This window comes from Hippocampus zosterae, chromosome 4, assembly GCF_025434085.1.
Source record: "Hippocampus zosterae strain Florida chromosome 4, ASM2543408v3, whole genome shotgun sequence".
NCBI lineage: Eukaryota > Metazoa > Chordata > Actinopteri > Syngnathiformes > Syngnathidae > Hippocampus > Hippocampus zosterae.
In genome coordinates, this window is record NC_067454.1 from 17727833 (window position 1) to 17868447 (window position 140615).

At 42.2% G+C, this 140615-nt stretch overlaps 10 protein-coding genes and 3 long non-coding RNA genes across 27 annotated transcripts in view; 7 read left to right on the plus strand and 6 right to left on the minus strand.

Annotated features, from left to right (window-relative positions):
• Window positions 1-237: 237 nt before the first annotated feature.
• On the minus strand, window positions 238-6347 carry bloc1s6 (biogenesis of lysosomal organelles complex-1, subunit 6, pallidin). Of its 2 annotated transcripts, XM_052063690.1 has the most exons (7): window positions 6206-6347; window positions 5013-5090; window positions 4228-4387; window positions 2635-2722; window positions 2442-2528; window positions 2068-2190; window positions 238-1969 (listed from the first exon to the last, which is right to left on the minus strand). In XM_052063690.1, the coding sequence occupies exons 2-6, from the start codon at window positions 5068-5070 to the stop codon at window positions 2071-2073; spliced, it is 513 nt and encodes a 170-aa protein (XP_051919650.1). In that variant the 5' UTR covers window positions 5071-5090; window positions 6206-6347; the 3' UTR covers window positions 238-1969; window positions 2068-2070. The 2 variants fall into 2 exon arrangements, with proteins under 2 accessions (XP_051919650.1, XP_051919649.1); XM_052063689.1 differs by having other exon boundaries at window positions 238-2190.
• Window positions 6308-20805, plus strand: slc30a4 (solute carrier family 30 member 4). The gene is made up of 9 exons (XM_052063667.1): window positions 6308-6473; window positions 7753-8001; window positions 10573-10837; window positions 11351-11497; window positions 12164-12317; window positions 12433-12637; window positions 14904-15009; window positions 15088-15222; window positions 19028-20805. Exons 2-9 carry the CDS (start codon window positions 7828-7830, stop codon window positions 19180-19182), a joined length of 1341 nt encoding a protein of 446 aa, XP_051919627.1. The 5' UTR covers window positions 6308-6473; window positions 7753-7827; the 3' UTR covers window positions 19183-20805.
• Window positions 11029-14908, minus strand: LOC127599615 (uncharacterized). Its single transcript, XR_007962148.1, has 2 exons — window positions 14766-14908; window positions 11029-12660 (listed from the first exon to the last, which is right to left on the minus strand). It is a non-coding gene; the product is annotated as an uncharacterized LOC127599615 (long non-coding RNA).
• A 3694-nt stretch (window positions 20806-24499) lies between the features above and the next one.
• On the minus strand, window positions 24500-29045 carry c4h15orf48 (chromosome 4 C15orf48 homolog). Of its 2 annotated transcripts, none has more exons than XM_052063694.1 (5): window positions 28890-29045; window positions 27670-27729; window positions 27478-27566; window positions 27323-27383; window positions 24500-24946 (listed from the first exon to the last, which is right to left on the minus strand). In XM_052063694.1, the coding sequence occupies exons 2-5, from the start codon at window positions 27706-27708 to the stop codon at window positions 24878-24880; spliced, it is 258 nt and encodes an 85-aa protein (XP_051919654.1). In that variant the 5' UTR covers window positions 27709-27729; window positions 28890-29045; the 3' UTR covers window positions 24500-24877. The 2 variants fall into 2 exon arrangements, with proteins under 2 accessions (XP_051919654.1, XP_051919655.1); XM_052063695.1 differs by having other exon boundaries at window positions 28771-28934.
• Window positions 29046-29142: 97 nt separating this feature from the next.
• spata5l1 (spermatogenesis associated 5-like 1) lies at window positions 29143-35262 on the minus strand. Of its 2 annotated transcripts, XM_052063635.1 has the most exons (10): window positions 34354-35262; window positions 34029-34214; window positions 33681-33965; window positions 33410-33595; window positions 33012-33170; window positions 31266-31475; window positions 30971-31198; window positions 30600-30734; window positions 29436-29561; window positions 29143-29330 (listed from the first exon to the last, which is right to left on the minus strand). In XM_052063635.1, the coding sequence occupies exons 1-10, from the start codon at window positions 34948-34950 to the stop codon at window positions 29187-29189; spliced, it is 2256 nt and encodes a 751-aa protein (XP_051919595.1). In that variant the 5' UTR covers window positions 34951-35262; the 3' UTR covers window positions 29143-29186. The 2 variants fall into 2 exon arrangements, with proteins under 2 accessions (XP_051919595.1, XP_051919594.1); XM_052063634.1 differs by having other exon boundaries at window positions 33681-34214.
• A 3047-nt stretch (window positions 35263-38309) lies between these two features.
• On the plus strand, window positions 38310-56515 carry LOC127599580 (NAD(P) transhydrogenase, mitochondrial-like). Its single transcript, XM_052063619.1, has 22 exons — window positions 38310-38419; window positions 38509-38674; window positions 40403-40632; window positions 40726-40925; window positions 41836-41923; window positions 42003-42091; window positions 42643-42830; window positions 42959-43092; window positions 43893-44084; window positions 44569-44719; window positions 45780-45941; window positions 46038-46148; window positions 46237-46382; window positions 47269-47464; window positions 49285-49518; window positions 51026-51186; window positions 52881-53060; window positions 53309-53468; window positions 54087-54168; window positions 54272-54390; window positions 54686-54801; window positions 56161-56515. Exons 2-22 carry the CDS (start codon window positions 38545-38547, stop codon window positions 56305-56307), a joined length of 3216 nt encoding a protein of 1071 aa, XP_051919579.1. The 5' UTR covers window positions 38310-38419; window positions 38509-38544; the 3' UTR covers window positions 56308-56515.
• Window positions 56516-57041: 526 nt separating this feature from the next.
• Window positions 57042-60051, minus strand: dtwd1 (DTW domain containing 1). Of its 3 annotated transcripts, none has more exons than XM_052063669.1 (5): window positions 59881-60051; window positions 58659-58936; window positions 58404-58541; window positions 57700-57976; window positions 57042-57611 (listed from the first exon to the last, which is right to left on the minus strand). In XM_052063669.1, the coding sequence occupies exons 2-5, from the start codon at window positions 58875-58877 to the stop codon at window positions 57340-57342; spliced, it is 906 nt and encodes a 301-aa protein (XP_051919629.1). In that variant the 5' UTR covers window positions 58878-58936; window positions 59881-60051; the 3' UTR covers window positions 57042-57339. The 3 variants fall into 3 exon arrangements, with proteins under 3 accessions (XP_051919629.1, XP_051919630.1, XP_051919631.1); XM_052063670.1 differs by having other exon boundaries at window positions 59789-60044; XM_052063671.1 differs by lacking the exon at window positions 59881-60051 and adding an exon at window positions 59449-59732.
• Window positions 60052-65220: 5169 nt separating this feature from the next.
• LOC127598995 (uncharacterized) lies at window positions 65221-66781 on the plus strand. 2 transcript variants are annotated; one of them, XR_007961989.1, is made up of 3 exons: window positions 65221-65629; window positions 65723-65789; window positions 66539-66781. It is a non-coding gene; the product is annotated as an uncharacterized LOC127598995 (long non-coding RNA). The 2 variants fall into 2 exon arrangements; XR_007961988.1 differs by having other exon boundaries at window positions 65221-65612.
• Window positions 66782-67906: 1125 nt separating this feature from the next.
• Window positions 67907-77596, minus strand: fgf7 (fibroblast growth factor 7). The gene is made up of 4 exons (XM_052063571.1): window positions 77254-77596; window positions 76461-77050; window positions 69286-69392; window positions 67907-69200 (listed from the first exon to the last, which is right to left on the minus strand). The coding sequence occupies exons 2-4, from the start codon at window positions 76738-76740 to the stop codon at window positions 68985-68987; spliced, it is 603 nt and encodes a 200-aa protein (XP_051919531.1). The 5' UTR covers window positions 76741-77050; window positions 77254-77596; the 3' UTR covers window positions 67907-68984.
• Window positions 70096-70850, plus strand: LOC127599561 (uncharacterized). Its single transcript, XR_007962142.1, has 3 exons — window positions 70096-70217; window positions 70413-70696; window positions 70765-70850. It is a non-coding gene; the product is annotated as an uncharacterized LOC127599561 (long non-coding RNA).
• Window positions 77597-95176: 17580 nt separating the features above from the next.
• cops2 (COP9 signalosome subunit 2) lies at window positions 95177-104410 on the plus strand. 5 transcript variants are annotated; one of them, XR_007962118.1, is made up of 15 exons: window positions 95177-95350; window positions 95735-95869; window positions 95957-96034; window positions 96120-96245; window positions 96804-96893; window positions 96973-97050; window positions 98986-99160; window positions 99254-99432; window positions 99559-99611; window positions 101335-101432; window positions 101530-101612; window positions 101716-101820; window positions 101917-102014; window positions 102583-102641; window positions 103955-104129. XR_007962118.1 is itself a non-coding variant. In XM_052063405.1 (14 exons), exons 1-14 carry the CDS (start codon window positions 95297-95299, stop codon window positions 104097-104099), a joined length of 1458 nt encoding a protein of 485 aa, XP_051919365.1. In that variant the 5' UTR covers window positions 95177-95296; the 3' UTR covers window positions 104100-104410. The 5 variants fall into 5 exon arrangements, 4 of the variants coding, with proteins under 4 accessions (XP_051919365.1, XP_051919366.1, XP_051919368.1 ...); XM_052063405.1 differs by lacking the exon at window positions 101917-102014 and having other exon boundaries at window positions 103955-104410; XM_052063406.1 differs by lacking the exon at window positions 101917-102014 and having other exon boundaries at window positions 95178-95350; window positions 95756-95869; window positions 103955-104410.
• A 1324-nt stretch (window positions 104411-105734) lies between these two features.
• Window positions 105735-130727, plus strand: secisbp2l (SECIS binding protein 2-like). 2 transcript variants are annotated; one of them, XM_052063712.1, is made up of 18 exons: window positions 105735-106027; window positions 114727-114932; window positions 116522-116849; window positions 117651-117789; window positions 118767-118990; window positions 119266-119290; window positions 119835-119902; window positions 120154-120264; window positions 120344-120463; window positions 121053-121220; window positions 121320-121461; window positions 121581-121750; window positions 122318-122450; window positions 122949-123111; window positions 125274-125494; window positions 125925-126079; window positions 126187-126406; window positions 126640-130727. In XM_052063712.1, the coding sequence occupies exons 1-18, from the start codon at window positions 106007-106009 to the stop codon at window positions 127269-127271; spliced, it is 3246 nt and encodes a 1081-aa protein (XP_051919672.1). In that variant the 5' UTR covers window positions 105735-106006; the 3' UTR covers window positions 127272-130727. The 2 variants fall into 2 exon arrangements, with proteins under 2 accessions (XP_051919672.1, XP_051919673.1); XM_052063713.1 differs by having other exon boundaries at window positions 119838-119902.
• Window positions 130728-132953: 2226 nt separating this feature from the next.
• LOC127599637 (SHC-transforming protein 3-like) overlaps window positions 132954-140615 on the plus strand; it is a 13072-nt gene continuing 5410 nt past the window's right edge. The window contains exons 1-9 of one of the 4 annotated variants that reach the window (XM_052063725.1): window positions 132954-133145; window positions 133215-133276; window positions 133346-133694; window positions 134625-134695; window positions 137328-137388; window positions 138699-138815; window positions 138906-138959; window positions 140217-140268; window positions 140347-140473. In XM_052063725.1, coding sequence (XP_051919685.1) covers window positions 133140-133145; window positions 133215-133276; window positions 133346-133694; window positions 134625-134695; window positions 137328-137388; window positions 138699-138815; window positions 138906-138959; window positions 140217-140268; window positions 140347-140473 — 899 coding nt within the window. In that variant the 5' untranslated portion in view covers window positions 132954-133139. The remainder of the gene's footprint in view (window positions 133146-133214; window positions 133277-133345; window positions 133695-134624; window positions 134696-137327; window positions 137389-138698; window positions 138816-138905; window positions 138960-140216; window positions 140269-140346; window positions 140474-140615) is intronic. The other 3 variants (XM_052063726.1, XM_052063727.1, XM_052063728.1) reach the window with 3 other exon arrangements.

Below are 140615 nucleotides of genomic sequence, written 5' to 3' on the forward strand. Positions count from 1 at the left end.
TTTTGTTGTTGTTGTGATGCACACATCATTGTTAACATTTGTTTCAATGAATTGTCTGAGATGAGGAAATCAGTAGTGCATCCCCTCTACTTTAATGTCCTACTTTCATATCACTGTCACGTGAACTTTTTACATTTTCCATAAATATCACCCGAAAGCCAAATATCCCTAACTTTTTGTGTATAGTGTACTTATATTGTAATTTTACTATTGGCAGTCAAACAAGACACACAACAGTCATTTTTAAACAAAGACTTTATAATGTGAGGGGTTCAATGGCCAGTAAAAATTATATTCCCAGTCACACTTTATCTCGACAACAACAAAAACAGACCAGATAGTGATTGATTCTATCTTTAGGGCTGGACAGTTGAGAATACCAATAAAATATTAGCAACTCTCCATCTTTTCGTTTAATCCATCACTGTTTGTATGGAAGAATTCGTGCATTTAAACTGCATATCTCTCTGTCTGAGAAACATGTTTTTGTTTTTTTACTCCAATTTAGATTTCTATTTAAATCTCTCAATTTACTGGCAAAAGCTCATCTTAAATGACAAGATTAGTTGAAGTTCAAGTCAACATTATTGACAAATGTGCTCGATGTGCAATATACAGCACAGATGAATTGTCTTTCCTCTCAACCACAGGAGAGAGAGGTGTTGAATATGTGAACACAAGCATCTTAAAAATGGGACTCCTGTCAGGCAGTTGGCATAGTGTTCGAATAAAACTACCTGGCTCTTCCACAAACAGCAACAAATTGCACTGGTTTAGTTAATGCAATGTTCACCGTTTTAGGAAAAGGACCCAGGAGTAGCCTGTTAGTGTCTTAAAAAAAAAAAACGTGGTGGGGGAAATATATTGGGGGGGGGGGGGCAGGAGTGGTCTTTTTAAGTACGAGACTTTGATTTTTAATGCTATTTGTTCATTACGGTCATAAAAAAGATGGGTCTAAAAAAAAAAAAAAAAAAGTGACAGAACATGTTTGCATTGTGCACAGCTGCATACCACATGAGTACCAGTCAATGTGAGAGAGTGTCCAGGATCGTATCATCGTACCGGTACTTAAAGAACATATTTATGACATAATTAAATGGAACGGTCATTCTCAAAGTGTGGTATGAAGTACCTCTTATGGGACATGGTTTATCTCTAGTGCTATGGGAAATCAAAATAAATACCCAATTTACAACATTTAAAAACATCCATTACAATGAAACATCGATTAAAGCTGATAGCTATGCAAACTGCCTCTTTTTCAATACAGTATCGGACTTCTTTAACTTTTCACAGTACATTAACATTTGATATTTATTCATTTTATTTTTTTAAGGTGGTACTTAGTGTGAAAAGCTTGAGAACCACAAAAATAGAATACGGTACACAGTTTGGGCATTATAATTCATTGTGAGTGTGCTACTCCTCGCGGGCTCATCTGCGGGCTGATTAAAACAGACATACGGTCTAATCAGCGCAGTATTTAGTTTTCACTGTTGATAAAGAAAATACACCTCTCAGTATTGTTCTATTGTCTGTGTTAATGTCATGGACCATCATTTCTGTTTAAACCATGCTATTCATTAGCCCATATATTGCGTCTTGCGTTGTTGTTATTAAGCCCACTGGTCTTTCGTATTTGAACACAATCATGATTTCATTTACGGTACTCAACTCATTTTGTACATAAATAGGTGTTCATACTGCAACATTTCTTCTTACCTTCTTGCAATTCTCAGAATATTGACAAGTAGATATGACACCATATGGTGGAGAATACTGCATTTGTATTTCTGAAAACTAAGAGTGGTAGATTTTAATACAAAGAAACAAAAATGCTGGGTAGTAGGCAGAACTTTGGATACAAAAATCCACTCACTTGATGGTGTCAAGCCTTTGAAATGGTCACTTTGGCCTCTTTATGAGTTTCCTTAAATGTTATTGTCTCAAATTACAAGCAAAAATGTCCCTAAAGTAATAACAATTAAATAAGTGTCATTGGGTAGCAGCTACGTACATTATTGAGCGTTGTAGAAAATGGGCTGAAAACATGCAAAAACACCATACTGCTTATGTTCTTTTAGCTGGTTTGGCAATAAGCTGTCGTTCTCTTTCCAGCTCCTTCTCACGCTGGTGCTCCCTCTCCAGCGCCTCCTTCTGCTTGTGCTGCTGCAGCTTTAAAGCTCTTTTCTGAAACGACATGGAAACAATCGGTTGCTCGCCATCGACATAAGCAGAAGATAAACCATAATTGAGGTGTGTGTGTGTGGGGGGGGGGGGGGGGGGTGACTACAAAATAGCTCAGTACAATAAGTAATTCTAAAACGTCATTGTGCATGCACATGCACAAGCACAAGCGGTGATGCAAGTCATACAAGAAGCACGGTCTTTGAGGAGCAAAAGAAGATGTTTTAAAGGAAAATTCAAAGACAAAGAATTACCTTTAGTTTTGTTGTCCGTTCATGGATCAAAATCATCTCTTTCCTGATATTGACCAGTTTGTTATGGTAAACCTTGGCCTCTGTAAACTGTAAAAGCCAATAAACTGGATGAGGGAACACGTCTCCTGACCTTTTGAGGTGAGGGAACTGGTGCAAAAACCTTTTGAGGTGAGGGAACTGGTGCAAAACGTACCAGTGAATTCAGGTCAAGTAAGGTGTTGCATTCTCGGAACTTGGTGACTTCTTGGTCCAGTGTGTCCAACAATATGAGCTGATTTTGTCTGGAAGAGCATGTAAAAATATATAATTCCACTTGTGACAATGGCTTCAACTTGATCTTAATCCAGAACAGAACATGTGTTCGTTCAGTACTATTCTGGCTCCTGAAGAGCCATGTAACATTTGTTTTCCATTTCTACAGCTACAGAGCTGCATTATTTTGTAAGACCAATTATTATTGTGAAGGGCACATCGGATGTTGTTGCACAGCCTGTATGTAAGCTTATTCTGTACATTTATGCAACTTTTTTAATTAGTCGAGAGTGTTCACTGTATACTGTATTTACATTTGAGGGACATTGCAATCGTTTACGGTTAGCATTTACGCATAGCGATTATTGCATGCGCTTGTTAACATTAACAACTCTAGCGTAGCCACACGTTCGTCATGTGTCAGACAAGTGGGGCACAATGTTTTATCACGTTTTATTTGCAATAACATCTAAGTGTTTTATGTGACCGTTTCGGTTTTACACCTTGACTCGGCTCAACGTTGAATAAATTGCAAGAAACATCAATGGGTTTGGTCATTGAAGGAGTTATCCGTCTGTCTAGCCACAACGGGGACGTGGCAAGGGCGGAACAAATACAGTTCAGTTATATTTACCCTTTCATCTTTTATTTAGGAAGTTATTTAACTTATGTGCAATATATTTGAATAGCCATTATTCAATAGCTTTCATCATCCGATATTTAGGTGCAGAGTTGATGTTCAAATTGCACAATTACACAATATAAAACACACTTTTTAAAAGGGGAAGTCAACCCAGATTTTCTATGCAGCTCCACCAGTCTTAACATAGTAAAGTATTATGATTAATAGTGGGTTTGTGGAATACGAGTTGGGCAGCAAAAATCTACACATTTTTAGCCATCTCAAGGAGCGGCCATCTTGCCACTTGCTGTCAATTGAAAATGACATCACAGCTGCTCAGGGTTCAAGGGAACAGACAATCATAGCAGAGCTTCAGTGAACAGATGAGCCGTGATTGGTTTTTACCTGATTTTACTGCGGAACTCCTATTCCACAAATGCTATATTAATCAGAATGTTGTGGCTAGACTCGTGGGGCTGCATAGAATATAGTCAAGAAAATTGGTGGGACTTGATGGAAAAAGTTTGAGAACCACCGTGCCACATACATTTACAGTAAACAACTCCTACATAACAGGATTGCTATACAAAGAACATCCTGTTAATGCTGCTTTCAATGGAAGAGTTCAGATATTACAACGGCTAAACGGTCTCCTTACTTGTATGACAGTTAAAAATGTCTAACTGAAACCACATCTGTATTTTTAATTCAGGTTTTATAATGGTGCCAGTTTAAACCCGGAAAAAAAAGCAAAACGATTCCACTTAATATTTCTTCCTGTGCGAACATTCGTTTCAATAAGAACAATTTGGAACTCCACCAACATCATGGGATGGATTGTGTTCAACTTTGAAGATTCCACTGTACTCAATGAAGAATGAGTCGATGATCTGGGGTCCTCAATCAACTCACGTGAGCTCTTGGAGGGTGCGTTTTGAGTTCTGCAGGCCAGGCAGGTAGTGGGAAAGCAAGCCCTCTGTCAGCTTGTACACAGCTTCCTTGTCTATAAACACATTTTCTACAGGGACTGAGCTCTCCACAGAAATGCGGTCCTCCGCTGACAGCTGTGCATCTGAAAGATTAAGTCAAATGTTCAAATTTGCATTGCTAGTCAGACATTTACCTCCATTACAAACAAAATAAACTAATGTGGGGCGACCGACAAAAAACGTGTCTGATATGACTAACATTTGGAAATTTGATTTCTACAAATGATTACAAGCTTGTGCGTTCTCATTTGGAATGCTGACCCCCCCATGACATCAAGCAAGTTTGTTCAGTTTTTGAAGCCTTTTTACTCTGATATGTCATAGCTGTTGCTCTGTTTTAATGACATGTTGTGGCATTTGGCTTGTCCCTGTGCTTTTATTTGCTAAACTGTTCTTTTGTCTTTTTGAAATTTCTATTGCGTTTGTATTTACAGTATATCTGTTACTAAAATACTCTCTAAATACCTGAATGACGATGATGATTATTACTATTATATCTGAGCAAAAAAAAAAAAACTAACAAACGAAGGTTTCACACTAAAAACTCAAAGTCCAAGCTCAAGTCCAGACTTCATTCCAATTTAAAAATTGGGACATAGAGATGCCTCCCAATCAGACAGCTTTGGACCACTTGCAAGGAAGAGCAGTAAACTGTTGTCTAGTCAACAACATGTAGTATGTGTGCAAGTTAGTTATCAAATTACACACCTTCGAAATGCGAAGGTTCATCCTGAGATGAGGGTCCTTCATCCTTCATTCTCTCCATAGACTACAAGACTCAGCAACCTGAAAAAAAGTGACAGGAAATCAGATGTTTTATTCAAGTTCCCACTAGTGAAATGCTAATAATTGACGCACCTTCAAAAATGGATTGCAATTGTGCATTGGTTCCACTACATGACGACAATGCATTTAAAACGGTGAGGCTCATAATCAACGTCACGCTTTAAGCGTGTACGCAAACATGAGACCATGTTACAAAAATCACTGTATTCAGTAGGATAATTATTTGACCCACACGAGGCCCATCAATCATATTAGCTACCATTCCAGCTTCAAACATTTGCGAGTACAGAGGTAGACAAATCCAGTCCGAGAGGCGCAGTCCTGCTTGTTTTCTTAGGTTCTCCTCGTCCAATGCACCCGATTCAAGTGAGCAGCTCTTCAACAAGCTCTGTAAAAGCTTGATAACTATCCTTATCATTTGAATCAGGTGTGTTGGAAGAGGGAATTTCTAAAACAAGCAGGACTCCTGCTCTCTACGGACGAGTTGCCTACACCTGTGCTCACACTGACAAACGAATATGCACGAACTCATCGATTAGCATTTAAACACAATCATGAATGTAAGGAAATACAGGTAATTTATAACGTCAAACTAGACTACTGGTACATAAGATAACAATATGTCCCAGTCCGCCCAAGTGTCTAACTAGTGATGGCAAAAAAGCATGCGCGTGATACCGCTTTAAGGTCCATTGTCCTTCCTCGAATTAGCTAGCTAGAGAGTTCGGTGCATTAGTTGGATGAGGATGTTTTGCTAGTTAGGTTTATTTTACAAGTGTATGACATTTCTGAACACTAGGAAGACAACATGTCACAAGTAAGGCCAGACTGCGAGCAAGTAGTTGGGTGCGACTAGTAGGGTGAGGTCGACTAATGATGCGTGAAACATGGCTACTAGTTAACTCGACAACTTGTTAAAGAACGCAGGAAATCTGATATTTCAACAAATTTATCAGACAGCGTTGGGTGCGTCACATGTCGCTGAAAAAAGAACAGACGGAAGAAGTATAACTAGCTATTTGCTTCTACAGCGTGTCCAACCGGACTTGTTTTTTTTCTCTTACGAGCCACATATCCCACGAATGAGCGTTCAAAACATTTTTACAACACATTACCCGTTTGAATTTCTTTTCCGCGACGACTTCAAGCGTTTATTTGGTGAGAACAGTTGCTGCTAAAACAACGGCGAGGTTTACATATTGAGCTGTTTACGGCCGCTAGACGTCATGTGACTCTGCTGGTCACGTGACTCTCGACTTCTCCACCAAACTTGCTAGGTAAATTTGCTCATCTTTTCTTTCCTGGTTGTCAGGATTGTAGTTCGGACGACTCAAAAGATGTACCAGCCTGGCCCGAAGAAATCTCACGAAAATATTTCGCCAGGTGAGTTTACCCCTGTTCATGTCAATGATTTTTATGCAAAGTCGGTTGTCGCCTGCTGACACGACCAAAATCTCCCAGTTACGAGCTTGTCCTGTTACTGTTTAGCCACAGCTGTTTCAGGCGACTTTTGATCTCTTTACTGTCTATTTACATACCAGGATGTACTTTTATTATTTACTCGGGGATGAAATACAGGCCATTAGTACCCCCTTCACATCCTTTAATTTTTTTTCGCCGTGTTAGTCCAAATGTGATGGTTGATCGTCGGACTTGATATATTTCAATATACACTGAGGTTAACAATAAAATTGATCATATTGTTGTATTCTAACCACTTGTGTCCAATGGTGAACCATTGAAAACGTTGTTATCATTTGTTTGTTTTCCCTTTCTCCAATTTTGGAACAAACCATTCAGTTTTATTCTCACAGCAACAATTCACAACAGAAATTATCTTAAATAACACACTTTAGGAAAGGTGGTTTGAATTCGAAAAATGCTGAGGTGCCTCAATGGCACTTTTAACTTTCAAGAGTTTGGCACTAGAGACTACATCAGTGATACTCACATTTAGGAAAAGTAGAGTTTAATTACATTTAAACAGTGCCATCCAATGTACTTCACCTGATTACATTTTCCACAAAGGTTAAGGACAAGGGGTACAAGGTTAGAATATTTGACTTTCCGAAAAGGCCTACGATACTATACATGTCAGAAAATTAACTAAATCCCACTTGAGCATGCACTTGGTGAATGAGAGAAGGAACACCTCCCTCTGAAGAGGAAACATCAAACAGATCATCTGTATGACCAATTGGTTGAAGATGGAGAGACAGTTTCCGTCCGGCTCCTGGGCTGCAACGAAGCCCCCCCCCCCCCCCGCCCCTCCCCAAAAAACACTTACATTTTTCCATAAAATTCACCTTTCATGTGCACACAATATAATCAAACACATTTCCGGATTTGAAGACAGCTGGCCACCGTGCAGCAGCCAATTAAACCTACTTAAATGCCTTAATTGGTGGCTGCAAAGTGTGATTTTTAATTTAAATTGCACTAGGGATGCCCTGATCACACTTTTTTTTTATCCCGAGTCTTAATCTGAGTCTTTAGTTTTAAGTATCTGCGAATACCGAGTCCTGAACAGATGAATTTTTTTCTGATCTTACAACACAAACTGAAAGGGAGGGTAAAATAGAACGAGGTCTGAAGGTTAAAGATACAAACTGTGGTAAGAATGTACATGCTGTTCAGTAGCTCTTGTTTTCATCTCTTCCAGGTCCCAATGAAATAAACGTGCGTGTTCATAGCAGTTATGGAATGTGAATAATTGACCCGGAGAAAAGTGTCCTGTATGCACAGTCAGCCTTGGATACTTTTAAAGATGTCCGGCGGTAGCCTGTTGAGCAAGGTGCGCTCCGCCTTCAGGAGAGAGCGTAACGAATGGGACATGAGCAGCGACACGGCACCCTTCGACTTCTCCGATGAGCTTGTGGAAGACGAAGCGCCCAAATTCAGCAAACTGAAGGTATGGCAATCCATTTATTCAGTATCCTCGATATCCAGCCCAAGATGCATGCAATAGCACCTTCTTTGTCCTCATTAGTAAGAAGAGGTGGGAGATGTACATGGTGTTGTGCGAATCATCTCCAAAAACCACATCTTTTTTAGAAAAGAAAAAAGAAAAAAAGCACACCTGTTAAGCCATTAACTTTGCTTTGTCAAAGACCATTCTTAATACTTTGTATTGGTTCATCATTAAAAAAAAATACGTGGAGACTGACAGATAAGTATAGTTTTGTGAAAACCTGAAATTTTAGGTTTCGCCCACGCCCTAGCATGTCAAAGTCTCAAGTCTAAACAGTCGAGGAAGTCCCAAGTTACCGAGGAAACGTTCAAGCAAGCCATTAAACAATAAGTCAAGTCATAAAATCTTGCTCAGTCACATGTATTCTCAAATTTGCCGCTTAGCACTCATTGTTAGAAACACATCTGCAATCATGCTTTTTTTATGGCTCCAGAACCAGCCTCAGAATTGTCTTTTTATTGTCTTCTCACATAAAAGCTTAACAGACACAAAACAAATACAATAGTATAGTACATATTCCAAATGTAAACAGGCAAACTTATCAAGTTATGTAATTTCATCAAAGCGGGGCTTTGATAAATTTTAGTGAAGCATTTCTCAAGCGCTAAAGTTGATGATTCAAGTCAAGTTGTGTGACTTCAGTCCCTCACTTCTGATAGTCGTGCACCAGTCGAATGAATGTTTGTTACTAGTAATGTTTTTTCCCCAATATTACTGCCACCCATGTCCGAGTAACACACAGTTAAACCTTATAACTGTGCTGCCACACTACAAAGCCCAACTATTCATAATGTACAATACAATACAATACAATACATGCTGATTTATATAGCGCTTTCACAACAGCGGCAGCTGTAACAAAGCGCTTTACAAAACAGTTAACATAAAGTAAAATAATAAACACAACACATAACATAAAACACGGACAGTCGTGCAGTCCTAACCACTTTTCCGTCACACGCTTTGTTGTTTGAAGCGGTTTGAGATGAAAGAGGAGAGAATCAAAGCGTCCTTTAACCAGTGGATCAGAGACGTCATGCTCAAAATGTGCACACGTCGGCTACAAGCTATGTTTCAAAGTCAACAAGAAGCTGTAGCATCCATTGATGAAAAAAGAGATTGGTTCACTTCTCCTGTCCCATGGAAATCCATTTCAATTCCAAGCGGCGACTCACGGTTCCAAATACGCATCGGCGCTCTTCGCCAACGCTCCTCTCGCCTCATCCTCAACTTCAGCGGCCATCCATCCAGCCGCACCAACGCCGACTGTCCAACAGCGCCGACATAGCCACTGAACAAATCGGGGTTGTGAAAAATGCTGCCCATTACTGGCGCAAAAAACACAAGCACCCCAGGTCTGTCCACCGACAGTCAATGGCGCCGACATTCCTCCCAATCAAAATCTGTGCTGGTACAGGCGTGCTGCCGAGAAGGCGCAACCACCAAGCACAGATACTGCTCCTTTGATGAATGTCGTGGCCAAAAAGCGCTGAAAACAGTCCATATCAGGTCCGCACGATGAAACAACAAACAACGTGACAAAACAAAAGACAAAAAAAGAACAAAAAAGCAAGGCTCTTGAAGAGCACTTGCCGAAGGCTGCCTACCCTGTCATGGACAATAATCCCCCTGGACCCAAATTGTCCACTGATCGTTTTGCCTCACTTCATGTCACTCTATATGTCAGTGGTCATCCGAACAGCGATTTACGCCTGTCAGACATGGATGAAGACAGCCAATATTACCAACAAGTTAGATGTCTTCCATCGGCATTGCCAGAGATCCATCCTGAGGATCTCATGGAGAGACCACATCACCAACGAGGAGGTGATGAGGAGGGCAGGAGGAGCTGAACTGTCAAACATTGTCTCTGAAAGGAGAAGGAAAATGATTGGCCACGTACTCCGACTGCCAAGAGAGAGACCGGCAAGTGTGGCCATTGACTGGATGCCAGAGGGTGGAAAAAGGAAGAGACGTAGGCTGAAGAAGACCTCAGTGAGATGGTTGTCAGCTGGCATGGAGCAAGAAGGGTCGCCAGTGACCGGAACAAATGGAGTAGAATCGTTGCCCAATGTTCCAAATAGGAATGGGTGGAACTAACTAACAAACTAACTAAACATGTAGTTGTTCTTCCAGTATGCAGATATGTCATGCAATAATGAAAAAAAACTTGACTAGGTCAACAGTTTTTTTACTGCAGGGTCATTTTGCTAAACCAATTCCAATGAAGTTGGGACATTGTCTTAAACAAATAAAAACAGAATACAACCACGCATCCATTTTCTGATCCGCTTAACCTCACAAGGGTCGCAAGGCGTGCTGAAGTCTATCCCAGCTGTCATTGGGCAGTAGGCAGTGTATACCCTAACTTGGTTGGTAGCCAATCGTAGGGCACACATAAACAACCAACCACACTCACACTCACACTCTGGGACTTACTAGTGAGGACAAACGGTGTACCAATGGACCTTTAGATGTTAAATAAATGCCCAAATGGCTTTGCATATGAAGGTGGTGGTCTCCGGTGAGATGTCGGACTACGCCGCAGGTGCTCCGTCCAACGGGGTGGCGGTCAATACGCTTGTGGTGGCGGGGCGAGACGAAGATGATGACTCCCTGCTGGACTCTTCCGCCAGCCTGGGCAGCCCGGGCTTGAACATGGACCCATGCGACAGCTGCACCAGGAAGAGGGAAACCATGAAGCAGAGGAAGGTGATGAAGAGGCTGGTCATTGCAGCTGTGCTCTACTTTCTCTTTATGGTGGCTGAAATTATAGGTGAGCAGAGTCAATGTTGGGGGTGGAAAAAGTATAGCTACACACAGCCCAATGCGTTCTTTAATCTGGCCAACCTACATTATCAAGCAGTGTGTGTCTGAGTGTGTGTCCATATAATCGATGATGTGTAATCAATTTATTTTAAATAATAATGTTGAAACAACACGATATTTTGCAGATACATTTGAGTGTAAAATAACAATTTCATTAAATACTTCCCTTATAAATATTGTAATGTAATTGTATTGTTTATGATACTGTTTGATTGTTTCATAGTTTTTTTAATACACACTGTATTCAAACCCCAACTTTTCAGCTGTGATACACAGACGTGCTAACCATGACGCCACTGTGCTGCAAGCTTTCACTCTAGATTAAAACATGAAAAACAGTCATCACAATAAACATTTGATTAATTTTATGCATTTATGTAGGTATTATGTTAGCCAATGTCATGGCAGGGTTCTGTTCTTGTCCCCAAGTATCATGGATTTCATTGTATGGTTCTTTCAGGTGGCTATGTTTCAAATAGCTTAGCCATTATGACTGACGCTGTGCACATGTTAACCGATGTGGTGGGGATCCTGTTCTCTCTGCTGGCTCTATGGCTGTCCACTAAACCGCCCACCAAGAGATTCACCTTTGGACTGCATCGCCTCGGTAAGGCTCTTCTTTCAAGATCCTGAACTGACAATTCCAAGCCGAGATGTGACTCAAAACTGTGGAATGATTCATGGCGCAGTGTCTTCTTCTTTGACTACCACTTTTTTGGGAGGGTACCTTTGGTGCATTACCGCTACCTTCTGGCTACTGTTGGTGATTCACCAAAAGTATGAATCAACCGGCCAAAGAAAGTCAACATGGTTGGGGAGCAGGTGCCAGTCTGAGCTCTAATTTTATTTACAAGTCGCACCCGAGTATAAGTCGCAGGATCAGCCCAACTACGAAAAAAGTTTGCTTTACGTAGTTTAAAAAATACGTTAATTACATTCCTTTACAAAGAGGTGTTTCCTCCACCCAGGACGTTGAAGTATGCCATTTTGTGGAAATTCTATAACAAATCTAGATAGCATCATTTGTTCACATTCCTGTGAAAAGTTAAGGGCTGGGGCACAAATGATAAGAAAACAGTTACTGTACCTTTCAATGACCATAAGGTTTGAATTCAGAAGGCAATTTTTGACATTTTCCTTGATTTGTCAGAGAGTAATCAAGTACATAGATGATGAAAGTTATTTTTATAGTCTATCTGTGATTCAGACCCCAAGAGGGCCTCATCCACCCAAAAAATGCTTCTACTGTGATACTTCACTGTTTCCGGGGCAGAGGTAATATCAGCTGTCCTTAGTGTGGCGCTCATCTACATCCTGACGGCGATACTGCTATTTGAGGCCATTCAGCGGACAGTAAACCAAGACTTCAACATCAATAGCGATGTTATGATCATCACAGCAGCTGTGGGCGTGGCTGTCAACCTCATGTGAGTCTGAATGTGTGTTTCTCACTCAATCAGACGGGGGTCTTTTTGGGTGGGTGAAAGTTGTGACAATAGTAATAAGTTGAACATAAAAGATGCTCCTTTTTTTCCAATTCAGAATGGGCTTCTTATTAAACCAAGGTGGTCACATGCACTCTCATGGCCACAGTCACTCTCACGGCGCGGCAGCCGCTTCGGAGTCACAATCACAGAACCAGAGGCCGCACGGCAGCCTGGCTGTCCGAGCCGCCTTCATCCACGCTTTGGGGGACCTCCTCCAGAGCTTCGGGGTTCTCATAGCTGCCTACATCATCCGCTTCAAGGTGCCTTGACGCCGCTCTTGCATCTGTTTATGCACATCAGAAATCAAGTCTTTGACAAAAAAGAATTTGAGAGACTGAAAAAAACAAGTGGTGAAAAAGATGGCGAAAGACTCTATATATCTTCAGTGTTGTCCCCTGAAAATATATAATACAATACATACAGAATTGTGACAGCAATGTCCGCTTTTGTGAGATAACATGTAAATGCAGTCTTTCATCAACATGATAAATCTTTCAAAATTTTCTGTCAAACTCCAAACCTCGTCTGTCGCATTTTTCTGTAATGCCACACCCTTTCTAGATTTCTTACGTTCTTTCCTCACATGGTGGTGTGTAGGTGAACTCGGCAAAATATTTGCGGCTTGGAACCAATTGAAAGAGAGTCCAACCCCTCTCGAGAGGACTGGTACCAGAACCTAGGCTGTGTGTGGAGGCAAGTCCGACTATATCCAGTCGGAACTTCTCTGCCTCACACACCAGTTCGGGCTCCTTCCATGCCAGAGAGGTGACATTCCATGTCCCAAGAGCTAGCTTCTGCAGCCGAGGATCGGACCGCCAGGGTCCCCGCCTTTGGCTGCCGCCCAGCTCGCATTGCACCCGACCCCTTTGACCCCTCCCACGGGTGGTGAGACCATGAGAAGGGGGACCCACGTTGCCTCTTCGGGCTGAGCCCGGCCGGGTCCCATGGGTGTAGGCCCGGCCACCAGGCGCTCGCCCCACCTCGATTGAGGAGGAGCAGTGTGGTTTTCGTCCCGGCCGTGGAACTGCCTTAGCAGGGTCCTTGAGGGTATGTAGGAATTCGCCCAACCAGTCTACATGTGTTTTGTGGACTTGGAGAAGGCGTTTGACCGTGTCCCTCGGGGAGTTCTGTGGGGGGTGCTTCGTGGGTATGGAGTACCGAACCCCCTGATACGGGCTGTTCGGTCACTATACCACCGATGTCAGAGTTTGGTTCGCATTGCCGGCAGTAAGTCGGAATCGTTTCCAGTGGGGGTAGGACTCCGCCAAGGCTGCCCTTTGTCGCCGATTCTGTTCATAACCTTTATGGACAGGATCTCTAGGCGCAGCCGAAGCGTTGAGGGGGTCCGTTTTGGTGGCCTCAGTATTGCATCCCTGCTTTTTGCAGATGATGTGGTGCTGTTGGCTCCTTCAAACAGGGCTCTCCAACTCTCACTGGAGCGTTTCGCAGCCGAGTGTGAAGCGGTTGGGATGAAAATCAGCACCTCCAAATCTGAAACCATGGTCCTCAGTCGGAAAAGGGTGGAGTGCCCCCTCCAGGTCGGGGGGGAGATCTTGCCCCAAGTGGAGGAGTTTAAGTATCTTGGGGTCTTGTTCACGAGTCAGGGCAGGAGGGAGCGAGAGATCGACAGGCGGATCGGTGCAGCGTCTGCTGTGATGCGGACGCTGTATCGGTCTGTCGTGGTGAAGAAGGAGCTGAACCAAAGGGCGAAGCTCTCAATTTACCGGTCGATCTACGTTCCAACCCTCATCTATGGTCACGAGCTATGGGTCGTGACCGAAAGAACGAGATCCCGGATACAAGCGGCCGAAATGAGTTTTCTCCGCAGGGTGTCCGGGCTCTCCCTTAGAGATAAGGTGAGAAGCTCGGTCATCCGGGAGGGGCTCCGAGTCGAGCCGCTTCTCCTCCACATCGAGAGGAGCCAGATGAGGTGGCTTGGGCATCTGATTCGGATGCCTCCTGAACGCCTCCCTGGTGAGGTGTTCCGGGCATGTCCCACCGGGAGGAGACACCGAGGAAGACCCAGGACACGCTGGAGAGACTATGTCACCCAGCTGGCCTGGGAACGCCTCGGGATCCCCCGGGGAGAGCTGGAAGAAGTAGCTAGGGAGAGGGAAGTCTGGGCTTCCCTGCTAAAGCTGTTGCCCCCGCGACCCGGCCCTGGATAAGCGGTAGAAGATGGATGGATGGATGGATGGAACCAATTGACATCATGGTGGGAAAAAAAGTGTGCATTTCAAGAACTGCTTTTGTATCACGTAAATGAGGACCATGTCATTTTCTTTTCTAATATCAAAATTATTCCTTCTGTTTTGAAAGTTGATTAAACTAAACAAAACAATTAGTATTAAAATTGAATTCACGAGTAGAATCAATGATTTCACCAACTTGTCGAGCTTGTGGAATTTGTCTTTCCATTTGGAGCATACTGAATATGGATGCATATTTGTCGCCATGAGAGCAGCATTGGCAGTTACTTAAGGCTCACCTTTGACTGCCACACTCTGGTGCTCTCTATCTCCGCAGCCCGAGTATAAACTTGCAGACCCCATCTGCACCTACATCTTCTCCATTCTGGTTCTCTTCACCACAGTCCGCATCATACGCGACACAACAATCATCGTGCTGGAAGGCAAGTATCAGATTGTTCCCAAATGTGCAACATTGCGGTCTCACGTCCGTGGTTCTCCCCTTTTTGGGCTCCGCTCAGGCGCGCCCCGTTACCTGGACACGGTGCAGATCAGAGAGGATCTCCTGAAGATTGAGAACGTGGAGTCGGTGGACGAGCTGAATGTTTGGGCGCTGACTGCAGACAAGACCGCAGCACTTGTGCATCTTCGGCTAAGTGAGTCGCTTCAGCGCAACATGCAGCTATTCATATATTTTTAGCAGGGGTGCACATAAAAATGTTGGTGTGGTTCTCAAATGAGCACCAGATGTTATTGTTTGGTGTTCATTTTTTTCCCTACCCACCAAACTCAACTGAAATGGACTTTTTTTTCCTGTTCATATTTCGATAACATCACAGAATTTAAAAATATGTAATGGAACTCCGTGAGTCGTCACCTTACCGTGGTGGAGGGGTTTGTGTGTCCCAATGATCCTAGAAGCTCAGTTGTCTGGGGCTTTTATGCCCCTGGCAGGGCCACCCATGGCAAACAGGTTCTAGGTGAGGGGCCAGACAAAGCACGGCTCAAAGACCCCTGATGAAGATTAAAATAAATGGATCGAAGTTTCCCTTGCCCGGACGCGGGTCACCGGGGCCCCCCTCTGGAGCCAGGCCTGGAGGTGGGGCTCGTTGGGAAGCGCCTGGTGGCCGGGCCTACACCCATGGGGCCCGGCCGCGCACAGCCCGAAGAGGCAACGTGGGTCCCCCTTCCCATGGGCTCACCACCCATGAGAGGGGCCAAAGGGGTCGGGTGCAATGTGAGCTGGGCGGCAGCCAAAGGCGGGGACCCTGGCGGTCCGATCCTCGGCTGCAGAAATTAGCTCTTGGGACATGGAATGTCACCTCTCTGGCAGGGAAGGAGCCCGAGCTGGTGTGTGAGGCAGAGAATTTCCGACTGGATATAGTCGGACTTGCCTCCACACACAGCCTGGGTTCCGGTACCAGTTCTCTCGAGAGGGGTTGAACTCTCTTCCACTCTGGAGTTGCTCACGGTGAAAGGCGCAGAGCAGGTGTGGGCATACTCATTGCCCCACGGCTCAGTGCCTGTACATTGGGGTTCACACCGGTAGACGAGAGGGTTGCCTCCCTCCGCCTTCGGGTGGGTGGACGGGTCATGACTGTTGTTTGTGCATATGCACCAAACAGCAGCTCAGCATACCCACCTTTTTTGGAGTCCTTGGAGGGTGTGCTGGAGAGTACTCCTGCTGGGGACTCCCTTGTTCTACTGAGGGACTTCAATGCTCACGTGGGCAATGACAGCAAGACCTGGAGGGGCGTGATTGGGAGGAACGGCCCCCCCGATCAGAACCCGAGTGGTGTTTTGTTATTGGACTTCTGTGCTCGTCACGGATTGTCCATAACAAACACCTTGTTCAAACATAAGGGTGTCCATATGTGCACTTGGCACCAGGGCACCCTAGGCCGCAGTTCGATGATCGACTTCGTAGTTGTATCATCGGATTTGCGGCCGCATGTTCTGGACACTCGGGCGAAGAGAGGGGCGGAGCTGTCAACTGATCACCACCTGGTGGTGAGTAGGCTCCGATGGTGGGGGAAGATGCCGGTCCGTCCTGGCAGACCCAAACGTATTGTGAGGGTTTGTTGGGAGCGTCTGGCGGAATCCCCTGTCAGAAGGAGTTTCAACTCCCACCTCCGACAGAGCTTTTCCCATGTTCCGGGGGAGGCGGGGGACATTGAGCCCGAGTGGACCATGTTCCGTGCCTCTATTGTTGAGGCGACCAATCTGAGTTGTGGCCGTAAGGTGGTTGGTGCCTGTCGTGGCGGCAACCCCCGTACTCGCTGGTGGACACCAGCAGTAAGGGATGCCGTCAAGCTGAAGAAGGAGTCCTATCGAGCCTTTATGGCCTGTGGGACCCCAGAGGCAGCTGACGGGTATCGACAGGCCAAGCGGAACGCAGCTTCGGTGGTCGCCGAGGCAAAAACCCGAGCGTGGGAAGAGTTCGGTGAGGCCATGGAAGCCGACTTCCGGACGGCTTCGAGGAAATTCCGGTCCACCATACGACGTCTCAGGAGGGGGAAGCAGTGCACCACTAACACTGTGTACAGTGGGGATGGGGCGCTGCTGACTTCGACTCGGGACGTTGTGAACCGGTGGGCAGAGTACTTCGAAGACCTGCTCAACTACACCAACACGCCTTCCTTAGAGGAAGCAGAGCCTGGGGACTCTGAGGTGGGCTCTCCTATCTCTGTGGCTGAAGTCACCGATGTGGTTAAGAAGCTCCTCGGTGGCAAAGCCCCAGGGGTGGATGAGATCCGCCCGGAGTTCCTCAAGGCTCTGGATGTTGTGGGGCTGTCCTGGTTGACACGCCTCTGCAACATCGCGTGGTCAACAGGGAGAGTTCCTCTGGATTGGCAGACCGGGGTGGTAGTCCCTCTTTTTAAAAAGGGGGACCGGAGGGTGTGTTCCAACTACAGAGGGATCACACTCCTCAGCCTCCCTGGTAAGGTCTATTCAGGGATGCTGGAGAGGAGGGTCTGTCAGGAAGTCGAGCCTCAGATTGAGGAGGAGCAGTGTGGTTTTCGTCCCGGCCGTGGAACAGTGGACCAGCTCTACACCCTTAGCAGGGTCCTCGAGGGTATGTGGGAATTCGCCCAACCAGTCTACATGTGTTTTGTGGAGTTGGAGAAGGCGTTTGACCGTGTCCCTCGGGGAGTTCTGTGGGGGGTGCTTCGAGGGTATGGGGTACTGAACCCCCTGATACGGGCTGTTCGGTCACTATACCACCGATGTCAGAGTTTGGTTCGCATTGCCGGCAGTAAGTCGGAATCGTTTCCAGTGGGGGTAGGACTCCGCCAAGGCTGCCCTTTGTCGCCGATTCTGTTCATAACTTTTATGGACAGAATTTCTAGGCGCAGCCGAAGCGTTAAGGGGGTCCGTTTTGGGGGCCTCAGTATTGCATCCCTGCTTTTTGCGGATGATGTGGTGCTGTTGGCTCCTTCAAACGGGGCTCTCCAACTCTCACTGGAGCGTTTCGCACCCGAGTGTGAAGCGGTTGGGATGAAAATCAGCAACTCCAAATCTGAAACCATGGTCCTCAGTCGGAAAAGGGTGGAGTGCCCCCTCCGGGTCGGGGAGGAGATCTTGCCCCAAGTGGAGGAGTTCAAGTATTTTGGGGTCTTGTTCACGAGTGGGGGAAAGGGGGAGCGGGAGATCGACAGGCGGATCGGTGCAGCGTCTGCTGTGATGCGGATGTTGTATCGGTCTGTCGTGGTGAAGAAGGAGCTGAGCCAAAGGGCGAAGCTCTCAATTTACTGGTCGATCTACGTCCCAACCCTCATCTATGGTCACGAGCTATGGGTCTTGACCGAAAGAACGAGATCCCGGATACAAGCGGCCGAAATGAGTTTTCCCCGCAGGGTGTCCGGGCTCTCCCTTAGAGATAAGGTGAGAAGCTCGGTCATCCGGGAGGGGCTCAGAGTCGAGCCGCTTCTCCTCCACATCGAGAGGAGCCAGATGAGGTGGCTTGGGCATCTGATTCGGATGCCTCCTGAGCGCCTCCCTGGTGAGGTGTTCCGGGCATGTCCCACCGGGAGGAGACCCCGGGGAAGACCCAGGACACGCTGGAGAGACTATGTCACCCAGCTGGCCTGGGAACGTCTCGGGATCCCCCGGGGAGAGCTGGAAGAAGTAGCTAGGGAGAGGGAAGTCTGGGCTTCCCTGCTAAAGCTGTTGCCCCCGCGACCCGGCCCCGGATAAGCGGTAGATGATGGATGGATGGATGGATGGATGGTAATGGAACATGTAGGAATGCTTGTTATGATTGTATTATTTTCATTGTTTGATGTTACGTGTTCTGTTGTATTCTTTTTATTTTGTGTTCGTGTTTTATCCGTCCATGCTCCGTAAAATGCAGCCTGCTGATTGTTGTGAAGTCGAAATAGCCATGTACTTTGTGACTTCTCACCATTGCAAATTTCATGACCGCTTTTCCAATCTCATGTCGCATCATTGTGCTTCCAGCACCCTTAAGTGCCAACAAGTGGGAGGACGTCCAGGCAAAGGCCCGCCACCTGTTGCTCCACACCTATGGCCTGACCAGATGCACGGTTCAGGTCCAGACACACAGACAAAGGCCTGTGCGCATCTGTGCACACTGTGAGCAGCCCAGCACTTAAAGACACTCTCCGCTTTCAACTACGTTCACTTCTTCCTCTTTGTGCATCTCTGCTGAGCCACGTGTTGGCAAGTTCAGAAAGATTCAGGCCACCTGTTCCACCGCCCGAAAATTACGTGGAACAATAGGAGTCGAGCACGTCTACCCAAAGGAATACTGCGGCCTGTGAAGACTGACTGCTCTTCAGGCAATGTTGGCTGACCATTGAAATGTTCAGTTAAAGGATGTGAACCTTCAGCACATTCTCTTAATTCACCCTTGCGGCCTATTTATCCATTTTACGCCTTGGTTTTTGGCAACAGGTGAATAGTTTTTGTTATTGTGTCATCATTAGCCTCTGTTACTAAATCTATGGAAAGCCGTTTGAGCGTTAAGTCAATAGCTCGAAATCCAGCTTTGAGATCCCTGTACTAGTACAATTTATTACTCACCCACTGAAACAACATAGCAAGTAGAACAGCTGTGTCTCTCTTATATATAATATATTTTTTAAAAATTGGGGGGGGTCACGACTTCATTTTTGCGTATACTAGTACATCAACCTTAAGCTAGATAGGATATTGAGTAAACACTTTTCCATAAAGCCGTTTGAAATTGTCTTCATCCTTTCATCTATTCTTTGCTCTCCATTTTAAGGTCCATGAACTAGTGTGCTGGTTTGTCACAAGTAGACAACTCAGCACACCAGAACTGTGTATTATTTGGCATTTTTTCCCCACAGCTGCTTTGTGCTCATGTATGACATTTATGCACACCATTAGGACAACTTTGGTTACTGCACGCTACCAGTGAAGATATAGCACTTGGGGCATGCAGATGTTAAATACTGTGTACTTTTACCTCAGTGGTCATGTATCCATCTACTAGTGCAGACCGAGTTTCGCTTCACTATCTCTATTACATTGTTTAAGCATTTATTTTCAATAACCTTATGTTCTAGTATGCTCTTTGTCGTCCTCAGTTGTATTGTAATTTTGGTATACGAGCAGAATAACTACATGTCAATCGTGAGGCAAAACTATTGGTGGGCATTTTGGTTTTGCTGGTAGCTTTACTTGTGCAGCACAGACCTTAACCAGTCAGGTTTAATTGTGTGGTAGTAAGTGATGCTCGTAGTGCACTCCATTGTCTTTGGGGAGAGGTCGAAGGGTTTACTCATACGTGGGTGGACCTTTAACTGGATAGCAAGAACATGGAACAAAAGCTCAAGCCGCTTTCCTTTGTTTCTTAGCAATGTACAGCTGTGGCCAGTAAGCTGACTGAATCAGCTAAGACACCTCACTGTACTCATCAAAGTCACATTATATTCACCAGTAAGACTGCAAGAGTGATCCACACTAGTATTCAAGTTAATTTCCATCAACACTTGACATTGGAGTCTGTTTAAAGTTTCAGGTGGCAGGAGTTGGCGTGTTTAAGTGCCATAAAAGCTGCCGTACTTCGGTGGTGGCTGACAGTATTGTAGCATTGACTCAACTCCTCTAGTATTTCTGTGTTTTGAAAGGAAAGTGGGACTTGGAATTCGCGAATTATAATTACATTCATATTGCTCATACTAATTATTGGAACACAATGCAAGATCAGTGTTTTGTAATAAAGCCTTAAAATGTTTGTTTCACCCACAGTGCTTCAAGTATGTGTGTTTTATTTGTATTTATTTTTTTTTCGGGGGGTGTGACTAACTTGTATTTTAATGTCTAAATGCAGGGGTGCCCACACTTTTTGGACCGAAGATCTACTTTTCGATCAACTAACCTCCCGGGATCTAGTAGGGATGTGAATCTCAGCACTGAGGACGATTCGATACACATCTCGATCCACTACCAGCGATGCGATACTTAAACGATACATGGAATTTTCTGGCGACACGATGCGATACGTTTCACCGTCTTCACGATGTGATACGACGCGATACACATTTAGTTCAAATCAATGCGATCCGATACGATACAGTGCAATTTGTTGTGATATTGTGCAATTAAACATGATGCAAATACACAAAGAAAAAAAGTTTTAAAAAAAGATGGAATTCAGTATGGTATTGCAAAAAGTAGACCACTTTATTCCTTATAAACAGTAGAACGTGTAAAACAACTTATTTAAGCCCTTTCACAATTGGGTTTTGTGCAAAGAAAATGTATACAATTTGGCACCTGAGACAGCTATTGCTGTAGTGTAAACACAAACAGACTACTCACTGAGTGTCTTATATGAAATATCCATCTCCATAGGACAGAAAAAAAATACAATTGAAACAATGTGGCAGTCACAGCCTCAAAGCTGCTGTGTGTATTGTGGCGTACACAGACCACTCTCACTGAGTGTCAAAATGAAATGTCCAAAAGAGTCATCCATATATAGTTTTTCCTTGCGCGGTCACGGTGAGCTGCAAGGGGACCCCCAAAATAAGAGGAGATTTTTTTCTGATCCTGACCTGGTTTGCCAAGAGTTTCTCCGGTGTCCAACGAGGAACTGGACGGGAGGCGCGGGGAGGGGGCGGGAAACTTGTCGGTGATGTGGTGCCATCGTTTTAAGTGGTCTGCATATTTTTGGTGCTTCGTAGTGCAACATTCTTTGCAAATTACGGAGCTTTTATCAATCTTTCCGTCTTTCTTTTCGAAGCCGTAGTATTTCCAAACATAAGATCTGAATGTTGCGGAAGCATTAAATACAGTAGTTTCCTTGCTGCTGCTTGCGCGAACTTCCATAGTGTTTCGCCAGTTGTGTACTGGACTGTATGTGACGCACGGCTACCGTCCGTATTCAACACAAAACGCAAAACAATGATGGTGCATTCATTGCGCCTAGGAAAGGGCAGATAGGTGACGTTTAACATGACTAAAACGGCGCTTGAATCGGATTTTACCGATACCCACCAATGCATCGTGATGAATCTCGATTTCACCCGTCAATCGCGTCGTACCCAGAGAATGAGCCGATGCACTCGCATCGCGCACGTGCGCATCGATGTATCGATTAATATCGATTATTTTCCACACCCTTAGGATCTACCATTACTGGTGCTAACAACTTCTGGTGACGTAATTACACGTCATCGTAAATTCAAGATTTACCTGCTCTATTTTATTTTTAAAACATATTTTTGTAAAAATGAGACTGATAGGATAATTAGGGTGCAGCGTACATTAACACAAAAAAATATATTACTAACATGTACAAAGACACACAACTGGTTGTTTTGTTTTTTTTCTCCTCGACACTCCTCAGATCTACTTGGGACCTGTCTTAGATCTACCGGTAGATCAGGATCGACCTAATGGGCACCCCTGGTTCAATGCATTTACCTTGCATAATACATAGACTCACGAGAAACGCACACGTGCTGCTAATATAGTCACGTATTCTACTGCCACATTTGGGAACACATGGGAATGACCTCCCACTGAACATTCGGCAAGCCTCCTCGCTGCCCATCTTTAAAGCCCTCCTCAAAACTCACTTGTATTCGTTGGCGTTCGACTCAGCATGATTTTACTGCTTGGTGATTTCGACCGCCTTTATTACCATTTCGTCTTACTGTTTATTGTGTATGTTAAATCGCTCCATGTACAGCACTTTGTATGCAGCGATGGCTGTTTGAAAGTGCTCTATAAATACTGTTGACTTGACTTGACATTTCAACAATGCAAAAAAAAGGAAACGATCTGCATCAAAACTAATGTTTATTTGACAGTGTCGTTTTGCCTTAAGCGCAAACTACAAACACGCTATACATCGGCTGTCATGACCTTTAACGTCCGCTTGGTGGTGCGCTTACCGAACTTGCTTCGGAATGGCTGCTGAGACTGTTACTGCTGTAAGGCTGTACAAGAATCCGCACCTTGGTAAAAATGATGAATTTTCAATAGACAATATGTAATGTGTGCAGAATTCATCGCACAATATTTGCCATAAGGAACGTAAGCTCATTAAATATGTACACATCCTTAAGTTTCCCTTTACAAGTGAGGCGTTAAAGGGGTGTGTCGGGGTTTCCAGTTTGTGTGACCATTAACCGAAAGTGTTTGCACACACCCACGTGACTTAACATAACAAACGTGACAAGTCACGTTGTGAGCATGAAAGACAGTATTCCCACGCCTAGATTCAAAAGGAGCCACAGGTCCAATTGAAGTACTGTATTATCAGTTTACTCCTGACATATATAGAATAATGCTACAGTAAAGTCTAATTATCAAGAAAATGGTAATATAGTAATTCACATAGCTCAATTTATATTAACTGGAAAGTGCTTGTGGAGTGGTGCATGTTGATGGCTGATAATCTATAATTAATTGTGTAATGTTCACATACCCAATAAAATATATACTATTAGTACAGTATCAAGAAATTGGTAGTGTAGTGGTTGGCAGCTGATTCATAATTTATATTGCCTAGAAATATGTCCTCTAAGAATTCACATAGCTGATTAATAAAGTCAATGTTTATCTAGAAATTAGTCGTGCACACAGATGACTTTCTATAATGATCTGAAAAGGTAGTAATGGTTCACATAGATGGCAGATAAAGCCTATATTATCCGAAGGATGTGACTATAGTGGTTTACATAGGTGATTCATTAAAATTATTATCCAGAAATTGTTAGTTTAGTGGTTCACATAGCCGATGAATACTCACTGATATCTAAATATGGGTAGTCTGATGGTTCATATAGATGAATAATAAAGTCTTATTATACAAAAAAAAATGTTGTATAATGGTTCACATAGATGACTACCTGGAAACTGTGTAGTGTTCCACAAAGCAGAATAATAAGGTCTAAAATTGTTAGCTCTACCTTAGTAATGCTCTTGTTCAAATAACTGACCAATTGTCAAAAACTGTCATGATCAAGCTACCTTACGTGTGACACGCTCAACAAGGCCGCAAATTCCTTCCAGCACTTTACATCCTTCCTCCTCTGCTATTGTTTCCCTAAATAACATTTCAGCTGCACCCGGTGTAGTTTGATGGATGTACCTACAAAGTAGATACAGAAATCTTTCCAATACGTTTCTGAACCTTCAGCACTTCCTCTTTTTACAACATGACGTGACACGCTTGGAGGCAGCTACTCAACGCAACGCTTGACGGCAAAGAGGGAAAATCCAACACAGAAATGAAAGTCATATCCTGAAAGCTCCGTTGTGATGCGATGAATCATTGATGAGGCAACAGTTCCGGCTGTTGCAACGTGATGATCGTCCTCCATCATTAAGCAAATAGTTTTTGGTGGATTTTGGCAGCTCACTTATCCATAACCCGGTTGAAGAGTGTCTTTGGATGGTGGCAATGACGACTCAACAACAAGATCAATACATCATTATCCAGGCATTGGTATAGTGTAGTGGTTGACATAGCTGACCGGTAATAGTCAACAGTTCATTGAATACATAATTTATGAGCACTTTAATACAGTACATTACATTATTCACTGCAGGTGTCCCATTTTGACGAGTTCGTACAGCTACATATACTGTGTGAGCTACTTCTTGTCAGCATGATTTGCGGCCGATTCTTGCGGTTGAGCTATCTAAAAGCAGCGTAGCTAAAGAGCAGACAGAAACTCAATCGACGGAACAGAGGCGTTTCCGCTCACTATCTACCAAAATGAGTTGGTGCGCAAAGGATTCTGTTCAACTGGTGGGTGGGGGAAGGAGGACGGCGGGCGAGGTGAGGGTTGGTCAGAGTGCCTTTCACTTGCTGAGACTTTTCACCAACTCCAGCTCCTTCACTGGCTTCCACTGCTGGTTGATGGTGATGAGCTGCAAGGGGGTCAGAAAGAAAATGGATCACGATTCACAAGTTGAATTTGATAGAGACTAATTCTACTTGCTGATTTTTGCAGTCATTCAAATGTGTCCAGGTTGTGTGAAACACTCTTGGAAGTGTTGTGTCAAATTTACATGACATTTATTTCTATTTCACAGGACTTTTGTGAGCCATTGTAACATAAAGCAGAGATGTAATATAACGCTGCGCTTAAAGAAAGGAAAGTAAACTTCACTTGAAGAATGATTACATTAAAATGTACCTGGGTTACAATAATTTTGGATTTTTCAATAAAGTTACTTTTTATTTTGTTTTGACTTTAGTTTTTTAAAGTTCAACTACCGTAGCTTTAATTCATTTACCGCAAAAGTTTGCTAGCTTTGATTAGTTGCATTTTTTTCATGTTGCTTTTGGTTAAGTTTTTATTAGTTTTTGTATTTGACTTTTTTGGTGTGTCTACGGGGTATTTTTCAAGATTAAAAAAAAAAAGTCGTCAAGTGTCTATGAAAGTAAACTACAATTAACAAATGACTGTTTAATCTTTCTTCCAGACGGTCAAACATCCATCCATCCATCCATCCATCCATCCATTGATCGATTTTCAAATCGTCTTATCCTCACGAGAGTCGTGCTGGAGCCAATCCCAGCGGCCTTTGGGCGGTAAACAGGTTCTACAACAAATAATAAATTATTTAATATCCACCTGGCACAGTAGTTTTAGTAGCTGCATCTTTTCATTTGCCAAAATTTCAGTACAGAGGTGATTTGATTAATGAGTGGCGCAACTTTACGAATATTCAAGTTGTGAGACATGCTTTGATTTGCGAGCACAAAGCAATGGTAGCGAACTGGCCAAATGAAAAATCCAACATAAATCAGCTACAAGCTGTTCATTCCAACTTCCACTTGAAGTCTATCATCAAATTAAATAAAGAGAACGGCAAGTTGTACCAAACGTTGCCTTTATTGTCCACTACCCGAGCTGACACGTAATGCAAAATAAATAACGAATAGCATCAGTGTCACCGCCGTATAACCATTAAGCAGCGGATATGTGAATGGTGGCTAAACATTGGACAGATACTGTAACAATACACACAGGCATATATTCTTTCTCCTCAGTGAACAACGACAAACATTATTGCGGCTTACTGAGGAGTTGTGACCGTCATTGTGCATATCTGTATTCTGTACCTATATTACACTGTCCCCTAGTGGTCATAGCTCACATATCAAAAGGAGCCACACAATTATATACTGCGGCTCATCAGCTAGTTCCTGCGGAAGACTGGTAAGGTGGGCCTTCGGCCCACAAAAGTGTTGTTGCTTGGTTCAACTTTTTGTTCATCTTCATTGCTTATCGCGAAAATAAAGAGATGTTTAGCTCTACTAAATAACTAACAATTTCATTGCAATGCTTGTGGGTAGACAACATTTTTTCGCTAAGATGCCCGCGCGATCGTAGTGAGCCACTGCCTGAGCGGCGCAATGGCGGCGCGCAGCTGCGCGGTGAAGTAGGTACATTTTGAAAAGGGACAGACGGAAGGACAGACCGCGTGCGGGACGACGCGCAATATATATATAGATTAATCATGATGTAAAATTTGTTTCATTATGTACATTCTGGGTGGCTCGGTGATCCGACGGTTAGCGCGTCAACCTCCTAGTGCAGAGGTACCGAGTTCAATTCCAGCTCCGGCCTCCTTGTGTGGAGTTTGCATGTTCTCCCCGGGCCCACGTGGGTTTTCTCCGGGTGCTCCGGTTTAATCCCACATTCCAAAAACATGCATGGCAGGCTGATTGAACACTCTAAATTGTCCCGTGGTCTGAGTGTGAGCGTGGATGGTTGTTCGTCTGTGTGTGCCCTGCAATTGGCTGGCAACCAGTTCAGGGTGTCCCCCGTCTACTGCCCGAAGACAGCAGGGATAGGCTCCAGCACCCCCTGCAACCCTTGTGAGGATAAAGCGGATCGGAAAATGGATGGGTATGTACATTCTATTTCATTGTGTTACAACTATGTTTTTGTTTTTTTTTTTGCATGAAGTACATTACTGTAGAGTGCTACCCCCCCCCCACCCCCCACCCCCAAAAAATGTTACAAGAACCAATGAATGACATTTCTAATCCATTTCAGAGTTTGGTTATGGTTCGCTAACAGAAGCAGAGCTGCTCATTGGTATGCAGGCATACACATTAATATCAATTTGTCTGGAAAACAGACTGGACTGTGTGTACTTATTCAATAACATTGCTTCCTCTATGACTCAGCAGCTTCCACTCGCACTCGGGAAACATCCGTTTTCATCTCCGCTCAAATTTGAATGAAGTAGTGTACACCAACAAAACAAAATGGGCTTAAAGTTTTTCACCTTTTGGGGTTGGGATGGATCCACTCTCTCCCATGGTTCTGGATTGGAGGTCTTATTCAAACTGAAAACAATACAGATCCAACAACACAATCAAACCTCTGATGTGAAAGCACAAAAACAAAACAGTCGACAACAACAACTTACGCATCACTCACATGACATCAGATTTGGTGAAAAGAAAGTAGATGGATGCCATGGTGGCTCCGGTCGCGGCGAAAGCCATGAACCCAATCAGCGGGATCAGCTGCATGCAATCGGAATTGGAAATTAAATATTTCAAAAAAGTGAATGAATGAAACCAAACTCAGCTTTGATCACTCACAAAACATCATCCAATTCAGACTCACCTCTTTTTTCTTCTTCAACATTTGGAAAAATCCTCTCATTTTGCACAAGTCCTTTGATACCTGATGAGAAACAGGCCATAGCTGTACATTAGCCCTGTCGAAGATTTCCAAAACGTTTCCTTTAAATTTTCATTGGAAGCTAAAATGGATATTTTTGAAAATTCAGTAATGCCTTGAGATACATTTTTTTTTCCATGACCACGCTTGTGACTCGCATCACGTTTCTTCTATGAACGATGGAAATTAAATGAATGGTAAAAATATACAGTTTGCCTGTAAGTATTGTTATCTGTCAACGTGTGTTGCTCCACCATTTGTGTTCAAATATCTCTTGTTGAAAGGGTTATAATACCATGACAAGGATGCTACTTCTTAGAATGTCGACAGCGTTTTGCATTGTTTTTAGCATTGAGCTAGCAGACTGTAAGGTTCTGGTTGTACACATGTAATTTTCTTTCATTAACTTCACAGTAACCTTCAAGTAAGAGTGTAAAAAAAAAAAAAACTAGTGAAAGGCTCTTTTTGAAGCATTGTTCAAAATTGCCAAACTGCTGTGAAGTGAGTTCACTCTTGAAATTTTTGCTCACAAGTCAAATGAATAAATAAGCTTTTAAATCCAAAAAATATATATAAGTCTGGTCCCTCATATCTCAAGGGAGTACTTTCCAGATTGGGATCTGTCCATGGGATTTATTTATGTGAATTAATGTAATGGAAACTATTATATTCAAACATAAATACAAATATTTTCTTTTTTCAGGCATCCATGCAAAATAAAGCGATGAAAAAGCCTGACATTTCAACTGCTTTATTTGTAAGAACAATATAAAGTTTTAACCATTTGATCAAAAAAGCAATTATTTGACCAAATAACAAAAACACGAATGCTGGAATATGAAGCAGCTCCCTACACCAACCTTTTTCTAAAATTATCAATGACAAACAATGAAGTCCCATTCACAATGCAATCTTATCTCACACTTCTCAAGCTACTGCATTTTTATTGAACCCTTTCGAGCAATGAGCTCATCAGAGTCAACTGTACTTGCATGAAATATGCTTAAATCAGAATATAATTCCATCCAAAATTATTTCACCCACCTATATTTTAAGAGCCAATTTTCTCTTTGGTAATTTCCCAGGTTATTCCAGTGAATATCCACAACTTGGCACCACTCTGGCTGTTTCTAAAAGTGTCATCTGCGTGGAGCAGCTCTCACCTTTAGTCGTCAAGTAGCTCTCGGCGTGAGAGTCAGTGAAGCATCGCTTCCGCCTATTCCCGGCTGAGATAGGCAGTGACGACGAGGTAACTGGCACGTAGACACACACAGCTCCCTGCTCTGCTATTCACCAGGGGAGAATTGGCCAACCATTAAAGTAGCGGATCAATACTGTACATTCAATAGCGCACAGCGCCCCCTTGCATCCTAACGGGAGAATGCACTTTGAGAGGCAATAACAAGACACTAAAGATCTTTTTTGGGGTTGTTTTATTAAAAAGAATTGTTGGTGGAACTTTACATTTTCTTACAAGATGCTATTTGGTATGTTTGGATTTGCTGGACTGTGAGGGACGGCTTGGTTTTCTTGAGAGACTGCAGGAAGTGCACATGTTTGATGCTCGACGCTTCCATGTTTTCTTCTAACGCCAGCAGAGCAGCCTGCAATACAAAAACACAAGTTTTCATATCCCTGCCGCTTCTGAGAAAAAGAGAAATTTTGACATTTCTATCCTGATCTGAGACTTAAGAAATGCTCTCCATTACCTCTTTACAAAGGTTTTCCAGGTCAGCCCCAGAGTAAAGATCGGTTTCAGCAACCAGCTCGTCCAAACACACATCAGGAGCCACAGGCATGGATTTTGTGCACACCTTCAGGATGGCGAGACGGGCCTAAACACAAGACAAGTCACATTTATCAACCCACAACTTTGAAACTCTGCAAAGAAAGCCAAAATGGCCCCCGATCACCATAAAAAAAAAGACTTCAGGATGATAAAATTATACATTTTCCTTATTTTATTTTTAATCCTCTCTCAAAATGTCTGGAGGAGGGGAACATTTTAAGCTTATTCTGAATAACTCCAAAAACGCTTCTGATTGAAGGTTTATAAATTACTGTCACTAACATCTATGCCAATTTCCGTTAGCCTGTCTATGGCGTTTTACATTGTACATTAGCATTAAACTAGGGAACTTTGGCTTGGCACTATGTGAACAAGTGGTGTGTTCTTTTTACTTCCACAAAGTGACAATAGTGATACCATTTCTTGACAGTGAAAGAGTAAAAAAAAAACGGTCTCAAGAATACTTTATGTGTTACGGTTTTTGTTTTGTGTGAGGGCGGGTAAAATCATTTTTAAAAAATCTATTTGGTATAGTGGGCGGCCCGGTAGTCCAGTGGTTAGCACGTCGGCTTCACAGTGCAGAGGTACCGGGTTCGATTCCAGCTCCGGCCTCCCTGTGTGGAGTTTGCATGTTCTCCCCGGGCCTGCGTGGGTTTTCTCCGGGTGCTCCGGTTTCCTCCCACATTCCAAAAATATGCATGGCAGGCTGATTGAACACTCTAAATTGTCCCTAGGTGTGAGTGTGAGTGCGAATGGTTGTTCGTCTCTGTGTGCCCTGCGATTGGCTGGCAACCGATTCAGGGTGTCCCCCGCCTACTGCCCGGAGACAGCTGGGATAGGCTCCAGCACCCCCCGCGACCCTAGTGAGGATCAAGCGGTTAGGAAGATGAATGAATGAATGAATATTTGGTATAGTATCTCTAAGTAGCGGATTTTCAATTGTCGTAGGTGGCTTTGGATAATCAGAAAGATAACAATGAATTTGATGAGAGCCCAGACACGGGCATTCTGACTTTTTCTCCCTGAAATTGTTGATTTCATTGAGATAGTTTATATAACATGTTTTTACTGACAACTAACTAACCTGTTGATCTGGTGGTGGCACATAAAGAATGTGGTCCAGTCTGCCAGGCCTCAGAAGGGCACTGTCCAGACAGTCGGGTCGGTTTGTGGCTGCTACAACCATCACGTCTTTGTTGCACACGTCCTGGCTGCTCATCTGTCAAAGACCACAAACGTATACGAGCAGCAATTTGTTACTTTACACTAATGAAAGAAGAAAACGCTGAATAAACTGTTTTGGGGAAACAGGAACAGACTGGATGACTTTACTGTTAAGAAATAAACTGGTTTTAAAACGTGTAATTAAAGCAAAAGTCACACACACATTGGAGTATTTGTGCGTTAATGGGTGCCTTTAAGAGGCGTGGCCTCATGTTTGACATGTGGTCTAACCTGTTCTGCAGTCTGATTTTCCTCTGCTCCCTCGACCTGGAGGATCTTTGGCGTCCCCATCCTTTCAAGCGTCTTCAGGCCGACGCCGTCCATCTCATTGAGAAGCACGGACAAGAGTCGAGTCTGAACGCTGCTAGGCGCTTGACCGTTGCAACGCGAGCCGATCACAGAGTCGATCTCATCCAGGAAAAGGACGCATGGAGCGCAGGCCCGCGCTTGACGAAACAGCTGGGCAACAGAGGGGAGTTTGCAGATGAAACCCAAAATGAGGACACGAATAGATGAGTCAAAGCACCTGTGACAAAGCCTTCTCCGAGTCTCCCACGTAGGGCGAATAGAGGTCAGCGCCACTGACAGAGAGGAAGGTACAATTTGAGGCCGAGGCTGCCGCTCGGACCAGTGTCGTCTTGGCACACCCTGGGGGCCCATAGAGAAGGACGCCACGGGGGCGACACAGACCCAGGCGGGAGAAGGCTTCGGGGTACATCAGTGGCCACTCGATACTCTTCAAACATAAACACACACAGAGGAACACAATGAATGGAAAGAAAAAAACACAAAAGGAGCTAATATGGTGAACCCCTCTCCTTCATGATGAACATTCCATTTTTGTGCTTGGGCCAAAGCAATAAGCAGATGTTCTGGCATCTACATAAAACAGCATGTATTGTATTGTATTGTATCTTGGTACCATGGAACTACGTTGAAGTGAGTGGAGGAGCTTCATTTAGACAGAAGTAGTGGTTTGCCAACATTCTGTAGCACGTAGATAGAGCAGGGGTCACTGTATTGCTCAATTTAGAATCTGATGGCCTCAAGTTGCAACTTTTCCCAATGATACTCCAAATTTTTAAGAGAATTTGTTGACAACTGTGATGCTCTTAGATTTCCTCACCACTTCCAATGCAAATTTGGATCAAAGTAAAAATAGAGTGACATTTTTCTCTCTAATGGAAACATGTCAGCACAAAATGTGTCAAAATACCCAATTGATGTCAAGTATAAGAACACAAACGAACCATCCGTCTAATTTTCTAGACCACTTGTCCTCTTTGGGGTGGCAAGGGTGGCTTCCTCAAAAGAGGAAGGAAGGAAGGAAGGATGGTAAAGAGGTTTCTGAAATTTTGCTGACCTTATTTAGATTCAACCAAACTAGAGTGGAACAGTGACGTGGTACAATTTAACTTTGAAATACTGTACTAAACTGGTACTGCTCATCTAGTCCTTAGTTAATACTGAATTGGCATAAATCACTTGCATTTACTTCATCCCACACACAGCTAAACTAAGGCAATCCACATATTACTTTGTAGAAAGTGCTCAGAGAAGGTGAGAGTGAATGATCCTCCAGTTGCCTTGAAATTTTCCCGGGACATGCTAAGCCTGGGGCAACCTAAACATCTCTTAAACTCCGAAAACTTAATTTATCCTTTAAAGTAAAACTTAATTGACTTCATTCACACACATCAACACATCAAAATACTTCCTGCATCATAATTGTTTTGAGCACTTCTGTTCCCCTCTCACACAATGGGCTTGTCCATCTTCTTCACTGTGCATTGCAGACTACATTATGAATCTGTTTTTGATCAAAACTTACACAGGTTTCAACCTTTATGAGTATGACACTGATTATGTGTAACCAACAAGCACGAGAGCTGGACGCTCTTCCCGGTTTTTGCAGCACAGCTGTCCGTGTCAGCCAAGGCAGAAGCAGTAGAGATGAAGTGAAGAGTGACACGAGTGACACGAGTGACACGAGCGACACGAGTGACACTTTTCATCATCAAAATGAGAGCACTGATCAAAATGGTCAACTATGTTAACTGTGGATTAATTCTATTACCAATTACAGTGAAAGAGTTGAGATTACGTGTTACATAATAATCCTTAAGAAAGATTTTAGGAGCTATTTGAGCAGTGCCATATATTTAAAGGGAAACTTTTCAATGCCGCTCCTGTATTGGAAGTGCCTGCAGAGTGTGTAAACAACTACATAGTCTAATATCAGTATCACCATTATGACAGGTTATTATTTCACCTGTCTCAGTTTCAGTTTGATGTCATCCAGACCTCCGATCTGCTCCCAGGCCACGGGAGCAAGATCCGTCCGGCCCAGGCTGCTTCGTAGGCAGGACGGCCGCACCAGCTTGAGGGCCACAAGGAAATGTTTCAGTGCCACCGTCTGCTCCCCTGAACCCTGCGTGGAAAGATGACACAAGGACTGAGCCATGCCAAAATAGAGAAAATAGAAAAAATAATTGACAACCCCTTCAAAGGAATTTGTAATTGTGTACGGATGCCAAAAGATAGCAACAAACCACTAAAATGGAGCGGACCAAAAACTATCAACGCCATACATCGAGCATGAACACAATAATGAAGCCAGGCGACATAAACAACTATAATCTGTTTTATATGACGCATTGCTGGATTCACCTTTGCATTTTCCCGCATAGCGTGCATGGCGGCCTCCCTGCAGAGTGCGCCGAGGTCTGACCCGACATAACCTGTGGTTCTCTGTGCCAGCTCCATTAAATCCACACTGGAACACACCGGCATCTTTTCACATAGAACAGACAAGATAGCTGCTCTCTGGCGCAAGGTAGGAGGCCCGATGATAACCTGAAGATAGCAAATATTTTTTGGACCTTTATGACAATGCCCACATTAATTCAAGTGTTTTTTGGTTTTTTTTTTTTTTTTTTACTTCTCTGTCAAATCTTCCAGGCCTGCGCAGGGCGGGGTCTAAGCTGTCCGGCCGGTTGGTGGCACCGATGACGAGGAAGCGATCCGATCGGTCCACCCCGTCCATCAGCGTGAGGAGCTGAGCCACGAGGCGGTTCTCAGGTGCGGATGAGCTACTTCTTCTTGGGAAAAGAGAGTCCAACTCTTCCAAAAAGAGGACGCATGGACCCTCCTCTGCTGCGGCGCAAGCCTGGTTGAACACACCTCGCAACATCTCCTCACTCTCCCCTGGGCGGGAACGCACAACCTGGAACATCCCAATCCATTGGTAGATAGGAGATACCGTAGATAGAGTTTGAAAGCAGTTTACCTCAGGTCCTCTGACCACAACAAGGCTGGCTCCCACTTCTCCAACCACTTTGCGAACCAGTTGTGTCTTTCCGACACCTGGAGGGCCCACGAGCAGCACACCTTTGTGACATGACACCCCAAGAGAACCCAGGGTGCCTGGATAGAGAAGCGGCAGCTGCAGCATCTCTCTGAGCGATGTGCACACCTAGGGTGAATTGCAGAAGAAAAGGAATTTTAGTTTGTGTTTAAATGAATTGCACAATTTTGTTTTGACTTTAGATGCTTTGAAATAATTTGTCTTGGCTGTGAAGAAACATTGCTCATTCAAATGCAAGCACGCTGACCTCCTCCAGACCCCCGAGAGGCACAGTGACTTGCCCCTGCAGATGGCTCTTGAAGTGCCTGACAGTTTGGATATCAGCAATCTCCACATTAGTTTTGGAAGTGACAAGTCCAGCTGTGTTAGAATCTGGATAGATGTTTTTAATGACAACATATCGGATGTCCATATCAAAGTCCTCCATGTTTATGACATGCTCTTTATGCACGAAGGCACCTTTCAGCATGTCTTTCACAAGCTCATGAACAAAACGAGGTGAAGTGTTTCTCTTAAATTCAACACTTTGGACGACCACGCTTATCGTCATTCCTTTTAGTTTGGGACACGGGACGAGTGTGACTTGCTCAGGATCCAAGGTGAGGCGTGAAGGGGAATGCCTGAGGAGATATGGGGAGCAGCACTTCATGTCCACCTGCAGGAAGCCTTCAGCCAAGTCAGGCCTTGGCCACGCGATGCACAGGCAGCTACCCCCAGGGAGGGACACCAGCACCGGGGAGCCCACACTGAAGCCCAGCGCTGTCATCAAACCTGGACCCAGCCTGCATCTTTGCGAGCCTCGATCTGATGGGTCAACTGACAAAAGCTTCAGAGACGTCATCATCAAGTTGATATTACTTTCCGTCCTGTTTTACGGTCCATTGATAAAATCCATGACGCTGCTACTTAAGGAACTCCGGTGTTTGCTATGCTATTAGCTAGCAGCTACGAATTAAAAGTCACCAGCGACCAATTGAATTAAAAGCAACTACTCCGCTTCATGAAAAAAACCACACATAGACGTTTCCGTATCGTAGTAAATGACCTGAGTACACGCGGCAAGTATGTGAATCAGCAATGTTTACAATATCCAAGTGGCGTGAAAATGAGTTGGTCAAGCAATACGTTTTCCTTTCATTGGCTTCCGTTTGTGACCATGAGAATAAGAGGGTATAGGCGCCGGAAATTGTTGAAAACACGATTAGTATCCTCATTGAGAATGTATCCATTGCTACTTTTATTTACATGCGTAGCTTTGAAATTAATTAAATAATAATTAAAACGAATTAAATAAAATAATCACCACCATTATAATAACTTGTCAACAGCAAAGTGTAATCCAAAATGGTTGCATGTGTATCTAACGTATTGTTTCGGTTGATTCTTAAAAAAAAAGAAATGCTTTGTTTTGTTTTTTTCCTAGCATGGTTGATTCTAAAAAATGTTATTTTCCCCTTTTTTTCTGTGGAACCAAGCCTCATATATGCTGAAAAAACTCACCGCTTCGCGTATTTCCTGTGCTCATTCTACAACACCCAAAGATGCCAAAGCCACGGACAATAAAAAGAAACAATATGTGTGAAGGAAACAGGTTGAAGCGACTCATTCATTTCCACTGACAGACAAGTGTATTTGTGGGATGGGGAGGACCAAAGTTTAGCCTGTTTTCTCTTTGTAATGAGTTTTCACCGCATGTCTGTATTTTTTAGTGGTGCTAGTTCTCCAAAATCAATTGATCTTTAAACTATATCGATTTTAAAGGTTATGTTTAAAGATGATTTTCAAATTATATTAAAGCCTTTTTATATCAATGTACAGTATGTGGTATATTTACGGTATTAAAATAAGCAAATAAAATATATTTAGTTGAGGGTATTTGCAGGATATTACTGCATAGTACAGAATAGTATTTTTAGGCCACTTTCGTAAGTTTAATCATATCTATCTATCTATCTATCTATCTATCTATCTATCTATCTATCTATCTATCTATCTATCTATCTATCTATCTATCTATCTATCTATCTATCTATCTATCTATCTATCTATCTATCTATCTATCTATCTATCTATCTATCTATCTATCTATCTATCTATCCACAGTATCTTCCAATAATTTTTCATATTGCCACATAACTGTCACTTCGGTGCCTCCACGTGTGATGAAAAGGAAATGCATGAATGAAGTCTTCAAAAAGTGACAACACAGCAGCATACACTTTATAAAAATATGCAGAAATATTTGTTTACATTTAAGAGGTGTGTGTATGTGTCATTAAAATGATAGTTTTCTCTGGTCTTTGTCTGTGACTCATTGACTGACGCTAAACCTTTAATTCGATTTTCCCTGCAGTATTTAAGTGGCGTCGGCGACGTGCTTAACTGCTCCTCGGGTGGTCATGAGTACGAGTCACGTGGTTTGCTATTTATCCACAAATAGTGCAGGCGCAGCATGATCTAGACAGCGGAAGGTCGTTTACGGAGTCGTGCGTATTTGTGAGTGGACGTGCAGGTGGCAAGCGATCGAGTCGAGTCGTGGACAGTTGTCGGGCTATACCTGCTTCTGAGGCTAAAGTAGAGCTTTTGATCCAGGCGGAAATCCTCAAAAAAAGGCAAGTCTGGCAATGACACGGTGAAGACCTACCGGTACTTCAGTTTGTGGGTGAATCAATGCAACACAATGGAACCAGGTTATGTCATTCTGTGGTTTAACCTTCTGGACCTATGCTGGCCATTTGCGTCTACCGCACTTAATTTGCATGAATGCTTTGTGAATGCAAATACAAAATAACTAATAACTCACCAAGGATGTGGATGTCGGTCTGATTTGACAATGTAAATGTTAAGCTCTGTAAATATATCTAATGCAGTTAAACTGTTTCCTACAAATACATTTTTGGCACTGTCACCAATTGAAACACATGAAAGCAACATTAAGACCTCATTTACTCGATTGAAACATAAAATTTGGGTAAGAATTGTTTCATTCTCGATTCAATACTGTACTTGACTTTTTGTTATGTTTTCTACCAGCTAGCAAAGCGAGACACTTCATGGGATATTGGTTTATGAAAGACATTTGAAGCCGTGCTGCAAACTGATTTCAGTTAAAAAAATTCACACAGTAAAGGAACAAGCTGTGAAAGGGTTTTAAAGGGAATGAGTACATGATCATACAACACATTTTTTCTAATTAAAAGTCCTTTCAAATCATGCCTCCTTCTCCACTCGTTTCACGTCATGCTACATTCTCAGAATTGACTATCTGCAAACATTGCATGTTTGTTTGTGTTGAAACCTGTTTGTCCTCAGATGTCCCCATTTAATACTCTAAACCACAGGTGTCAAAGTCAAGGCCTGGGGACCAGATCTGGCCCGCCACATCATTTAATGATGTGGCCCGCGAAAGCAAATCAAGCATGTCAAGTTCCATGGTGCTTGCTAAAGTCTGAACCAAAATTTCAAATTGTCGTACGTAATCCGCAATAACAGTCATTTTTCTTGACCTCAGATTTAAAACTAGTTATTCATCAATTTTTTTTTTGTGTGGCGTGTATGTAATATGTGGAGGGGAGTAAACATTTAGGCGGCCTGGTAGTCCAGTGGTTAGCACGTCGACTTTACGGTGCAGAGGTACCGGGTTCAATTCCAGGTCCGGCCTTCCTGTGTGGAATTTGCATGTTCTCCCTGGTGCTTGCATGTGTTTTCTCCGGGTCCTCCGGTTTCCTCTCACATTCCAAAAACATGCATGGCAGGCTGATTGAACACTCTAAATTGTCTCTAGGTGAGCGCGAATGTTTGTTCGTTTCTGTGTGCCCTGAGATCGGCTGGTAATCGGTCTTCGCCTACTGCTCGAAGACAGCTGGGATAGGCTCCAGCACCACCCGCGACCCTAGTGAGGATAAAGCGGTTCGGAAAATGAATGAATGAATTAAACATTCATAACCCTCCAAGGGAAACCATAACTACAATGTGGCCCGTGACCAAAATGATTTTAACACCCTTGCTCTAAACATTTGAGATCCCCGCCTAACTCTCTTCCCTTCCTGCCCGCACACCAACCAGAACGCACTTGGCACACTTTCCATCTATGCCGTCATAATTCCAGATCTCGCGACGAGCCGCAGTGTGTGAGAGATCAAGCCGAGGATTGTGTGTGCGCGCGCGTGTGTGTGTGTGTGTGTGTGTGTGTGTGTGTGTGTGTGTGTGGAAGTGCGCGTGTGCGTGCGCGCGTGCATGTGCGTGTGCGTGTCCTGCTGAGCTGAAATGTCACTCTGCTACGTCTGCTAGGTCTCTTGGAACACACAGCCAAGGTGTGTGTCAGTTGCATCAAGGTCTCTTCCTATTACTTATCAGCAAAATCAGTGTTAACTTACCGGTAACTCTTAACTCTGCTTGACAGACCCAGAAGGAGTCTCCAGGCGGACACACCGTGGCCATGTCGTCCCTCTTGCACTGCATCTCCTGCTCATCTTTTACTTTGCTCCAGCGAGGTGTCCGACAGAGGATACCAGCAAGGAGGAATTTTAGGACTTATCCTGCGTTATGGGACCAAAAGGTCAACAAAGGTAGGACAAATTGAGCTTTTATAGAAGAGAGGCCTGTGTGTTGAATCTGATTTTAGCAAGAAAGGCAAAGACACTGACTATCATGCTACAAGTGGAGAAAGAAAACGTCACAAAATGAAACTTTGCTGCCATGTTTTCTGTACTGCTAACATGTAAAAGGTCAGATAAAGGTGACCTGTACAAACTTTGTGCGCTGGACAATTCTCACCTAAAAATAAAGTGAGGTTCCGATGTGGGCTCTGTTTTGTTGATGTTTGTAACTCAATGTTTAAAGTAGAGTTGTGCAAGTTTTCCATGGCTACTTTTCAAAGCTACTCTGCGCCGCTATCTGCATTGGAGTGGTGTAGGCCTGAGCCACGCTGGCTGAGAGCCAATCACCTGCTAATAGCGCCACCATGGCAGCGAGCTCATGGCGCCATTTATGGAGAGAAATGTTAACCTGACACTTAGTCTCTGCCATTCACATGCGGTTCTACTCTAGTGCTTGGAGAAACAACAACAACAATCCCCCCCCGCCCCCCCTCCCAAAAAAAATCTACAGTATATTGTCGTTAAAAAGTGTCACCCACTGTATATCTGAATCTCTCAAACTTTATCCCAAGTGCTACCTAAAAAAGAATATAAAAAAAACATTAGTTCATAGTTCCATGAGCCCCCCAATGAATACTTGTTGCTCACTAGGTTTTAAATGATGACTGTCTTTGATGAATTAAAACGAATAGAGATGAATTTGGACCTAATAAACAAGTGCCACAGAAGGAAGGAAACATCTGTGAAAAAAAAGTGACGCAGCATCTGGAACAAAGGTGTACAAAGTCCAGCCATGTTTTATTATTGGAATTTTATAATAATAAAATTAGGTGCAAGCAGCATGAAAGGGTTGCAAGAAAAAAAAGTTGACATGTTTAGAGCGAGTTAGAGTGCCGTTTTTGAAATGAAAAATAAAATTGAATGTTTTAAGATATCAAACTTATTTTAAATCATTTTTTAATGTAAAAAAATTTTCATGAAAAATGTTAACACTTTAATTACTGTAAAATTGTAAATGCATTTGAATGTCCCAAGATAACCCCATTAAAAAATATGTATATATTAAAAAAAATTAACAACACTTGATCAATTCAAGATATCACTATTTTAAATACTCTTTCAATGTAAAAATTAAAAAAAAAAAAAATCACACTTATATACAGCAAAACTGACAAAATTTCCCAACTCATGAGATCACAATTAGAAAAAAATGCACCAAAAGCTGTTACACAATCACACTGTATTAGAAAAAAAAAGTTTAAAAAAAGTGTCACGCGTTTCGTAGATTAATTATAGTACAATGTTATGAAACTTTTTAATTTGATTTTGTTTCATTTAAATTGTAAATGTTGAAAGGAAGGTATTATGCAATATTTGGAACAAAAAAAAGATATCACACTAATACTACAAACGCTTTTGCTTTGTTACAGATCAACTCAAACTGAGATTTACCCTTTTTTTCTTTAAACTGCTTAGCATATGCCTGCAGCATATTGAATTGTTCAAACGGGTCTTAAACACAAGCAGAAGTGCCCCCCGTCCCCCATCCTTTTCAAGTATTTTGGGGTATGTGTGATCCTCATTGTAAAAGTTATGGACGTGTTCGCTCTAGAAAATGCTGGTATGAATCTGCACCATGACACCTGAGAAAATCTACATCAAAGTTTAAAAAAAAATCTATATATATCTGGTCTCAAGGTGTTCTCTACAAGGATCTGGTGGTTGGCGTTCCCAAGGAGACCTTCCAGAATGAGCGGCGCGTGGCGCTGTCACCTGCTGGGGTGCAGGCACTGGTCAAGCAAGGCTTCAACGTGAAGGTGGAGAGTGGAGCTGGTGAGGACTCAAAGTTCTCTGACCAGCAGTACAAAGATGCAGGCGCAAGCATCACTGATGTCAAAGGGGCCCTCGGATCAGACCTGGTCCTCAAGGTTCATACAGCACTGACAGTGTACCAGTTGCATCTATATGAACACTTACATACTTTTTTAGATTATACTTCAAGCGCTTATGTTTTGCTGTAGGTTCGAGCACCCAGTCTGAGTGAGGCAGACCTTCTGAAGCCAATGTCCACCCTGGTGAGCTTCATATATCCAGCTCAGAATCCGGACCTGATGAAGAAGTTGTCAGAGCGGAAGAGCACAGTGTTGGCCATGGATCAAGTGCCAAGGGTCACCATCGCACAAGGCTATGATGCACTCAGCTCCATGGCCAACATTGCCGGGTGAGGCCCGAGAGAAATCTGATCGATGTTATTTCATACATCTGCGCAATGCAATTTAGGCCAATAGAAATGAGTGACAACGATTATAATGCTTTTGGCACGTTATGTGAGAAAGGTTGTTTGACTAATTGTGCTCTGCGATTGCCAGTCCAGGGTGTAACCCGCCTCTTGTCTAAAGTCAGCTTAAATAGTATTCAGTTATCTGCTTGAAATGGCATTTTAAAATCTACCCTTGTGAAAAGACAACAGAAAATAAAGGCCATTACTGCCACCTACTGGCTACTACGTTCCATTCTAGTTTCAGTGGGCCCCTTCAGCCCTGCCATAAATCGTGAAAACCTGCAACTGACACCCCCAAAAATGTTTAAAATTGCAATGCAACCAATTTCATCATAGTTCCATGACACCAAGATGCCACAAGGTGGCAGCAAAGCACTATATTTGTCAACTGAAGCTCCTCAACCCACTTCAGCAGAAAACCTTGTCACCAAAATGTAACTAACACATTACTTTTGTCGAAATGAAGCTCCTCAACTCACTTTAACAGAGTTCCTTGGCACCAAGATGCCACAAGATGGTGGTGAAACATTACTTTTGTCTAAAATTATACTCCTCAACTCACCTTAATATAGTTCCTTGGCACCAAGATGCTCCAAGATGGCGGCAAAACTCTACATTGGTGTAAATGAAGTTCCTCAACTCACTTCAACAGAGTTCGTTGGCACCAAGATGCTGGATGATTGTGGCAAGGCACTAATTTCATCAAAATGAAATGTCTCAACTTCAACATTTTTGATATTGTACTGCGTTTCTGTACAGGTGTACCTAATTGTGTGGCCTGTGAGTGTAAAATTAATCGACTGTGTTGTTCGAGAGGTTTTATCAGTGACCTGAGTGTCTTGGTTTGTAGGTACAAGGCTGTAGTTCTGGCTGCCAACCACTTTGGTAGATTTTTTACTGGTCAGATCACAGCGGCAGGAAAAGTACCACCAGCGAAGGTAAATTCCACATTAAAGAGTTGATTTGTGTGTGTGTTTTCTTATTCTAGCTCTCAAAGCTTAAATGTGCTGTCTTCAGGTTCTGGTAATTGGAGGAGGTGTAGCTGGTTTAGCAGCCGCTGGGGCAGCCAAATCAATGGGAGCGATAGTGCGAGGATTTGACACAAGGTAGATGCTCTTGGTCCACACCAGTAAACCAATTCATTGCACTAGTAGAATGACTAAGATGTACTAGTTGAACAATTGCATCTCACTACTAACTTTTTTTCACCATTACGGCCACTTTTAGTCAGAGTATGTAATTAACTTGTACTATTATACTACCGAGTACACGAGGTGTACTGAAAAAAAAAAAGACATTACAGTCGTCGTTAAGAGACAGTTGTTCTACATGTGAGCCTTGGTGGTTCGACTAGTTCACTGCGTTGTTATTGTAGGATAAAGGATATCGAATAAATATTCAGACTGCTTTTAAAAAAGCTGTTTGGGCATTGATTTGATGTTCAGCTTATGGTCTATGTACTAGTACGGTCTTTGTCCTGACTTGGAGGACAACATTGGCATACTCGTAGAATGGCTAGGGTGCACTAACATGATGAATTTACCTCATAAGAATTCTAGTAGGATTCTAGTACAGTACGTGGACCTTAAAATGGATAGCAAGGATATCGACTTAATACCCAGTCGGCTTTCCATAATTTGTGTTTGGTGTCTATCAGACCAGCAGCTTTGGAACAGTTCAAGTCGTTTGGGGCGGAGCCTTTAGAAGTGGACGTCAAAGAGTCTGGAGATGGGGTTGGTGGTTACGCCAAAGAAATGTCAAAGGAGTTCATTGAAGCCGAGATGGCGCTGTTCGCCAAGCAATGCAAAGAAGTCGACATTGTTATCAGTACCGCCCTGATTCCAGGTCAGTCACTCTGACCCTGGCACTGCATTTTGTTGTCCATCCATCCTGGTTGGCTAGCCACAAAGCAGTCCATACTTTGGTCTGCAGTGAAGCTTTTTATTGTCTTATGATTCTTGTCTTTTGTTCAGGAAAGAGGGCTCCCATTCTGATCAAGAAGGAATTTGTGGAGTCCATGAAGGATGGTTCTGTGGTGGTGGACCTGGCTGCAGAGGCAGGGGGCAACATTGAGACCACCAGGCCTGGAGAGCTGCACATTCACAAAGTGAGTTTGTGTTTTTTTTTTCTTTTTACAGCAATTATACTCTTGAATAGGATTGGAAAGCAGTGATAGAAGCAACACAGAGGAACATGAACTAGGAAGCGTGCACAAACACAGCAACAAGCAAGCCATTCCCCATCCAACTTATTTTGAGTTTGATGTTGGCTCCAAAAATGATTTGTGTCGGATGCATTGATTTATGCCAGCCTCAAAAGCACAATTTTCTCGAATCTAATTTGAAGAAACACAGACATATTTTTTTTGAATTACCACAAAAAACATTTTCTTTTACTCACGAACAGAACTATTTACATTATTTTACCTCATTTTTACTTACCGGTATTTATTTTCCCATACGATATTTTACTTTTAGTCTTTACTGATTTATTGGGAACTACAATTTCAAACTAGCATTATAATGAATGACATAGTCTATGAGATGGTATCTCATTATTCATATGTTTCCAGCAGTGTAAAAAAGTGTTTTTTAATACTGGCAGTAAGGGCACAATTCACATTATTATGGGCTTCCATAGTCCTGCCAGTAAAAAAAAAAAGCAGGAATAGTTACAGGTAAACAAAAAAATGCTGGGTTATAATTACAATTTACATCAGACACCAGTTACAAATTGAATTTGTTGCTATCTACTGGAAGAAAAATGATCTTTATGAAGGTATTGTGCACTTGTCCAGGTAAAGGAGTTGAATGAGTACTTCAACTTTTTTTTTCTTTTAGCTCAAGGATCTGTACTTGTACTTAAATACAGATGACCAAATGCTCTGATTTTGTTTTGCTGAACAAGAACGTGACCCACATTGGCTACACGGACCTGCCCAGCCGCTTGGCCACCCAAGCCAGCACGCTCTACTCCAACAACGTCCTGAAGCTTCTGAAGGCCATCAGCCCCGACAAGGAGTACTTCTACTATGAACCCAAAGAGGACTTTGACTACGGAACAATGGACCACGTCATCCGCGGGACGCTCGTAATGAAGGTGGATTTGATTTGTAATCTATAGCTCTGCTGGCATTCATTTCCTCCTCTCGGCTATCAGACCATCTCATGCGAGTGTAGTTTGCCAAATGAGTATAAAACTCCATGCCCAACTTTGAATAGCCCACCCGTAAGAATGTTAACAAGGCCTCATAATTGGCTTTTCCAGGAATCTTTAGCTCCGACACATTGTTTCTTGAAAGCAAAGCGTGCAACCTCAATGTTGCATATCGATTCCCCCCTCGTTAAACTAAGCATTGCTCAGGCTGCGTTACAGAGACAATTTGTTTTTCAAACCCACTGGCAAGTAGTTCTTGATTGCCGTTTGTTCACGCTAATCTTCCAGTTTGTGTTTGGAGTACCTTCACCCTTCTGGTGAGGTCTATCACAAAGCATGTTTCTCACGCACAATTACTGCGCTCACTATTTTGTTGTTGTAATTCTGTCATCCATTGTTTATTTGCATGTTTTTGGTGCGTCATCAGGATGGACAGAATATGTTCCCGGCGCCACTCCCAAAGACTGTCCCGCCAACACCCGTGAAACAGAAATCCGTGGCAGAATTGGAGGCTGAGAAAGTGGCTGCAATTTCACCCTTTAAACGCACAATGACCAACGCTGGTGTCTACACTTCAGGTTGGAAAAAGGACAGGCAAAGCCTAAAGGCCGATACTTATTCTTCTCACCACTTACCTGTGATGCTTGGTCATTCACTTCCTTGGTAGAGGCCAGAAAGTGTTGCAAGAAGTACTGAAACGTTAAACAGTTGGATATATACATTCAGATGTTTGTATCATTTAGACAAGAGGAAACATATTGGAGGATATTCTCAGAATGATACACTTCAATTCCATTTGTGCATTTATTTGCTACTAAGGTACTAGTATGCTCTTGGTCCTCACTAGTAGGGTTACTAGGTTGTACTAGTACACCAATTACATTTAGTATTTAGGCAATACTGCTGTGTGATACTACAAAGTGTCATTACTAGTGACATTAAAAAAAAAATTCTAGTTGTCTGTACTAGTGTGCGGAAATGTTATAATTTATGTAGTTATTCATTTTAATTTGGAACACATGGGCAAATATGCCCCTCAGTGCGCTGATTTGTCTTCTTAGTCAGAATACTGCATACAAGCACATGGACCTTAAGATGGATATTAAATAAACATTTTCAGGAGATTGCAGCCATGTCTTGCTTCAAGATGATCAACATTCAGCTCCACACAAACGACTCGATTCTTACGTTCAGTGAATTGAATTATGCCGATGCCTAATGTCTAATCCATGTTAACTTTATAGTGAACCCCTGCATATTCAGTTCAGCATTACTGAATTTGTCTTTTCACAGAATGTATTTTGGGAACCAGAACTTTTTGATGTTCTTTTGCTAAACGTATTACTTTGACGCCATCTGCCCAAGCAACCATGTTGAATGGAGTGCTAATACATTACTTGATTTGGTCAGGCCACAGATTTGTCCAATAGAAAAAAAGTGCTTTGCCACCATCAAGCAAATCCAAATCTCTTAGGGTGGGTGTCAATTACTCACAAATTTTCGCTTTTCGCAGCAGGCCTCGGTCCCTGATGCTTGCAAAGAGCGACGTTTCATTATAGACCAGTGACTTTGTATGAAATGAAGTGAAGAGCTAACGGTCAGTAGTTGACTATGAATGTTCTTTACTGACCCCTGCAGGTTTGTCCACCTGTCTGGCTCTGGGCCTCATCTCTCCTAACGCAGCGTTCACGCAAATGGTGACGACCTTCGGCCTGGCCGGGATTGTGGGCTACCACACTGTGTGGGGAGTGACACCCGCGCTACACTCGCCTTTAATGTCCGTGACAAACGCCATCTCAGGTCCCAATTTTAGCCTCGGCACTCAATATAAAAGAATTGGCCAAATTTGGAATTGGTTGGATGTTGGTTGATTTAATTGTGTGTGCTTTTGAACAGGTCTGACAGCAGTTGGCGGTCTGGTACTGATGGGAGGGGGTCTCACACCATCTTCGCTTCCTGAGAGTCTCGCCCTCGCTGCTGCTTTTATTTCCTCCATCAACATTGCTGGTCTGACCTTTTTCAGATTTGAACACAAATGTCACTTGCCTTTTATCGAACCCACTGAATTAAATGAGCGTGTCTGTTCTATCTTCAGGTGGTTTCCTGATCACCCAGCGGATGTTGGACATGTTCAAGCGCCCCACTGACCCACCTGAGTACAACTACCTGTACATGTTACCTGGAGCTGCATTTGTTGGTGGATACGGCGCATCCGTTGCAGCTGGTTACAGCATTGAACAGGTGAATGGCCAATCATTAATCACGAGCAAGACCACCAGATGCCAGCATCTTGGTGCCAATGCCCCATACTGAGTTGAGGAGTTTCATTTGGATAAAAATCAGGCTGTACTGCCATCTTGTGGCACCTTGGTGCCAAAGAACTATGTTGAAGTGAGCTGAGGGGTTTCATTTAGACCGAAACTGTGCAATAGCTCCATTTTGATGTCAATGAACTGCGTTGAAAAGAGTTGAGAAGTTTAATTTCAACAAAATTAGGCCTTTGCCACAATCTTGTGGCATCTATTAAAGTGACTTGAGGAGGTTCATGTAGACAAAATATAGCTTTTTTGCCATCTTGTGGCAGCCATAGGAAATGTCAAATCTTTTTAGGAGTGGAGTCACTTACTGACTTTTAAAATTAATAATACGAGTGGTCTCGGTCGGAGGAACACTGCAACTGGAATAGTATAGGCCAGGGCGAAGCGAAAAATAGATATTACTTGGGCGCCTTTTTGTGGCATGTTGGTGCCAAAGAACTATGTTCAAGTGAGTTGAGGAGTTTCATTTTGCCCCCAAAATTGCCTTACCGCCATCTTGTGGAAAAGGAAATATGTTGAAGTGAGAAAAAGGGTTTGATTGAGACCAAAGTATCGTTTGCCGCAATCTTATGACATCTAGATGTGAATGAACTCCGTTGATGTCAGTTGAGGAGTTTAATTCAGAGAAAAATAGTGCTTTGCCGTCATCTTGTGATGTGTACAGGCAATAGGATCTGATTTGTAGAGGCATAATAAAGTGGCATTTCCACCTTCATGTTCTCTCCAGTTTGCCTCGAAAAACGTAGCAATTTAAATTATTGTGGTCCTCACAAAGTTTGAGAAACTTGTATGTGTGCGGTGTTCCTCAGATGATGTACTTGGGCTCCGGCTTGTGCTGCGTTGGTGCGCTGGCAGGCCTTTCCGCTCAGGGCACCAGTCGCCTTGGAAATGCGCTGGGCATGATGGGAGTTGCAGGGGGCATCGCCGCCACACTAGGTGCACTCAAGCCTTCCCCGGAGCTGTTGTCTCAGATGTCATTGGCCATGGCCACCGGAGGGACATTGGGTAGGTGGCTTCCTACCTTTTAGAGAGGACGTTCTGCTGAGTGTGTGCTACAAGCCTTTTACAAACTTTTCATGACGACTGCTTTTGTGATGTTGTTCCAGAAGGCATGGCCTGATTTTTATTTGAGAAAGGGCAGCAGATGTTTGATGCCTAAAGTAAGGATTATGGACAAAGATAGAGAGAAATATGGAAAACAAGATGAGTAAAAGCTCTGCATCATCTTGCTCCGCTGCCAATAATTGTAAAAATCCACACATGCCCCAAATGTCCCTCCTGAAACAACTGCCCCAAACTGAAATTCACACAGCTTTCACATTAAATAAGTGTAATTGTCTCACTACCTTTAGCGTACCCGATGATCTCCCACAATGATGTGTTTCGCAATCTATATTTAGTCCGAGGCACCAATTTCACGTTAGAAAAAGCTGCAGGCACAACACCAAACAAAAATGGCACAAACAGTATGAATACTTAATTAATGATGAGCTCATTACAAACAAATTCCCTTGCTCAGTTTGTCATCTTGGCCCATTTAATTAAACACAAAGCTGGCAGCCATGGCTTATTTTGTTGTATTCATGGCAAGGGGCGTATACACAGGTTTATTATATCCTGTGCCATCTAATGGAAGAGCATTGAATTGCTGCTAGTTTACATCGTTGGCAATCAAACAAAGATATATTTGTAACTCATAAGAAACAATTTTCCGACGGATGGCGGAAGTCTAATAGGAAAAATGGGCCAAGTCGGTCTGGTCAAAAAGAATGTCATGTAAAAAAAATTGAAAAATAAATTAATGAGCATTTCATGAGAGAGACTGAAGCACAATGGGCAAAACACGGACTGAACGGCACTAGGTGATGTCATTTAGGACAACCCCTATTTTTCTGATGTTGATCATGTCTATGCTTCTTTTCAACAATGTCACACTTCCCTTAGTTTAACACAATTCTTGATGTTCAACTAAGTTTTTATTTTTTCAACAACTTTTACTTTTCCGTGAAGACGACAAAGGAAATTTGAGTTTCAACTTGGCATCTGTCTCTCTAGTTGTGAGAGTGCAAACATTCCAACAGAAAACCATCATACTCTTGTTCAAATGGTCATTTCAAACACGGGGATGAAAAGTGGTGTTCAGCACAACCGCTCTTGGCTTTCCTGTTTTGTTTTGTTTTTTTCTGGAGGGGAAGTGGAGGAAAGCCGACTAGCATTGTTGACTGTTGTTTTGCCCTTTGAAGATCAGGCTCAATTGCTAAGAGTAGAAGAAACACAAAACAGGTGACTATTGTTTTTCCTTTTTTTTTTCTTCTTCTAAATATTGTCACACTTGCATGAGAAGGTTTGTGTTAACGGCATTCGACACTCGACATTAAAGCTGAACATATGAGTGAATTCAAATAAATATTGCAATGCAGTAGAATGCAGTTTTCAAATTGCAAAGGGAAAAGAAAGACGGCTTCGTTTTGGTCAGTAGGCTTGATTTACTTTGTATATTTCATTCATGCACCGGTATTTATATGGTGTCTAGCTAAGTTCAGTGCTTCGCAAGTGCAGTCCATGTTTCTACATGGTTGTTTCATAAAACATTTTCCCATAAGACTGACCTATGACTCCGAAGCATTTTTAAATAATAAATGATGTTGTTTATTGTAATGCAAAGGAATACATTGCTTGTGTTTGTATAAAAATACATGGGAAGAGAACCTTGAAAAAGTCATTATTTTCGCAATCTTGAGGGAGGAAAAATGCAATTGAATTATTTTTCAAAATTGTTCAGGCCTACAGCCTTCATTTACCGGAATCTCTCCGCCTGCGTGCAGGTTTGACCATCGCCAAGCGGATCGAAATCTCCGACTTGCCTCAATTGGTGGCGGCGTTCCACAGCCTCGTGGGCCTGGCGGCAGTTCTCACCTGCGTGGCGGAGTACATGATCGAGTTCCCCCACCTCGACGCTCACCCGTCCGCCGGCGTGCTCAAGACGGTGGCCTATTTGGGCACGTACATCGGAGGTGTCACCTTCAGCGGCTCGCTGGTCGCCTATGGCAAGCTGCAAGGTACTTAACTTGGCGTGACTGTGGCATTTGGAGAATACAGGCGCATGTTTTGAAGATCTTATGTTACATGTCTGATTACTGCTTTGGATTTTTGACATTCAAGAATCATCATAATCATTTCAAAATTTTTCAGTTCCTGATTGCATCTTTGATCATTCCAAAGCCAAAATGATCCCCAAGGAAATCCAGACTTGGATTTTGACTTGGTCATGGTGGTCACATTTATTTATTTTTGGATGGTTGATTTTAACCCGTACATTCCATTCATTGTGTATGCACACATATGTTTCATGGGAATCTCTACCAAGTGTCTACCTGAAATTATAATGTTTTTTTTTTACATTAATGAATGGATAAGTTAAATTGCTCAATGTTTCAGAGAAAATGTAGTGTTTTTTTTAATTGTTATTTTTTTGCTCTATGCCAATTTAAAAAAAAGATGCTCCATCGGAAGTACTGTACTGATGTTTAGTACTTATGTTTTTGTGGGAATCTGTACGAACAGTTCTTAGGACGGTTTCAAACTCCCACATGAACGCCTTTCATACTAGACTGTAAAGATGCACATGTTGTACGCTTGGGCTCTTTAAAGTTTCAAGATTCACCCATGACCCTTCAAAGGCCATTAAGTGCATGCTTCTGCTGGAATATGTGCAAATATGGCGGTCACCCAGACGGTTCTTGGCACTGATCACTCTCCCTCTTGAATACTGATCACTATCCCATAAAACATATTCACATTCATGCCATGTGCTGTTTCAAGATTTCCACCATTTTTCTTGATTTAACACATACAGTACTGGTAAAACTAACATCCCATTTTGAAGAAGTTGCGGAACAGCCACCATGTACACAAACTTTGTAGCGCCTGTACAAAATAATGACATTTTGATATTTTCAGGTCAGTTTTGTCAATGTCATCAAATGGCATTAATGTACCGGTATTTATTTATTTATTGTAAATGCGGACAAATGCCTAAACTGGTCCAAACGGTATGTAAGGGTTAAGAATAATACACGGGAAGCCATCTCATGTCTCAGAGAGCACAGCGTCGATCTGATTTCTGTAATGGTGTAGTTCAAACTCGAGGCCCAGGGGCCAAATCCGGCCCGCCATGTCATATTATGTGGCCTGCGGAAGGAAATCAAGCATGTCAACTTTCATGATGCTTACTAAAATCTCGACCAACATTTAAAATTTTCATATGTAATAAATAAGACACATTGTAAGTATTTTCTTGTCACCAAACCCCTCATTACAGTAACGTAAACAATAGCTGTAAAAACATTATTGACTTTTTTTTGTTTTGTTTCAGTCATCACGGCCCTCCAAGGGAAATGGTAACTAAAATGTGGCCCATGACAAAAATGAGTTTGACACTCATGGTGTAGTTGATTAGTCATGTTTGTAGACACTGAAAAGAAGACTCTGTGTGACACGCATTCTTATAAGACACAGACGGACAGAGAGAGAAACTTTCTGAAATGTGTGTTACTTTTTTTTAAGGCATTCTGAACTCTGCACCTCTTATGTTGCCCGGGCGTCACATGTTGAACGCCGGTCTTATGGCGGCGTCAATGGGAGGCATGGTGCCCTTCATGCTTAGTTCCAGCTACGGTACTGGAATGGGATGTCTACTCGGAGTATCTGGGTTGTCCACTGTTATGGTGAGTTTCCACTAAAAGGCAGTACTGTATTGAAAAGTACTCATTCAAACGTTGACAAATATTCTCATACTAGTTAATACATAACGGTGTGATTTGTGACATCACAATCCTAATATCAGCCATAGCACATCTGTTTCAGGTCTTTGTCATTTTAAATACTGTACTTGTTCTTTTTTTTCAAGTATTATTTGACGTGTTTTGCATGTCTGTCTCACAGTCAACGGTTCTTTGTTTAATTTTCTTCTGTGACCCTTCATCGTGGAGTTTGCATGTGCTGGCATCAGTATTCTCTTTGTAGTCATTCCAGAAACATGCATGTTGGGTTCATTACGCTGTATTGTTCTTCTAGCCCTTCAGAAATCTAACCAAATGGGAGAGAGAGAGAGAGCAAGATAACTGATAAAAGTCAGTGGCAAGATGCAGTACCAGAAATTATGAACACATAACCCAAATGAGGAAACAGGTGTGTGTGTGCACTTGGAATTGTGTAAATTGGGAAAATAATAGTTTTCTTCAGATAAGAGAATCTTTCTGAGACACATATTGGTGAAAATGAATTGTGCGTTTTTTTTGAAGTTACAATCATTAAAGTGAAGCTATTAGACCAGTTTAACCCTTTTACAGGCACTTTAATTTTAAGTCTCTGTATGTCTCAGAGACAATCAAAATAGAAAGATAATGAACTCATTCTAATGAAATAGTGAAAAAAGTAAAGTTGGTGGGACGGAGCTTTGACAGGAATAGCAAAAATCCACGAGTATTTGATGGCCCTGACACCCCACTTGCAAAAAAAGGTTTAGAATTGCTCATACACACGAGATGGTGGCAAAGAACCGCTGTTGTCAAATTGAAGCTCTTCAGCTCACCTCAATGTAGTCCCTTAGCAACAAGATGGTAGCAAAGCATTACTTTTGTCTAACTGAAGCTCCTCAACTCACTTCAACATAGTTGCTTGGCAGTGCCATCTTTTGGCATGTTGGTATCAAGAAATTATGTTGAAGGGAGGTGAAGTTTCATTTAGACAAAAAAAGTGCTATTCTTCCATCTTGTGGCCACAGAACAATGTTAAAGTGTTTCATTTGGACAACATTGGTGCTTTTCCACAATCTTGGAACATTTTTCTGCGAAGGTGATATGCCAATAGTGAAGAGAATTGAGGAGTTGCATTTCGACAGAGTGTTTTGCAGTCATATTGTGAAGCGAATTTAAGAGCTTGATTCCACCAAACTCAAATTTATTGTGTGTTTTCAACATAATAGGCCAGTAACGATGATTCTGAATCAGATTGAGACAAAAGTAATGATCTTTGTAATGATCTTTTGACATCTTGGCGATACAGAACTCTGATGAGTCAAGGAGCTTCATTTAGTCAAAAGTAGTGAATTGCTGGCATCTATAAACAATTTGAAACCTTTTTAGGAGGGGCGTCCATTACTCATGGAATAAAGCATTCCTTTCATTGAGCCGCAAACCATTTTTCCTGCTTTGGCCGGAGCACAAAAACTGAATGTTGCATCATATCTACAGTATGTACAGGTATATGTGCGGTTTACTCAAGACATTTTGAAAAAGTTTTCTATATATAATACACACACACTTTCTTCAACGTTCCTTCCTTCAGCACTCTTGGAAACGTGAACATCGACATGTCGGGTTGGTCTTAGCATAAATTCTATTGTGCTTCGTCATGACAGGGTGTCACTCTGACAGCAGCCATCGGAGGTGCAGACATGCCAGTGGTCATCACGGTATTGAACAGCTACTCTGGCTGGGCCCTCTGTGCTGAAGGCTTCCTCCTGGACAACAATCTCATGACCATCGTTGGCGCTTTGATCGGCTCCTCTGGCGCAATCCTCTCTTACATCATGTGTGTGGTGAGTACACAAAAAATACTCATACTCTGTACTTTAAATACATATACATACCGGCATAACAAAAGTACAAGTACTGATTCTGCTTCTGGACTCAAAGGCATATAAAAGTAATGAGCCAAAAAAAACACAGATTAAGGAGTAGAAAGTACAGTTGTGGTGTAAAATGGACGGATAAAAACATTTCGGACACAAATATACTTCCCGCCGCTGTTGAAATCTCGGTGATTACGTTTGTGGCCTCTTCCAAGGCGATGAACCGCTCCCTGCCCAATGTGATCCTGGGTGGCTATGGCACTACCTCTACAGCGGGTGGCAAACCCATGGAGATTGTCGGCACCCACACGGAAGTCAACGTGGACCAGACCATCGACATAATCAAGGAAGCCAACAGCATCATCATCACGCCAGGTACAATAACTTTATAAGTGTATACAACCACTGTTTACTGGTTCTTCCATTTTGTTTCTGGTGTTTGCATTCAGTTTCTAGCGCTCGCCGCAGATCTATTTGGTTCTTTTTGTTTTTATGTCACAGTCACAAGACACACAAGCGATATGATTCCATTAAAATGAATTGCACATACTCAAGGTCATATTTCTCCAAACATTAAGTAATGCAATAGAACTTATTATGCTAAGAACAACTCAATTTGTACATCTATCTATCACAAAGAGTAACTTTGGATCCACATGGTTGCTATTTGCATAGTTATAGGTTTTTTTTGCACACAAACCATGGACAGATGTGTAGTCCTCACATACGGGTTTGATTTGCAGAAACGGTGTCAAGTCAAACTGATGCCCTACGTACTGACAAAGTTGAGGCTGGTTCTGAGGAAAATGAATGCTCTAATTCGAAGGTGGTAATGTCTGCCCAGGTTGACAGTTGCACTACGACAAACACATTTCAGCTGTGACCACTGTGGATTAAATACACCCCGCAATAGGATGGATGGAGTCAAGATTATTATTATTAATTATTCTTCATCTACTTTGGCTTCACGCGTGCCTTTTTGCATGTTTGTAGGTTGGGGGTTGTGCGCAGCAAAAGCCCAATATCCGATTGCAGACATGGTGAAGATGCTGAAGGAACAAGGCAAGAGTGTCCGGTAACTGTCAGCACATTTGCTCAAAAGTTCTCTTGAAATTGACAAATAAATGATACAATGTAAATGATTTTTTTTTGTCTTGCCCCCCCCCCCCCTTGCTCAGGTTTGGTATCCATCCAGTGGCTGGACGTATGCCAGGCCAGCTGAACGTGCTCTTGGCTGAAGCCGGTGTACCGTATGATGTCGTATTAGAGATGGATGAGATCAATGAAGACTTTCCAGGTAAGCATTTTCCTGGAATAAAAAAAGGGGAGACCGTCACTTTAGCCACGAGGTGGTGAGGAAAATTACAAGAAATTCACTCCCGCGCCATACCCTTACTTCACTTTCATCAGCCTGCTGTTGACGTGACATGCAAGAATCTGGCATACACTCGGAAACACATGCTTGTATTTATGATGACGCTTTGTGGTGCTGCGGAATTCATTATTGGGGCTTTTCAAAGCAATTGTTTTTTTGAGGATTTTATTTATTTATTGGTCTCGTGTGATTACGTGTAAATGTCTGCGCCCCACAGAGACCGACCTGACGCTGGTCATCGGTGCCAACGACACAGTGAATTCTGCTGCTCAAGAGGATCCGAACTCTATAATTGCCGGCATGCCTGTCCTGGAGGTTTGGAAGTCCAAACAGGTTCGTCCATCTTTAGATTTGAATGATACAGTGAATCCCTAATATTACAGGAAAATAAAAAGAGCAAACAACTGACAAAAAAAGAAAAGCTGCCAGAAGTTTACTCCCAAACTAATTCTTGAGAATTACCGTATTTCCCACACTATAAGATGCACCTAAAACCATTTTCTCAAAAGCCGACAGTTCACCTTGTAATCCGATGTGCCTTATATATGGATCAATATTCTGATTTCTTGGACGTAGTATTTTAAATGTTGTGGAAAGCGCATTGTTACAGCTGTTGTGAAAGCTCTACATAAAGATGTAGTGTATTCCCTTTAGCGTAACTCTATCTAGTGCAGGGGTGTCAAACTCATTTTTGTCACGGACCACATCATAGCTATGGTTTCGTACAGAGGGCCGTTAGAACTATGAACCCAAATTCATGTAGAACGTCTCATACTACCTGTAGGCTTCAAGACAATATGGTGAATAACTAGTTTTGAAATCGGAGACCAATAAAACTTTTTTTCTCCAAAATTTTATTTTAAAACTGCTTGCAATATCTCAACATTTTAAAAAGTGAAGACAGTAAGCAATTTTGGTATTTCAGCTAGAAACATGAAGTGGATGCACATAATTTCCTTTGGTGGGCCACATAAAATGATGTGGTGGGCCAGAACTGGCCCTCGGGCCTTACGTTTGACATATTTGATGTAGTGGATGCATAATGCCACCGCAGCCACCATTGTGGCTTCTATTCTATGCGCCTTATAATGCACCCCACCCTATATATAAAAACAGTTTTAAAATAGGCCATTCTTTGAAGGTGCGGCCTTAAAGTGTGGAAAATACGATGCATGTTCTGTATTGAAAACTGCCACATAACGTCTTAAAGTTTGCTTGCTTAACTCGAACACCTAATGGGAAAATCCAGCAAACGGATAGCATCTTTGTTTGGTGATACAAACCTTGAAGAAATGGATATTTGAACACACACAATGGACTAACACGTGGACATAACTATACATAGGCATATAATTTTTATCCGCGATGAGGAATAATTAATATTACTCCCGCTTGTTGAGAAGCCGAGATCAGCTCCTTGTACAGAATAACCATGGGGCTGTATTCTGCCCCCAAGTTACACGAGACTGAAGCAAAACGTCGCAATTATTTGCAATCTATTTAATCCTGTCATTTGCGTATGTTTTCATACTGTACAATATTGTATTGATTTCAGTGAGAAAAGATTATTTTAGGTGCTTTACAGTTACAGCCGTGGTCCTAAAAAACAAATGCTCATTTCCAAAGATATGACTGTATAGATTTTGACTATATTTGACATTCGTCAGGCAACTTTTTCAAACTTTTCTGTAGGTGATCGTGATGAAGCGGACCTTGGGTGTCGGCTATGCTGCAGTGGATAACCCCATTTTCTACAAGGCCAACACATCCATGTTGCTGGGAGACGCCAAGAAGACATGTGACAGCCTTCAAGCAAAGATTAGGGAGACATTCTACTAGGCCCCCCCACGACCAGCTGACTGACCACATGTAAGACCTTGGTACAAAATACATGTCTTGGTTTCCATCCCCAGCATTGGCTTAGGATACTTAAGTCTGCATCAAATGAAATGGATGAGCAAAGATGTACAATAGCAAATGTGATTTAATGAATGGAGAACAAGTAAAGCCTTGTGTACTGGTTTGTAAATAAAGCTATTTAAATGTACCGTATGACTCCTATTGTACTGCTTTTTCAAGTGAAATAACCAATCCTTTCCAGGGAGCTATACAACCGCGACTATCATTCTGCTTTTGGCGTTTTCACTTGAAAGATGAAAAACACACATTGAGTAGGGGGGTTGTATTTATTATTTAAGGCCAACTTGACAGCCAGCACGTATGTGGAGCGGGCCTTTAGGCTGCTGTTTAAAGCATGTCATTCTTGACCATGAGTGTATGACGGTGAGGGTTGGTCCAATATGACAGCAAACGTGTCAACTGGGGTTTTGTGCTCCCACTGCTGTTTTAGTTGTCACGCCCGGGCAATGACGTGATGGGAGATTTTCTGGCCAAACTGATATGTTTTTCAGCTGAAATGTGTCGGAATAAGAGATGCTCGAGGAAATGACAAACATTTTTCCAGGGCGTAGTCGAGCTATTTGACAGTTGACAGTTAAGAGGTGCACGGTTTCAGCACATTGAGTGGACACGCCCACAGCGTTTGAGTGGCAAGAAAAGCTTTTTCAGATGCCTTATTGTAGATACTTGGAAGTATTTTTAATCATTCAAATTCAGCAGTACAGTATTGTTGACAACACCACTCTGGTGTGTCAAATTTACAAGAAATTCATTTTCACTTTACAGGGAGTTTAAGACTTTTGTATGTTTTGTGACTGTCAGCTAACATATTAGCTTATTTCCTTTTTTTTTTTCTTACATTTGGCAAATTTACATTTCACCTTGTATGCATTTAACAAATGATCCTAAATGCTCAAACAAATGTTAAATTTCCCCTTCCAAAATCAAACTTAAAAATTTAACTATTTGGATTTACAGCCGCCTTTCAGTCTCCTGCTGTTTTTTTCTCTCCTCGGCTTGCTTCCTTCCAGCCTCCTTCGACTTGTTGACGACCGTGTGCAGGTAAGAGTAGAAGAAGAGAAGGTTGTCGTACTCTCCGATGTACTCTTGAGCGAGACACTGCTCATGGAAGTCCTTGAGGAAATAATAAATGGCTTCGATCGTTGCCAGGTAAGTCTCCGGTTTTCCCTTCTGAGAGCGCCAGAAGCACGTTTTCCTAGTCCTCAGCTCAACCTGGAGCAGGTCTGAAATGTCACACCACAGACTGGCCATATCAAACTGTTGGGTGAACTTTCCAGGCCCATTAAAATAAATAAACAAATCGAGGAGTACCTTGTAGTCTCTCATCTGTGCTGATTTTGTTGGTCTGGTTCCATGTGCTGTCGATGAAGACCACCCTCTGGAGGGGATGCGTCCTGGATTCGCAGCCCTTTATTTCATCTGAGGTCCCTGACCCCAGATTCTCTGTAGAATGTGTGGCGGCTGGCGAGTTCTCTATTTTCCGTCTCTTTACCCAGGGGCCACGTGACCTGCTGTCAGTCCTCTCATGCAAACACTGTATCATGTCTTGTACTGTGACAGCGCCTGGACCAGGGAACACCAACACAACCTGGTGGCAGAAGAAGTGAGATCACTTGACAGCAGAATGTATGAAATGACGCCGAGTATTCCACAGACCGGTAAAAGTTCCAACTGTTTCCTAATCTGCAAACAATGCAGGTATTTTGTTTGTTTTGGGTTTTTTGTACGACACACTTGCATAAGTTCCAAATCAAGAAAATACATGACCACGACTTAATGCACGGGGGTCCAAAATTCATGAGTCCATTCTTTTTCTAAATCATTCAGACTTATCATTTAAACATCCATTAAGAAAATAAAAACCATCACAGACCTACGAGGATCAGCAAACATGTAATGTGTAGCTTGAATAAGTGTGACTAAAAGGACAATATTTGGAACATCAGCTTATGTCAGATCATGGACCACCATCATGAAGGTTCAAGTGCATTCAATCAAAAGACACTTGAGCCAACCTTGTCTTGATCATACTCGGGAATGCTCGGGTACATGTAAATGGTGATGTCACTTGGCGCTAGGATTTTCGCATGAACTGCAGTGCTCTTGCCATCTGTCTCATTGGGATGTTTGATGATGTCTATCTTTACTGGAAGCTATATGCAGAAAACAAAACACATCAAACGGAACACTTAATAAAACTGGCATAGCCATCACAAAGACTTAAACTTAAGGGCCAAAAAGAACAAACAAACTCAAACCTTTATACTGACCTTGACGATGGGGATTTCTTGCAGACTGACGTCCACTAATAAGCAGCATGTGTAGCAGAAGAACATCCTTGATCCTCCGCATTTAACACATTTAGACCTGCCCCTCTGCTGCGCTTTCTCCAGCACGGTGTGCGATGCCAATTTCAGTCCTTGAAGTGGCTGCTTGGACAGCTCGAGAGTGTGTGCTGAATCGCTGGAGGCTTCATCCAAGCTGCTCATGCTTGCTCGTGTTTAACGTTGACAGTCCAGATGAGAGAATGTGGACCAGATATAAATAGCTGCGTAAAAGGGACACATTTTGGCTTGAGTTAAGAGATTTGTATTTTTCACATTTTGAATAAGATAACCAATGTTTTCAAACTCAGATCCTGGAGGGCCGCTGTCCTGCATGTTTTCCATGTCTCCCTGTTGCAACACGCCTGATTCAAATGAACAGGTTCAATGTCAGGCTTCCGCAGAGCGTGCTGATGATCTGATCATTTGAATCAGGTGTGTTATAACAGGGAGACTTGGGAAAACATGCGGGGCAGCGGCCCTCCAGGACCTGAGTTTGACACCTATGAATTAAGAGATTTGTATTTTTCACATGTTGAATAAGATAACCAATGTTTTGGTCCCTTGATGCTCGCAACAATAAAGGGATATTAATCACAGGCAGATTATTTGAGTATTTTACAATACTTTGTTCTTCAATATTCTCTTAACTTTACAAAAGAGTAAAATCAGAAACAAATGTTTTTTTTCTACAACGGGAATGCGCACAAGTTGTTTTCTTAATAGTAAAGTGTACCAGTGTGAAGAAAAGTTAAGTCGTGGATAGGCAATAGTGAAGACACTTTTGCAGTCTGGTCGTCCTACTAGTCCGAATACAAATGATCAAATGGGTATCCAGAATATCCATCTAAAGGTTCGAGAACTAGTAAGCTCTTTGTCCTCAATAAGACACGAGGCATACTCTAACAACTACGTTAGAAGTGCGGCAAAACTGTACACTAGTTGACAACTGGTTCTGCTGGTGACGTAAAATTCGAGTCCCGGTAGTATTGCAGCCAAAATCAAACAGTATTTCGTATAACCGTACGTATACCGTGTGAATGTTGCTCAAAATACAACGAGGAATGTGTACATACACGCCAAACAGGCTGTTAGCTGATGCATAGAAACGCGTGTTTATGTTGATCTGTGCGTGCCCTCGCTGCTCTGTCAAGTGCGTTTCACTTACTGGTCACAAACACCACTCAATTAAGAGGTCAAGTCAAGAAATTGTGTTTTTAACAGCTCCTTCTGTTACAGCAACGTTTTTCCGGTTTGCAACGATCATAAATAGAGCCTCCTTGGAGGAGCAGTATGGTTCGTAAACGGCGCCGCCATATTGGATGTGTAAAGTGGAGCGATCCCTCATTCATTTGCAACGATCTTAAATAGGGCCTCCTTGGAGCAGTATCGTTCGTAAACTGGGCTGCCGTATTGGATGTGGAAAGTGGAGTGATGGGTGAAGATCCCTCATTCATTTGTTGTTGGAAATGTACCACTCGTTTCACACTTGAAGCTAAATTTCGTGGAATTAAAACTAAAAAACGTTCCTTTATGCGAATACATTTTGCTGATTTTTTTTGCTTAGTACAATGAGGAAATAACATCGAAATAAGTATTACAATATATATTTGCAATTGTCACATTACAACTTATACACGTATTTGTTGGTTTGGTTAGTTTTGATGCGTATCTGTTTTCCAAATATAGAACATTTTTGAATAGCCTTAAGTTTGTAGGATGTTGGTGTAGTTCAAGACTTGCATTATTACTTTTTTTTTTGGGGGGGGGGGGGTGCAAATCTACCACATTCAATATGGCAAACGTGTTAACGTGACCCAAGTGGAGTATGCCTGTGTTTGTAACTTGAAGCTTGTGACTACGGGGGACAGGAGGTCCCAAACACTACAGAATGGATTTACAATCAGTGTACAGTACATACAAATTACATTTCCATGCCTTCGTGACTGTTATTTTCAATAACGATACGTGCCTTCGTAACTAATTAAACTCCATAGCTTGATGCGAATATGATGGTCAAATACTGTAAGATAGTTTTATATGAACACCTAGTGTTGTTCAGCTTATCTTTAAGATGATCTGTATTTCAAATGTCTTTAGTTTATCAGTTTTGTGCTGTCAAAAGTTTTAGGTCTTAAGGTAGCTTTGCAAAATGTAAAAAGTAATGTTAGGGCGGCCCGGTAGTCCAGTGGTTAGCACGTAGGCTTCACAGGGCAGAAGTACCGTGTTCGATTCCAGCTCCGGCCTCCCTGTGTGGAGTTTGCATGTTCTCCCCGGGCCAGCGTGGGTTTTCTCCGGGTGCTCCGGTTTCCTCCCACATTCCAAAAACATGCGTGGCAGGCTGATTGAACACTCTAAATTGTCCCGAGGTGTGAGTGTGAGTGCGAATGGTTGTTCGTTTCTGTGTGCCCTGCGATTGGCTGGCAACCGATTCAGGGTGTCACCCGCCTACTGCCCAAAGACAGCTGGGATAGGCTCCAGCACCCCCCGCGACCCTAGTGAGGATCAAGCGGCTCGGAAGATGAATGGAAAAAAAGTAATGTTAGTTTTCTGTGCATATGCTAGCTACCTCTTGGGTGTTCCTGACATCACAGGTGTCAAAATCAAGGCCCGGGGGCCAGATATGGCTCGCCACATCAGGAATGAGGTATCTCCTAAACTGAGTAAGTCATTTGTGGAGTTAACACCCATGCAAGTTGGCCTCTTGTGTTGTCTGGGTCTTCCTTCCGAAAGTCTCAGCAAAAGTTTTGTCATGGAGGTTTTACATTGTCGCTTAATGCCTAATACTTGTAGTTACTGTTTGTCTGAAGGGCACTGCAGGGCACAGCAAACTCAAGTTGAGTCTGTTGTGATGGCTGCTCCCCTTGCAGCGTGGGGCCGCAAGGGTGAGTTTCCCCAAATTGATACTAAGATGGAGCCTCAGTCTAGTCACTGTCACTTCTCAGTTTTTATTTCAGGTCATTTTGGATTGGTGGTGAACCAAAAACTCCCAAGTAGAATTTTGAGAGATGTTGGTGATGTAGATTCCTCATTTTGGAATCTGTTTTGCCTTTCTCAAAGCAGTCAGATACTGGTAGCTGTGTTGTGGTTCGTGGTGTGGTTCTTGTCCCATTTTCTTCTGCTTCATATAAAGTCACTCTAAGATGTGGTTTGGTCTAGGGCAGTGGTCCCCAAACTTTTTCCTGTGAGGGCCACGTAACTTTTCGCTTCTCTGATGGGTGGGCCAGGGTCAGTTTGTAACGGCAAAAGTGTGACTGCAAGAGTACATAGACATAAAAATGTATTGTTTCCCAGAAACCCACACAAAATCAAATAACTCTTTTTGATACACTCGCGGTATTAAAGACGTCTTTCTTCTCGGGACACACCACCTTTGCGACAGCATTCATGCATTTCTTGACAAACTCTCCTTACCGCTGCTTGCTATCAGTTGAGCAAACCGAAAGCTAGCCCGAACAGATGGCTGGTTCAGTTGAGCTTGGCGTACAAATGTATTTTGCTGAGCTAACGTTCCTCTTTTTACCATTTACAGTTTGTCTGCTCTCATTTGCCCATGCAAAAAATCGTACTTGTTGTGACGGGATTCATAGTGTCTCCGCAGATTGTATTCTTTGAATACCGCCACCGACAGATGAGACATACATTCTTTTCTTTGCATTGAAAAAAAAAATCGTTTCTCCATTTTGGGTGAAATTCTCTGTATTCTGAATATATATTTTTTCTCTTACCTCACCTTTTCACCATGATTACGTTCTCTTTGAGAGGGACGGGTTTAGGATTATTTTTTTTTCTAGGGTTGCCAGATAACGGCACAGACCGCAGAAGGATGGAACAAATGTCACGATATACTGTATGTGTTTATGAAATTGTTACCAGCTAATAGTTAATCATGAAAATAGTTCATAACTAAGGAATATTTTATTGCAAAAGCCAAATTTTATGATAAAATACAAATATACATAGATGAAAAATAAATCAAAAGACTCTGTGGTATTGTTCAGGGGGGCCGGACCAAATGTGGAGGCGGGCCGGATCCAGCCCGCGGGCCGTAGTTTGGTGACCACTGGTCTAGGGGGATGTTGCTGTTGGTGTTCGATCTCAATTGCCACGGGAGGGAGGTTTACATGATTTCGGTAAATAACCTAGCAGGGGTGAAGTTGTGGGCTCATGGGAAACCACATCAGTTTTAGAGGCAGCCTTGAGCACTCCCAAGGGATTTGTCTCCAGATTTGCGTGATTTGTCTCTTGATTTTTCCTGACTGTGCAGTCACTCAAGCGGCTTCGAGCCAGAATGAAGGTGAGTCCAAGTCTAAGATCTTGAGTTGCCAGTTAATCTCCAGGTGGAGCAGTTAGCGTTTTTTAGAGATGCGCTGTTGGCGGAACAGAAATCTGACGCATTTTTGGTTCAGCTATTTGATAAGGTAGTTCTCGACTCAGTTGTGAAGGGCAATGTAGAGTGTTATTTTTTTTACTTGATGGTCTCTTTGTAACAACCAACCATTCGCGCTCACAGTCACACCTAGGGAAAATTTGGAGTGTTCCATTAACCTTCCATGCATGTTTTTGGAATGTGGGAGGAAACCGGAGTACCTGGAGAAAACCCACGCAGGCCCGGGGAGAACATGTATATTCTACACAGGAAGGCCGGAGCCGGAATCGAACAAGGGAATTCTGCACTGTGAGACAGATGTGCTAACCAATACACAGGGAGGCCGCAGCCCGAATCGAACCCACTTCTTTGGGTTCCTGTAATTCTAGTCATCCTACACAGATGCCATGTTATCCTCCATGCTGCTGTGAATCTGTAATTTCTCCATTGCGAGACTAATAAAGGTTTTCTTAATATCAACAATTCACCAATTGCAAATGCTTGCGTGACTTGCTCGTAGAGTTCAAGGTTTCCCACACAAAGAGGCAGTCATCTGCCGTCGCCGAACATGTGATTTTTGTGGTGCATTGCGTGTTGCTTTCACATTGCTTTGGTGTTTTGTAGACACAGAATCCCCCAAGTTGCATAACTATCGATTTCTTTGAAGAAAATAAGGTTTTTGGCTGTTGACCCTCCCGCTTTTCTCCTATCGGGCCTCTCCATATCGCACAAGACCTTTTGGCCTTTCTTTCAGGTGCTTTTCACTCGCCAATACTTTCAGAAGCCCCCAGCCACCAGGCTCATTCCCCACCTCGTTCACCTCCAGCCTTTTCCCAAAGGTGCTGCTCGTATTGTCAGACTGCTGATGTCTGCACATGCAGTTGGTAATATGGACCACATGTGGTTGTCTGCATTTATGCCTCCACACGAATATCAAATGGATCCCCAAAACACTTGAACAGATAATGTGTTCTTTAATTGATTTGTTTTGTTGCAGATAACACAAAGGCAATGCAAGAGGCACGGAAACAAACACAGTCGAACCGTTATTGAGGTAAACACACTTGCAGGACAATCGTTGATCTCAGATTTTGAAAAATAAATTTCCCGTGAGAAATAGTAAAGATTGAGATCATCTGTTCCAGACTCATGTAATCGTTATTAAATTTGGGCGGTAATATTTCAACCAAAAGAAATCTAACCACAGGAACAATAAAACAGATTAAATTTCAATAAGCTATACTAAGGCGTAATGCTTGGCACATGATTTTTTTCAATTCTCACTATAAAGCTCTCCCTCGGCCTTTCATAGCAGGAGATGTCACGTAAGGTTGATGCGTAAGTTGTACTCATTTAACCTCTGTTCCTGAGACTCATTCTTCTTGTGAAATGAATCAAAACAATAATCCAAAGAAAAAGCAAACACGCAAATCCTTCTGAGGCATTTTGAGTTCTCGTACCAAGTTGTCCATGATGGCAGACGTTTTCTTGAAATAGGCTGAGTCATGGAAAAGAGCCATAAAAAAGAAAAAGCAAAGCCCTTTCTACAACTATTGTTTGAAATTGTTTTCAACCATTATCTATTATTAGGTTTGCTACTAACGATTATTTTAGATAGACAGAAAGTGATTATCATTCAGTTACCCGTTGGTGAATGACATGTCAGAAAATGTTGGTCATTGTTTTCCAAAGTAAAAACAGATGTTTGCAAATGTTTTATTTTTCATTCCACATAAAGGATGTCGGTCTGCTTTCATGGCGGATTACACAGAACGGATCTTAATCTTGAGAGACTGCATTTCCGAAGATGTGGACAATCTTAAATTCGAGTCGGTCTGAAAATCATTCATTGTTGATTGTCAAAATATTTAGTGAAAATCATTCATTGTTGATTGCCAAACTATTTAGTGAAAATCATTAATTGTTGATTGCCAAAATATTTAGAGATATTTGACAAATGATCAGTGTATCCAAAATATTGGGTGTCTCCCTGTGCTCCGGTTTCCTCCCACATTCCAAAAATATGCATGGCAGGCTGATTGAACACTCGTCTAAATTGTCCATAGGTATGAATGTGGGCGCAGATGGTTGTTTGTCTATGTGTACCCCTGTGATTGGTTGGCAACCACTTCAAGGGTGAAATCCCGCCTACTGCCCGAAGACAGCTAGGATAGCACGCCCGCGACCCTTGTGAGGATAAGCGGATGAGAAAATGGATGGATGGATAGAGACGGCCCATACCACACTTTGAGCATCAATTTGATAGATATCCTGTTATGGGTATGGTTCGACCTTTTCAGCATTTATGCTGTTATTTAAATTGAGTAGATTGAGGTTCTCTTTTGTTCGATAAAAGTGTGCTGCAGTTCCAATGAAGTAAGTACGTGTGTAGGTGTTGCAATTAAAGTTTTCTGAATCTGAATCTGAAATTTTGTATAATTGATGCCACTTTGCGTGCTCTCTCCTGACAGTTCTCTCTCACAGGCGCTGGAGCCTTGGGTGCGCTGGGAACGCACAAACCTGAATGCGGAGTGGGTTTACACATTAAGTATGTTACAAATTATCTGCTGAGACTAACTTTACGTGACTTGGCATCCAGCTTTACCTTGCTCACATGTTGTTTGGGTCAAATGTATTTCAGGGGCTTGCTCTACCAATTTGACCGGGTTTATCTGACAAGGGCCCAGATGTGAACCCAGCCTACAGAGGTAAAACTCTGTGTGTGTGTGTGTGTGTGTGTGTGTGTGTGTGTGTGTGTGTGTGTGTGTGTGTGTGTGTGTGTGTGTTCATGCATGAATGAGGCTGGAAAGTTAGGGAGGTCTGCTAGTATGTCTGATATTGTGGTCACTGTCGTCGAAACTCAATGGAATTAAATTTACATTAAAACGTCACATGTTTAGATTGTACTTGGTTTATCAATTCATCTTTTTTGAGTCATGTCGTCTGTCCACAGGCAAATATGTTTCTCTAATGTTTCTTTGCTAATTAAGCCTCTGAAATGTTATCTAAACATCAGCGGCATCATACCTGTTGCATTAGCTTGACTAATCTGAGTCAAGTTCTTTCACCTCTCCAGGGGAATTTAATTTTTGTAGGGACACAAGTTATCAAATCATAAAAAGGGGTTGGATGGGAATCAACATTTTCCCTTTCTCTTTAACATCATCAAATAACAAAGCATACATCTTGTTACTTATGGACATGGGCATACTTAAGAATGTATGACCATCCATCCATTTTCCGATCTGCTTTATGGTTACACAGGTCGCAGGGCGTGCTGGAGCCTATCCCAGCTGACTTCGGGCAGTAGGCGGGGTATATCGTGAACCGGCCCATTGCAGGGCACATATAGACATTTAACCATTCACGCTCACACTCACACCTGGGGACAATTTGGAGCGCTCCATTAACCTGCCATGAATGTTTTTATTTATTTATTTATTTTTTAATATGGGAGGAAACCGGTGTACCCGGAGAAAACCCACTCAGGCACGGGGAGAACATGCAAACTCCACACAGGAAGGCGTGAGCCGGAATTGAACCCTGCACCTCTGCACTATGAGGCCGACGTGCGAACCAGTCGACCACCAGGCCGCAGAGCGTGTATACATAATAACAAACATATGTTGAGCCGAAGAAATAGAAATATGAGTTTGGCTCTGTATTTTATCATGGTGTGCACATAATAAAATATATTTTACAGACCCGTGAATTTATCATCTTCAAACCTCTTTAACATTTCAAGTCTACTAGTAAAAAGTTTGCCCACACTTTCTCATGTGATTGGGGATCCACTGTATACAATCTGAACTGTTTTCAGAAACAACTATTCATATCTCCATTTTCAGTGAATATTTCAACTGAAAAAAATGTTCAGAGGTGAAAAGCTCTTATACACAACGCTTAACATATTTATTAGACTACCTGTTGAAAATTGAATGCAGCTGCTTTAAGTTTCAGTGGGCTTTCAATGTTTGACTGTTCTATTGGGCCAATGGCCTTTGATTAACATTACAACTGGGCAAGTGGCTGGTTATTAAGTCCAGAGTCTCAAGAGAAAAGCAAACCCTACAGGAGGCAGCGCTTATCGTCAAATTACACTTACCTTTTGGGTTTGACGTGAGAGCATTTTGGTTGTCACTTGGAAATGGCAGAACTTTGCCTCACTTAACTGTCAAATTTGATGTGGTGACCCCATGCAAATTAATTGCACTGATGTGCGAGAAAATTACGACTCGCTGACGGACCCAATTTTGGAAATCGTGAGATAAAAGATTTTTTTTACTGTCAACCATCTTTACATGCCACTTTCAAATTAAGTTGCACCTTTGCTTATTCCTTCTTGTTTTACAGTTTTGGACAAAACTAAAGAATTCACGCGAATTGTTTGGAGGGCAATTATGTCTTGAAAAACACAGCAACCCTTCAGGTGGTATTAAAATGTCCCAAATTATTGAACTCACAAGTGTTAATAATATCAAATAAAATCAGGATCAATTCCTTTTCAAATTGAAATCTGGAAGATTTGGTAAAAGTGGCTCTCCACTCCTGGATGAAGTATTCTAGGTTAGGACCGTGTCAAACTGGAATGAGAATTAGTAACTTGTTTTTCAAATGTAAACATACTGTTCACTTATTTGGTTTAATTCCGGTATTGTCTTGACTTTGACCCAAAATTTGAATGTTGCGTTACAATTTGGACTCTACCATGTGTTTCATTACCACTTTTATTTGTTCATCTGTTCATCCATTCAAGTGTGAATTTGTGTGTGTGTGTGTGTGTGTGTGTGTGTGTCAGCGTTGCTTTGAGGAAAATAAACAAACAGGAAACTCTTATTAAGAAATATAACATTTAATAATAAAACAATAAAATTGAAGAGTGGTTTAAAAGCTGGTGTCGCAAGTCAAACTACTTGCTTGTCTTCAAGTAGCGTCATCTGTAGACAAAATGTTGTACAGTAATGTATTGGTTTGTTGTTTTCACTATTTGGCCATCACATGGCCAAATAGTGGAATAGTTGTTCGTCTCTGTGTGCCTTGCGATTGGCTGGCAGCTGGTTCAGGGTGTACCCCGCCTAGCACCTAAAGACAGCTTGGAATAGGTTCTTGTGAAGATAAGCGGATTAGAACGTGGAGGGACGGATAAATTAACAGGAAGTGAAAAAAGGAGCAAATATAGATTTGATCCCCAGTCTGAGAAGGCTGTGCACATCGTGTTGGGTCATTCCAAAGGGGTTTGGTGGCTTTGAAGAAATGTTCTCCGACACAAAACTTATCCAACCATGCCTTAGTGGACCAGAAAGTGCTTTCTGCAAGCAGTTACACACAGAATTGTTTATACTGTATTGGTAAACTGAAATAATGGAAATTCAGGGGAACTCGGGGTGTAGTCCAACCGCTGATTATTTAATTAGGAGGTGTTTCTTAAGACCCTTGTCCTTGCTGTGTATTACAGTGGCGTATACAGGATGACCCAAACCCAAAAGTCACTCTATACTTCCTTCCTTTTTCCCATTTTGTTTCAGGTATCGTTCAGCCAGACATGAGGCCATCAGCATTTGACAGTTTAGGTTGCGCAGTTTTTCAAAGCTTATCGTTCACCTGCTCAACTGACATGCATTAATTTCCATAATTCATGTCGGGTTTCTTGAAACCGGATCTTTTGGTGTATTGTAAATTGTAAATGTCGGAGCAAGGCGATGGCCTTAAAGCTTCTCAAATTGGTGCCAAACTGTTGTTGGGGAGAGAAAAACGTTTGCCCCGGCCAACGGAATGCTGAAACTGCAAATTATAAATTGTCAAATGCTGATTACAGTCTTGGAGAAAGCGGTGTGTAGCTGGTGATGAGCTTATATGTCCGTTAACATATTTGCTAAGTGAATTCATACACATAGTGGTCTGTCTCAGTCCGCCCTCCTCTCCTCCTCCCTGCATTTCATGGGGATGAAGTGAGACGCAACGTGCTCCCTCCTCGTCTTCTTCCCTCGCATGGGCCGCCCCTTCTGAGACAGCGCGATGAACATTTCTTTGCCATTTTTAGTCCACTTGGCCGAGGAGTATGCATTGAAGTAGTTTTCTAGGAAAACCTCCTTGAAGTTGCAGTTTTCAGTGTAGGTCCTCTGCAAAGGGTCACAAGAAGGGCAGCTTAATCTCAGCCACGTGTTGTTGTGATAAGCAATTGTATGGTTTGCCAGTGACATTTACCTTTCCCCGCAGCTGTCCGGCTTTGTTCATGGAGATGTAATGCTGACTCTTTATGCCTTTGATAGCCAGTATGCCCCCCTCAGACACTGTCCTGATCTCAAGAATGCCTATCAGACATGTAAAAACATAGAACAGAACAGGTAAGATGCTGTTGACATCCAGCCTTCACTTCAGAATCCCCTTCCCCCCTCCATTTGTCTTCATTAAGAGAACGAGACGGAAGTTCCTGTGGGTAATGAGAAAGTGGCTTCTCTGGCTTCATTCAAACTTGTTAGTTGACCTGCCTGGCCCTTGCAAAAGCCCCAATTTATATGTCGTAGCACATATGGGAGACAGATTAGGACTCGTTCCCCCAGGGACTGAGAAAATGACCTGCCTGTGTGAGCCTTGCACGCGATAGTCAAAGCCTGCGCTTGAAAACCGAGAGAGTACACGCATACATGCATTGCAAGAGCGGTTTGTGTTTTCATGTAAACAGCGAGTGATGAATGTCGGTGCATTTGCATGCAGTACACCCGGGGGCTTTGTTGACAGCAGTACCATGAATGTTGGCTCAGTATTAAAACGAAGCATGATGGACTTGAAAGTAAGGTGGAACATTAAGCCAAACTGCAGCTTTGATGATATTCAGACCGAAATAGTTGTACACTCACAGAACACTATATGAATTTCTATATAGGGATATGGAACCGATTAGAGCTATACCAACAATTCTGCCATTACTGAGATAATAATGATCAGTTTTGATTGATATTATCATAGAGGTATCAATGTAACGATATTTATTGTTGTGCAAGTCAAGTGAAATGCGGTGAGGTTCATGAGCGGTGAGGCACGGATCCCTCTGGAGTCGGATATACACTACTCACAAGAAGTTAGGGATATTAAGCTTTAGAGTGACATTTCAGGACGAGGCTAAAATGCATTGAAAGGTAAACTTAATGTGACCTTCTCAAAGCTTTTGAATGCACATGTCCAACTGTTAAATGTTTTCAGTACACAAGTTGCTGTTCTCTAAAGAGGAGTTTAATTGCAAAATTCACAACAGCTGTTTGATCCTTCAATCGACCAATAAATGTCCTGGTTGGGTTAGAGCTGATGTCAGTCGTCCTTATCATGCTGTTCAGATTTTGACATCAGGAAACCAAGACGACACCTAACAATGGGGCAACAGTACCTTGCCATTGTGATGCTTCAGACAGGATGTTCTCAGACGGAAGTGGCCACCGAGCTTATAGTGTAACAGAGTATCAGCAGTTTCTAACAGAGATACCGAGAGACTGGAAGAGTCACAGAAAGATGTAGAAGTGGACGTCCTTTGGCCCCATCTCATGCTGATGACCGCTACGTTGTGAACAATGCCCAGAGAAACCGGATGACAGCCACTCAACTCCAGGGACATTTAAGGAAGGTGAGAGGCACCCAAGTGTCACGTTAGGCCATTTGAAAGCGTTTACATCAGTGTGGTCTGTGTGTTAGATGACCCGCAAGAGTACCTGACTATACCACCAGGCACAGGTGCCATTGTATTGCGTGGACCAAGGAGCATTTACGCCAGACGAGGGACCAGTGGGCCTCAGTGCTGTTCTCTGATGAAAGTCGCTTCATGTTGAGCAGAAATGACGGCCGCCAACAAATCTCTGAGATGTCAAGGAGCGCGCTATGCATTGGCCACTGTTGTCACCAAAACTAGCTTTTGGAGAGCCAAATATCCCCTTTTCTTTTTTTTGTGAGTACTGCAGTGTATAAATATGAACCCAAAATAGAAGATTAGCCTATATGTGAATTTTGATTATTTGGAAATTTTGAAGTAGAATAAAAGCATATGTAACCCTTTGAGGGAGAGCGGTTTTGACATGGCAGAGCGGATCATGTTACAGGCTTACCTCACCTGTCCCGAATGTGCATGCACAACAATATATAATAGTAAATTTGAAACTTTATTTTTAGAAAAACATACAAGCAACATCTGTGTGGCAGCAATACATCATACACATGAAACAAAGCATTTCTTTTCCCACCACCATTTGATATGACGCGTCCAAACTCTTGGCACCTGACCATTGGAGGAAAGAGGGAAGACCTCTATTAGAGCTGTTTTCCACACTGACATTGAGCATGCGGTGCTAATCTCACTTGCTAGATCACAAACAGATGAGAGGATCCCAATCTTGGAATGTTGTTTATGCTCGGCACTCTCGGACTCACCATTGCTACCCCTTGGGGGCTTGCTGAGCTGCGACATATCATGTCAGCCGTCCCAAAGTTCTACCTCTCTATTTGTAGACCTTTCACACACTTTTAAGTTTAGAATTTTTGATTAATTTATTAGCGCAAACTGTACTCGACCCTAACGAGGACAAGCGGCATAGCTTCACTGTGTTTATTTGTATCGTGCAAAAGCATCATGTCTCTCAGAGCATGAAAGTGCTCTTCCACTGATATATGAGACAGTTGAAGAGTTGTTTGGTCTACTGTGGAAAGATGGAAAACTTGTACAGTATCCTGCGCACATTTCAACGCTCGTACTGTTCACATTTGTCTTGAATTTAAAGGACTTGGTCTTGTGTTCTTATTAAAAAAAGATCTAGAATTCAATTTTCAAATGGCAATTGAAATAGATTTGCAGCAACACTATGTTAAATTGAATTTATCTATCTATCTATCTATCTATCTATCTAGCTGACAGGACCTTTTGTGTCAGCCTTGGCTGCTCTGAATCACGCACTGCTCCCCTGTCATGTGGTGTTCCACAGGGCTCAATTCTGGGGCCTCTGCTGTTCTCGCTGTATCTGCTCCCATTGGGTTCCATCTTAAGGAAACATGGTATTCCTTTCCACTGCTATGCAGATGACTGCCAGATCTATGTCCCACTGAGCAAGAAAGACACCTTCTCATTAAGGCCACTCCTATCCTGTCTGGAAGAAATCAAAACCTGGATGGCACAAAATTTCTTGAAGTTCAACGAAAAGAAGACAGAGGTGATATTGTTTGGCCCCAGTGGACCTTGTACATTCCATCCTGTAGACTTGGGCCCCCTATCTCCTTATCTGAAATCAACGGTCTCAAACTTGGGACTTAAACTGGACAGTGATTTCAAACTCGATCGGCAAATTGGTGCCGTTGTTAAATCCAGCTTCTTTCACCTTAGACAGCTGGCCAAAATAAAACCTTTCCTCTCACATGAACACTTTGAGACAGTAATTCATGCCTTTGTCACATCCCGGCTCGATTACTGCAACGCCCTGTACTTTGGAGTCAGCCAGTCCTCCATCAAGCGCCTTCAGCTGGTACAGAATGCCGCTGCTCGCCTCTTGACTGGTACTCGTAAGAGGGAGCATATAACTCCTACTTTGGCATTCCTTCACTGGCTCCCCATTCATTTTAGAATTATTTTTAAGATCCTCCTCTTTGTTTTCAAATCTCTGAATAATCTCGCGCCACCTTACCTCTCTGAGCTCATACGCCCCTACACCCCTGCCCGGCGCCTCAGGTCTGTGGACCAGTCTTTGCTAGACGTACCAAGAACTAAACTGAGGCTCAGAGGGGATCGAGCCTTTTCTGTTGCTGGTCCATCTCTCTGGAATGACCTCCCACTGAACATTCGGCAAGCCTCCTCGCTGCCCATCTTTAAATCCCTCCTCAAAACTCACTTGTATTCTTTGGCGTTTGACTCAGCATGACTTAGATTTGCTATTGGTTTTACTGCTTGGTGCTTTCTACCGCCTTATTACTTATTACTTATTACTGATTCGTCTTACTGTTTATTGTATATGTTAAATCGCTCCATGTACAGCACTTTGTATGCAGCGATGGCTGTTTGAAAGTGCTCTATAAATACTGTTGACTTGACTTGACTTGACTTGAATTTGTTGGCATGGTCTTTATTCATTCGCTGTAGTCCCCCCCCCCATCCTGAAACGACATGATTCACTGCCAACATTAGTCCATATTTCAATATGCATTACATATGTAGTTGCCCCTGACACCAAGTATAAGTTGCCATTCTTCTCTCTCCCCACAAACTAAATAACACATAACATGGAGGTTTTAGGGGTTTTTTTTGTTTTGTTTTTGGAACCGCCGTGGTTCCATTTGGTTTTAATCAACCTGTCAATGTATTGGATGCTTTTTTCAAATTCTTGTTTTTATTCTTGCTATCACCATCATATTTGCTGCACTGCCCCTGGAGTTTCACATTAATGTCCAAGTGCAGACAATCACCGTTGCCAAGCTTGCTTAAATTGAAACCATCTTATTTGTTCCACTAATCTTTTGTTTTTGTTTTTTGGAATATGCAAACCAAATTTAAAATGATAAAAACCAAAGTAGCCTGGGAAATGACATGACCAAGTGTCAAAGGGTGTCATATACATAGAGAGAGAGTGTGAGAGAGAGAGATTACTGTCTATGTACATTTGTTTATATTGATTGCTGCAGTGCGGCTGTATTTTTCCAGAAATACCAAAAATAGACGGCAAAGAGCAAAATTGCGGGTAACAATCGGTGCTTTGTGAAATGTCAAAAAAGTTATAAAACACGTACCACAGGCATGCTTCCAGTCGGGAATGTCGGAATTTCAAAGAGTGGTAGTCTCAGTTTTACATTGTGGTTTCTTTTGGAAAAAATGCCTTTACTGTAGTTTAGAATGCTATAGAAAAGGGTACCGTACACTGGTGGTTGAATCAAAGGCTTTTGCGTTAAATATCTCCGCGTTTGCGTGCAATTGTCAGTCTCCACAGGCTGAATCAATGTTACATCTTTGTTTCCAACCATAGAACATCATTACCATTTTCTTTTCTTGTAGCTCTTGAATATGATCTTCAGAATACAATTTCTGACTGACATTCAGAACTCTTCACTCACCAATAACCGGACAACGTTTGACTTTTTATTTATTTTGTTTATTTTTTTTTTTTTTTAGATGGCACATAGTCTGCATTGTAGCCACCGCAGATAGAGATGATGGAAATCATTTTGGTAATCATGGTGAAATGTCCTGTGGGGAGGTTATTTTAGTTCAATTTTGGTGCCTGTAATTTATTGAAATCCTCCTCTCATCACAAGATGTTTTGGGGAGAGTAACTCAGGCAGAACGAATGTGCTGGGGTGAGTGTGTGAGTGCGTGTTCACACGCACTTGTCAGGCAGCCTTTGACGGTCTTGTTATGGTTTGACAGGCATGCCACAAACAGCACCTGCCGGGGTTTTACCGCTGTCACTCTTGCTACATGAGCACACGACAGCTCGAGAAAACCTTTTTTCACCCACTTCACTCATATTAATCCCACCTGGCAGAGATAAACAGCACTGACTGTTAAAATAAGATATCTCTTGCATTCATCTTCACGCGTATTAACTTGTGGCATTTACAAAATTAAAGAAGGAATGTTGAACAATGTTGCTGCCAGCACGAAGCATTTTCTGCTTCGTTAAGTGATTGGAGCTGAATGATCTCTATCTTTAAAGTAACAAGTTTGACCTCAAAAAAGTTACAGCTCACCCGTCTTCATAAATTATCTGTTGCTCTTTGATAAAGGACAAACAGCTTCAGAAATGTATGCGACTACCACCCCGTGCAGAGTTCATACCGCGGCTGCCGCAAATGAACGACATTCGTAATATTTATTTCTGTTTCTGTCATAGTTAAAACACCAGTACGTGGAAGCTCTGAAGCTCGATCACCAAAATGACATTTCGAATGCGTTTTGTTGTTATATCTGAATTTTAAAACATATTGTTTCAGAAAAAAAAGGATTGTGAAGCACATAATCATTTCTTCACGATGAAGAGTAGTTGAGGATCCTGAGCAGACAAATGTCGAACTTCTCGGAGAAGCCTAGGACCGGTACATTAAAAACTCTTATTCAGTCAGTTTAGTTTGAAATGACTCCTTTCAGTTTAAATTGGTAAAATGTCACACGCTCACTCAAATTCCTGAGTCGTGCATCATCATACTGCGTATTGTTAAAAGGTCTGTTATTATTTTTGATGAGAACTGCTCTAATCATTTGTTTTAAGCACTGTACGTCACACACAATTTCCCTTTTGAACAAAATGGCAGATGATGACGCGGCAATGTCGCCAGTCAGAAGCCTGTGAAAGCCACGGCAACTCGTTTGGACATTCTGACATCACTGCAGTATCGCGAGGGATTACATTGTAAACATTCAACATGTAAACCTCTCCAAGAAGAGAAGGTTTTCTGAAATCAACCTCTTATCTGTCATATGAACTCGGCACACGTAATGTCAATAGATATTTGTGTCATGCTGTCTTGGGGACAGCCCGAGTTGGACTGCGTTATCTTCATATCGCTGTTCGGCATAACGCCATTCAAGGTTGGTATTTGGAATGTGTTTTTCAGTGCCCAGTAGCATTTACATACAAGAACGCAGGTGGTTGACATCGTGCTCCTTAGAGATTTTTTTTTAAACCCTCGTAGTGCAGCGCTTGCGATAAATGTAAAATGATGTCTTTGAATCAAAGGCAAAGGCATTCAGAAAAGCACGAGAGAGCTGAAACTTATGGAGGGGTTCTAAAATGGCCTAAATTTCATGACGTCACCGGCTGATAATTCTCAGGCATTGCAGCAATAATAAAAAACCGTTTTGATACCTTAATCTTCACAATTTACATATTTTGCACCATAGAGACCCATTATCATTCATATTTTTGAATGCATCGTAAACCTAATGTGTAAACATGCATTTCACGCGATTTTTACGTCAATCGCTTTGTTTTCGCTTGGACAGACGTATGAATGCCACATTGTTGGGTTGAGGACCAACCCAACAATGTGCAATTGTGCAACTTTTAGGTGGCGCCAGAGGATCGCAAATGAGTTTGCCTTTTTGCAGGAGGCTTCAAACCAATGCATTTTACATGAACATGTCCGGTCGGTATTGTTAGTAGGGCTTGGTTGGGACCTCCAGACACAATTTTTTTTCCTTTTGCAAAAAATAAAGAATAAAAAAATCCCAAAGAACTAATAAAAACTATATATCTATGGATAGCACAGATGCCTCTGAACATTTTGAGTGTTTGAAAAAAAAAAAAAAAAAGAATGTTTTTATAATACAAAATACATCATTACAAAAATTGTAAAATGCGTAACTTAAGGCCTTTTTAATTTGGAGCACACAAGGGTTAAAAGTGACAAAACAGTCGTCTTACTGTAACAGTTGGTTAGGTCCTGAGTCCCATTGATGTTGCCTTCATCATCAATTGTCAGGAACCACTGGGTGCGACTGAACAACTGTCGGATCCGCACATCTCCTCCCTCCATGTAGTCATAATTCCTGCTGTGACGCTCGTGTCTCGAGCAGTTCATGATGGCAGTGAGTTGCGCCGGAGTGCAGTCACCGTAGACCACACGCACACTGCCCAATAGGAAGATGGCATGCAGTCCCGAGATAAGATTTGGAAGGTTCCATGGCAACATCCATTTGCGCATTATAATACAATGCAATGAGGATCGATGAACAACATAGTGAAACAGGAGAAGAGATCTGGGTGCTATCCCTCACCCCAAGCACTTGAACTCTTGTCACACCAGCTGCGAACTCAGGGTCCGTGTTCTTGCAAGAGGGAGTCCCTGCGGGACGCCGAGTCAGGCTCGTTGTGGAGGAAAGAGTTCTCAAAGTTTGTTGGAATTGAAAGAAGTCGGAGAATACTCTGAAGGAAATGGGATGTGATGTCTTATCGCAATTTGTCGTCTTCAGTGACGCGACACTTTGTCTTCTCCATCCCCCGAGACCATAAATCTATCAGAGGACAACAAAACACATGTCTGGAAATGCTACGGAATCCTATATACTGTATATTCTTTCGAATACAATTTTCTGAAGTAGCACACGGTGTAGTATTTCTTGTCAAATAACTATGTTTTGGTATAATTTGACAGGCATGTGCTGACATATGAGAAAATATGTCACTGACGGAAAAATGTAAAAATGTAATGACTTACATGTGATGCAAGGACTTGCCGAATTCCCTCTCAGCACGATTTGGGATGGGAACACCTAAAATAAGTCTGGCAGTGCAGTGAGTTAAGAGCTCGTGTCTATTCCAATGGACGCCTGCCCGCTACTGGCAGAGAGACTGTACGTGTGGTGTGGAACCTCCACTGTCTCTGAGATAAATGCCTCCCACTGACCTCACTTGAGAGCAATTAGATCCCAACCAGTCAGCTGTCCGTGGCTGTGATGCAGTCGAGCAACACCCTCCGCTTGCCTCCCGCTGTTTCTCACACTCAGGACGTGAGAGGGAGCTATAAACTCAAGAGCAGCCTCTCACAGGTGTGCGTTTGTACGCTCACTATGCAATCTCTGAAACATTTTGCCTTTCAAGTACTGCAGGAACAGGGACTTCTATTTATGCTGTATTTACTGCAATATGATAAGACCGTTGGGGCATCTTACCTATCATTTTAAATGCTACACTGACTGTTGGTTTTCTTCATTGAACCCAATTTCTGGAAAGGATTTAGCGACTGACATGAAACCGCTTCAAAGAAGAGCTCTGGCGAGCCCTTCTTATTGTGTGTGGTAGTGGGGAGGAACAAATTATGGCTGGCAGGTATCCATCCAAGAGGAGAAAATAGAAGACATAACTGCTCAGTCTTCATCTGTGTGTCCGGGGTCGTTTGTATTTAACGTCACAATTTATTGCCTTACTAGCCGGCATTTCCTTTCAAGTGGATATACTTCAAAAGTGACAAGCCCTGAATGGCACGCCCTCCTCTGAAGGTCAGGGTTGCAGGCCCACTTGGACGTTTTGCCTTCATCGACTTAACACTGATTCACAATGAGAAATGTGCTATCAAATGGTATTAAAAAAATATTGCCTTGCTGGAGCAAGCTTCCTAATTAGCTGTGATTTCACCCCCCTCCTTTTTCGCAAGCCCAAGGAGTAATATCAAGGGGGCTTGTTTTGCAGATGTGGGCGGCATCAAGATGGCCGTGACAACAAAACTGTTATGATTCGGTTTATTGTCTTTTTTTTTCCAGGTTTGTTTGCTGTTCCTTTGCTACTGTCATATTTATTTCAGTCATGTTTAGTTCATTGTTATGTTTTCGGTTCAGTCCTGTTTTGGTCATGTTTTTGTTATTGAGAGTTTTTAGTTTCTGCCATGGTTTTTGTTTGTTACTTTGGACTTTGTTTAGAATTTAGTTTTCTTGTTTTAAATACAATTCTTCAAATACACCCTGCTCCTTTCTCCAGCCTGCATTTTGGAGTCCACCACCACCTTGCAACATGACAAAAACTGCTGAGGATCCGAGAAGAATCCTTCCACAAGTGGATGGCGGTCTTGCTAAGAAGGTTGGAAATGTGTGTATGCCTTCAGGGGGTTGACTTCGAACAGGAATATTTAGGGATATTTCGTCGTTTGGATTTGAAACGGGCGGCCCGGTGATCAACTGGTTAGCGCGTCAAACTCACAGTGCAAGGGTGCAGGGTTTGATTCCGGCTCTGGCCTTCCTGTGTGGAGTTTGCATGTTCTACCCGTGCCTGAGTGGCTTTTCTGCGGGTACTCCGGTTTCCTCCCGCATTCCAAAAACATGCATGGCAGGTTAATGGAGCACTCTAATTTGTCCTTAGGTATGAGTGTGAGCTCGGATGGTCATTGCAATGGAAGATGCAAACACGCAGACTCACTTTCCTGCTCCAACTCCCAATTCAGAGTGAGCTCCTATTGCATTCTCAGAATCTTGCTTCACGTCGGCTGTACACTACGTGCACATTTTCTTTCAATTGGACAACAGCATACAGTGTTTAGACCGCAACTGTCCTTTGAGCATTTGTCTTGTCAGTAAATCTCTTCATTTCCGGAAGGCTGGTTGTCTATCAGGTTAAATGTATTCTTTCCTATGCGGGACAGGAATATTTTTGAGTGTTAGTCCTTGATGCCTCGTCCACAATTTATGATAGTTTCCCCTCTTACTGCCAGATACATCTGCCACCACGCAGTGTCACCTTGCAATACTCTAAAAGCATTCTTGAAGAGTCGCTGCGTATGTATCCTCACTTTGTCTTGCAGCGATATGAGTGCATTCATGTTGGGACAGTGAATTATGTCTGGGTGTGTCTATTCTTAGCACCGTTTTAGACCGTTGTTTGGGTTCAGCTTTTGCTTTCTAAATTCCACGATAATTGGGGCTCTCTCAGGATTGGAGCCTCATAACATTAGCGGCAAGTAAAAATAACTGACTTATAAACACACACGCACACACGCAGTGATGCAATCAAGCACGTTTGCGGCAAAGGATAAATTAACAAAGACGGCCGACGAATCAAAATACTGTATGAATGAGGAACGCTCTTGTTTACTGACTCATCCCAGCAAATGATCACGCTTGATTCCTGTACAAGTCGGTAATGAAGCAAAAATGTTTAAAATACACAGCTAGAGCGGGCTTCAAAGGAAGAGAAAGAACATTTTGACGTGTGGGAACACACTAAAGAGTTTGCCAAAAAGACTAATAAACCCCAACAAGGAGAAAAATAGTCTCATAAAAGTAGCTGTTTAAAGCAATCCCAAACTGTAGACGGCACAATAGTTTTTAGTTGTCTGAGTCCAGCATGGACAAGACAAACAGCTGCCATTTTGGGGAAAGAATAGATTAAAAATAGAACCAGGGGAAGTGTTGTCCATATATGTCGATGTGATTCACAAAATTTTGAAGTAAGTTCTGCACCTGGATGGCAGATAGTGGAGTAAAGCAAATACAAGGGCCTAACGTGAGACCGACAACTGGTTCCAGTTAAGAATCTGGCAGCTAAATTTTGCACAAACTGTAAGAGATTGAGTGCAGATTGACTGCGGCCAGCGAAGCAAAGCGGGATTTACAGTAAACGAGATGAGAGAAAACAAATGTCAGTATTGAGCTGAAGGTAAATTGGAGGCAGAGGCTACACAAATACTTGTGTATTATCGCCATTTCATCCACACAAACTGTTATTAACATCACAAGAAAGTGTCGTTTTTAGAAAACTCTGGACAGGTTGGAGACTTTTCCAGGATTTATTTTGTATCTAGATCGCCTATTCGACTTGTTTGTTTTAAACAGTTTCACAGTTTTTCAAACGATTAAGAGTAGATCATGTGAGAAATTAGACTTTTGGACAAAAAGAACTCAGAGCGGAACAAATGTGTTAGAGTTTATTATGGTCCAATGAAACCAAAGTTCAAAATCACGAAAAGTATTATGGCAGTAGAGTTCCGACAATAAATAACAAAGTTATATTATTAGTACTTTATTAAAACCCTGGAGAACCCAAGAACCCTTTTCTTCTTTGGAAAATGATGAATTATACATTAAATGACTGCTATATGTTCACTGAACACCAAAATACTGGGTTTTCCCCCCAAATATTTAATGCTTTAATCCTAATTTAGGATTAGGGCCAAATTTGACCCTTTGGCATTTAAGGGTAGAATTTGAGTAAGAGAATTTATAGGGGCCAAAGTGGACCCCGTGGGTTCTCCAGGGTTAACATACAACTGGTTTTGCCATTACAGTGATCCCTCGCAGGGTTTATGTTCCGACCTTTGCCGCATAGACAGAATCTGAGTAGCTATCAAGTATTTGTATACTCGTATATTTGAAAGCTTTGTATATCCACTGGAATACCAACAATCAGTACACGCATATGATCTGAGGTTTTCATTTTTGGCCATTTAGGGTCACGAATCTCAAGTGCAACATTTTAGTAACCGTAACGTTTCATGAGGAACGATCTTTAAAAGGCGGGCTTGGCCTATTTAGTGGCTTGAGCTCAGCTGCTTTGTGCGTTGCGGGTGACAGCAGGACATGAGAATATACATGTGCTTACTCTGTTTTGCTACTGTTTGTTCAATTAAGAGATTCAAAACACCGGTGGCTGTTTGCATCCTGCCGCAAGTTAAACCTCCACTACTTTATGGACATGCATCCGGTTATTGGTAGCGAACAAAGCGGAAATGCAGGGTGGTGTGTGACAGCAGGCTTTTTCCACAGAGTAACACACTTTGAAGCACCTCTTCCTGGGCAGTAAAATAACACATGGTCGCACCTCAGCCTGACCCCTTTCACGGTTGCCATTGAATGAATGATTGGGTGTTTTGTGTGAAATATTGTCAGTGAAACGTGTGGTCCCTGACTCAAACAATGATACATTATTGGGTTCACCTGGGCAATCTAAGACACAGAAAAGCTGCATCGGGCATTTCTGCTTTAACAAATTCAACAAGATGCTGTTTTGATTGATTGTCTTGAATTGTGTAATAATGTTTAGTAATATGGGCTAGGTTTGTGTTTAATGCAGCGCTGCATCTCACTGAGAGATGTTCCCAGTATTTTTCCCTGTTGAATTGTTGTTAGAAGCTCCTGCAGTTCCAATCAAAACTTGACCTCAAAGTATTTTTGTTCAGGATCAGAATCAAAATGATCTTTATTGGCCAAGTATGTAGAACACACAAGGAATTTGTCTCCGGTATAACACGCTGTATTAGTATCATCATAAACAAGGACATGACAAATAGGTATGGAAGGAGATTTCGTAATGTAAGTGAACCGTTGTGCGGTTGTACCACCCAGTGACAACTGTGAGACAGTGTGCAAAGCAGAGCTAAAGTGATCAGTGGTAGAATATAATAGTATAACAGTTGTTTGTTTTATTTCCCCCTTGGCCTTTTTATAGACCGCATGAACTGAAAAAGTTGAAAAAGAAAAAAATCAATGCATATTTAATGGAGGATATATCCATCCATCGATGATCTGATCCACTTATCCTCAGGAGGGCTCAGGGGTGCTGGAGCCTATCCCAGCCGTCTTCAGGCACTAGGCGGTATATACCCAGAACTGGTTGCCAGCCAATTGCAGGTCACACATAGACATACAACCATTCACACTCACACTCACACCTAAGGACAATTTAGAGCGTCTCATGAACCTACTGTAACAGGGCCAATAATAAACCTGGAAATACTTACTGTACTGTCAATATAATTGACGAAGAGGACATCTGTGCTGTTTTAGTCAGGCTTTGTGATTGAGACGTTTAAACGTAACCAAATCAAGAAATCCTGCCGTGCGTCTTCAATATTCTTAAACACAACTCAGTCGGACATCACCGCTTACACTACCATGCGTGTTTTTGGAATGTGAGAGGACACCGGAGAACCCAGAGAGCATGCAAACTCCACACAGGAAGGCCAGATTCAAACCCACAATCTCTGTACTGTGAGGCGGACGTGCCATCCAGTCACCGACCATGCCACCGTCCAAGGAACATATTCTGATCCAAAAATCTTAATCTTAAAAATATAAACAGCATGTGCCTGCGTGGGGTTTCTCCGGGTACTCCGGTTTCTTCCCACATTTCAAAAACATGCATGGCAGGCTGATTGAACACTCTAAATTGTCCCTAGGTGCGAGTGTGAGCGCGGATGGCTGTTCGTCTCTGTGTGCCCTGCGATTGGCTGGCAACCGGATCGGATGTGTCCCCCGCCTACTGCCAGAAGACGGCTGGGATAGGCTCCAGCATGCCTTGCGACCCTTGTGAGGATAAAGCGGATCAGAAAATGAATGGATAATATTTTATCTGAAAATGTTTTTAAGAAAATATTTTTAGAACATTTCTAAAAATATCCCCACAAAAAATATCCACGAATTTTGTGGGGGTGACAATTTTGAATTTCCATGTAGTATTTTCATGAATGTTAACTTTCTGTGGTGGCTCAGATGAGTCACCACTTTGTTTTGTGTCTTTTAAAAAAAACCATGTTAAATATACGTAAATGACTCAGCGTAGTCCACCTTATTCAAAGACTGCTTCATTCAAGGAGGGATCTGAAATTGAACTGGAGGAGATTGCTGCCATGAGCATTTAGTGTACCAATGTCACTTTTTCTTTGATACAAAATGCTTCCAGATGAACGTCTTAGACCATTTGAGCGGCTACGTTTCCCTTTCAGTCTCCTCTTCTTTGAAAGTCTTCTTCCAGCTATGTCACGCCGTGTGCTGCTCCACACAGCTGGCATGTAGCTTGTTGTGACACAAACCACCCCCTCATCCAGGCCCCACTCGCACATGCTTTTCAAAACAGGCTAACATATAGTGTGCTGTTCAAATGCTGTCGTTAATTTAGTTGGTGCATTTAACAACCATAAAACACCGGGTGGGCTTTCAAACTGCGAGGTGCAGTGATAATAAGACTCGCGAGGTGCAAACACATAAAGAGAAACAATATTGAGTTGAAAAGAGTCTCGTGTGGCTTCACTTAGCTAAATGGGGCGCTTAACGAGGCTGGCATGAAGCTGGCTAGCGTTGGTGGGTTGTGTGATAATGAGGGACACGACTGTTTTACACAGTGTTTCTGGAGCTATTTGACTATATGCAAGCCAGTCGCACAAACATTTCATCACAAATGACAACTAACCATGAGGGGTCATATTGTATGTTTTGGATAATCATTATTGGCAGACACTGAGGATTAATTGATTCGCTAAGCCATGGCTGAGCTCCAGAAGGCGTGATCCAGTGAAGGCTGGCGGGCGTGCTGCAACCGATGCTAGCTGACTTTGAGCAGTGGGCAGGGTTCACCCACATAGATGAACAACCATTCGCACTCACAGTGACTCACAGGGACAAAAGTGTCATCTTTCGGCCCATCACACCATTTTATTTGGCCCGCGAAAGCAAATCATGTGTCAACTTTCATGATCCTTTCTAAAATCTGTTCCGATATGTGAAATTGGTCATGCGTGGTAAATAATGTTGAGAATTTGCAACAGTGTCACCTGAGAAGCCAGACCTACTGTAGTTGGGATAGGAGATACTGTACATCAAAATGGTTCCTGCGTGTTCGATTGAAAATATCCATGCGTATGAGTGTCCAGGATGCATTTGCAGAGACTGCACAACAAGTCAAAGGGATTTCCCTGTTTTGAATGTGGATGATATACCAAAGCATTAGGGCTAGACGATCAGAAAAAAATAACAAATCATTCTGCAAATGTCTTCCTGTGACGAGGAAAAAAAAGATATTATTTCACAAGAATAACCTATCATGAGTTGAAAACACACTTTTGAGACCATGTTAAGGTCCGCAAAGAAGCACATCAAAGGAAAAGATCATCATCGGTATGAACAGTTTAATGATGCAAGAGAAAAAACATGTTCATATTGCGATCTCTCTTCTCTTTCTCCTTCTTTTTATTGTGGACCCAACACACTTTAGTTTATGAGTCAAGGAGTGTTGCTGTTGTCTGTCTGATCAAATCTGTTTAAACAAAGGGAGACATCTGTTTCTGTTTAACTGTGACATCTGGTACTGAAAATTCGTCATAAAGCATTTGCAACATTATGCTTTGGGGCACACATAGAAATAATAGTTTACGTGATCTTGGAGCAAAATATTGCTATAATTCAGCTAAAGCGTACAGGCCTTCACAAAATGGATTGCTAGAGAAAAAGAAATGCGGTTCTCATTCATTCTACCTCCAATTTCAGTTATATTGACCTTGTAGCTTTTGTGAATTCATTCTAGCAGAATGCCCTGCGATTGGCTGGCAACCGGTTCAGGGTGTCCCCCGCCTACTGCCCGAAGACAGCTGGGATAGGCTACAGCATCCCCCGTGACCCTTGTAAGCAGATCAGAAAATGGATGGATGGATGGATTCTAGCATTTAGCCAAACACACGCAGCGCAAAGTACAAGACCTTCATGGTGAAAGTCATTCAAAAAGAGTAATTTCTTTCTTGCACATGAAAAAGTGTCATGATTCCGTTTCTGTTAGTCTCAAGCAGGTGGCAAAGGTGGTCCAGTCTTTCCATTTGCCCACTTGTTACCCATCATGATCAATGGACTATTTAAAGACTTCCAAGCTGACAACTGACTGTTAGATAATTTTCCTTGGCCAAGCCGATGTTCGTGTGCAATTTTCTAGATGTACGAGATTTGGCGCGTTTTTTGGCGTTCTTTGTTTATTGCTCTCCATTTTTTGGAAGTAGTCATTTACTTTGAGAAGTTATTCGTAGTTGGTATTTGTCTGATGATCTGATTCTCTTGTCCTTTTGAGACTAGCAATTTCCGTTTGTATTTTCCTTGCCTTTTGCACACGCCTTTTGTTTCATTTTTTTCCTGGCGTGTTGACCAGCGTCATTATTTGTACTTTGCCGGTTTTCCGTTTGTTTATGAACCATTTTTGGACTATAATCTTATCCTTGTTGATATCTGTGCGATCCCGATAATTCCGAATTGTTACAAAATAATTTTCATCCATCCTTATTACAGTGTCTCACTCTTTCAACCATTTGCTATTGTTTATCAAGGGTTTAAAATGAAATACGGTTGAGTTTTGTGGACACGGATAAGGCATTTGAATGTGTCACTTGGGAATTCCCGTGAGGGTGATTCCAGCAGTTTGGGGTACCAGAGCCCCTAATATTGCCTGTTTGGTCCTTGCGCCGTGATGCGGATTCTGCATTGATCTGTCATGGTGAAGTGCTAGAACGACTCAAGACACGCTTGGGAGACTACAGTATATCTCGCAGCTGGTCTGGGAGTGCCTTAGGATCCTCCTTCAGAAGAACTGGATGAACTGGCTGGCAGGGGAGAAGTCTGGGCTTTGTTGCTTAAGGTTCTAGCCCTGCGACCTGATCCCGGATAAGCAGAAGACAACGGACGGACAGATAGATGGCTTGATGGACGGAATAACATTAGGTCCCCTTTCTCAACTGGCTTTGCCTTTTTAGCTTATGTATTTGAATCCATTTCTGGCACGGATTGCAGAAAGTATTGTGTGACAGTGGCAGGAAAAGAGAATTCAAAACAAGCAAATTGTACAACCCATAATCACCAACACTGGAGCTATTCTTCATGTGACGTGACTGCTGGCTGTCAGTCATGATTGTTGCAAGTCTAATTTAAGCTTTAGAAATGTTTGCCATCTTTGTGAGGTTAAGTTGATGTGTGACCATGAAGCAAAATGTTCTTGGTTTTAAACTGGCTGTAGACACCCCCCCCCCCAACCCCATCCCACCCCAATGGCAGAAAGGCAGGGCGTACGGACTATTCTTCTAGTTGATGGGTGGGCAACTCCGGTTCTCGAAAGACGGCCGGTATCCTGGATGTTTCTCTCTCTGCTCCAACACACCTGATTCAAATGATCCGGATCATTATCCAGCATCTGGAGGGCTTGCTTAGTTGATCATTTGAATCAGGTGTGTTAGAGCAGTGAGGCATATAAACTATCCAAGATTCTGGCCCTCAAGGGCCAGAATTGCACAATCCTGCTCTAGTTGGACATTCATCATAACCGTTGACATTCTGGTCATGGTTAGTGATTTTGAGGGCGAATGATTTTGTAATTACATAATACAGTATTGCATCTATTTTTGCAACTATGACCTCAACAATTTCCAGGAATATTTTACCATATATGAAAAATAATCTGGGGTTATCATACAAGCCCTAAATCATAGGTTTATGTATCTCAACTACATCACTCTCAGGAGCACAATCTTATTGTCTCCTCAAACTTGCTAATATTTTATTATTTTTCTATGAGCCACAGAGTAGATTGTTGCTCTGTTTGATTGTTAGCAACAAAAAATTGGGACCATAAAATGAAGAGTCCACGCCAAATGGATGGAACCACTCGAAGCAAAGGAGCCCTGTTTCAGAATGTGCTTCTACTTAATCCATGTCCTGAGTTGCGTGAGAGTTTTGCATAGATCACACACTTGTAAATCACTTTTGTACAGTCGATATGCAGAGAATGACCCCCAAGTATGTCTGCTTCCAATTAAAGGCGATGACAGACTCTGAGACCAACCTTTGGTGCAAATTGACTGACCACTTTTTGGGCTGCAGAAGCACCTATAAACCTGTTGCACTTCACATCCCAGTTTAGGAAGTATATGGCCTGAGGTATTTTTGGGGTAGTTTAGTAGTGCTGTTAATGTTATTTAAAGCACATGCAAATATGCATTTTGACATGGCAATTATCCATCCATCCTTTATCTGAACCGCTTTATCCTCACAAGGGTCGCAGGCGTGCTGGAGCCTATCCCAGCTGACTTCAGGCAGTAGGCGAGATAAACCCTGAACTAGTTGCCAGCCAATCGCAGGGTACAAATAAACAAACAACCATCCACACTCAGAATGACATCACGCCTACGAACAAGTCAGCGTGATCAATTACCCTTCCATTATAAAAGTTTAATTTGTGAGTTCTCAGTTAAAAGATCTGTGGCGTGATCCTAAAAAACTACCGGTATTTCCATTTCATGGCTGTACACGAACCGCAACCAGAGAGAAGAGTGTTCAAGTCAACAACTCACGACTCATCTTTGGTTAACACAACCACATAAATTAACAATACAGGACTGAAGGCCAGCTAGTTCGACTGGAGACATCCGAGTGACAATAGCTCAGAAGGCATCCCAAGTTTAAAAAAAAGAAATTAAAAAAAACAACTTCTATGTCATTTGGCATCGCAGAGCGATTGAGGAAACTTGCTCAGTGTCTTGAATCAAGGCTTGAAAAACTTTTTTGTCATTGATGGGCAACTTTGCTAAGTTCATTTGAGGAACAATTTACTCATTTTAAGGGAGAATCCAAGGGAACAGAAGCAAGGGTTTTATTAAACTAAAACATATGACAATATAATGAGTCGGGCTGCAGCTATTAAATATGTCAGTATTCGAGAAACCTCCTGAAAATTCTACAGAATTATTGTGTATTCAGATTTACTGTATTGTTAATTTCAGTGGGGCAAAAACATCATGTTATGTTTTTAATTTGGTTGTGTTTTTTTTCAGCTCCAGGAGGATTGGAGGGCATTCCCTCAAGCAGCGTACCTGTCACGTATTGCAATCAGTGTCAGTGGACGATTTAAGGACTGTCGGTCGACAACCCAATGTCGGATTATTCGCCTTGCTTGTGACTCTCGTACCGAGTGCGATTCTCTCTAGACGCTCATTATCTTGTTCTCCGATCTTGTCCATGACATAATTTCTTCTCCTTGTAAGTTTTAGTTAAGTTTCTAATTCATAGTGGTATTTTTTACTTTCTCGTGATTTAATTTCTTGTCCTTCCTGAGAAGCTATTTAGGTTGTTTTGTTATTTCTTGTCGTATGTTTTTTTTTAGAAATGTTAAAACTAAGAATAAAGACATTTTGAGAGAAAATGATGATTTTAGCCTTCTTCCAGTATCGTTTCAATGTGTGACATGTCAGTCAAAAAAAAATGTTGTGTGAGGTAAATAGCTTAAAAACGAGACTGAATACCTGCTGTAAATTTAACAGGTGAATTGATTCCAGATCGACATAGTGGGAATTCAAACATCGTTAATTTCATTGCTAACATTCCAAGACTGGCAAATAAATTGCATATTCTGTTGCCCGGATTCGAGCAACAAACAGGTGGAGCCTATATTTCTGAATCTGCTCTCAAACTTAGCCCTCGCTCAAACAGTGCCTCGTTGCCGTTTTATCTTGCAGTTATTTACCGTCCCCCTGGCCCGTATTCTGGCTGTTTTGATGAATTTTCTGAGTTTATGGCTGACTTGGTGACTCACGCAGATTATATATGAATTATGGGTGGCTTTAATATTCACATGAATGAAAGGATGAGAATGTTTGATCATGTTACCACGATACCAGCGATATTTGAGCTGCTTCCTCAGTGAAAATGTTTAAAACACGACTAAGGCTTATTTATATACTCTTGCATTTAGTTGAAATACTTGTTGACCCTTTTGGGAAGGAAATCGGAAAAAAGAGAACTTTTGGGCGTTGTATTGTGGCTCAACACCAAACCAAAAGTGTTTTGTTATTGTTTTCCAAGTTAGTGGATTGACTTTTTTTCCACCGGGAACATATAAAAAGGTCTATTAATGGCCGGGAATTTGACATGAAGACACATTTGAAACGAGCATCAAAAATCAGATTTTATTGCAGAAAAGTAGGACCAGAAGGTGGTGCAGTCATGCGTGGGTTCCGTTTTCAGTTCTGGCATAGATTCAGGCCAAACTGCAGTCTGTGTTGATCATCTCACAACACGTCCCCGTCACAAAAAGACAACGTAATAAGGCTTTTGGGGTGGTGCAACAGCAGGGGCTGTATCATCGATGAGATACGGTGCAAGACGGAGACAACTGAGACCAACAGAAGTTCAACAGGCCTTCCCCTACAGACAGCTCAATTACAGCCAGCTCCCCATATGTCTTTCACATGGATGTGTTTGGTTTCACAAAAACAAAGACAACCTCACAAAGTGACGTCATTCAAAGTCAGAAACACTAGACTTTTGCATGCAACAAAGGATTAAGGTCTTGTGCGTATGCCTCCCCCTTTTTTCTTCTTCTCTACGCTCACTCACCAGCTTGCATAAAGTTTGGTCACGCACAGGTAGGCTGAGCGAGCTGTTGACTGCTGCCTCTTCAAAGAAGCCTGCAATAAAAGTAATTGTGTATAAATGTGAGTGTGACTTGATCTGCTCTTTTGTTCGAATTGTTGTTTTGGCTGAATAAAATGATTTAACTTGGCATGTGTTAGGTTTGTTGTGGGAAACATGTCAGATGAAGCCATTGTGAGGATATCAGTCAAGTGAAGTCTTTTGTGGAAAACTATTTGCTCATTGTTTTGTTAACTCTGTAAAAGAATGAGACAAGATGATTCGTTTAGAATCCTGGTGAAGTTTCAGTTAGATCGTAATACATTCGATCGGAAATGGGCTTTGGATGTGATTGTGTCGGGGTTGACACATTTCGTCAATACAGTGTGGACGTCGGGAACAGAACCTCTGATGGGCAGAGATGATGAGTGCTCCCCTATATTTAAGAAGTTCCTGTACAAGAAATAATTTGGGTCCTATTGCCAGCAGTAAATTAAATCCATTCATGATAGCGTTTGGACCACCCTTTGTCACGGGTTCTATTCATTGATTTTTGAGCAATGGTGCAGCAAGGACAACGTGGTTATTCAGTGCAGTAGCCTTAGGATCTCATGTCAGCTGTTAGCTGATAATGTGTTCCTGATGGTATCATCAAGCTATGACCTTTCATTGCGTGGTTTTCATAAAAGTGGGGAGCCATACAGAAGATGATCTACATCCTAGTTTTGGGTTGTACTTGTTCCCAATGGTGGAACGAAGGAAGTGAGGATTAAGCGGTTCAGAAAATGGATGGATACTTTATAAATGATGGCCTCTGACAATCCATCCATCCATCCATTATCTGAACCGCTTTATCCTCACGAGGGTCGCGGGGGGTGCCGGAGTCTATCCCAGCTGTCCTTGGGCAGTAGGTAGCGGACACCAATCGCTGGCCACACAGAAACGGACACTCACACTCACAGGGACAATGTAGAGCAGGGGTTGGCAATTATTTTCCCGGGGAGGGGGGGGGGGGCAAATGAGAAGCAGAAAATATTGTGCCAAAAGTTAGAAATAGAAATAGAAAATAAAGAAGATAGCCTTTCTATGCCAGTAATAATGGAACATTCTCATCCACCATCACACTCAGCACCGGTTCTCCTCAAGGATGTGTACTGAGCCCTCTGTTGTTCACGCTCTACACATTTGACTGCTCTCCGACTCTTATTAGCGGTCCAGTTTGCAGAAAGTTTTTAACATGATAACAATCAAACCATTCTAGGAAATGTTCATTTATTCGAGCCAAAAGCAATTCACTCTGAGGAAGGAAATTGCCAGAATCGGACTGAGTAAGAATCGCTTCCTTGTTTTCAAAGTCTCGTAGATTTGAGTCTTTCCGACTTCAGGCGTCTCCTGAATGTTTCGTACTTTGTTACCCGCTTCTTTTAATCAGATACATATCACTTTCCCTTCCATGGTCATTACTCCCTCCCTGTGCTCTGCAACTTGAAGTAACTGCGCCACCTGGTGTTGAAATACCTGTCATTACAAGTCCAAACGAAATGAATGCAATCAAACCTTAATTGGGCACCAATCTTCGGCGGGCCGGATTAAAAATACCAACGGGTCGGATCTGGCCCGCGGGCCTTAGTTTGCCCACCCCCCTGATTTAGAGTGTTCAATCAGCCTGTCATGCATGTTTTTGGAATGTGGGAGGAAACCGGAGTACCCGGAGAAAACCCACGCAGACACGAGGACAGCATGCAAACTCCACACAGGAAGGCCGGAGCTGAGATCGAACCCATGACCTCTGCACTGTGAGGTCAACACACTAACCACTCCCCCCACCAGGCCGTGCCCTTTGACAATATGTTTGACAAATGCAGGAGTGCTCTAGTACTCAATTGGCTAATGAGCAGTCATGCTATTCCTTCAGTGAAACGTTACATTTGGAGTAGAACTGTCGCATGCAGGTGAAATGTATTTTTAAACAGTTGTACAAATATAGAATTAGGTAAAAGTCTTTTGGCTTTTTTTTCACTTCATTCAACACGTGGTTAGTTAAGTCTCATTAAATTAGCTAATTAGATCATGTGAGTGTTTCGCATTTTATTTGTAAATGACTGCCCTCTAATGACAGGAGAATAAAGCAACATATTTTTAAATCTGAGATCGCCATTAAATGAGATCATTGTAAAATAATCATCCCCTGACATTGCTCACAAACAGATCCTCTACAGCAGGGGTGCTCAAACTTTTTGGATCGAAGATCTACTTTTTGATCAACTAACCTCACGGGATCTATCTACCCTTACCGGCATGCGCGCGCGCACACACGCACACACACACACGCACACGCACACGCACACACACAACCTGATGAGAAACAGCCTGAAACTGAGGCATGCGACGCACTTTTGCAGCCTGTTAACTATCGTAGCTCACACGTACCGTTTTAAAGTGCTTCCCTGGGCCCTCCTAGATTCCTATTCTTTGCTCGTGCCCTCTGTGAATTGTACACGAAACAAACTCTAAATGAGAATAATGACGATGAAAGATAGAGCGCAACAGTTCTGATCACAAGCTGCAATTGCAGACTGCTGAGAGCTAATAACTTCCGGTGACATAATCACGTGCCACCATAGATTCAAGTTTTAGCTGCTTTATTTTATTTTTAAATATTTTTTGGGTAAAAATGAGACTGATAGGGGTGCAGTGTACATTAACACAAAAAATATATATTATTAACATGTACAAAGACATACAAATGGTTGGTTGTTTTTTTTTCTCCTCGACACTTCTCGGATCTACTTGGGACCTGTCTTAGATCTACCGGTAGATCACGATCTACCTAATGAGCACCCCTGCTCTACAGTCTACCTCCAACTCTCACGCTATCACGCTGATGTAATGTAAAAGCACTTCTTAGGGGATTTTTTTAATTTATTCGTCACCAGCAATAAAAGACTTTGATCACTTTATGCTCTATTAAAGAACAAACAGACATGCAAACCTTGGGTGTCAGCAGGTAATGATACTTCAAAGGGAATTAACACCATGAATAACAAACTTTAGATCTCTTTTGACAAGCGATGAACCCCCTTCCCTTCACGTGAAAAGCAAGTGCAGACAACGCTACAGCTTTATTTTATTTTCCTTGTCTAACAACCTGCATCTTGCAAGCGAGTGCCGGTTAAGACATAAAGCAAATGAAAGCCAGACTTTGGGGTCTAGTGAGTTTCATGGAGGACATGTAATGGGAAAGTTGTGCGCGTGCAAACGCACGCGCACACGCACACACACACACACGCACACGCACACGCACACGCGCACACACACTAGCACTGTACAAAACATTAAGCATTAATGTCATTAAGCAATCATTAAGCAACCCATCTGTTCAATGCTTGCATGTTTCGCTGTAATTTTCAGAACCTGGTACATGTGTCTGTGTTTGTCTAGTCACTTGCATGTGCTGAGGTTTTCTAGTTGTAAAGTGACCACACAAATGAAGGGGGGCCAGATCGGATCCACTCCATCCCACCGCTGCTATCATCAGCAAACCCACAAAAACCCAAGGCTCTCTTTTGACCACACGTACACTGACGTTGACGCAGACACTGCAGCATGCCTCCACATTTTGTAGGTAAACAACTCCAGATTGATGAAGCTCAGTGGAATTCCCGCCGCTGTGGGAAAAGTGCCCATAGACATTTGTAAGTCCTCTTCTCTGTCGCCTCTTAACTCTTTACAAATTGTAAACCTCTGGATTTGTATATTAGATTACTCTTTTAAAGTTCTTGGGTCCTCGATGCCGGACACGTCAACATCCAAAACTGACCACAAAAAACAACAACGTAATCATCCGTCCCTTTCTTTGAAGGAGGTCAAAATACACACACGCCTGTTGTGTGTGCGTGTAAATGCAGATATTAGAGTTAGTCAGTCTTCATGTACAATCGGGACTGATATTCATTCACTTTATGGTGGTGAATATGTATGAATCAATTCCTTTTGAGAGGTCCTAAATACCTTGTATATTAAACCGTTCATTCATTTTCTATCCTGCTCATCAATGTTCAATCTAAACTGAGCCCCTGCACAATTGCACACTGTTCTCACCCTCTCAGCACACGGCAAATGTATACAGCACATTGAAAAAAAAAGGTTAAACCTGAGTTGACTTGGCATTTTGCAGTTTTAGATTTACCTCAGACCAAGAAATTAAAAATGTTTATTTGGCACGTGTGAATAACAGAGCAAGAAGAAAAATATGTCGATAAAAGAAAGAAAATTGTGAAAATGTGGGAGCATTTCAGGCTGAAATGTGCACCATGCCGTGTAATCATTGTCATACGGATCTTGCTCTCCATCAAATATGCCCACTAGGTGAATTAGTCTTGTGTCCTGACCTCCCAACACTGAAAGTGAAAAGTGCAAAAGTGCAGTGTAAACTAACCGTTGTGGCTAGAATGCCACCATCCATCCATCCATAATCGGAACCGTTTTATCCTGACGAGGATTGCAGGCGTGCTAGAGCCTATCCCAGCTCTCTTTGGGCAGTAGGCAGGAGACACACTGAACTGGTTGCCAGCCAATCGCAGGCCACTCAGAGACGAACAGCCGCGCTCACACTCACCTGGGGACAATTTAGAGTGTTCGTGAACCTGACATGTATTTTTTTTAAATGAGAGAGGAAACCGGAGTGGTTCAGACAAAACACACGCAGGCAAGGGGAGAACATGTAAACTTCACACAGGGAGGCTGGATGTTCAACGTAAGTGATGAAATGAAATGAAATTGGGGGCGGCACGGTTGCCGACTGATTAGAACGGCAGCCTCACAGTGCAGGGGTGCAGGGTTCGATTCTGCCTTACTGTGCGCATGTTCTCCCCGGTTTCCTCCCACATGACAAAAACGTGTTGCAGGTCAATGTCTGCTGCCCGAAGACAGCTGGGATAGGTTCCAGCACCCCCCGCGGCCCTTGTGAGAAAAAGCAAATTAGAAAATGGTAGATGGATGAAATGAAAGGGTAGTTCCGCCTAGCTACCACTGTAAAATCACAAGTCCACTTTGGATCTAACTCAAAGCCTCTAAACAAGCAAATAAGGACAATCACATGCACAAAAAAGGAATTTCGATAAAAGATTAAGTGAAAAAACGTTTTTTGCAATCAGGCTAACCAATAATAACTGCAAATCTTGATTCTAAGATCAGTCTTGAGATGCCAGGAATCAATGATACGAACATGTTTGCCAAGTTTTTCATCAAGAAAAATTACGATTTAAACACCACGTTCGTAAGTTTTGTAATGAACCGTTTCGTCAATCCGTCAAGAATTCAGTCCGACTACACGCGCGCCAGAAGAGACCTCTCTCCTAAGATGGCCGACCATTGACGATGCTGCCGACTCTGTCTCGAGCCATCTAAGCCTTCTCATCTATATCTATGATTACAAACGCCTGCACTGCATTGAGAGACACGATGGAGAAGCGAGAGGCGATCCAATAGCGACATCTAGTGACGAAAGATGGGCTGTGGCGCCTCTTTGCCACCCTGACACACCATCTCCTCCCCATCGCCGCAAAACACAGCACAGGCCGGCCAACTATTCCTCTCTCAACGAGGATAACAAGGACTATCACCATGTCTGATATGGAGGACGATTTCATGTGTGACGATGAAGAGGACTACGACCTGGTATTTCCATCTAAAATTACCCAACGCCTGCCTTTTATCTTTGATAGAACTGGAAATCAGCGATAGTGCGGGCTAGCTGGCGTTAGCCTCGTAGTTAGCTTGCTGGGCTAATATCGTGTACGAGTTGGCCACACACACTTAGTGCTAGAGAGTTGACTAACCCCGCAGGGTAGTTTAGTCAAGCTTGCATGCATTCTGTAGACCCTCTGATTGGAATCTCTGCATTACAGCGGTGAATTAGCAAATACGTGGGCTAACTTTAGCAGACGCTTGTAGTAGCAGAATTAGAATACCACAAGAAGAGATCATGTTATGCTTTGCTTCCCTATACTTGTGTTACAATAACGCTATGCTAGCAATTGTAACTGTTGGAGTTTTTCATAGTGCACATGTGATAACATCCAGGAATACTCAGAAGACAGCAATTCAGAGCCAAATGTTGACCTGGAGAACCAGTACTACAACTCCAAAGCATTGAAGGAGGATGATCCCAAAGCAGCACTCAGCAGTTTCCAGAAGGTGGAGTGCTCCTCAACTCAATGTTTTTTGCTATTTTTACACACATAATTTTATTCATACTATTTACTGTCATGTTTTCATCATCAGGTGTTGGAATTAGAAGGCGAGAAAGGCGAATGGGGATTCAAAGCGCTGAAACAAATGATTAAAATAAACTTTAAGCTGGTAAATAACATCACACTGATCCATAACATACAGTTGATATTGCTGTGGCCGCTCTGAATAATTGTTGTGATTTGTCTTACTGCAGACTAATTTCCCAGAGATGATGAATAGATACAAACAGTTACTGACGTACATAAGAAGTGCAGTCACAAGGAACTACTCAGAAAAGTCCATCAACTCCATTCTGGACTACATCTCAACTTCCAAACAGGTGCAATTCATATCTATGGAAACAACCTTATCTGACAGTTAAATATGCTGTCATGAGATATAAGTGACCCAACTAATGATTATATCAAGATGTGAGCTGTAATTTGGATATTTTTTGTTTTGCTCTGACCTATGAACATAATTTGAGATACGACCTTGTCGACTTGTCTTCATATCTCTTTTAAATTTTCAGATCATGCTCGTGTTATACTGCCCCTGTTGGCCAATGTGTGCACGCCAATAGGAGAAGCACCAGTCCCATGAAATTAAACCCTTAAAAACGGCTTAATTCTTTCCGTTCTATTTAATTCTATCTATTCCTATATGGTTTTGTTAAGTACAATATTGTAGAGTCGTATTTATCTTGTTGAAAATACCCATGTACAATTTTTTTTTGTGTTTTTCAGAGCCTGTAACAGATTAATGACATTTCCAGTAATTTCAATGGGGATAGATGTTTTGAGTTACAAATGGGGGGTCATGGAGGCAATCAAAATTTCAAGGCAACATTGTTGATGTTTCTCTGTTATATTCTAAAGTGTGTTTCCTGTGTTACCAGATGGATTTACTACAAGAGTTTTATGAAACGACTCTGGAAGCTTTAAAAGATGCAAAAAACGACAGACTTTGGTTTAAAACCAACACAAAGGTTATTCTGAATCTCAACATTATAATACTTTACATTAGTACTACAATAAGTGAACTTTAATGTGTTGTTTTGTCACTAGCTGGGGAAGTTGTACCTGGAGAGAGAAGAATATGGAAAACTGCAGAAGATCCTGAGGCAATTACACCAGTCTTGCCAGGTAACCCAACATTGACCACCCAAGAGCTATTTATGACATGGTTGCAAGCCTTAGTCACTGAAGAGAAATTCATTTTGGCATGTAGAATTGCATCAGCTTCCAACTGTCTTCCAAAACATGTTATCATATTTTTTGACCGCCAGATAATAATAAATAGACTTAATCCATGTCTACAACAACACGGGGTAATATAAAAATATATGTCCTCTTTCCTCCAAGAGTCCATCAATTCTCTGAACCGCTTATCCTTGTCCAGCATAACATTAACACAGCATTTACAAACTGTGCCTTTGTAACGATGAAGTTAAAATGTTATGCACCTAAAAGTTCATTAAAACTTGCACCAATATCAATGTTTGAAAAGAAAGTTTTAAAAATATTACATGCAAATGTTTTTTTTTTTTTTTAACAGAGCAGTTAAATCCAGCTGAACTGTCCTCAACAAATGCACTACACTGGAGTAAAAAGGTTTACGTTATTGTAACATCAATTTAGGATGAATATTGATTAATTTATTTGCTTGAAAGTAGGAGAACCCCAAAGTGCCAATTTGGAGAGTCACTTGGTTAGTTTAGTGATTGTAGTTGGTCGTGAGGGGAGTGCAGTGACTAGTTGTGGCCCACAATGCCTTTTGAAAGGAATTCAAGAGGTTTTAAAAGATAACGTGACCATATAGCCCCCTTCCTCAACTGGCGGACCGCGATCCACGACCGGACCGCCGACGTCCTCTGTCCGGACCGCCGACCTCCTCTGTCCGGACCCTCGCCAAATTGTATAAAATAATAAATTATAAAGTGATTTTTACTTTATACATTTTCTATTTTTGGACTATAATCTGCGCATTACCGCGATCGCTTGTTAAAATTATCCGTTGTATTATTTGCGTGCACGAACAGATGTATTGCAGAGGACGCAGCAGCGCGACTGTGTGTATAAGGTTTGACGAACTGGAGACGGAGGCATGTCGGCGATAAAGATGCGCTGATTGGCTCCTCTGAAGGTGTGCCCATACATCGGCGTCACGCATTCAAAATGGATGATTGTGTCAGGAAACAGACGCATGCGCGACGCCACAGTGTGCTCACAGCTTCAACACAGGAGAGCCACACACAGACAATTAGACAAGACGAATCGTGGGACGTTTCGATTGTGTGCAGTTTTGCTCCCGTCTACCGGGGGATCTTTGCAGCTGTTTAACAGCAGAACACCGCAACATGTTAAATGAACATCCCAATGGCGTCCTCAAATAATATTTGCATGCCTCAGACATTGTATTCACCTTTAGTGGAAGAACAGCACTGCACATTCCTGTGCTCCCTTGTGTCAGTATTTAAAATGGTTCTTAAATCCTCTTCTGATATATTTTTCAATGATTTTAGAGGGGATGTGAAAGGGGGAATTGTACAAATGAAAATAATTTTTGTTTTCATTTTTAGTATTTATTTTGGTAAAATGAATATTTTGTTTTGCTTTTGTTAAATTAAGGGAAAAAAGACAACTACTGTTTAACAAAGTTAAAGTAAAAAATGTCTTATTTCCCTAAAAGGGCTATTTCTATTATTAAGCAGGCACAACTTAACAAAATAAAAGAGTTCCTCTGCCTCAACACAATGCCTCTCATTATTTGCTGTGTACTAGCAAAGTGAATAATTGTTATTGGTTGGTTGTGAGGAGTGTTGATTTGTATAAGCTTGGCTTGACCATACTAAATGGGCATATAGCTCTGCTCCCCATGATCACCGTGCATGGGACCGGACCTTGGTCTTATAAAAAAAAAAAAAGTGGACCGACAGCATTTCTAGTTGAGGACCACTGCCATATAGTAACATGTTGCTTTGTCCTCCGTTTGATTGGACGAAGATTTTTCTTGTTCTGCATATTTTTTAAGTTAGTGTAGATGCAGCCTTACTTGTCTTCTTTTCTCGCTTGCCACAGACAGACGATGGCGAGGATGACCTCAAGAAAGGCACGCAGTTGTTGGAGATCTACGCTCTGGAAATTCAGATGTACACAGCCCAAAAAAACAACAAGAAATTGAAAGCCCTGTACGAGCAATCACTCCACATAAAATCTGCCATTCCTCATCCACTTATAATGGGCGTTATCCGAGGTAAGCAGTCGTTGTATTCAGCAACATCTGCATCGCATGTAAAAAAGGCTTCTTTCTGATGAATGATGTGTGCTTGATTGGTCCCGTGAACAGAATGCGGCGGCAAAATGCATCTGAGAGAGGGGGAGTTTGAAAAAGCTCACACAGATTTCTTTGAGGCCTTTAAAAACTATGACGAGTCAGGAAGCCCCCGAAGGACGACATGTTTGAAGTATTTAGTGCTCGCCAACATGCTAATGAAGTCGGGAATCAACCCTTTTGACTCGCAAGAGGTGTGATGTTTCACTTACTCCACCTTTTATCATTTTTCTTGGTGTTTGTTTTTCTTTTGTCTTGAAAGCAGAATTGTACATCCTTTGTTAAAAAGCTAATGTTTCCTTTTGTTTACCTCTCAAAAGGCCAAACCATACAAAAATGATCCAGAGATATTAGCAATGACAAATTTAGTAAGGTAAGAATGTTTTGTATTTGGATTCAGTCCGTGTTCTTCATCTCTTAAACTCATATGCAGTATGTTCACATATTTCTTGAAACATCACACATATTTGCAGTTTGGAATTTGCTGAAAAAGTCATCTGGTGATATTTTGATGACAAGTACCAAGTACTGTAGTGCCTTGATTTATGAATCAAATTCATTCTGTGACCACGTTGGTTTTAACTTAAATCTCTCAAATCGCATTCCCCATATAAACGAATGGCAATGTCATGAATCCCTACCAGCCCCACATTGTGCACATTCTGATGTGTGTGGCTTGGTCACCAGGGGGCAGTATAATATACACATGCAGAAGCCAATGAAGAAGAATTTCACTACTAAGTGACTCAGTAAACAGAAACACTACACAACACTGTCTTTTTTTCATATTGCTGTCATGTGAGAAAAACATCAATTTTTGTCATTTGTTTATTTTTTATTTTTGTTTTTTACATTAATAGTATGTCGGCATTTCAGACATCCCGTTTATGTATACATTTTTCAAAAATTATATAAATGGACATGTTTTTCACAGGACTGCAAGGACATGATAAAAAATGCATGCCTGTGGGACTGAACAATTAATTCAATTAATATCGACATCCAAATGTAGTAGAAGTGCAATTTTCTAATTGCAAATGCTGTCATTTGGGGGGAAGAGACTGCTTGATATTCGTAGGCTTCTGAATATTTTATTTATGTTTTTATTGATTGATATGTTCAGTGCTGAAGTGCACTCCACATGTTTACATAACATTGTTGAAACATAAAAAGTTACAGTGATAAAGCCACGTATTCGCATTTTTCTTGTCATCTGATTTATGGTTCAGTGACTTATGTTTATGCCACACTTTGGTCAAAGCTATCGTAGTGAATGCCTAAAAGACTGCAAGTCAACGTTTTTTGTAAGTTCACAACTCTCGAGTAGATAAATGTATTTAATATTTTTGTATAATAAATCCGGTATTGTTTACTGTAATGCAGATTAATTTATTGCTTGTGTATGTTAAAAACATGGGAAGAGGATTTTGAAAAAAACTAATTGTGTACAAAATTGCAATATTGAAGGGGCGGGGGGGGGGGGAGTAAGCCAAATTATTTTTCATAGTCAACATTTGTTGCTTTGCTGTTTGTTTAAATATCTGACGTTTCAAGCGTTGTAACACCACAACATCCATGCTGGTTTCGTAAGCTCATCTATGGCATTAACCGAAACGTATATTCCTAAGTCAAGTTGGGAATAGCAATAAAAAGATTGAAGAAGTTTTGAAATGAGTTCAGTTGAGTTTGCTCCCAACATCGAGCGTTTTTACATTCTATTGAACTTTTGCTCCCATGTCAAAGCAGCAAATCGGCAAAACTATTAATTTAGGTCACTCATGAATCAAGGCACCAACTCTAATGTTGAAGTGAATTTGGAAATTTCCATTTAGACATAAATAGTGCTTTGCTGGCATCTTGTGGCAACAAAAGTTAAATACAATCCTACGCTACTGTACGTAAATTATATACTACACATTATGTTATATTCATGCAACTGTTGCATGAACAGAAAGTATGAGAAAATGCCCTTGAAAGTGTGAAATGAATAGTGTTAGTATTTTTTTAGTGTTTTTCTATTTTGGATCAAGATTGACGGCTATCAAGATGTATTTTGTGTGTGGAGTTTTTATAACATTGATTCTTTCTCCCACCAGCGCCTATCAGAACAATGACATCACTGAATTTGAGAAAATCTTGAAAACAAATCACAGTAACATAATGGACGACCCCTTTATCAGAGAGCACATAGAGGGTGAGTGGCGACTGTGACTGGTGGTGGTTGCTGTACACATGCACTAAGAATATCTTGAATGCAGTCATGTCTTTTTTTTTCACTTACTTTTTTGCAGAGCTGCTGCGCAATATTAGAACTCAAGTACTTATCAAACTCATCAAACCATATACAAGAATACACATCCCTTTCATTTCGAAGGTAAGACTATTGGATCACATCATTTTGTGTTTTACCCATCCCTATCCAGTCAAACCTCAGTTTTCGAACGTCTCTGTTCTCGACCAAATTGGTTTTCGACCAGAGAATTCGAGATTTTTACGCCTCGGATTACGACCGAAAACCGGTTTTCGACCATACTGACCAAACCCGAATACGCCACTTGACTCCTCTCGGCTTCCTTACACGAGTAAGTGACGCTTCCTTGTATAGCGTTCATTGTGAGCAGACATGTTTGTTGTGATTTATGCAAATCTGACTATTTTTTTATGTTATTTCTGCATAGTGTCTTAGCCCGTAACGTGGGCTGATAAAATAGTTTCGCATTTCGAACAAATCGCTTTTCGAACAGCCTTCTGGAATGAATAATGATCGAAAACCGAGGTATGACTGTGTATGTATTTATGTTTCTATATCAAAACATTCTCCCATGTAATAATAGAAATAGCAGCACAGTGGTCTAGTGCAAGTGTCTCCGTGGTGCCACGCAGTTTGCCATATGGCCAAAAGCACTTTCAAGAATCCCATGGTTTATTTATTTATTTAGCCGTATGATATTCCTTAAGTGATACCAACTATTAAAATGAAAAAAAAAATGGAAGAAAACAATGTGGTCTAATACCAGTCACCAGTTGGTGTGTTTTCCTGACAGTGACTGCTCCTCTTGACGTTTTATATCCAGTCTGTATGTTGATGCTGTACTTGCATTGGTGTCCACATATGGAAGATGCCTCATTCCGATTGGAGCTATTCAATTCCATGTGTCCTTTTGTATTCCTGCCGTCATTACGGTTTGCTGCCATGATGGCAAATGCACATCTGTGATAATGTGGGCTATACTGGAGCCGCCTGCTGTCAGTCGACTGTCATACCTGTAAATTCAAACCAAATTTAATTTCCATCTACTTGGTAACCTGCAGATTGACAACTGCCTCTTTGCTTTGTTTTTCAGGAGCTGAATATCGATGTTTGTGATGTGGAGAGTCTGCTGGTGCAGTGTATTTTGGATAAGTATGCGTCATTTATTTTTGCTTGCTGCACCATATAAATATGTAATTGCATCACCTAGGGCTGGGCAATAATTCAAAATAAAAATCACGATTGACACCTGATTCCTCTGGCATTCTGCGTGCTGTAGGCAGAGGCGACAGTATGATGTTAGATTTGTTCCACAATTACAAGCACCTACAACGGTTTGGTCAACTGTAAAGCATGCGCCCAAAGAGAGCATGAGTTCACCATGCCAACATTGTATGAACAACAATGAAGCTTAATGTAATCAATGGTATCAACTGTGGGGTATTGCGTCTTCTGTAAAAGATATTAATAGTGGCACTGCTGGAGACATGTCCGCTTTTAAAACCACCAGCTTGAACTATTGATTATATACATCCATCCATTTTCTGATCCGCTTATCTTCACAAGGGTCGCAGGGGGTGCTGGAGCCTATCCCATCCGTCTTTGGGCAGTAGGTGGGGGGAACCCTGAACTGGTTGCCAGCCAGCTATTCCAAAATCCCATGTTAACACTCATTTAAAGAATGAACGTATTTTTCCTCCAGGGGTGCGTACCAGTAGTTTGAAACAAGCGAAGAGTGGAAGCATGTAACATGCTATGCATCAAAAATGCTTCATGTGCTAAAAAACAATTTTACATTTAATTCCCATGGTCTCCATGTATAGCGGATATCAGAAGACTATACACTCTAGAGTATACTATTCAAATGCCATTTGTTTGGTGAAATGAAAACAAAGATGCCTTTTGTGACAGCACTCAATCTTTTTCGGTAGCAGTGTATCAGTGTGGCACTTTTGGATGTGACGATATTTACGACTTTTATTTTGCAAAAACGATTCAAATCTGTCACATTGCGAGGGCATCTCCTGTGCACTGCCCTCTTCAGATCACTTTACAAATGTTTGACGGAACTGCTCATTATTCCCGCGACCTTGATTGACAAAGGCCCCAGTTCCAGCTGAAGAAAAACAGGCCTACCCTAAGCATGATGCTGTCTCCTCCATGCAAGCATGATGCTGCTCTTCCCAATAAGTCTCGCATTGTAAACAGAAAGTTCTGAAAGGATTTATCTTGGGCTCATTGATCATGTCACAAAAACCTGGCATTTTGAATGGGGGTGTGTTGACTTTTGCTGTCGAACGTATCTCAAAGTGAAAGAGTCTTCATGCTCTGACCTGATTGGATACAACTTTATTGTCAAACGTGTTGTGTGTGCGTGTGTGTGTGTGTGTGTATGTGATTTCTTGATGAATGCATTTTCCTGCAGCGCATAGCCGTTCCTTAACATGTGTTTGTGTCGTTCTCAGCACAATCCACGGGCGAATCGATCAAGTCAACCAGCTACTAGAACTCGACTACCAGAAAAGGGGAGGGGCTCGCTACACAGCTTTAGACAAATGGACTAATCAGCTGAACTCTCTCAACCAGGCCATTGTGAGCAAGCTCACATGATGCCAACGAAAAATCAAGAGACAAGGAAAATGGCATGTTTGAATACATCCAGCAAATATGCTTCCGTGCTTCGGAGATGAGCGAGACGCCACACGTTTTGAAAAACGCCACCGATTTTCAAGAAGAGCCCCGAGAATGTGTTGTTTTGTCCTGACAAGAGGAAATCACTGACACTGTTGTTTTTCATATACCAGATTGGCAGATCCTTCCATGTGCAGATATATTGGTTGTACAAATGTGTATGAGAAGACAAACACAGTATTTTAATGTATACTGTTGCCTCTTGGTAATAAAAACCTGTCAGCACTTAATAGATTGAACTTGGAAATTGAGTATTTGCATCATGACAAGAGAAACCTAGCTATGAAAAGCCCTTGGGGCATTGTCAGGTTCATAATTTAATATGACAAATATACCTACATCGGGCATTTATTCGATATTGAGTTGAAGGTCCATGTATGCATGCTACCAGTACTACAAATGGTTTCAACATTCCGCTAGTCGTACTCGTAGCACACAGTCATCAACTAGTGCGCAGTATTGTCTTAATTTTAACCTGTAGTTGTCCTACCAATAAGGACTAATAGGTAGCATGTGGATTTTACGATAGACGATATGACTGAGTGGAAAGTGGCTGTCTTGCAACCCAGAGGTTCTGGGTTCAATCTCTAGCTCTTGTGACCATGTCGATGTGTCCTTGAATAAGATACTGAACGCTCAGTTGCTCCTGTTCCTGCATCATCAGAAAGTGAATGACAAGTCGGCGTGAAGGGCTTTGAGTGCCTTGTTGGTGAAAAATTGCAAAACAAGTGAAAGGCTATTTACCATTTAAGATAGACAGTATTACAAGCATCAAATAAATGCGATACAGATTTAAGTTCATGTGCTAGTACAGTCTTTGTTCTCACCAGTAGAAATGGTCAAATGGCGTTATGGCAAGTTGTTTGATCATTATTTACAACGCACTAGTTTTTGTTCACCATTCAGTGAGCACTCTAGTCAGACATCAAATAAATGTTCACATGGCTTGTTGCAAAGCTGTTTCAGCATTGTTTGATACTGGCCAAATAATTTCTGGGTACATGGGACCTTAAATAGGATATCAAGGATATTGAAAAAAAGCTTTGCCAGACCTCAATTAATGTTGATCGCAAGTGGCAGCCTTTCTACTAGCTCCAAGTGTTTTTAAATGTAGTTTTACTATGGATTGACACTATGGGTGAATAAAGTATCTAATCCCAGTGGAAAAGCCTATAAGAACAACTGAACTTTAGCATGAGTTTGAATGTGCTTGGTTCATTTTGAGCTCCAAGTTCACTTTTACTTGCCCCAGGTGCGTTAATTAAGATTAAGATATCCTTTATTTGTTCCGCAATGGGGAAATTACAATCAGAATTCAGAAAGGAAAAACGCTGGGTAGGGAAAGGGAAAAATATAAAGTGGAAAAAGTTGAAACATATTTTATATTATTTTTTTAAAAGATCACAAAAACATGCCCTTTGAACAGGGGGCGTGTGAACTTTTACATTCATCATACTGTACCTAGTTTGTCTGACGTCACGTATTAAAGCGAGCATGCCTCAATGACGCGGTCGCCTAGCGTATTCCAGCCAATGGGAGCGTGGCTGGGCCCCAACTCCTTCCGCTCAGGTGACTCCAGTTTCCACTGGAGAGTCGGCTTGGGCTTTAGTCGCTGTTAGCAAGTGGCCAACGGTCGGAGTTAGCGCACTGCGAACGGACGTTTCTCCGCCTGAAAGCCCGTTTGTACGTTCAGTCAGATCCGAGTGTATACTTTGTTGAACCTTTGGGGATTGTTGTTGTTCATCACCATGAAGAAGATAAAAAGGCCCACATCCTGACGTCCACTGTGGGGTCAATGACGGACAGTCGCCGCGTCGGTGACTGACATGGATGCAAGTGACATTAAGGTAAATCACGTTCCTAAATTACGCCCTCTCATGTTGGCATTTGCTAATCGATATGTGTAGTCAGACGCATTGAAAGCGCACGTTGTTTTGAGATGGGCAGTTCAGCAGATATTGCCTAGCATTGTCAGGAAAGCTAACGGCAACGGCTTTTGTCACATAACGGCTATCAGCCATTGATCATTGTTTCGTGTTGTTGTTTTTTTATTTGTTTGTTTCATCCGCGTCTCAAGTTTAGTATGTTTTTTGTCGTCTCTGGAGGATACTTGCTTAGTTCCATACATGTTCATCTTTGCCTTATGCGATGAGTAGCGACGTCTATGTTGACGCTAACTCGGCTTGTGGCTACATGAGCCAAAACATCTCAGCTGTCACTGAACGACGCTTGGAAGCAGCAACAGCTGAGCGACAATTTACATGTTCACTCCCGATCGACGCAGAAGGAACTCTCTTGGTACCATTCCGTAATTCGTGAGAGTGCTTTTAGGTGAGGCGCTGAGGTTTCATAGGTAATTTGAAGAAGAATGTCTGGTTCTCCAACATTGATGACATTCCGCTGCCGTGTGTGTGTGTGTGTGTGTGTGTGCGCGTGCGCGTGCGTGCGTGCGCGCGCAGAGCCATTCGGTGTGCCAGTATTCATCACAAGGTGTGGTGTGCTTTTCTGAGCGAATGACAACAAAACATGTTGGAATAATTTACCCTTACGTCATACTTGCGACATATCAGACGTATCAACATCATGTATTAGAGAGCATTTAACCTCCATCCATCCATCCATCTTCTACCGCTTATCCGGGGCCGGGTCGCGGGGGCAACAGCTTTAGCAGGGAAGCCCAGACTTCCCTCTCCCTAGCTACTTCTTCCAGCTCTCCCCGGGGGATCCCGAGGCGTTCCCAGGCCAGCTGGGTGACATAGTCTCTCCAGCGTGTCCTGGGTCTTCCTCGGGGTCTCCTCCCGGTGGGACATGCCCGGAACACCTCACCAGGGAGGCGTTCAGGAGGCATCCGAATCAGATGCCCAAGCCACCTCATCTGGCTCCTCTCGATGTGGAGGAGAAGCGGCTCGACTCGGAGCCCCTCCCGGATGACCGAGCTTCTCACCTTATCTCTAAGGGAGAGCCCGGACACCCTGCGGAGAAAACTCATTTCGGCCGCTTGTATCCGGGATCTCGTTCTTTCGGTCACGACCCATAGCTCGTGACCATAGATGAGGGTTGGAACGTAGATCGACCGGTAAATTGAGAGCTTCGCCCTTTGGCTCAGCTCCTTCTTCACCACGACAGACCGATACAACGTCCGCATCACAGCAGACGCTGCACCGATCCGCCTGTCGATCTCTCGCTCCCTCCTGCCCTCACTCGTGAACAAGACCCCAAGATACTTAAACTCCTCCACTTGGGGCAAGATCTCCCCCCCGACCTGGAGGGGGCACTCCACCCTTTTCCGACTGAGGACCATGGTTTCAGATTTGGAGGTGCTGATTTTCATCCCAACCGCTTCACACTCGGCTGCGAAACGCTCCAGTGAGAGTTGGAGAGCCCCGTTTGAAGGAGCCAACAGCACCACATCATCTGCAAAAAGCAGGGATGCAATACTGAGGCCACCAAAACGGACCCCCTCAACGCTTCGGCTGCGCCTAGAGATTCTGTCCATGAAGGTTATGAACAGAATCGGTGACAAAGGGCAGCCTTGGCGGAGTCCTACCCTCACTGGAAACGATTCCGACTTACTGCCGGCAATGCGGACCAAACTCTGACATCGGTGGTATAGTGACCGAACAGCCCGTATCAGGGGGTTCGGTACTACATACCCACGAAGCACCCCCCACAGAACTCCCCGAGGGACACGGTCAAAAGCCTTCTCCAAGTCCACAAAACACATGTAGACTGGTTGGGCGAATTCCCACATACCCTCGAGAACCCTGCTAAGGGTGTAGAGCTGGTCCACTGTTCCACGGCCGGGACGAAAACCACACTGCTCCTCCTCAATCTGAGGCTCGACTTCCTGACGGACCCTCCTCTCCAGCACCCCTGAATAGACCTTACCAGGGAGGCTGAGGAGTGTGATCCCTCTGTAGTTGGAACACACCCTCCGGTCCCCCTTTTTAAAAAGAGGGACTACCACCCCGGTCTGCCAATCCAGAGGCACTCTCCCCGTTGACCACGCGATGTTGCAGAGGCGTGTCAACCAGGACAGCCCCACAACATCCAGAACCTTGAGGAACTCTGGGCGGATCTCATCCACCCCTGGGGCCTTGCCACCGAGGAGCTTTTTAACCACATCGGTGACTTCAACCACAGAGATAGGAGAGCCCACCTCAGAGTCCCCAGGCTCTGCTTCCTCCAAGGAAGGCGTGTTGGTGGAGTTGAGGAGGTCTTCGAAGTACTCTGCCCACCGGTTCACAACGTCCCGAGTCGAAGTCAGCAGTGCCCCATCCCCACTGTACACAGTGTTCGTGGTGCACTGCTTCCCCCTCCTGAGACGTCGGATGGTGGACCAGAATTTCCTCGAAGCCGTCCGGAAGTCGGCTTCCATGGCCTCACCGAACTCTTCCCATGCTCGGGTTTTTGCCTCGGCGACCACCGAAGCTGCGTTCCGCTTGGCCAGTCGGTACCCGTCAGCTGCCTCTGGGGTCCCACAGGCCATAAAGGCTCGATATGACTCCTTCTTCAGCTTGACGGCATCCCTTACTGCTGGTGTCCACCAGCGAGTACGAGGGTTGCCGCCACGACAGGCACCAACCACCTTACGGCCACAACTCAGATTGGCCGCCTCAACAATAGAGGCACGGAACATGGTCCACTCGGACTCAATGTCCCCCGTCTCCCCCGGAACATGGGAAAAGCTCTGTCGGAGGTGGGAGTTGAAACTCCTTCTGACAGGGGATTCCGCCAGACGCTCCCAACAAACCCTCACAATACGTTTGGGTCTGCCAGGACGGACCGGCATCTTCCCCCACCATCGGAGCCTACTCACCACCAGGTGGTGATCAGTTGACAGCTCCGCCCCTCTCTTCACCCGAGTGTCCAGAACATGCGGCCGCAAATCCGATGACACGACCACAAGGTCGATCATCGAACTACGGCCTAGGGTGTCCTGGTGCCAAGTGCACACGTGGACACCCTTATGTTTGAACAAGGTGTTCGTTATGGACAATCCGTGACGAGCACAGAAGTCCAATAACAAAACACCACTCGAGTTCTGATCGGGGGGGCCGTTCCTCCCAATCACGCCCCTCCAGGTCTCACTGTCATTGCCCACGTGAGCATTGAAGTCCCCCAGTAGAACAAGGGAGTCCCCAGCAGGAGTACTCTCCAGCACACCCTCCAAGGACTCCAAAAAGGGTGGGTATGCTGAGCTGCTGTTTGGTGCATATGCACAAACAACAGTCAGGACCCGTCCGACTATATCCAGTCGGAACTTCTCTGCCTCACACACCAGTTCGGGCTCCTTCCCTGCCAGAGAGGTGACATTCCATGTCCCAAGAGCTAGCTTCTGCAGCCGAGGATTGGACCGCCAGGGTCCCCGCCTTTGGCTGCCGCCCAGCTCGCATTGCACCCGACCCCTTTGACCCCTCCCACGGGTGGTGAGACCTTGAGAAGGGGGACCCACGTTGCCTCTTCGGGCTGCATTTAACCTTTGATATCCAATTTGAGACGTCCAATATACTCTTTGTCTTCACAAGTAGGACATTTTGTTGCACTGGTAAAACGTTTAGGGTACATGAAAACAAAAACTTTGTTCTCGTGATGTTCTTTCGACTATGAGAACAATTTTTGCACTTCTAGTATGAGTATGACCGTAACATGGATTTGAAATATCAAATAAATGCTTAAACGGGTTTGATATCCTTCATATGGAATAAATGTACGGACAGTTTTGATTTGAGTATTTATTCTGAATCAAGGATATGCACCTTAATGTTGATTTGCTACTATTTACTACTTTGTTATTCGTACTAGGGCTCCACCAATTAGTTATTTCTAGAATTGAATATTCTACTGATGACCCCATTGATTTAGAGCTGTCAAAATGAATCCAGTAATTGTGAACGAATCAAATTAACTGTTTTAATAAGCGAATAATCATTTTGAACCATTTCAGCCTCTTGACTGTTAATATGTTCCTACTTAGTCTTTTATAACAACAGACTTGTATAATTGTGTTTGGTCAAAATATCGTCACGTTCCTAAATAAATGGCCTCAAGTCATTTTGTCTTTTTTTTTCAGGATACATGAAAAACTAAACCAAATGCTGATTATGTCTAATAGTAATTTCATTTCTAGGGTAGTATTGAATTATCGGTTTAAATAAGGATATAGCCAATCTTGCCAGTGGTGATCTCCATCGGGAGAAGTTTAAGGCAAAAATGAATAGTTTTTTTTTGGGGTGGGGGGATCAAATTTTGACTGGCCATTATTTTAAGAGGGTGACAATAAGACATTTTCTGACATCAGATTTTACTTTGGAAAAAAATTGATCAAACCAGTTACTGAATTCGAATCAATTTATTGAGGGAAAAAATAGCCACTTTATTCGAGAAAAAAAATAATCACTGCAGCTATTGGACAAATGACCTGTAATGTATATGTAGTTGAACCTGAAGGAAACTCAGAAGTGAATGTCAAAATACCAGTAGTAGTCTTTGCATTAATTAGTGCCCAAGAAGTTGGGTCACTTTAAAAAAGCTTGGTGATTATCAATCCCTCTATTGTGAGATTGCTTACCTTTTTAAAATGTAATCCTTGAATACAGACCTATAAATAAACAATCGGTCAATAAACAGTACCGGGTATTCACTGTTATACCCGATACTTTCGGTGTATGTCTTTCAACGGCGAGGCCTGGCCTGGTGAGTGATGTGGGAGTCAGTGAGTTAGTTGTGAGCTGAGTTTAGCAGCTGACAGTTAACTGGCAAACTGTTAGCTAGTCTGCATTCTGCTGAGTACATCAATTGTGACTGACCGTCGCAGGTCATGTGTGAATGTGCTTATTAAGTGTTTTTAAGACCTGGCCATTCATCAAAGTGATCAATCAGAAGTACATAGTTCTGCAATTAATCATTTATAGTATGCTCTTTGTCTTCCTTAGTAGTTCAATTCAACACACTGACTAGTAGAACAACGACTGTTGCTGTTGTTGTGTAGTAATGTTATTTTTCCACCATTTTATGACATTTCTGCTCACTAGTAGGATAACTTTGGGATACGAGCTGGACAACTGTTGTGTGTTACGACTAGTGAGGGGAAAATTGCACTAGTTGACAGTAATGTGGTACAAATACTACAAGTCACACAAAATTCTACGAGACAACATGTCGTTGTTCTACTAGTGTGCTGAACTGACCTAATCCGATTTAGGACAGAACATGTACGAGTGCATGGATATTGATAATGTGCTAAAATTGTTCTTGTTGTTGTTATTATTTTTTGTTCGCTGTTTATACCGGTAATTTTTTTTCTTTGTATTTTTATATTCTTTGTATAAACGCAGGAAGTCAAGTCAACAGTATTTATAGAGCACTTTCAAACAGCCATCGCTGCATACAAAGTGCTGTACATGGAGCAATTGATCAAAGTATCAAAATTAATTAATTAATTAAAGGAAGTAAGAATTCCATTGCAGTGCTGTTTTACTGTGCACATGACAAACATCTTGAATCGCTTTCAATAGTCGCTCCAGTGCACCTACCACAGTCAGCACAGACACACGACATGTACAGTATGTGTGCAGTTTTAACAGTGACATTCATTAATACTTGGAATAATAAATGACATTTGTATAGCACAAAGATGCTTAATTCTCACAAAATAAAAGCCGCAGTTGATCGCCGTTTATCTGCTTTGGCTCTACCACTCCCAAAGGATGCACATCTGCCTGTGACCTCAATGCAACTTTCACAATTGCAGCTATTCTTCACACGCTCACTGACTGACACGCATGCGCACACACACTGACAGTCAGTAATGTTTGCGTCCTCTTGGAGCTGTTCAAAACAATGCCACATTCCAATGATCACCTGTGAGTTCTAAATTACAGTTTCACCACTTGCGGATTTGTGGTCTTATACGCTCTTCTTTTCTGTGTAATTAGCTTATGTGGTATTGCTGTATCCCCTCAGACTTAATCCTGTCACAGCCTGCGATGGTGGCCTATTTCCGATCAGTGCCATTTCAGTGTTTAAGTGCAACTGAATGTATGAAAATATATTGAGCCACTTGAAATAAAAATTTCTTTGCTTTTATTTATATTAGGTTTACTGTTTGGGGCTTTTTTTCCTCTAAAAGATTCATCTGAGTTCTGTTCTCAGAGTTACTGTACATAAGTTGAATGAATGATGCTCAACTGCCAGAGGTTCCGTGACCCCGACCCTGAACCTGCAACTAACGCTCCAGGCTATTTGATTTATTTATTTATTTTACACACTGCTACAAAACAATCACTTGCAGCCATATCCTGCATCTTGAGAGTCAACATTGCTATTTGGTTTTGGTGAATTGGCTACCCAAGCGTAATCTGCTACATTTCTATTTAGACAAGATGACATTTGTGGATGTGTGGAGGGGGAAATCAGCCACCCAGCTCCAAGGGTCATGGGACACAATAGATGTCTGTGTTACATGCACAGACCTCACTGTAAATCCCAAGCACTGTTTGAGAGAAGTTAGGAAGCCTCTTTGTTCGCTGAACTCGCTCACCCTTCTTTTTAATTGTCGATCTTGGACAGAGGAGAAAGAAGACGGAGGGCAATGTTTTTAATTTATTTTTTTAAACAAAGAATTGACTCAACCCAATTTGTGTATTATACTTTGGCAGAAATGAACACACATAACTTGATTAAATCTGTGAAAAATTCTAGAAAATGTCAAATGCAGTTGTTTTCTGAATACCCAGTCGATGTAACCATAGAAGCCTGACCCCAAAATGTGTGGCATACGTCTTGATGAAAAAGACAGGTACTGTAGCAGGTAAAAATTGCAGAAGTCAAGTCAACAGTATTTATAGAGCACTTTCAAACAACCATCACCGCATACAAAGTGCTGTACACGGAGCAATTAAACATATACAATAAACCGTAAAACAAACCGGTAATAAAGACGGTAGAAAGCACCAAACAGTAAAACCAAGAACAAATCTAAGTCATGCTGAGTCGAATGCCAAAGAATACAAGTGAGTTTTGAGGAGGGTTTTGAAGATGGGCAACGAGGAGGCTTGCCGAATGTTCAGTGGGAGGTCATTCCAGAGAGAGGGACCAGCAACAGAAAAGGCTCGATCCCCTCTGAGCCTCAGTTTAATTCTTGGTACTTCTAATAATGTCTGGTCCGCAGACCTGAGGCGCCGGGCAGGTGTGTAGGGGCGGATGAGCTCAGAGAGGTAAGGTGGCGCCAGATTATTTAGATATTTGAAAACAAATAAGAGGATCTTGAAAATAACTCTAAAATATACGGGGGGAGGAGGCAGTGAAGGGATGCCAGAGTAGGAGTTACATGCTCCCTCTTACGAGTACCAGTCAAGAGATGTGGTGCAATCATTCCACAAGTGCCCAGACGGCGTTTGAGGCACATGAAGAAATGAAATAAAATAGCTATTCCCACAGACCTTAACGAATGTGACCTGAAAAAAAACCCCCTGAACCACTTAAAATCTCAATGAACGACAAATTCTGTTGTGTACATACAACGTTCTCAACTCTCATACATATGTAAAATTACCCATTGCAACTAAAACTAAAACCCTCTACCTTGATCATATTCAAACAATAACTTCAACAGTCAGTCAACAGTGTAATGCGAAAAGTGCAGTGTCTATTTTTTCAACGTAATTATTTTATTTTAGTTCATCACTAAACCATGCGTCTGCTGACTTGAGTTAACTTCCCACAAACACGTTTTTCTACGATTAAATTTTTTCTTATTTCATGTTGAAGCTGTGACTTGCGTTTGCATTTTGTCCTACGTTTGTAGCACCTACCTCTTCTTTTTAACATTATCAGAGGTTCCACTGTTGTTGCATGTTTGCTGACGTTAGGTCTATTTATAACCAACTGTAGGCATGTTGGTGGTCGTTGGTGGAGCGGATAGAGTTTCTGGCACCATGATGGAGTTTGGATTTTATCAATGAATGCTGTCATTGGGCCTCATTCAGTGAACTTGCATAGGCACAAAATATTCAATTGTTGAATTTGTGTTTATTCTTTGAACCAATCGAGAACATCCTCAGATCATGTAGGTGGCTTGGAGAAAAAAAAAAGTCAAACACATATTTTACCCAAGATGTACAGCATATTGAAACTGCAGTCAGTCCACCTGCACACACTTATTTATTCATGAATATAAATTTTAATAACATGTGCAGTTATATCTGATAAGAGAACAGTGTTCCAGCCAATACTTACAATTTCTTGGAACTATCTTGAAGTGAGGGCAGGAGCTTCATTTAGTCAGACCGTAGCCCTGTCTGTGAGAAAAGTAGAGCTTAACTACCCTTTTCTGACATATTTAGTCATCAGCCTTTTGAGGGTGGCACCAATTACTTGGCTAATTTTGATATTCGCGGCAGGGCTGGGCTCCAAACACTGTGTTTTGATCAGAATAACCCAGCCTTCACAGTGAACTTTTAATTGTCATCTGATTGCCTTATTTAATGGCTAATTTGTTTCTGTTGCTCACACCCCAAAAATAATCCTGCTTCACTTTTTACAGGATGTGAAACTTTCCGCCGAAGTGGAACCGTTCATCCCCCAGAGGAAAGGTCTCGAAGGATCCCTGATCAGCATGAGTTTGTCTGGAGAGCTGGGAGGAGGAGGCGGTGGAGGCATAGGAGGGGCTAGCGGAGGGGTGGAAACTACTCCTATACCGAGTTACCTCATCACCTGCTACCCTTTTGTTCAGGAGAACCAACCCAACAGGTACCGTCAGTGTCACAGGCAGGGAAATGAAGCCGCTAATTAATATGTCGCACCGCATTAGCACGATTTGTGGAGCTTGCATCTTGCTCTTACGCATTGCCGAATGTGAATTGCACGTGGAGCAGACAATACCTTTTGGATGGGAAGAAGCCTCTCATGAAAACTAGTCTCGCTCCATTTCCTGACTTTTTCTCCCCTCCCGTCATTGTTCTGCCTCTGCTGCAGTGTGTGAGCAGAACTCTCCACCAACATTATTGTCCTTGCTGTCTCTAGTTAAGTGCACCCATGAGAAAAATACATTAAACCGCCTTCTTGTGTGTCATTTGTTTTTGTGTTAAAAAACTTTCTTTTGACTTTTCCTTTAACTTTAGCTACCTGTGTTGTTATGGAATCTCTTTTGGTAACTTTTCCATTTTCAGGATAGACAGTTTTCCTGTTTTGAAAATATTTGCTGAGTGGTTCATAGCAACCTCTAATACAGTAACGTAAAAGACTTTGCACATTTATATGGTTGCACTAAACTCCGTTTTGAAAATAAGTTTGACAGCAGTACTTTGCTTCAACAATTTATTTGTTGAGTTAAAGTGGTTAATTTTAGGATCGTGTCATAACAAATAGATACTACCGCCTAGGAGGTCCCAAGTGGACATGGCGCCACATCCAGTTTCCATTTTACCCTTTTTTTGTCCACATTAGTGATCTTCTATATCCTGCACACATCAGTTCCTTTGTTTCCTTCCGCACTATTTGAATGCAAGGAAATGACTGACTGCTATAGCGGGTTGGTTGTTAAAATGGCAAACCTTTCTGTAGCATTACCGCACCATCTTAACAACCCATCATGTACTTCATTTTGGTGTCACAGATGCAGCCATCCCTCTAGAGGCCTTTCCCCTCTGAACAACATCTTAAATTTGTTGAATGTTCTTGTTGTTGTTTAAGGTGTGCATTTCATGTTCAGAATCGGCTCATAATTGGAGAGTATATTCTTGGGCAGGGAGATTAATCACTGTCATTGCTTGATTCGATTGGATTTACCATTCTTGTTTTATTTATTTATTTATTAATATTAGTAGCAGTATTTGGTTCCATAGTTGCTGCCTGTTGGTGTGTAACTAATGTATTTCAATGAATTCAACTGAATTTGTCTGGACCATTTCTCTCTCTCTCTTTTTTTAAGTGGCTTCCACATTTTCTGCATCCCACCGGCATGCACTGCTTTCACTAACATGGCTGCAAACAGAGAGGTGCTAGTTTACAAAAGCCAGTGTCTCTTTTTTTTTGCCATTTTGTGACACCTTTCGCAACTATTAAAAGAAAAAAAGAAGCAACTATTAAGTTTAATGATAAAAAGTAAGTTAGACAACATGTGCTATTAGTAGCTGGTTTAAGAGTGTCGAAAAAATGTATTTCGTCGCACAAGTTGCCTTCAAAGAAACGTCACAAAAAAGACAAATCTGTCTAAAACATTCATAACGAAAAAAAACCCATCAGTGAAATAAATATATTAAACGGTAGCGGTGAGATTTCAAGGTTTTGTAAACTGACTGTTTTCAGAGTATAAATGATTCTTCTCTTGTTCTTTACAGGCAGCAGCATCCAATGTACAATGGAGGGGACCTGCGCTGGCATCAGCCTAACGCTGGCCCCGGTGGTCCCTACCTAGCATACCCAATCATGTCTTCCCCTCAGCCACCTGTGTCCAATGACTATGCCTACTACCAGATAATGCCTGCCCCGTGCCCCCCCATGATGGGCTTCTACCAGCCATTTCCTGGCACTTATGCTGGGCCAGTGCAGCCTGGGGTTGTTAATCCAGTCTCGGCAGATATTGGCGAAAGGCCTCTGCCTCTTGGGACGGCATATGGGATAGCGAATCACAGAGGGAGAGGCATGCTCCGACCTAATACACCAAAGGTAAAATTGGTTCACTCTTTCACTCGTCGCATACACACGTAGACAAAAGTGTTGGTATCCCTCTGTAAATGAAAGAAAAATACTGTACTAATATTCATCCATCTATTTTCATATCCTCACGAGCGGATACTAGGCGGGGTACACCTTGAACTGGTTGGCAGCCAATCACAGGGCGCACACAGACAAACAACCATTCACACATTCACAATCACACCTCTGGGCAATTGATAGTGATCAATAAACCGGCCGTGGATGTTTTTGTAATGCGGGAGGAAACCGGATCTTTTGTAGGTCACGTTAAAAAAAATAAATAAATATATATATATATATATATATATATATATATATATATATATATATATATATATATATCACAAACGCCTGATGTGTTAGAAAAAACTTTTTTTTTTTTAAATCAACATCAAAAACACGTTGAGGGCAACGTAAAGCCATCTCTCATGAAAATCTGCTGTTGACAAGTGTAATTTGACTATTGGGACATGTTCAAACAAGATGTGTCCTCTAATTGGCATTATAGGTGTCTTCAAACTTGTAAGCACTGAGTCAGCCTATTTAAAGGTTGACAAATAGTCACTGTGCTCTTTGGAGACATGGTGTGTAAACACACTAAGCATGCCCAGAGAAAGTAAAGGAGAGAGTTGTCTCAAGAGATTATAAAGAAAATTATAGACCACATCTAAGCAGTTTGATGTTGCCTGTGCCACTGTATTGTTTCATTCTCATGTTGAAGATGGTTATATTACAGCATAACGCTCTTCCCCTCACTGTAATGTAAAACAGCAACATTTAGGTGTTTGCCAGCCAGCAAGGGGCCGCCGCCCCCCAAACAGGACTTTGGCTGTGCAGAAGGATGTGTGCAACATTGGTCATGATGGTTGGACAAAGAAAGTACTACTGGTGGATGCAGCCCAGCAGACAGGTACACATCTTTCTCCTGGAGTGTTGTAAGGATGTAAAAAACATACAATGTCACCTAAATGTTCAACTTTTATTTTACCTGTTTAATGGAGAAGATGGTACCATTTCACAAAAGATTTTCTTTGATTCAATGCATTTTACTTTCATTTTAGTGAGGAATGTCGGCTCACTGCCAGTAACCGCAGCATCTGGTTACACAGGTTGAGGATGCAAACAACTGGGTTTCAAAATAGAACGGGAATGTAGAAATTCCAGTTTGGTTATCTACGTCTGTGCAAGCCACGACGTGATTGTTGTATGTCAATGAAAATGTCATTATTATTTTGATTTAGATTTTTTTTTATCACTATGAATACTTTTGGCCCAAACATATGTCTATCAATCTATTTGTCAGTGTATTGATCAATTAATCAAGCTATCTTTTCACTGTAAATCTGTTCAAAACAGTAACGGTTTGATTAAGATGAAAACAAAGCCAAAAAAAAATTCAGACCAGAAGGAGACATTTCTCTATAAAATTAAAGGTCCACTTGGTTCAACTGGCGTTTGAGAGAGACACAGCACCAGTTATAAGAGCAGTGTGTGGGACATGCCAGAATCACATACAACCATTGGGGGGGGTTATAGTCTGCTACATTTCATGAAGACGGACAGAGTGATTCTGATGAGGACCGCAAAGGCACTTTATAGTGATGCCAAACCAGTTAAAAATATTGACGGCTAAACTACAAGAGCACTCTCTAAAACGCAAATGAGCTGTGAGCAATAGCAGGCTTGTTAATTAGCAGGCTACGCCTCACCTAATGGACGATGAATCAGACTTTCCATCTGGACAATTGGTGGTGTTTTGACTATGAACTGTACTATTTGTCCAGCTATATCATATTGGTGGTGGAATAACTCATGAAGGGTTGTGATCGTATTTGTATTACAGGATTGGATTAATGTATTTGTCTAATCTGATACCTCATCGTTAAGATTTCCCAGGTGAGGTATCCGGGCATTTTTTTGGGGAGCCAGCCAATCCACTACCGTGGAAGAACCGAACAAAGAGGCAAGGGGCATCCAATGCAGCCGAAACCTACAGCGATCGGGGCATCAGTGAAGCTGACATAGATAGTGACAGTGGATACTGTAGCCCCAAACATAAACAGGCAGCAGGAGGAACACCTCGAACAGCAGAGAACTCCGCATCATCCACAGTATGGCAACATGCTTTTCTTTTTTTTGTCTCAACTATGTTGGATTTTGGAGGCTTGACTTTGACTTGACTTAGTAGGCATAGTCATTGTATATTTCAGTTCAGTAGCATTTCAAATTTTTTTTTTTATCCAGGCTTTACATTTTCTTTTCAGATCAATTTTATAGTAGGTATTCCAAATACAAGTGTAGTAAAATTATTGAAGTAAGCATTATCAACTATGATCAAATTCAACTATCGTATGTTAATCCATGATGTGTCTTTTTTGGCCTTTAGGGAGTTGAGACTGGTGTAATGACAAGTAAGTTCAAGTTCTACTCTTTTGACTTCATTTCTTTGGCATCGAATAAGATCCAATTCAGCAGTTGAAAAAATCACTACCATTACCAAGATAATTATGTTCAGCTTGTATGTGAATAACTGTTTCTCTGGTTGGGTGGGACTGTATATAAAATTTGATTTATTTTGCAACATGAAAGGTGAAAGGTGAACACCGTTGTCCTTCTGCTTATATCTTTTATGTTTATATTGCATTCTGTACTGAGTACAGTTCATTTTTTAAGTTTATTTTCTGCATGCAAATACTTTGATTTTCTACTTTCTTTACTTCAACATTTTGCTGCTGTAAATTGCGAATTTCTCCATTGTGAGACAAATAAAGGTTGTCGTATCTTTTAGAGGTGGAATTTTTAACACCGCTGTTGTGATGGATTAAAAACATGTGTCCATCGTGGTGGGGCTCCCTTGTTTTAATGGACACAATATAAACAGTTATTTACAATGCAATCTGTCCTCTACTATAGTTTATTCAGTTACCAGCATTGTGATTCTTTTGTGTCTACTAGCAGGTACATGGGTAAATTTCCACAGAGCAGACCAGAGGAAGAATACCGAACAGAGTAACAGCTCAACGGTACAGTAAAGACCAATGGGTTTCCTTGTTTGCATTGATAAAATCACAGATTAGGTAAATTTGGATGATTATTGTGTGTGATAGTGTCTGTTTTTATATGCGTACCTATTAGAATCAAATTTATCGGCAAAGTATGTAAAACACACATCATGGCAGCTATAACATCTTCCAGTCAAATATGACGTAAATGTTGTCAACCTGCAAGGAGAAAAAAAAATCAAAGAATTAAACATACGCTGTTTTGTTTTTAGGATTTTCGCAGGGCCTGTCCTGGGCGTGGTCTTCCAAACCAGTCGGAACAAAGACAGCAGCCAGGACTGGTCACACGAGACGAGATCACTCCAGAGCCCCTTTACTTTGAAGTGGGAATATAATTAGAATGTACCATTTCACTGGTTCACCTTTTTATTTCTTACCCTAAGATGTATTTTGTATTACAAGGATGAAGATGAGAGGGATGAGTTCCCAGACCTACCCACCGGAGGTGGTGTCCAGCGCTCCTCCAAAGCAGAAGCACCTCCAGCACAAACGCAAATGCAGCCAAAACTGCATAGAAATCTGGTTGGTGAAGTGTGTGCTTATAGACTATTATTAGAAAGTTTAAAGTCAACATCAGTGTACCGGTAATGCCAGTTTTGAGCTGTTAAGTTGAGTCTAGTTTATTTTGCCATGGGGTGTGCATAGTGGGGTGTGTGGTTAATTTCTAGAAAGTTTAGCTGGGGAATTTTGACAGTATTGTATACTATAAATTACTATTTATTTTCGACTCATTTAATGCCAAAACAAAAAAACCCATTTGCAAAACTCCAATCATTTGGTGCCAAAACATAAATAAGTTTGGGGTGTTTTTTTTTCTTTTTTAAATAAAGAGCTTCGCACACCTCCTCCGTCAGTGTGGAGGCTTTAGGAATGATTTTAGTCTGATAAATCACCACTGGATGGCAGGAGTATCTTCGATCAGATCTTGGTCACAGAAAGCGTGAGTGGGCATGGGGTGTGGTATGGTTATCCTTTGAAACCTGTATCCCCAACAGCTTTTTCAAATCATTTAAAGATGACTGTTTTCTATTGTCATCCTTGACGCGCGTATGCATGCGTATCCCATTCACAAGCGATGAAACAATTCCTGTTGATTTGTTGTTTACCACAGCTAGAAAACCTAGCAGACAACTCGCCGATCAACATTGTGCAGACACCAATCCCGATTACCGCATCTGTTCCCAAGAAGGCCAAGAGCCAGAGGAAGAGGGCTTTGGCTGCTGCTATGGCCACTGCTCAGGAATACTCAGAGATTAGTATGGAGCAGCAAAAATTACAGGTAATGTCATGTACCGGTACTCTTAACTCAATGCTCATCTGGAATTACCCGTTTTCGTCGAGTGACTTTGTTCTGTCCTTTCCTTTTCCCTCTCGACAGGAGGCTCTCACCAAAGCAGCTGGCAAGAAGAGCAAAACTCCTGTCACGCTGGATTTAGGAGATATGCTGGCTGATTTGGCTAAACAGCAGCTGGCAATGAAGGCCAAGCAAATCACCAACACCAAGCCGCTATCTTTCGCAGGTAAACCAGCCCAAATTGATTGTTTAGCATTCAAATATCACCGCTCACAAAGGAGACTCTCTTGGAATTCTGCCCTTTTTTTTCTCGATGTCTACTCACTTTGTTTTATTTTCCCGTAGTTGGAACAACTATGCCATTCCACAGTACAGGCAGCTTGGCAGCTATGTTGAAGGGTCATCCTCAACCACACTTGGGCTCCCCTAACATTCTGGATTCAACTGCACCGCGTATAAAACGAGGGAAGGAGCGGGAGATCCCTAAAGTCAAGCAACCAACACCTCTCAAAAAGGTTATTCTTCAATTATTCAGGCACAGCGGAGGCACTATGGGCCAGATTTAAAATATACATACTGTCCCCTCCAAAACTATAGGAACGGCAAGGTCAATTTTTTTGTTTTTGTTGTATACTGAAGACATCAAAAGACGAATATGAGGCAAAATTCATAATTCCAGCTTTTATTCGATGATATTTGTATCTAGATGTGTGAAATAAGTCAGGACAGAGCACCTTTTGTGTGAAGCCACACACTTTTCAAATAAGCCAAAGTATTGGAGCATGTGATTGATGGCTGTTTTTAGTTGCTCAGGTTTTGCCTTTAAGGCCTTTTCATTGTAGCTCAATGCAGATTTTTTGTTTTGTTTTGCCCATATGCAACACACATTTTTTGCAGTGTGAACAGTGCAATTCTTTTTTTTTCTCTCCTCAAATCCAACCTTGACCTCTGTCATATATAGATTAAACCGGATATGTAGGCGACGCGTCTGCAGTATGAACGCTCACCCGGACACTGCATCTGTCGTAAAGTCAACAATTGCTCTCATTGTTTATTTATCCTATGTTTTTCTCTTTTTTTAGATTATTCTTAAGGAGAGAGAAGACAAAAAAGTGAAAACAAGCATGGCGCGAGAGTCACGTGGCCAAGAAGAGCATGGGGATGATTGTTTACATTTTACTGAAGATCTTTCCCAGGAGCCTGTCTGTCAAGAAGGTGGGGAAAATTATATCAATAGTTTATTGTTCCAACACGAAATCCTCGTCAACAGTTACAACTTTAAATGGCCTCGCCCCACCTGAACCTCTCTGAGCTCCTCCGCCCCTACACACTTGCCCGGTGCATCAAATCTGTGAATTTGACATTATTAGAGGTACCAAGAACTAAGCGGAGGCTCAGAGTGGATCGAGCCTTTTTTTTTGTTGCTGGTCCCTCTCTTTGGAATGGCCTCCCACTGAATGTTCGGCAAGGTCCCTCGTTGCCCATCTTTAAAACTCATCTTAAAACTCATTTTTTGGCTTCTGACTCGGCAGGAGACTTGATTGTTAGTTTTACTGTTTTGTGCTTTCTTTCTTTGTTGTGAATTTATTGTTTTATTGTTGTTGTATGAATAATTTTTGCTCCATGTTCAGCATTTTGTACACAGCGTTGGTTGTTTTAAAGCTCTCTATGCATACAGTTTAGTTTTGTTCCTTGCTTCGCTTTATGTTCCAGAAAATGGCCTGAGTGTCCCTAGTGACACATCCCTTTCCCCAGCCAGCCAGAACTCGCCATACAGCATCACCCCTGTATCACAGGGTTCTCCTTCGAGCTCCGGCATCGGGAGTCCAATGGCTTCAAACGCAATCACAATAATCCACAGTCGCCGTTTCAGAGAGTAAGTGACTCACTCTCGCGATCCCTTTCAGAAATCTGGCTAGTTGTCATACCCCAAAATAGGCTTGACTAGGAGAAGCATTTACAAGTTAGTGGGGATTTTTTTTTATGTAAGGGCTATCCTTTGTACAGTAGTGAATTGTAGAGGATGACACAGATGTATGACACATTGTGCCTTCTCAGCAAAAATGTATGCAAGTAGCCACAAACGTTTCTTTGTGTCTTCTGCTATAGCCATATTGTCCTCCTTGCCCACCCTTCTCGAGCATATTTTGCATTGATATCCTCCAAACGGCCCTTGTGGCACGTTTCCCCTTCTTCCTTTGCTGTGACCACCAGCTTGATATATCATCAGAACAACAACTTAAAGCCGAAGGTTGTGTGATTTCATTTCTTTTATACAACAGTGGTACCTCTGTTTACAAAATTGGTTCTGAAGAAATTTCTGAAGTAGAAAATTTTGTAATTAGAGATGTGTTTTCTATTTAAATGCCATAATCCATTCCAACACCCCCCCAAAAAAATTAGACAATGTTTTCTAAAGCTTAAAAATACATCAAAATATGTAACAAACATATGTTACAATTAGATTATTGCACAATAAATGAGTTGTGCATAATGTAAAAAAAAATAATAGAGTAAAGAATAAAAATGATTGTCATTTAACTTTCAACTTTGTCCTCATCTGGGTTTTTTTGCCCTCTTTAGTTCATGTTCTCTCTCTCTCAGAAGTGCTTTTTGTCTGGCATTTTGTAAAGAACCGATCCAAGGACATCTGCTTTCATCAGCTTTTAACAATGTCCAAGGTAATCATCACCTGAGTGAGCAATCATCAGACTGGTGAACTTTTTTTCCCGGATGATTAACATTTAGGTCAAACTATTGGAGCGCCTCATGCCCCGAGGGGCGAATGGCGAGGACGCTGCATAGATACAGATCTCTCTCTTTCTACACACAGACTCATACGGTAGAGGTCCCACTTAGCCAATGGGATGCCAGGAAGAAGTAATAGCCAATGGCGGAGCAGCTCTAAATATGTTGCGTTCAGGAAAATCGGAGCTGCGAGTAGCAGCCCATATTGTATTTTTACCCTTCGTATCTTGACATTTCTTTAGTAACGAGGCAATATTTTCCTGTTGAGGCGTTTCGTAACTTGAAAATTTCGTATGAAGAGACGTTCGTAAGTAGAGGTGCCACTGTATTCCAAATCGCCAACGATCATTCCAAACATCAAAGAAAAGCAAATCAGCATCAAAGCTTCTAGGCCAGGGCTGTCAAACTCATTTCACATGGTGGGCCACATACGGCTTCGGTAGATGTCAAGTGGGCCGGACCATTAAAATGATACCATACTTTACTATAAATAACCAAAACAAGAAGTATTTCCTTTGTTTTGGTATAAAGAAGCACAAGAACATGAGGAAAATGTTGAAATTTAATGAACATATCTTTTACAAAACATTTCATGAAGCACCTTACATTTCCTTTGACAAATGTGCAATTTACTTTTATCATTCACATACTGTATATGCATTGCAACTGATCCCACTGATTGTACAAACTTTAACAAGTAATTGGTATTGAAAAATATAGTAATGCACTTTAAGATTAAACGAGATTTACAAAGAGAGAACGTTTTAAACCATTTACATGTGCATATAAAATCAAAATGTAATCCAAGCCTACACCTTACAAACTAAGAGTGCTATTAAATGTGTAAATGTGAGAGTGCTATTGACAGCGTCTGCTGTCATGGGTCTGTCTCAGTGACGGACTGAGGCTGCTGTTGTATTCTTCTCTGATCAAAACAGTGCCGATATTCAATTAATTGCACCTTATTAAAAATATTAATTCTGTCTTTTATGCATTTTTTCACTTTTGAATTTACCTGCGGGCCTGATTGAATCTCCTAGTGGACCGGTTCGGGCCCATGGCCCATATGTTTGATACCCCTGCTTTACACAATTATCTCACGGCCGAATTAAACTCCTTTGCCAGACGGATCGGGCCCGCGGGCCGTACATTTGACACCACCTGTTCTACGCATTATGATACGGAAGTTTTTTATAGGTTATCTTGTCGACATTAGAAGTGATTTCTATTTTCCTTAACCTTGCCATTGTTACATTTAATCTGGTGTGTCGTTTTTGTTACCCTCCACAGGTACTGTAACCAAGTGCTGAGCAAGGAGATCGACGAGAGCGTGACGCTCCTCCTCCAAGAGCTTGTCCGTTTCCAAGAACGTTTCTCCCAGGAGGACCCCAACAAGGCCAAGTCTAAACGCCGCCTCGTCATGGGCCTACGGGAGGTCACCAAGCACATGAAGCTGCGTAAGATCAAGTGTGTCGTTATCTCTCCCAACTGTGAAAAGATCCAAGCCAAAGGTGAGAAATGCCTTCAAACTGCGTTGACAACAGCCCTTTTTTCTCCTCTTTACTCATGTGTGATTTACTCTCCCCGCAAATTTTCTTCTGTGCCTTATTCGGGGTGGATTTAACTTTGTGGTCTGAGTGCTCAGTCCCGATGTAATACATTACATTCATCCGATTGTTTTAACCGTGTCTACGTACATACTGTGAACCCCCACTGCAATTTGCATATTCATTGATCTTTTTTAAAAAGGTATCCTCTGTTATTTGCTATTTTTTGTTCTCAGGCCAAAGAAATGTACTACTTTTGCGCTGTTTAGTGGAATCTTGGTGTTTTTTTGTTTTCTATCTGCAATTACAAACCCCTATTATAGTGTGGACAAGCTGTACCCTCACTGTATTGGAAATCGTACTCAGTGCGTGCGTGCATGCTGCTGTGTTGCAGGTGGTTTGGATGAAGCTCTGTACAATGTAATTGCTATGGCAAGAGAGCAGGGGATCCCGTTTGTGTTTGCTTTGGGCAGAAAAGCGCTCGGGCGCTGCGTCAACAAACTAGTGGCTGTTAGTGTGGTTGGCATCTTCAACTATTCTGGAGCTGAGGTAAAACAGAACTCAAATACCCTGCCTTTGTTTCTACCTGGACTATTCCTTTTCTATGTGGTAGTTCTCCATCAAATAGAATACTGTACATCTTCCACCTTTTTCAGCGTCTATTTGACCACCTCGTGTCGCTAACAGAAGAGGCCAGGAAGGCCTACAAGGAAATGGTGTCATCTTTGGAGCAGGAGCAGGCAGAGGAGGCTTTGAAACACGTCAAAAAAGTGCCACACCACATGGGGCATTCGCGCAACCACTCTGCAGCGTCTGCTACCTCCTTTTGCTCCGTCATCTCTGAGCCAATCTCGGAGGTCAATGAGAAGGAATATGGTGAGATCCCTTTTGTCCCATAATGTATTTACCGCGGTTGTCGTTTTTAGCTTGTTGGGGTGGAAAAGTGTTCTATCAGTGTTTCCCAACCACATATTGCATTGTCATGAGCACATTTTCACATGCGTATTGCTCCCCAAAAAATGCAGGCGTACCTCAATTTGCTTCTCAGTCTGTTTTTATATGCGTTTGTCCTAAGAAACTATTCATCAAGCCTTTCCCACTTACTGCAGAGACCAACTGGAGAAGTATGGTTGAAAATTCTGACATGCCGGAGCCAACGGAGGCCGAAAGAAGTGGCCCCTCCCCTTCCGTTGCCCCCCACAGAGACAATGAGACCCCGGCAGTCCCAACAAACGCTGTCCCACAGAAGGCGGCGCTCCCGACGCAGGCCCACGGCGAGCGGGATGAGGTCCGTGCCGACGACCGCTTGGAGCTGGCCTCCCAGCAGAGCACCGAGACGGGCTCGCTGGATGGCAGCTGCAGGGGCCCATTGAACTCCTCCATCACCTCCACCACCTCCACCCTGGTCCCCGGCATGTTGGAGGAGGCAGAGGAGGAGGACGAGGAAGAGGAGGACTACACGCCCGGACCCATTTCCATGGAGGTGCCCACCCTCAACAGCCGCATCGAGTCGTGGGTCTCAAAGACCCTGGAGAACATGCAGCTGGGGAAGAGCCAAGACAGTACAGAGGAGGAGGAGGAGGAGGAGGAGGATGAAGAGGAGGAGGAGGATGAAGAAGAGGAGGAGGATGAGGAGGAGAGAGCACAAAGCGAGGATGAGGAAGGCCTTGTTTCAGACGCTATTGCAAATTGCAACTTGGAGAGCAAAGAGCAGGTGGAGGCCAAGGAGGTCCCGGCCTGACATTGTCTCTCCTCCTCCCCGTCTTCCTCTTCCCTCCGGTCTCTGCCACATGTTCTGATCCCATAAAACCAGCAGCTGTTCTTGCATCTTCACCGCCTGACACCAGACCTAATCTTGCAGCTACCCAGGGCCTGATTTACTCCATATTTGCGTGTGCATGGAAGCTGATCGACTAACTGATAACCAATCTCTTCCATTTATGTGAAGCCATAAACAAAAGTTATCGCGGCGTATTGTCTATTCAGCAATGCACTATTGGAGCTTCTTAATCTCAGACCTAAGTGTTCATCGAAATCGAGGCAGTGGTTCCTTTGCTGTCGGGCAAAATCCTCGCATCTCCTTACTTCTCAGCAAATCCAAAAAACGCTACCTTACCTGAACACCACGCTGTTCAAGTTGCTATTTTACTTTACTATCACTATTCTGCACAATTGTGCACCAACACCAATGACTGTTTATATGTAGTCAAATCAATAACCCGTTTAAAACTGGACTATAGCTGTGTAAACAACTGCAAAAACATGAATATGTTCATATTCCATTTTTTTTAACCCAGAAAAAGACCGTTGGAATTACTCCTTTACGAACCCAAATATTTGGTAGTATCACAGCACTATTGAAATACCTCCGTTGAAAGGAACATTGGTTTGTGTTCTGCGCAGGCTTTGTCCACAAGGAATCGTGGGTATTTTGAGTACAGGAAGTATTGTTACGCACAGTGTCTGGCACGCAATGCACACGGAAAGACAAACATGGCGATGATGGTCATGCGCCACCGTAGGTTAAAGGTGACCTGCTTTATTTTATTTTATTTTATAATGTATTTATTTTTGGTGAAACTGATAGGATACTTAGGGTAAAGTGTACACTAACACAAATATATATATATATATATATTAATAACACACACACACACACACTCACACTACCCCCCTCCCCCCATTTCTCTCTACACCCCTCTGCGATCGACTTGGGACCAGTTTAGATGGAGATTGAGAATATTCCAAATGATCATGACATGCCATGTGTGAGACATGTAAACGGCTTATTTTGACTGTTTCAGAAACCGGAATTTTGACAATCTGAATATGAATATCATAATTTTACATGCATGTTAAATTGCTCCATGTATAGCACTTTGTATGCAGCAATGGCTGTTTGAAAGTGCTCTATAAATACTCTTGACTTGATTTGACTTGAATGAACTTCTCACTACTGTCATTTTGGCATTTCCTTAAGATATCGCTCCAATAAAAGTTAATTTGATAACGTATCGCGACACATTTTAGAAGTGGAACATTTGGGTTCCTTTTGATGCAGTCGCATATTCAAATCAAAACTGATTATCTGATACAAATTCTTTTTTGTGACACCGCAATCTGTTTTTGATTTGGCTAGCATCCAACTCCATCCATGCACATCAAAGTCTGTCGCTCAAACCAACTTCTCAACTTCTCAGACAAAAATCCTTTAATACATCACTCGTTATTGTCTAAATAAACTCTGAATCTTGAGAGTAAATAATGACTCCTGCAGAGTGAGGGAAGCTATGCTTCAAAAAAGTAGTTTTTCCCCACATGCATGAAAATAACAAATCTGCTGGGAACAAACATTGGTTTGTGAAAAATCTGAACTGGACCATATTTGGTCATACGAGGCTTCCACCTGACAGCAAACGGTATACGGTAAACGGTATTACCATACTTAACCGTACCGGATTTAAAAAAAAAAGGTTTAAGGAATTGTAACACAGAATTTGAACATTTTGAACCCCTCCATATCACTAGGGGTAGCCCACATACTAACTACTACACTTTGAGAATCACTGATCTAAGTAAGGGCAGATGTGGAGCAAGTCCGAAGAACGAGTCATGGCATATTACCGATGACAAAACTCTGATCTAGAGAAACACAATGTGACAATTAGGTGCTGGTCCCTGCCACAGCAGTTTTATGGTGTGATGTTCCAAGTCTGAAGCGCTGTGTTCTGCAGAACGGCAGATACATCCAGTTCATGATCAGAGTGAGATTCCTACACTTTGGTCGTGTGTTGGTTTGCCACCACCACTTTATTTTGGGAGGTGGGGAGAAAGCCTTCTCCACCAAAATGACTCCTTTTGTCATTCTGAGTGAGCAAACAGGCAATTTAGCGCGCACTATTTGGCATTTTAGTAAATCAGGCCCCTAATCTCAGGTGTCCGTCAGGACAGACCACTCGCATGCCACGGAGACGGTCGAGGACCAGGCGGCAGCAGATTCGTTAAAAAAAAAAAAATGTGTTCATCTTGTAACCTGCAACACTGTTGTAGGAACAAACCTTTTCCATTTTCCCCTCATCCCAAGTCAACAGTCTCCATTTCTTGGAAGCAAGTGTGTGGAAACGTTTCAGAGATCTGTGACTGCGGGGCTCCCGTCATAAAAGCCCCGTAATCGAGCACAGACCATTTTACGTCTCGGTGTGGGTGTGTTGGTTTACAGGCACATAGTTTAACATTTACTTTGCTGTGTTCATGAGCTTTACCTTTTTGTACATATTCCTGTGAGCACTTCCCCCTAACCTCGTTAATCCACGAGGTTTGGAATGAAGGAAAGAAGATACTTTTTCAAATTTATCCTATCGGTCTGTAAGAAGTGTTTTATTTGAGTAAGTGGTTTCCCCCCATTTTGCATTCAGATAATGTAAGAGGATTTAACTTCTAAGAAGCAAAACAGTGTCTGTGTACAGTACTGGGTTGTCATATTGATCTTGCTGTGTTGCTGTCAGTGTTCCATATAAACTGTTGCAGTTCATGCTTTAGTTTAGGCCTTTCCACTGAAGTATTTTCGGGGATGGGTAATGTTTTGATACACCGCAGTTAATCTCATTTGTAATCCATTCCAAATTAGGATGTTTCATTCAAAAAGCAGTCATACCAGTGTTGAAATTGTCAGACTACAACTATAACTATCGAGATCGCAAAGACCCTTGTTTACTAAAGCACGGCTCTCATTCACACTACTAATGGTATTCCTTTTAAGGACAAATGTACTCAGAGGTTTTCATTGTTTATTAAAAAAAACACTCCCCAAGCCGTTTTCACATGTTAAAAGTACAATTGAATTAAATCAGTTGTGCAGCTAAGTCACAAATTTGGATTCTGAAAGTATTTGTAAAAGGTACTCTGTCCCTGTAAGCCTTTTTGTTGACACACCCATCAAAGTGTTCATTGACAACAAGCGTGCATTTTTTTGCACTATGTATATACAATGGTAAAAAAAAAGATGTCTTGTGATTTACAATGAGCAAAAAACAAAACGGTTCAATGAAGTACTTTTTCAGTGTGTTCTATGTCTTTATATGAATATTTATGACGGTGTAGACTACATCACTAGCAACATTGTAAGAGGCTGTCTCTCAAAATCCTTAAACTCTATGGACTGCTGATTAACATCATTAAAATGTTGTTGAACAATTCATATGAATATGCTTCATTTATGCATATCTGCCTTTTCCATTAAAAAAAACTGGCAATGAAAATAATAATCCGTGCACAGTGTCGCATGTAGAATATGCGATGCGAATAATAATTCCATTTGTTTTTTGACCGTTCTGTTGTTTTTGCTGATGAAGAATCCAAAATAACATCCTTTCATTTTCCTCAAATAGAATTATATTTTGGAGTCATAGTCAGTAGTTTGTACTGTAGATTAAAACAAATGTTCGTTTTACGCAAACAAATATATAATATAATATGCAAAAGCAGAGAAACGTAATAATTCAGTTGTCTCAATTTTTCCACAGCTTTATATATCATGTTATGCATCGTCGGTGATTGGCGTTGTGTAGTTTTATGAGCGGCCACTAGAGGGTATCCAAACTGAGCTGGGGCCCGATTCACTCGTCCTTTAAATTGTCTCAATGCTTTGAACACTTTGGTTGTGGCTGTTTCGTCGAATCAATATCCATCCATTTTCTTATCCTCTTATCCACACAAGGGTCAGGGGGCGTGCTGGAGTCTTTCCCAACTATCTTCGGTCAGAACTGGTTGACTGTCAATCGCAGGGCTCACAATCACACTTAGCGCCAATTTAGAGTGTTCCATTAATCTGCCATGCATGTTTGTGGAATGTGGGAGGAAACCGGAGTACCCGGAGAAAAGCCACACAGGCACAGGGAGAACATGCCAACTCCACACAGGAAGGCCATAGCCGTACTCTAAACCCGCACCTCTGCACTGTGAGACAGATGTGCTAACCAGTTGTTCCCCGATTGACACAGAAATAGATCATATGAATTCCCTCAACAGAAAAGTGTCACTATGGTGACAGGGCGAATCTTAAAAGTACTTTCAGCTTTAAAGGTGAACTTCATTCAAGCGTGTCTAAACTTTTGAACGAGCATGTCCAACTGTTCAATGTTTCTGTATTTTTGGGAGGAGCTGATTGGGACAATCATAAGAGGTGAGCTGTTTGAGAGAGTCAAATTCACCTGTAAAATAGGGCAGCGGCTAACAATTATTTTAATAATCAATCAGACATTTCCATCCCTAGATTCAAAAACAGGAAATTGTTTTAAATTGACAGCGAAGAAAATGCTCAAGCATAAGTTGATTATGATTCAGTGTTTGTTCTGTAACATGTCTGAAAATTGGCAAAAATGTTCAGAGTTGTTTTCCAAAGTAAAAACAGATGATTGAAAATGTTTTATGTTAATATTTCAACACAATGAAAATATACATCTGCTTTTAAGGAGGTCTTCAGAAGCATTGAGTCTATTTGCTGATGAGAGGCTGAAGTTCCAAGGATTTAGAGAATTCTTAGTTGAGGTTGTATAATGTCTCCAAACAATCAATTGTCAAAATAATTATTGAAAATTCTGATAACCCAAGAGTTGACAATTAATGTTTGCACCACCTCTGTAAAGGTCAAGTACATTTCAGGTTCATCCTCAAACATCAACTGGAAATTAACATCTCAAAGGTTTTTAGAATTGTCTATGTCTGAATAACATTCTGAAAGCTGTACTTGATTTGTTGAACGTACCAAAACAATATATTGTTTTTTCAAAGGTGACCGATTCAGTATGTAAAACTTCATTTATTAACACATCAGTTGAAAATGCAAATAGGCTCAGTCTGTGTATTTTATACAGTCATGTATAGTCTTACCAGAGTCTTCCCTGCGTCATCAAAAAGCGACAAAAGTCACAATAGTTTGACAAAGTAGAGGACGTGAAATGAAAAAAACCCAGAATAAGTCAGTGGTCAGGATCAGGTGAATCATAAAATCCTTGTAGTTAGGAATTAGACCTACGTGTGCGCGCCTGCGCGTGTGTATTTACTTTTCACACTGGGCCATATGACGTCGTATTTTGTGCGCTTGCGTCCTCACAGAGCTACAGTATTCTGTTTACATTAGAAGTAGCGTTATCATTTGTTGTGTAACTCAAACGACTACATAAAAATATTGGATGCGCCGTTATTTAAAAAAAAATAATTAGGCATTACGTCCTGCAGCGTTTTTTTTTCTTTTTTGTTTAGTTTGGTTTCATTTTTTTAAATGTCCTGCAGCGCGTGTCGTGTGTGTGTGTGAGTGTGCGGCATGAGTCACTCAGCCCTGCTGTGATTGGACGGTAGTTTTAGGGACGGGAGGGGTGGAGGCGAAGTAGGAGGACATGGTGACGGGGGGTCAGGTCAATCTCTGTTCCATTCACACGCTCATCTGCAGGCAAGCTACTCATTGACAAACGAGAGCTTCCAGTTCATTCATAAGAGCTGCGCGTAGAACAGCAAAGGAGGAAAGTTGTCAAGGGAAGGACAGCTGACTTCAGATGTTTGACTTGAAGTGAAAACAACAGCACTTAAAACTATTTGGGATGTCCCATGTTGCATGCTGGTGAGTACCATTTATATTGCAGACTAATTCAATGAATTGATCAGCAACCCGTCTGCTTTCTAATTGTAGTCTCCGTCTTGTGTCCCATCAACCGATTTCATAAGGACCTCATACAACCGAACGCTAACCAGGTATTGCTCATACAATCAAACGTTCCATTCTTGCCGAATGTGTTTCAACGCCCCACTCTCTATATCCAGTAGTCCCAGCATGCTGAAGCGCACCAAATACAGCCGTCTGCACAACGATTCAAGGACCTCTCTGGACAATTGGTCTCTTTGCTTGGACTCTGACTTTGCCCATGATCCACCAAGGGATTTTGTACACGATGTCCCATCGCACATTCCCCCGCACGGGCTAAGTGGGCCCCAAGTGGCTGGAAGCATTGATAGGTACCCTGAGTGGAGTGTGCCCAATCCCCCAAAACGACCAATCACCTTCCATTGCATGTGTAGCTTTCCCGAGATGCCCAACTGTCTTTGTTGCCCTCGACATAAGTGCAAGCAATGCTCTTCAGTGGTCCATAGAGTGGTCCACCATCACATCAAGGTGCGTGTATGACTGTTTTGTTTTATGTCAATTGGGGTTAACACTACACCATACTCTATCCACCATCACACACACTTCACGCCCTCCTTTCAGACAGCTTCCTGTGTATACAGTTGTGACTCATCCTGGCTTTGCGCTTGCTGCTACATCTCAGCTGCTGGTGTGTGTGTGTATGTGTGCGCATGTGCGCGTGCACGTGTGTGAGAAACTGGTAACTCTGAATCAAACAATTAAGTGTAGCTCTTCACAACTGTCTTCAAGCACACATACAGTATGTCCTTTACATTCCCACCTTCTCATATCGTCCACATTTGCACTTGTTAATTCTGGATTCTGATATACATGTGAAGGTTTTACTACATTGAGCCAATAGAAATGCACATGTATGGGAAGCCATTTGAACATTTATTCAATGTCCGTGTTTAGAAAATGTCAGAAAAAGCCATGCAGTAGTGGAAGGTAATCCAGTGGTAACTTGACTTTGGAGTGACTTTTTGTCTTCTACTTCCTCGCTTTCATTATTTTGCTGTTGTAAATGGGGAATTTCTCCATTGTGAGACAAATTAAGAGTTTCTTATCTTAAACCTAGTAAAACAGGGAATTACACTGCGTATTTAAAACAGAAACACAGCTTAGCCTTTCAGTCCTGTAGCTTAATGCAAATGCTAAATTGTATCTGTTGCATTGCTTTAACCTTTTAACCAATTCCATTTAATGTTTGAGGAGTGTTTGTTTTCAAAAATTAATTTAATTAAGTCATATTTTTTTCTTAACATATACTATACGTTTTAATGTAATCATGATTTAGGTACGTTTTTTTATTTTCCTGCTGTATATTTACTTAAAGCCACTGTTTTTTCTTTTGAATCCTCCGACAGCACATAATATTGTATTTCTCACTTTAATCCGGAACACGGTTGTGCTTTTCAGTATATGGGTAGTGTGGAGGTGACCCAATCCATGAGAACCCTCGACTTTGACGCAAGGAAACGAGTAACACGGTAGGTTCCGCCGTTACCGCAACATGCCGAATAATACGAATCACGTGTTTTGTCTCAATCTGTGTACTCTTAAAAAAAAACTGCTCGAGAGGAACAGCAAATAGAATGTGTGACATTGTTCTCCTTGCCATTTGATAGTGGCGTCTTACTGCAGAATGCTCAGTTGACATGACTATGGCAACCTCTGTTTGCAAAATTACCGCACAGGGAATTGGCCAGAAAATCCAATTAGGTGAATTTCCTCCTGATGATTTCGCATACACTTATTACGAAAGAGGAAGTTGGAAGAGAGAGGGTAGGAGACTTAAATCCATTATATGCAGTTTGTCTTAAAGGCAAAGAAAAACTTTTCCATGAAAAAGTCAGAAACACAGACGGTATGATCAAGCCTACTGTATATATTTTTGGGGATACAATAATTATTCGATCCCCTGCTGGGTTGATAAATTTGATCGCAGAGAAATTAAGTGTCCTTTTTTTCAGTTTTACTTTTTTTTCATTGAGTATAATAGGCACAATACAGGAGTGCCTTGACGAACAGATTTCATTCATCCTTTCCATCCCCACAAAACCCTTCCGCCCCCAGCAAAATTGTTTGCAATGTGCCACTAAAATAGCACCCTATATTGATGTAAATAACAAAAATTATACAACTGTCACATAAATAGAATGTAAAGTTTGTGCATCATGATTTCATGAAGGCTTTGGCCACCAGGGGATAGTACAATGCACTCGTATGTAATACACAAAGAAGTGTTTCATTGCTAAGTAATATTTGCTTTTCACAGATGACGAATATAAGCCTGTGAGTATTGTTTAAAATGTGTGTCTGCATGTGTTGCTGACCCGTATGTGTTCAAAAATCCCTTGCTTCTTCTGTATATCCCTCCTCCCTTGCCGTACAGCGTCGCACCGCGGCAGTCTAAACCTGTAATGTAGGAATCTAAAAGGTCGCCTCATGTACTAAAACTGCGATCAATGGTAACCAAAATGTATGTTGACATGTTTACTTGTGTTCACATGAGCCTCTGAGAATATTAGCATGAATGATATTAGTATTCTGCATTTTAGGCCGTTTTCTTTTTCACAGAGGCGCTCACTGCAAAGCTTATGTCACTTCACGAGAGAAATGCGTCATCCATAAAATACAAAACGCATGACATGTTTGCTACATTACACAATACGACACTTTGACATATGTGCAAGTGTCTCGCATGCAACCCTTGATGTCTTCATAGCGTATATGCCTGCGCAACGAACCTTATTTCAACACCGTAATTGGCTGTTGCAGATTAGATTGCTCATCAATCAAACAAAAATAAAATTACGTTTTCTTAATATTTTTAATGTGTTGGTGATAAGCAACCTTAGTATTTCACAACACAATAATAGCTAATATGATTACCGGTAAATAAAATAAAAACTTTACTTTTTAAAAATCCAAAGCCTCTAATGGGGAGTGTTGGAGGAGGGCATAAGGGTCTTGGTGGGCGGGCACCAAGAAACATACAACACAGCCAGCTTTCTTAACCAATTGGATTGAATTGTTCACAACTTTTTCAGGTTTCTGTCAACCATTAATAAAATGGGTGTCTGTAGGTACTGGTTAGGGATGGATGAAAACCCACTTCCGTCAAAAAACAACAACGTATCATTCTCCGTCCCGTCCCCCCCCAAATGGGCGTCTGTCTCGAGGACAGAATGCCCATCTCTGCCTTTTACCGTACATATATTCATAATGTGTCCAGCCCTATTACAGAGCATTAAAGTGGGTGAGCTAGTGTCACAGTGGTAATCACACAGACACATTTCTCATTATCAGGGGTGCGCAGAGGGTGGGGTCAATGGGGCACCGGCCACCTGAAGACATTCGTCTGTGATTGCCGGCGATTGGGGAACTCGGCTGTAACTACTGGCCATAAAGTATGGACACATTTTTGTTGGGGTCCATCCACTTTCTTTTGCATGCCACTCCTTCTTTCAAGTGCAATTTCTGTAGTCTTTGAACAATGACTTCACATTGTCTTGTAACATCAGTGCCATTGGCAGTAAAAAAAAGATTCTATTTTACAGCAAGATGCAGGCTACTCTGTGCAACATTTATGGTTATATTATTGAGTTACGTTTGCAGACTCATGACTTTCTGATCAATTGAATTTTCCGGCGAAGCAAAGGTGGAGCTTTGTACATGTAGCCCACTAGTGGGAAGTTCAATCTATAATCTGATGATGGGTTTCTTGGTAAACCGCCTGCATCAAAATTTAGAGTGAAAATGTTTTAACTTCTTCACTCAGACGGATTCTCGGGTTGGATGGGAGAAACATGTGATAACTCTTTTGATGGCCTTTAACAGCGTAACAAGAATGTTAACGAGATCAAAGATCTGGAAAAAACACAAGTTTGGCTTACACAATGGTTATGCAAACGCTTACTGTTATTGTGTTGTGTCATCCTATTCCTAATTTCACAATCTGATGTTTAACAAGACACACTGAAGAGTAATTCTCTTTTGAGGTTTTTTTTTCATTTCTGAAAACAAAACCTATTGTAGAGTGTATTACAGATTTCAAATTTGGATGATGCTTGTGTGTGTGTGTTTGTGTGTGTGTGTGTGTGTGTGTGTGTCATGCAGAGAGGCAATCAACAGACTTTGCAAGATTATTCCGGCCAAGACCACAGTGAAAACAAAGAGTGTAAGGCCCACACCAGCACCGAAGCATTTCACACATCATATTGAAATACACTCATATAATGTTGAAATGTGCTTATTTCCTGAAATACACATTTCGATCGTGCGTGTAACCCCAAAATATTCTGTAGTGTGTGTGTCAGAGATTTTCTCGGACAAAGTTAAAGAAATGACTCGGCACACAGGAAAATTGTCTTCGATATCGGCAGGAGCGGATCTCTGACGGTTTAGTTGCCCCGATGATCACACACTTGAGCTCCCTTCCCGCCAATTCAGACGTTTATTGTAACATACAAGGAAAACACTGCCCCCGGTATTTGCATACAGCATCCCCGGTCTGGCCCCTCGGTAGTGATTGGTTACCTGTTTTTAAACATAGAACCACCAGTACGTTGGCGCCTTTTCTGTCTGGTCTACATCGAATTAACATGTTGCAGACTGCGGATGGCCAATGTCGCTTGGGCGCGACGGGTGTTCTCAACTCGTCTTTTGATGCTCAACTGCTGTTCCCGAATTATTCATTCCCCTTTTGCGACCGAGCTTCGCCCTCTCCCCTGTGATCGCCCACCTGTATTGACGTGCTAATTTTGGACTTCAAAAGCCCTCTATTTGGGGGTGCTGGATATGCACCTAAACGTTTAGATGTGCCCAGATGAAATGACACTTTAAACATGATTCAATATTGCTCATAGATTCCTCTAATAATGTGAGAACATTTCAGTGGTGTGTATGAGTGTTTTCACATTGCTTCTGAGGTTTTCAGTTGTGTGAGAGCGAATGGCGAGTGCGTGTGTTAACTAATGTGTGAGGGAGTATCAGTAAGTGACGACATTTCTGCCGAAGTAGAGCATTGTGTGTATGAGTTTTTCATCAGTGTGTGTATGAGAGTATATGTGCTAATGTGTGAGAGAATATCAGTAACCTGTGAGAGTAATGTGTGAGGGTGTTTCAATATTGCGTGTGTGTGCGTATGTGAGTGTGTGTGAGAGAGCGTTTTAATAGTGTGTGTAGACACTTGAGTTGTATGAGAGTTTTTCAGTACTGTGTATGAGTGGGAAAGTTGAGTGTTTGAGGGCGTTTCACGGTTGTTGGTGAGTCAGGTCATCCTGGATTGTGCCCCTGATGGCCACTCTAATTTAAGCGCCCGCACGCACACACACACACACACACACACACACACACACACACACACACACACACACACACACACACACACACACACACACACACACACACACACACAAACACGCACACACAAATGTCAAAGCACAAAGAGCTTTGCACAAATGAGACTTTTTTTCTGGTCATTGTCAGCCTGAACACAAGCAGCTGTCTTGCGTTCTGGGTCGCTGCAACCTGCAGTTTTCGGGCAGGCGGGTCATCTTCAGCGTCTCCGCAGACACACTCACTCTCCTCGCGGCGTCCTCGCAGGTGACCACTTGAGCACAACACACGACAACGCTGACATGAAACGTACAGCTACCCAAACATTCTCTTTCTCTTTCTCCCGTTCTTTTTTAGAGAATCACCCAGCACTCCATCCAGGCAATTTCCTTCGCCTCAGGGGGAGATCCAGTATGTTTGTGTTTTTTCATGTGACATACACTATGCGCTGCTTTAATTCAATGTACGGTGGCTCGCTTTGCTGCGTTTTGTGCGGAGTATTGAATTATTTTTTCCTGGCCTTTAATTGGTGCTGCCAAGGTCAACAGTGCAAACTTCAGTGTTTTCACCTCACAGTCTGCCTATAAACCAATTACCGGTAGTAAGTTTCCTACATTGTAGGCCAATGGTTGGAAGCACAAATCAAAACAGCTCATATCAGCAGCAGCGTGCCATGTGGCTCAAACTCTGCTTGATAAACATATTTGTATTTGTTTATTTTGTTTCCCTTACCTTTCTTGCTTTAATGGTTCTTGATGAACCCGTCAAAGGCAAATTAGCACAGGAATACAGCCTGTTTATGGATTCACCATCAAAATAGTCTTCTCGAAGCCGGTAAAGAGGTGCGGAAGACGGGCACTGGGACATTTTTCAGAGAGGTTATGCTGAAATGCCAAACAGCCCTAAGGTCAAATATAGAAGGATGATTTTACCTGTTCAGGGTTGAGCTGATTCGGCGACTAGCGAATGAGTACACTTTACGACAGAGCATGGACATTCAAAGGTTGAGGTCCACTAACCACTAATCACGTGTTGTTGGCATCTTGCCTTCCAATCAGCCAATTTACAGAGGACTTCCACTCACCTGACTGCTGCCGTCATCCGCCTTTAACGCTCTGTGGAGCAGTGAGCTGTCTAGCCAACAATGCAACACAGTCTTCCGACATCTGCGCGGGTCAGAGAATATGAAAATAAGCTGGTGCTGGATGAGCTAGCGGTTAGCCGAGCTAGCGTTAGTCATTCTGGTCACCACTAGTTTCAAAAGATTCATACTATCTTCGTTGCTGGGAAATTGTGTTGTTATAACTCAACTTTATCGCGACATTTGTCGTTTTACGACACCGAAAGCAACACTTTTTTGGGGTATATTTTTGAATTGATGGACAGTGTTTTATTCTCTCATAATAACCCTTTCGGGGACAGCGGTTACGACAATGGACAGCTTCTCATGTTAGTAGGTTACAGTGTGCTTGAAAGGGTTAAACACAGTGATAATCCAGATACTTTTTTAAGAATAGCCTTTTTTGTCGACATAAAATGGGCTTACTGTTGTATTTTTATCTTGGTCATTATGGTGGTCCCAACAATTTTTTTGATGCAGTTCATGGTGTAAAAAGAAGCACTGCACTAAAAATATTGAAACATATTCATGCACTAATGTGTTTGCAGGACATGGAAGACTACATTGCCTATATAGCCAAAGATCAAGTCAGTCACAGAGGTACAGTGGATCTCTGTTTTTGTCTCCGATCACAATGTTGCTCTTTGTATTCCTTACTTCTTTTGGTCTACTTGTAAGCGTGTCACATCCTGGAGTGTCCTCAAGGCCGAGCAGCAGAGGTCATCCATAGCATAAGTTGGGCCTTTGAGTCTCGCTTCAAACAGCTTCTTTGTCACGCGCCATCATTCGTCTCTGCTGATCCCAGGTCAGCGTCACCGGAAAGATTGTCTTTCCTGCTCTTGATGGTTGCTTGGTTTTCTTGGTTTTTCAATTTGTCTATTTACCCCGGCAGTAAAAAAAAGAAAAAAAATGAAATCCAATGCTACTTAGACAAGTATTACTTCCAG

Coding starts and splice junctions, on each gene's coding strand:
- spata5l1 (XM_052063634.1), bottom strand. CDS start 34,950: ATGATGACGTCTCTGAAGCTTTTGTCAGTTGACCCATCAGATCGAGGC. Junction 34,215..34,353: donor CTCTCGGGGGTCTGGAGGAG/GTCAGCGTGCTT, acceptor AATTCACCCTAG/GTGTGCACATCGCTCAGAGA. Junction 33,596..33,680: donor CTGGAAGATTTGACAGAGAA/GTAAAAAAAAAA, acceptor TGCTATCTTCAG/GTTATCATCGGGCCTCCTAC.
- fgf7 (XM_052063571.1), bottom strand. CDS start 76,740: ATGCGCAAATGGATGTTGCCATGGAACCTTCCAAATCTTATCTCGGGA. Junction 69,393..76,460: donor GGACCTAACCAACTGTTACA/GTAAGACGACTG, acceptor CATGTCTGATAG/GCATTCTTGAGATCAGGACA. Junction 69,201..69,285: donor CCGGACAGCTGCGGGGAAAG/GTAAATGTCACT, acceptor GACCCTTTGCAG/AGGACCTACACTGAAAACTG.
- slc30a4 (XM_052063667.1), top strand. CDS start 7,828: ATGCACAGTCAGCCTTGGATACTTTTAAAGATGTCCGGCGGTAGCCTG. Junction 12,318..12,432: donor GGCGTGGCTGTCAACCTCAT/GTGAGTCTGAAT, acceptor TTTCCAATTCAG/AATGGGCTTCTTATTAAACC. Junction 12,638..14,903: donor CCTACATCATCCGCTTCAAG/GTGCCTTGACGC, acceptor CTATCTCCGCAG/CCCGAGTATAAACTTGCAGA.
- secisbp2l (XM_052063712.1), top strand. CDS start 106,007: ATGGATGCAAGTGACATTAAG. Junction 119,291..119,834: donor TGAGACTGGTGTAATGACAA/GTAAGTTCAAGT, acceptor TGTGTCTACTAG/CAGGTACATGGGTAAATTTC. Junction 126,407..126,639: donor GGTCAATGAGAAGGAATATG/GTGAGATCCCTT, acceptor CACTTACTGCAG/AGACCAACTGGAGAAGTATG.
- dtwd1 (XM_052063669.1), bottom strand. CDS start 58,877: ATGAGCAGCTTGGATGAAGCCTCCAGCGATTCAGCACACACTCTCGAG. Junction 58,542..58,658: donor AAGAAATCCCCATCGTCAAG/GTCAGTATAAAG, acceptor TTCTGCATATAG/CTTCCAGTAAAGATAGACAT. Junction 57,977..58,403: donor CCGAGTATGATCAAGACAAG/GTTGGCTCAAGT, acceptor TTCTGCCACCAG/GTTGTGTTGGTGTTCCCTGG.
- cops2 (XM_052063405.1), top strand. CDS start 95,297: ATGTCTGATATGGAGGACGATTTCATGTGTGACGATGAAGAGGACTAC. Junction 99,161..99,253: donor TATAATGGGCGTTATCCGAG/GTAAGCAGTCGT, acceptor TCCCGTGAACAG/AATGCGGCGGCAAAATGCAT. Junction 101,821..102,582: donor CTCTCGGCTTCCTTACACGA/GTAAGTGACGCT, acceptor TTTGTTTTTCAG/GAGCTGAATATCGATGTTTG.
- c4h15orf48 (XM_052063694.1), bottom strand. CDS start 27,708: ATGAGAGGATTTTTCCAAATGTTGAAGAAGAAAAAAGAG. Junction 27,567..27,669: donor TGTTGAAGAAGAAAAAAGAG/GTGAGTCTGAAT, acceptor GATTGCATGCAG/CTGATCCCGCTGATTGGGTT. Junction 27,384..27,477: donor TTCACCAAATCTGATGTCAT/GTGAGTGATGCG, acceptor TATTGTTTTCAG/TTTGAATAAGACCTCCAATC.
- bloc1s6 (XM_052063690.1), bottom strand. CDS start 5,070: ATGGAGAGAATGAAGGATGAAGGACCCTCATCTCAGGATGAACCTTCG. Junction 2,723..4,227: donor CGCACCCTCCAAGAGCTCAC/GTGAGTTGATTG, acceptor ATGCTCTTCCAG/ACAAAATCAGCTCATATTGT. Junction 2,529..2,634: donor TACTTGACCTGAATTCACTG/GTACGTTTTGCA, acceptor TGGCTTTTACAG/TTTACAGAGGCCAAGGTTTA.
- LOC127599580 (XM_052063619.1), top strand. CDS start 38,545: ATGTCGTCCCTCTTGCACTGCATCTCCTGCTCATCTTTTACTTTGCTC. Junction 41,924..42,002: donor GAAAAGTACCACCAGCGAAG/GTAAATTCCACA, acceptor TGCTGTCTTCAG/GTTCTGGTAATTGGAGGAGG. Junction 47,465..49,284: donor GGCCACCGGAGGGACATTGG/GTAGGTGGCTTC, acceptor GCCTGCGTGCAG/GTTTGACCATCGCCAAGCGG.